Here is a 122,352-nt window from a genome sequence, read left to right as displayed (position 1 = left end):
GCTACAGCCCATGGGATACAACTGATGGAGGGGCGAGGGGAGGAAGTAACCTGGGCTAAGAGCAGCACCACCGGGCTTTGGACAAGAGGGGAGAAGGGACAAGCCGTGTCATACAAACAAACCACTCAGTGCAATATAAAAACTACTCAGTGCACAATTCCAATCACCCAGTGCACAATAATAACTAGTTTATAATAAACTACTTTGTGCAACACAACAATGATTGATTTGGGGCTGGAAATATATCAGAGGAGAGATGCAATGGTGAACTGGGCTAAGCATATACCAAAATGCACTGCAGCAGCACATGCTTTGAGGCACATCAGGCCCTGCAGCCCTTCTGCCATGTGGGTGACTGTAACCTGCTGGAGGTTAATCAGTGCTTGGTGGAAGGGATGATTTTAAAAATTATTTGCATTTCTTTATTTTCTTCATGGGAAAGCATGAGAAAAAATAGGTAAGTTTTACTTTCCATTTTCCAGAAACTGGAGAAATCTTCAAATGGAAGAATTCATGGGTTGTATTTCTGGGGGACATTTGGGGTGGAAATTGTTTGGATACATATAATGCAATTAATTTGAATGAATCGATTTTGGAATTTTAAGGACAATCATTGCAGATCCACAGAAAGTGTGGTGGCTGCAGTCCTCCTGCTGTGACAGGCGTGGTTCTGTTGAAGCAGTGATCCTGTAGGAGGGTGGAGTTTTCCTCTGAAGATCCAGTGGGGGTGTAGATGGGCCTGGTCTTCCTCTGGGATTCTGGTGGGAAAAGGCTGACTATGGTCTTCCAAATCTCAGATTATATCCAGGTAGGAATGCTTGGCTCCTCCCTCTGGGTGGCACACCTCACAATGGGATGATGTAATTTTATCAGTGAGACTCAATGGCCCATTAACAGCAGATATCTCCCCGAGGGAGGATTGGTTGTGGAAGAGATAAACTGCCCAGTTAACAGAAGATAACTGCCCACCTTTAACAGATGGTAATAGAATATACACCTCCACCCACATCTTGCAACCCAGGACATGCATCTTCCCCTGCCACAGTCTGCCATCTCCCTCTCCCACTCTGCTTCTTCCTTAGGCAGCCCCAGCCAAGAGCTCCCCTGGGATGAGCTCTGCCCTGATGTGTTGGTTCCATCTCACCTGCAGTGAACACGGTTCTGGATCCAGAAACAGCCCGCTGGGACCTTGTCCTGTCTGATGATGGCAAAAGTGTGAAATGAGGTGACACACAACAGGACATCCCTGAGAGATTTAACCCATGCTGCTGTGTGCTGGCTGTGATGGCTTCACCTTCAGGGAGGCAGTGCTGGGAGGTGAAGGTGATGGATGCAGGAGGGTGGGCCATGGGGGGGACTCTACAGAAGATGTGAAAAAGAAGAATGATATTTTCTGAATTTAAGCCAGAGAAAGGCAGCTGGGCAGTGGGGCTGTTGGCAGGGTACTTCCTAGCTCTCACCTCTCCTGATTGCACTCTTCTTCCTGAAATCAGTACCCCCAAATGGATCTGGATCTGTCTGGATTATAAAGAGGGATGAGTGGCATTTTCAGTGTTGGTGAGGGTATTTCCATCTTCACATTTCCACTGGTATTGTCTAAGAGAAAAAAATCCTCTTTTGGTTCTATCTGGGTCCTGGGACCTCTCAAAATATGACTGTGATGAATGTGAGGGAATGAGATAAGGCTTTCCTAGGAGAACTTGGTAGTTTATACTCACAGAAGGATTGAGGTTAGAAAGAACTTGTGGAGTTTCTGTGGTAACCAGCTGCTCAGAGCTGGGCTTGCCTGAGGGCTGCCTTTGGTGTCTTTGGACCTTGTTTGGCTGAGTTGTGTAGGGTTTCCCAGGGCAGAGGTCTTGTTATATTTCTGGACCTCTGTCCAATGCTGGTTCTCTCTCAAGGGTCTGACCCAACCCTTTCTCTTTGGTCAGAATTTCTCCAGTTGCATCTCATGTTGTCAACTCTCCTTGTTCTGTTGAACACAATTTCTACAGAAAAGATGTTCCAGGAACAAGGACTTTTTTGAAATGTACACAGTGAAATTACTTTGGTGTCATTTGTCTGTATGTGTGTCAGCATCATTGTCTCTGAGCAATGTCTCCTGCTCCTTTCCTGTGGGATTTGCAGGCACTTAGCAGAAAATGGCTCACTGCATCCTGCTGGGGTCAATAAAGTCATGTCAGTGGGGGAGGTCTGTTGGGGTAAGGAAAGGGTTACAGAAAAAACAGTGGCAGCAATATCACGTGTTTGGACAAACTACACCAGCTGAACAAGAAACCGCTTCAGAACAAGAAGAATCTAAAACAAAACAGTTTTTCTGCTCTACTGACTCGTGACTCTGGAAAGAATAATAGAAGATGTTGAGATGACAGATTTATTGTAGAACTGTGATTAGTTTTAAGCTTGCAGTTAGAAATAGCTTTTGTGCTAAGGATATAAATCTGGTGAGCTTCGCAAATGAAGTAAATTTGCTTGCACCTAGCTCGTGTCTCTTGCCATCGTACGTCACACAGGTCATGGCTGTGCTTGTCCCCACACCTGCCAGCAGCACAAACCCTGGGGATGAGTTCACCTGTGACCTGGTGATATTCCACACCGTGTGTCGGCGATGGAGACAGGGAGACTGACTCAGTGATCAGAATCCGATTTTATTGTGGGATACAAACACTTATATACTATTTCAGGGAGACTAGTAATGTGTGCTACAGTGATTAGGTTAAAATCACATATATAAATTTATGCATATAGCAACATCTCTTGCTTGCAGAGTTTAATGGGATTTTCTTTTTCCAGTAAACCCGTTTGATTGAATCTTCTTGCAATCTAGGTCTAATTTTCAAAGTTCTGTTTGCTTTTGCCAAGACATCCTGTTACCAAATCTCTTATGTTAACCAGGTCCAAAGTCCATCATCTGTCTTGTGTCCCTCAACAACTGTGAGATGGGTAACTCCAGATTATTTTGCTATAGGGGAAGCTCCCTCTGCAAAGGGAGGAGAGCAGTGTGTTCTTTTTCAGACATGATTTCACACCAGATACTGCAATCAACTGATGTCCAGCAGGCATGGACCTTGCCAAGGGAAGGATACAAGTGGTAAGGAAGGAGAGTTCAGTAAAGGTGGTGAGTTGCAACAAGTGCCCAGACCTTTCTCCTGGAGAAAATGTAAATACCTTCATAAGGTGTGCACAGGTTTGATGATCTATTATCTCACAAACAGGAAACAGTTAAAAGGCCGTGCAGTATTAGAGGACCTGACATGGATGTGCAGAGGTGATTTCAGAACCACGTTCCTCTGGCAGGCACTGAGAACAAGGCACCTCAGAGCTGCTGACCCACAGAAGCAGGGCAGTGCTTCAGTCTCCGCCCTCCAGCACCACACCAGACCCAGAAGAAGCATTTTGGCAGCTCTAGACACCCACAAGCAAGGTCTGCAAGGAGAAACTGTACCATAGACACCGAGGGGACACTGTAAAAGAAATGATGAGTGCTCACAGTGGGTGACTGTTAAGGGACCGTGAGGCCTTCAGCAGACAGCCATGTGAGGTTACCTACCTTCTGTCAGCTGAGGCCTGAGATATGGCTGAGAGGGCGCCACAACCTCTCAAGAGCACGGACTGCTCTCCACTGCTGCTCTTCCATCTGGCACAAACGCCACACAAGCCAGAAACTGGGCAAAATCAAGAAAGATTACAAAGCCTTGGCGGTCCAAGTGAAAAATATTGGTGCCCAAGTAATCTTTTCCTTCATTTCACCCATAAGAGGAAAGGGGAGGAACAGATGTGTAATGCAAATCAATTTCTGGCTTTGTGGCTGATGCCATCATAGGGATTTGCCTTTTATGATAAGAGGACGTTCTTTGATGACTACAACCTGTTAGGGAGGGATGGGATCCACATGTCTAGAAGAGGTCAGGGAACCTGACAGCAGGCCAGACACCTTGGACAGCTAGGCTTTAAATTGAAGGACTTGGGGGCACTTCCACCATCACATCGAGGAATAAGCCAGGACCCCCTGAGCAGTGGCAACTGTTCCTTTGTGGCCTCCCAAGATGAGAGCAGACCAGCCACCTCAGGGGTGTGTATGGCTGTTGTGTATCCTCTTGGACCCCTCCTGGGAAGGCTGCCTGCTCCATTACCCCTGAACTGCCCGGAACAAATGGGAAGGACTGGGGAGCTGTGTGTGGTCACAGGGCCGTGGTCCCATTGCCATGACAGAGATGTGGTGGGATAGCTGGAATGACTGGAATGCTACACACTAAGAAAGATGGGTCAGCAAAGAGAAGGGCTGGAACTGCTCTTTACGTGTGAGAGGAACTAGAATGGATCAAGCTGTGCCCAGGGATGGATGAAGACCATCCATCCAAGTAAGAGTTTGTGGGTAAGCATTTTGGGACTGGCTATCATGGCCAATGGGACTCAGAGAGTGACTGTCCCCCTGTGCTGGGCACTGCTGAGGCCTCACCTCAAATCCTGGAGTTAGTTTTGGGCCCCGCATGACAAGAGGGACATTGAGGGGCTGGGGCATTCCAGAGCTGGGGAAGGGTCTGGAGCACAAGTCTGATGAGAAGCAGCTGAGGAATCTCGAGGGGCTCAGCCTGGAGAGCTCATTGCAGCCTCACTTTTTGCAACACCAGGGGACCCCAGATGAGATGCTGACAAAGAAGGGAAACATAGAGAAATACCCCAATGCTCCTGCCAGTGGGGCAGGTCAGGGAAGATATATGGGCACAAGGGGGTATCTCCTCATCAGAGGCTGGGCTGCTGAGGAGGTACCTCATCCTTGTACCAATGGCCTTAACAGCAGAGACTTTTGTGGGTGGGAGAACAGACCAGGGGCTTAGAAGCAAAGAATTGTTTAAATTAGGAAGTACCTTTAATATCACCAACACCACAAGTCCAACTGTTAACCCAGCACTGTCCAGACCACCACTAAACCACATCCCCAGGTGGCATTTCTACACGTCTTTTAAATCCCTCCAGGGATGGTGACTTCACCACTGCGCTGGGCAACCTGTGCTATGGAATCCTCTGAATCTTCCCCCTCAGGGAAATCCCCAGAGCATTGCCTTGGAGAGACTTACCATAGAGAGATGGAAAGGACTTCCTCGTGGACTCTTGCTTAACACTGGTCCATCCCAGCTCCTTGCCCCATATGTCCCAAATTCCCCATGTTTGTCCTTTCCCTGTTTCCTCACTGGTTGTGGTATCCCTGGTGGCCAGCCCCATCTTCCCTGAAAGCCAGAGCCCTTTGCCCTGCCCTTTGTGCCTCCCCCATGCCCTCCCCTACTTAATCTTGTGCAGAGCACACAGTCCTGACTTTTGTCTCTGGCTTCCCTTGGGCGTGTTGAAATAAACCTTGCTGGAGCTGAGTGTACAAAAGGCCCCTCTGCCTCTCTTCACCGAATGTGGTGTGTGTGGACTTGACGGTTTCGCCTGAATCCTTCCCCAAGTGGCTTTTCCACAGGAGATGCTTATTGGGAAATAAGTATAGGTAGCAGCAAGCATGCTGCTACATCTCAACCCCACACTGCTTCACTGCACCCGTGCTCAATGCCTTTCAATCCTTCAGGTGAAGAAAAATTAGTGTAGGAGGTGAGGCTTGCCCTGAGAGTACCCCCTTCCTGATCATGGTGTCTCTCCTGCCAGGTAACCTTGCTCTGGCCAAGGCATCTGCACTGCAGGGGATGGCAGAGAGGAGCCTGAATCACCTCTCCCAAGGCATTTCGGGTGGCACTTTCCTCTCCCTCCCTGCCTGGAGATGTCTCTGCCAGGAGCTGTTTCTGATTCCTACAACTCCTCCCTGTCAGTGTCCACAGACCCCTTCCCACCTGCTGAGTCCTCAGCACTGCCCTGCAAAGCCCTCCTGGCAGCAGCACAGGGACAGGGACAGAGGTGTGTGCAGGGCCTGAGGAGCAGGGCAGCCAAGTCCTAATGAGAGTTGAGCTCTCGATGCCTTTTCCAAAATGCAGTCTGCCGACTCAGGAACCAAGAGGAGAAAACACAATGCACAGACTCCTTCCCTTTCATTCAACCCCTGCTTTGATATTCTTCTTCAAAACCGCCATCAGAAATATCCTGAGGGTGATGTGGAGCTGTGAACAGCCCTGGCCCATGGAGCACCCTCTCAGCTGAAACTGGACTCTGCCCTTCCCAGTGCGGTTCCTTCCACCCCCAGCCTCTCCCCAGAGTGCTCGGGGAAGCTCCCTGGGCTGGCTGAGTGCTGACTGACCCTGGCAGGCAGCAGAGTTCCTGCCCTGGCACACAGATCCTACTCAGAAGGACAGCCCTGGGTACCTCTGGGTACACACCTGGACTCACAGCCTGCCAGCCCAAGGTGCCACATTCTCTGCCCCTTTTGGCCTCCCTGTCGCAGGGCTCCAGGTCTGACAGCTCCTGTGGAAAAAGGGCAGCAGAGTCACCCTCAATAAATCATCTTTTAGCTGACTGAAATAATCACCAGTCATCTAAAGAGACAAGAGGGACTGACTCTGAAAGCAGGTTTGTCCTACCAGAGATGGATGTCTGCAAAAGGTGTAAATATTTCCCTCTGGTCTCTGGTATCCTTGACCCATAACAAAGCAAGGACACACAGGCAGTGACAGGGAGGTGTTGGTTGAATCCTGTGCAAGGCAGAGCCTCAGCTGAAGCAGTGCAGTCATCTCATTCCCAGCTGGAAGCCCTGGTGATGGAGCAGGATTCAGTTTCCCCCATGCAACCCAGAGACCCAGAGTGTTGAGGGATGTCAAGACTGGCCCCCAGCCACTCCAGAACAGGACCTCTCCTGCTGTGCTGCTGTAGTTCAGTACAGTACAGATCTGCCCAGCTGCTGGAAGCCAGCCTGGTGCCCTGTCCACAGTGTAGGTACGTACGTGACACTCCACAGTCACAAGCACACACGTGTGTGGATTCTGTGAATACTGCCACCATCTGCTCTCTGCTACCCCTGCCCAGAATGCACCTTGTCCTTTCCATTCACATATGCACAGGACAGAGAGATGACACAGATCATCAAGAAAACATTTAACAGGAAGATAAGAGTGGACATCCTCTGCATCCTCTAAGCATTAGCCCCTGGAGACACCATCAGTTGGTCTCCATCAGATGTGGTGCCATCAGGGTGTCCCATCACTCCAGCTTCTTCAACAAGACTGGATGGGACAAATCCTCTTGTGCCATCATGCAGTTCTCCCACATACCAACCATCTTCATCCATGTCTTCAAAGATGTAAACACTGTCCAGAAATGAGAGAAAGCTCTAGTTCAGGCCACTCATTGAGACCATGAAGAGGATCATAGTTATATTAAGCTACAAATGCTTGAAGCTCTGCCAGTTGCTTTCTCACAGCCTCCAGGAGGATAGATTCCTTGTCTGCTTCCAGGTTAGCCTGCTGCAGCTTGGAAATGACAGAGCCGGATCTTTCTCTTTCCACCTGTTCCAATTCCTGAAACAGCTGCTGACTGCTTAAATTTAGCTTCTCATACTGACCATTCAATTCAACCAGCCAGCCTTGAATCAGCTGCAGGGTGGCAGTGGAGCAGCAGTGCTGCTCTTGGGTCCAGGACCACTCTTGCTCACACTCAACCCATGGTGCTTCCAGCTCCCATGTCCTCACCTCCTTCTCCCCAGGGCTGCCCAGGGCTTGCTCCAGACCCCAGCGGGACAAAGGGTGACTGTCGCAGACATCTTTTCATAAAAATCCTTTCTTTAGGATTTTCCCTTCTGGGAAGCTGAGGCCCGAGAAAAAGAATGTAAACAATGGTTATCTGCTGCTGTGGAATGCAACAGGTGCATCTGGGATTGGCCCATCTTGGATGTTTACAATTAATGGCCAATCAAGGACCAAGCTCTCTCTGAGACAGAGTGGGAGAGAGCTCCTTTGTTATCATTCTTTTCTATTCTTAGCTTAGCTAGCCTTCTGAGAGCTTTTCCTTCTATTTCCTTGTAGTATAGTCATAATGTAATATATATATCATAAAACAATAAATCAAGCCTTCTGATCATGGAATCAACATTCTCGTCTCTCTTCACCTGAAAACCCTTGTGACTGCTGTCACAGGTGACTGCATGCATGAGGCCCCCAGCCCCCAATACAGCATGTCATGGTGTCAACCACCCGGCTGGTGCCAGGGCCTCCAACCATTGTGTTCCCTGGTTCTGTGAGGGGTGCAGACCCCTGACCCAGCTGCAGCCACTGCCACCCTTCCCCAGTGTGAGCTGTGGGCTGTGGTGGGAGAATGTGCCCTTCTAGGCAGGCTCTGGCCATGAGCTCTTAATGGACGGGAGAGATAGTATGGCCTGTGATGGAACGTTCTGGCATTTAGCTCATAATGGAAGGGTCTGAGATGCTTTGTTGCGGCCCCTCTGCACACCAGAGGGGTACGGCATTTGACATAAGACAGTGTCAAAGACAGATTGCTTCCAAAACATGCTCAAGACAACTCGACTAACTGACCTCTTCTGTGCAAGTGAGTTTGCTGCTGGAAGAAACCAGACCCAAGTGTGTGAAAGTATCAAATTTGCAACAAAATTGTGCAAACTCAGCTCATAACTATACCATTAAGGGGGTAGCGAATAACTTCATCTGTGCTGTCTTTGATGCAGGCCAGGTACCATTGGCCTTCTTGGCCATCTGGGCACACACCAGTTGATGTTCAGTTGCTCTTGACCAGCACAGTCAGGTCCAGAGGAAGCATTAAGTACTTCAGCCACTTCATTGTGGAAATTTTTTTCTCACCACAGGAAGGGATAGAGGGCCTCCCTGGACCTCCTGATCTATCTATAGAAACAGAGAAAACTATCCATTTATCTCCTACAGCATGGGACAGATTAATTTCTAGCTGGGCTTTGGCCCTTCTAACTTTCTCCCTGCCTAACCTCCCAACATCCTCATAAGTCCTCCTGAGTTCCCTGTCCTTTTTTCCAGAGGTGTTAAATGCAATTTTCCTCCCTGAGTTCCAGCCAAATTTCTCTGTTCAGCCAGGCCAGTGTCCTCCTCACCAGCTTGTCTTTCAGCACATTGGGACAGCCTGTTCTTGTGCCTTGAAGATTTCCTTCTTGATAAGTGTCCAGCCTTCCTGTCCTGTCGCAGACATCTTTTTGTGAAAATCCTTTCTTAGGATTTTTCCTGCTGAAGCTGAGAAGTTTCAGCAACAAAATGTAAACAATGATTATCTGCTGCTGTGGAATGCAACAGGTCCATCTGTGATTGGCCCATCTTGGATGTTTATAATTAATGGCCAATCAAGGACCGTGCTATCTTGGACAGAGTCTGAGAGAGCTGCCTTTTGTTGTCATTCTTTTCTATTCTATTCTTAGCTAGCTTCTGAAAGGAAACCTTTCCTTCTATTTCTTTTTAGTATAGTTATAATGTAATATATATATCATAAAATAATAAATCAAGCCTTCTGAACATGGAGTCAACATTCTCATCTCTCCCCTCATCCAAGAACCCCTGTGAACACCATCACAGACCCCTCTGCCCCTCAGGACTGCTTCCCAAGGGGCTCTCAATCAGTCTCCTAAACAGACCCAAGTCTGCTCTCCAGAAGTCCAGGGTGGCAGTCCTGCTGTCCTCCTTCCTTATTTCTCCAGTATCAAAACCTCTGTCACTTCATCATCGCCGTGTCCGGATGGCCTCAGCTGTCACGTCCCCCCAGTCCATCCCTGCTCACAAACACCAAGTCCAGCAGGGCGCCTTCCCCGTTGTCTCACTTTCCAGCTGCGTCAGGCAGTTCTCTCCCGTGCACTCCAGGAACTCACAGACTCTTTCCTCTCCACTGTGTTGTATTTCCAGCAGACATCTGGTTAAGCTGAAGTCCCACACAAGAACAAGGAGCAGTGATTGTGGGGATTTTTCCAGCTGCTTATAGAAGGTTTTGTCTGCCTCTTCTTCCTGGCTGGTCAGTCCATGACGGTCAATGTTCCTCCCCCAATCCTTAACCATAAACCTATGCATTTAACCTTATCGTTGGAATCATTAAGCTCAAAGCAGTCAAAACACTCACTCACACATATGGTTACCCCAACTTGGTTACTTCCTTGCCTGCCCCTTTGGAATCTGCAGCACTCCAGTCATGTGAGTTATCCCACTGTGTTTCTGTGGTGGCAGTGATGCCGTAGTTCTCTGTAGGATATGGGATAATAATTATCAGAGTGGTTACAGCTCACGCGCACCAGAAGGCCCCACAGAAAGGCACAGGATGGGCGGGAATGGTCTGAAGGCAAGAGGCCGCTGGGAGCGAGGAGTCAGTCAGCCGGATTTGTGAGATTGTGATTGGCTGGAGGAGCACGAGGACAGCATATGAGCAGGAAACTGATTGGCTGAGGAACACGAGGACAGTGTATGAGCAGGCAGCTGATTGGCTGAAGGAACGCATGGACCGCGTATGAACAGGAAACTGATTGGATGGTAGGATGCATGGACAGCAGCATGGCAGCTGAGCCAGCCAATGAGTGCATTCTTTCTGTTAAGATCTCTTAAGTCTCAGTTTGGTTTCAGTTATGTCAGGTTAAAATTAAAGGCATATTATATGATTGGCTTTTCACAAATATTAAAATGAATATTATATGTGTTATGTTAGAAAGTTACGCTGTATTAATCCTTTTAAAATAGTGTGTTAAATATAGTTTCAGGCTACAACATAATATTAAAATAGAGACTATGTGATGTAAGATATTTTTCTAACTAGCTCAAGAAATGGATAAGATAATCAAGAAATTCTTTGCACAGAGATAACAGCAACAAGACACTAAAATCCCAAAGAGAAGAATTATTGCCTCCTTATTGGGAAGAACCAGGCTTCTTCTACCTCCTTTCAAACTCCATGGACCCAAACCATGATTTACAAGAAGAAGGGGGAGAAGTTAACAATAAACAGAAAAATCTAGTTTGAAAGGAATGTTTGCATCATGTATGAGATATATGAATATGCAACAGGCTATTGCTTTTAAGGGTTAATTCTTTGTTAGCAGACATGCTTTTTTGAGGAAAGCATCCAAACTTTCATAATTCTTTGCTTTTTTTTATTGTCCTTTATTGTCCTAACTCTGATTGTCCAAATTCTTATTGCTCTAATTTGTATTACTATTTTTATAACCGTTTTACTACTATTAAACTTTTAAAACAAGTGATGGACACTTTTCACAGTAAAAAAAGGCCCGATTCTACAATAAGGCAATCTTCTTTGGATGCATAAGGGGGTCCATGTCACTTTGTTCCCCACTGCTACAGTTTTGCAGCTGCACAATGGCTCCCAGAGTTAATTTTATTCCCAGTGGCTAGTACATCGTTGTGGTTTTTTGATTCATGAAGAGGATAATGTTGATCACACACTGATTTCATTGTTTCTCAGTTGTGCTCACCCCAAGTCAAGGACTTTTCATTCTTTCATGCTCTGCCAGTGAGTAGCTGTGCAAGAAGCTGGGGGGAGCACAGCTGGGAAAGCTGACTCAAACTGGCCAGAGGGATATTCCACACCATAAAACATCCTGCCCAGTGTGTGAACAGGGGGAACTGCCCAGGAGGGACAGTTCTTGCTGCTCAAGAGTGGGCTGGGCATTGGTGAGCAACTGTATTGGGCTTCATTTGTTCCTTTTGCATTTTATCTGTCTCCTTTTCACAACAATTATTAGTGTTGTGTTTATTATTATTGGTGGGGTTCTTTTGTGCTTTTTTTAATTGTTAAACTGTTCTTCTCTCAGCCCATGAGCTTTAACTTTTCCTTCTGATTCTTCCCACCAGGGCAGGATGGAGGTGGGTGAGGAGCAGCTGCGTATTTCATTGCCAGCTGGGATTTAGCCATGACACACGCTCAGTGTCACAACACAGATCCTTCCATACGTCCAACCATGGGTTTGATAGATCAGCAGGCATCAACAGGCCTGTGAGAGTGAGGCTAGAAATTGTGCTGATTTGGCACAGCCTAGTTCTTAGTATGAGAGAAATGCCACACAAGTAGCTTCTGTGACAAGCTGCTAGAAGCTTCACCATGTCTGACAGAGCCAATCTCTGATGGCTCTGAAGATGGACATGCTGCTGGCCCAATTAGAGAAGCTGGTAACACTCTGTGGTGACATATTTGAGAAGGAAATCAAAATGGCACATGGGAAGGCTTATCTGAGGGGTGGCGAGGCACCGCTGCCAGGGGCGATCCCTGTGCTGGGGGTGGCCATACAACCACCACAGCCACCACATTCTGGCACAACCCGCGGTGAGCCTTGCCCGCCTGGCCACTCGTAGCCACTGTGCCATGGGCAGAAGGGCAGGGGCAGCAGCGGCTCCCCCTTCCCGGGGCACGTGGAGAGGCATTGAATGGCGCCAGCGCCACGGCAGCCACCACTGCCTGTGCAATGGGGCAGAGCCGCATGGCCGGCAGCAGAAGCATGACGAGTGATTCCCAACGTGGAACCTGGACGAGATCAACTTCTCAGCGCTGCAGGATCCTGCAGGAATCTTTGAACTCGTGGGATTTGTGGGCAGTGCTACCTACAAGCAGTAGCTCTTCTTCTAGTCAGAGAAGAGGAGGAAGTGAGGACTCGTGAGGGAAAACAACATGGTGGCACCAAGATCAGTGGTAAAGAAAGAGGGGGAAGAAGTGTCAGAGCCAAGATTTCTCTTCAAGCTGTACTGAGGACTGTGGTGAAACAAACTGTCCCCTTGTAATGCATGAAGTCCATGTGGGATGAAGAGATCTACTCACAACCCATAAGAAAAGGTGCTCACGCTGGAGTTGGTGGATCCTAAAAAAGCTGTGGTCTAGAGGGAGACCTGAACAAAGAGAGAGGGGCCATGCTTCCAAACTAGAGCACCTAGCCTTTAAAGACTGCATCCCATGGACTAGTGACCCATGACATGCAGTTTTGAGAAGACTCTTTTGCCTGTGGGAGGGACTCATGTTACAGCAAGCTGGGCAGGACCGCTACTTGTGAAATTAGAACCATGCTGAACCACAGCCACTGAGAACTGTCTCCCACGGGAAAGACTCCACGGCATAGCAGAAGAAAAAGACTCCTCTTCCTAAGCAAACTGTAGAAAGATCTCAAGTGATGAACTGAAAATCTTCTTTTACTCCTCATTATCCTCCTCTGACTCTGTTAATATTAAATTTAATTTATACCTTTAAGTTTGAGCCTGTTTTGCCCTTAGAGTGTTTTCTTCCAATCCTTATCTCAGCTCATGAGCCCTTCATTATGATTTTCAGGGGTGTCTGGTGTCTTAACTGTTGTCAAACCACAACAGAGATAAATTCCCTTTTCTTGAATGCCCCTAGTCTATAACAGAAAGGATTGTAAATGAAACAGGATTTATGGGCTGAAACCTATGCTTTGAATTACATTTGAAAACAAGTTGGTAACCAATGCATTTCAAGACCATCCTCTCCCCTCTGCAAAGGGCCACGCACTGCAAATTAACGTTGGCATATCAAATCCTGAAACAATTTACTATAGCTGTAATAACTGCATTTCTGTTCTGTCACCCCTAGAATGGGAATGCAATCCCATAAATTGGGCCCCACAATTTAAAAAGGAATGTGGAGGTCCTTGAAGGAGTCCAGAGGAGTGGAGCCAAGTTGGTTGGGCTGGATGGCATGCCCTTGAGGAGCAGTTGAGGGCTCTGGCCTTGTCTCCTTTGGAGGCTGAGGGACACTGCTGCTCTCTGCAGCTTCCTGAGGAGGGGACATGGAGAGGGCAGTGCTGAGCCCTTCGCCCTCGGATCCAGGGACAGCACTCCTGGAAACGGTGCAAAGCCATTCCAGGGAAGGTTCAGACTGGACATGAGGGAGCATTTCCTTATGAAGAGGATGCTCAAACCCTGGAATGGGCTTCCCTGAGAGGCAGTCAATGCCCCTGGCTTGTCAGTGTTGAAGAGGCATTGGGATAATGGCCTTAAGAGCAAGCTTTAGTTTTTGGTCAGCCCTGAAGGGCCCAGGGAGGTGGGTGAGATGGTTGTTGTAGGTCTCCTGTAGCGGGCACAGTGCCTGCAAGGTCTCTCTGGCAGTCAGCAACCTAAGATAAGAAATGCCTGGTCATGATGACTGGACCTAAGAAACCCCTCTTCCACCCTCGGACCCTTGTTATCTCTGTAAAACAACAGGTCATTTTCATCTCGACCCTTACTACCGGACTGTTTCCCAAAACTCCTATACTCTATATAAACCCCTATTTCTGCCCAGTTTGGCAGAAGGACTGTCACTGGGACCCTTTGCAGAAAATACCAATAAAGACACCTCTGTGGAACCCCACACAGCCTTCTCCTCTCTCTCCCTGCGTCTGCCGAGGCACCTTGCAACCAAAGAGCTGAAAATCACCAAAGAGCTGAAAATCACCAAAGAGCAAGCTGATCTCACTTAAGAGCTGAGCTTGCTAGGATTGCCAGCAGCTTTGAGCCTGCCTGAGGGGCCCAGACAGGTTGTGCTTAACTGGACTTCCCTGTCTGGGACACCCACGGCAGCCAGAGTTGGTGAGACCCCGAAAACCCCAGAGCTGCATTATATCCTCCAACTGAAATATTTGAGTCTGTTTAGTTCCTAGGGCTAGCTGCAGGGCTGCAGGGTCCCACCTGTGCCATTGCAAGGCTTGGTGAAGCCCTGGCACTCTCTGGAGCAAGAGCCTCAGGGTGGGTATGAAAGGTGTATGCAATATGCAGCACATGGCCACCAACTCATGGAGAGCTGAGAGACGTGATGAGGACTCAGCAGCCAATGTTCTATACCTCAAGTAACACCACTTGCACACATTCATCTCAGTACTTCTGTACGAGTGTCAGAGAACCTGTGAATGAAATTTAATTAAATGAATGGAAATTAAGTCAGTTTTGTTTCTAATAAAACCAGCTATTCAGTGTATCATCCCAAGTTTTGCTGCACTGGCTGTGCAAGGAAAGGGGAGGAGGTTCTGACACTCCAGCAGGCTTGCCTGGGACACTTCACCCTCTTCAACAAAAATATCAGCAAGGAACCCTTAAGTGTCCAGTGACGTGAGTCCTGTAGTCCTGACATTCACCCTCAAAATGGTGTTACAGGATGAAATCACAGCAGGTATGGGCAGAGCCAAGCACTACAGAAAGGGCACTGGATTGCTTGCTGAAGTTGCAGTGTCTAATATTAGCCACAGGTCGGATACTTTAGAAAGCCTTTCAAGAAGGACAGAGGTTGTGGGACAGCTTTCCTGCCTGTAATCCCCTGGAGCAGCACACTCAATAGCAGCTCTTTGAGGCTTGTAACCCAAATCCTGCCAGGCTGCGCAGAGAGCACAAATGGCTCTGGGATACTTAGGTCTGTACCTAAAATAGGAACAAAGCTGCTCCCATGTGCCTCCCCCCAGAGCTGGGGGAGGGCTCTCATGATATCTGAGAGTGCCCGTGCTGTCTGCATCTCTCCTCTTTCTGCTTCACTTACAAAGTTGTACCTTTCTCTCAAGATACTGAACTTTGGCACCAGGCAATAAGCCACCTTCTCCGCACACCCACGGGTGTAAGGATATCCAAGGACAACCAATTCAGGCTGATACATGGCAGGAAGAATGTGGCAGTAAGACAGTGCAGCAGCAGCCAGCAGCAGGAGCGGGTGAGTGAACTGCCACGAGCAGCGACGGGTGTGGGGTGTGGGACGTGCTGTCTCTGCACAGAGAATCTGAGGGCCCTCTGTGACCCTAAACATCAGGGTTCAGAGTCCAAATGACACCATAAGAGCAGACACCAGTGCCAGAACCTTGGAGTGGGGGTGCCAGCGGGAAAGAGAGTAAGTGGAGTTGTGTCAATGGGCATCACCTGTCACTGCAGGATTTAGGGCAGAGTTCAGGTAGCAAACAGCTGCTGAGAGACAGATAAGGGGGACCCAATTAAGCCCAAACAAAAATTTCTGCATGAGGCTTGAACAAATGAAGAAACTAAATGGCACAGAATTCAGGATTATCTAAGTGGGAAAAAGGAAAGTACATACACCAAAATACCAAGACAATGGTGTTAACAGGAAGCTGCATGTTAACTTCCTAGGCAATAGTATGATCAAAAGGAATGTCTTGAGAGGGTGTTGGCCCTCAAAGAGGAGCTGTTGTTCCAGAAAATTCATAGAAGACATTGCTTTTACAGGAATAGCCATTGGTAAATGGAAGGAGATCTAGAAGATTTTCATATTTTCCTAATCAAGAATGTTCTTTAAATCCCACCAGCCACTCTGCATTTCAGAGTTAACTAACATGGCAGAGACCCGTTCAAAGCACTCTGAGCACACTCTCTAGGAGAGTATGTAATTTATAAAGGTCCTGTTAGTGAGACTAAGCTCTTGCTGCTGTAGTGTGCAGGCTTCGATGGCATTCACAGATCCAGGCTCTGCACCACTGGCTCATACATTCCATTCCATTCCATTCCATTCCATTCCATTCCATTCCATTCCATTCCATTCCATTCCATTCCATTCCATTCCATTCCATTCCATCCCAGCTGTACATTGTTTTTTAATTGCTAGACTCCTTCTGCTTAAGTCATGTAAAACCCAACACCCCACTGGCCACAGCCAGTGCCAAAATGATGCCAGGTCTGGTACCATGAGCAAGCAGATGTGGAGGCACCCAGGTGGAGCTGGAATTCACAGCCTCTACAGAAGGAATCACCAGCAGACTTGGAACAGAGATACCTGCTTTCTGTGAAGACACTGGGGATTTATTTTAATGACCTGGCTTAGATGATGACTTAAAGACTTTAGGACTCCTCAGACTGTTAGTGTTAGGAGTGTTGGCATGAGTAATGTCACTGATTCAGAACATGAGCATTTCTAGAGAGGAGGTTTGGTGCAGTTAATCATGGTTGGGTTCCTCTTGAGAAGCATCAGTGATGTGTCAGCCATAGTATCTACCCCCTGACACCCTCATTGCCTGACCATAAACATATGCCTCATCATGATCTACAGGAAAGTCAGTTTCTGAGTTTGTCTGCTAGTGATAATTCTTTCAAAACTCCCACCTTACCCTCCTCTGACAAAAAAGCCATAAAGTGATAATAGAAAGGCATGTTCAAAAGGATAGTCCTGTCAGCAACAGCATCTTATCAAATTTCAGGTGTAAATAACTGCACGTTCTGGAACCTGTGCAGTTCCAGTTAGACACTGTCTCACAGCATCTTCTCTCAAGCCCTGGGGAATTGCATTATCTCCTGAAGACAAGCCTCCCCCTTTCTTCATAAACAGGATCTATTTCAGGAGTAGATGAACCAATTCCATGAAAATGCTGTGTCCTGGTCTTGAGTTATAATGGCTTTGGGATCCTCACTAGGATGGAGAGGTGCATGAATAAGACAGTAGGATGAAGTGTTATGAGAGACACAACTCAAGAGTGACTTAAATGCAAGAATCCACACAAGGTGAGGTTGTTGCAGCTGGACCAGTAAGGCTGCAATGGGCAGCAGCTCTGCCCAGATCAGTGCCATAGCAGGCACAAGCATTCGCTCACCACTGCCAGACCTGAGCACATCCAGCTCTGGGGGCACCAGTGCTCAACTGCATTTGGAGTTTCATAGAATTACAGAATGGCTTGGATTGGAAAGGACCTTTAAGTCCATCTCATTCCCACCTCTGCCATGGGGCAGGGACACCTTCCACTATCCCAGGTTGCTCCAAGTCCCATCCAGCCTGGCCTTGGACACTTCCAGGGAAGCCACAGCTTTCCTGGGTAAAGTTTGCCAGGCCTCACCATCCTCACAGGGAAGATTTTTTCCCAGTATCCCATCTAAGCCTACCCTCTGGAAGTGGGAAGCCATGCCCCCTTGTCCTGTCCCTCCACTCCCCCTTGTCCTTCCTCCTTGCCCAAAGTCCTCCCCAAGCTCCCTTGGAGCCCCTTAAGGGAGTAAAAGGGGCTCTGAGGTCTCCCTAGAGCCTTCTCCAGCCTGAAATAATTGTGCTTACCTCAGGTCCTGCTGACTGGGAGGAACTTCATTTTCCCACTCAAGGGTGCTGTTCCCATTGGCAAAGGCCACCCTTCTGCTTTTCCAGTGCCCAGCATCCCAGAGCTGACAGACAAAATGGCCATCAGGCTTGCTCAGAGCTTCATTTGGACTCACTGAACAGGGTTTCAGAGGGTAACATTCTCGTGGACTCTAACTAGAAGACTTGTTTGACCTCTGAACACATTATCATCCTGTTCATAGTGGGCATCTGCTGGATAAATGATTACATTTTTATAAACCTGTGTATACTCATAAATATATTGTCATACAAATACTAACCCAGCAGGGGTTCAGCAGTCCATATTCTGAAATGATAAGTGATTTTGAAGTACCTCATATCCTAATTGTTTCATGAAGTATTGAACAAACCTGATAGGGAGGAGACTGGGTGCCCATCTTTGTCCTTCAGTCTCCTTTGGATGTCTCAAGGTACAGATCCCAAAAAACCTGGTATCTTTCATGGCTTGAAGGCAGCACTCTGCAGAGGGATTGAGTAGCAGTATTCAGCACTTGTAATTCTAGACTCACCATGATTTATGATTATGGACTGCTGAGGCATGCAGGGTTAGCACTTCTGAGCAGGGCTCTGCTCTGAGCTGCTTTGCTGTTGTGCTGCTGTGGCTCTGCGTGCTGGGGACCCTCTGGTGAGGACATAGATGGATCCTCCTGAGTGGGAGGACTTGGATCACACTTCTGTAACTAAAAGAGTCAAAGCGAACGCAAGGGAAATGAAAGGCAAACAACACCTGAGCACCTTCCTTTGCTCCAGGGGTCTTAGATGGTTTTGTTCCACCTATTGCACACACTGAAACAAGTAGACTTTTGCTCGTGGAAAGCCCAATCCCAATCCTTTGGAAGTCAGTGGGAGTTTTCGTCAGTGGGCTTCAGATCAGCCCCAGAAAAACTGGCTCTATAAATATGGTGATCGCAGATCAAGCACTGCTTTAAGATGGTTTCAGTGATGCCACACAAGTACTGGATGACCACCTGCTTGTAGGTGTACAGGTGTCCCCTGGGGCTCTGAGATGGCCAGAGTTTCCTGACAGGATTGTAAAACCAGGCCCCCAGTACTTTGTGCAACTGTGTTCTCTGATATGCTGTGGCAACCTGGCTACTGTAACCGAGACTGTTTACAAGGCATCCCTTTGCCAGCAGCTGGACTGTGCATTGCCTAGTGAGAATGGAGCAGGTGGACTCAAATGGGTAAGCGAGAAAACTATCAGCAAGTCACTGTGTTTGTTTTAAAATTGTTCACATTTCTGTCTGCAAAGGTATTTATAACCATGCTCATCATAACCGTGCTGACTACAGCTTTAGAAAAGTCTGGCAAGAATAAGCTGATGGACAGCATTTCAGTGAGACAAGGGAACAGCCTTAAGTGCTCCAAGAATGCATTATAGCACAGGAACAGCAAACAGGATCTGTGCTCCCAAGGCTCGAGAGCAAGAATGACGGAGTGGAATTTTTTTTGGCCTGCGTAACACAGGACAGAATAGATCATCTCAAGGGGCTTTTTTTTTCCGGCCTTAAAATCTATCCAGCTGTACTGCACTGATTCCAAAGCCGTGGTCCACAGAAGGAGCACTTTCTCGCTGTTTCGACTGAAATACTATGCATTACTTTAACCCCTCTTTTCCGTGTAAAGAGCGGCTGCAATTTCGCTGAAGGAGCCTCGGGTCCCCCGCGCCGAGACCTCCCCGCTCGGCCGCCCTGAGCCGGGAGCGGAGCGGAGCAGAGCGGGGCAGCACCGGGAGCGGAGCAGCGCGGAGAGAGGCAGTGCCGAGAGAGGGGCAGTGCCGGGAGCGCCGCGGAGCAGAGAGGGGCAGTGCCGAGAGCGGAGTAGAGCGGGCAGCACCGGGAGCGGAGCGGAGCGGAGAGCGGCCGTGCCGGGAGCAGAGAGGGGCAGCGCCGGTCGCGGGGCCGTGCCGGGAGCGGAGCGGAGCAGAGAGCGGCAGAGCGGGCAGCACCGGGAGCGGAGCGGGGCAGCGCCGGTCGCGGGGCAGCACCGGGAGCGGAGCGGGGCAGCACCGGGAGCGGAGCGGAGCGGAGAGGGGCAGAGCGGGGCAGCACCGGGAGCGGAGCGGAGCAGAGAGCGGCAGAGCGGGCAGCACCGGGAGCGGAGCGGAGCAGCGCCGGTCGCGGGGCAGCACCGGGAGCGGAGCGGGGCAGCACCGGGAGCGGAGCGGGGCAGTGCCGGGCCCCGCGGGGCAGTGCCGGGCCCGCCGCCGGCCGCTCGGCCCGGGCGCGCAGGGGCCGCCGGCGGGGCCCGGGCCGGAGGTGAGCGGGTGAACGCGGGTGAGAACGGGCGAGGGCCGGGGGAGCCGCGGGGCTGCGGGGCCGGGAGCGCTCAGAGCCCGCGACGAGCACGGGAGCGTCGCTTTTACCCCTGAACTGAGGAAGATTTTCTTGCTAGCAGTGAAAACTGTTCTCAGAGAAAAGGACGGCAAAGCTGGGCAGGAGGCTGAGATGTTTCGTTTGTGATTTGAATTGGTTTTAGAAAGATTTGTGTAATGAGCAAAATTCAAGTAGGATAACGAGAAAAAACAAAAAAAAAACCAAAAAAAAAACAAACCAAAAAACAACCAAGCAAACCAACCCTAATTTTAGACTGGAGTTGCCGAAAACTTCAAATCAGATACTTGACAGCAAATTCCACTTCTGGAATCGTTTAAAGCCTGACCAGCTTGTAGGTTTTAGGAGGTAATGGCAATGAGATAAGAGTAAAGTCAGGTGTCAGGGTATGAGGTGAGTGTTTCTAGAGCAGACCGGTGTTAGTTTGCAGTCTGACAGCTGAATTTTAGCTCACCAGATTGGAAAATGCATCTTTATTGATATCAGTTTATCATCATTTAAAGGTAATTCCTTCTTTTGAAAATGTAATATGGAGTTTTGTGAGATAAGTTTTGCCAAAGTCAGATGGAAGATGTGTGTGAGAGGACGCACGTGCTGAAGTTTGTCCTCAGAAGGAATCTACCTCTCCTTCAGCCAACAGTGAGAACTGGGGTGAGGTGTGTGACTCGGCTGCTGACTGATGAATCTACAAGCTCAGGTTTGTCAAGATAGCCATGAGGTTTGAAAATGCAGAGGAATTTTTTCTGTATTTCTGTTTAAAAGAAAAAAAAAAGGATAAAACTTTTTTTTTTACCTGGGAGTTGTACACTGACAGATAAGACTGTGAGATGCCCATGTTCAGAGCAGCAAAGAAGCTGCCAAAATGGAAAAATGCAGCCAAAAGAGCTTTTTACTGAGAATCAAAGCTGCTGAGGCTTATTAGCTGTTAAAATCTGTTGAAATTTGCATATAATATTAATTTTCTTAATCTAATCCCCATCTAATGTCAGAGCTATATTAAGGAGATAAAGCAGAGTAGAGACTTCACAGCTTGACAACTGCTTCCAGACAGGAAGGAGGGTAAACACCTACAATGAAAAATCATTATTGTCCTTTTCTTTTGTTATAGTCTACCAAAATCCACAGAAACGGCTTTGTTTTGCTGTCACACCAGTAACTACAAGAGACTTGGCTCCTCTGTTCACATGTGGCAAAGATCAGATTCATGCTGCCAACCTTTCATGTTGGGCTGAAGGATTTCAGCTTTAATCAAAATGAAAATCTCGTCTGAGTTGGTGTCCTTTTCCCATGTTGTTGGACAGTGTCTGGGAAGCCCCTGAATTGCCAAATGAGACACAAGTGGTGTTTGAGGATATCTCAGCTCTCTGCTCTTGCTTCCCAACCTGCCTGAACTCCAAAGGCTCGCGGTTGTGTACTCGTGCAGGCATCCTCACAGGCTTCCAAGTTCAGTTTCCTGGCATCTGCCTTTCTGTTGAAATAGAGTTAAAGAAGGCTTCTTTTTAAAGCTTCTCCTCGTGATGGAGCTTTTTCCTTCACTTCCTGAGGTCACCAGACTGATGGAGCGCATTTCCAGTGGGTTTTTAAACACCACTTACAGTTTCTGATGTCCTTTTGAACGCAGAACTTAAATGATGTCTGATCTGAAGGACAGCATGAGCTCTGGAAAGTCAGTATCTTGACAACATCCAATCTTTTATAAACCTGGCAGTGTCCAGTAAACACAAAAATAACTAATTCAGGCATTCCTGCAATTTATATTTTTTCTAACAGGCAGGTAATGAGAATCCTTGATCATATTCATGAGCCCAAGAAGGCTCAGGAAAGTCAATTGCTTTCTCTTCTTTGAGATACATAACAAGAAAATTGATTCTGTTTTTCTAAATTGTATTTTTGTTTTAGCTCTAGCTTTTATAAAACCCTAGACTCTTCCCTGCAGAGCTCTTTGGGGGAAGTTGCTTTCAGGCTCACAGAGTTATCCAAATTTTTCTTTTCTGACATGTTTATGGCAGAGAACAATACTTTGCAGGGCAGGGAAGGAAGTGAAAGTCTTTGTAGATCACTTATTTTAGCATTATTCTAGGAAGTGGCTTATGTGGGCTCAATATACAGAAGTCAAACTGCAGAGCTGCTAATTCTGCTTGTGAAAAGTGATTGTGGTAAAGGAGTGTTTAGTCAATACAGCTACAGATGACAAGGCTCCGGCCATCTGGGTGCATGCCTGTTGCAGAATGAGCTATTTGTTGGGGATGAGTTATTTGTTGGGTGCAGGGAAAACTCGGACACTCAATATGAGATCAGCAAGCTCCGTTTATTGAAGAGAGCATCAGACACTTATACAGCTCATGAATATTCTGTAATTTACACTGTCCATTGGCCACACCACAACATCAGCTCTTCCCCATTCCTTAGGGGTTACATCTCTCTTTTCTCATGTCTCTTTCACTATTTGTTATCATACTACAGCTAGGTCTAAAGACACGCTATCTTGCAAGTGCAAGGCTTAGAATTAGCTACAACCTTATACTTTTCTAATTCTTAGCTACTCTCCCAACACACACCTGAGCTTGGTCTCCTTTTCTTCCAAGGCAGTTCCAAGGTACAAGTCCATGGGACTTCTCTTTTTGGAGAGCACTCTGCACAGCACTGGTACACGAGCTGGGTTTGTGAGCAGTGCTTGTAGCAGATGGAGGCACATCACAGCTGAGCTGCAGCAGCTGGGTTCTCACCTGCCAAGGTCAGGATGATTTGTCCAGACTTTGGAAGCAGTGGTTGTAAATGAAAGATCCCTCAGCAAATCTTTGGATCCTAATTCATAGCAAATTTCTCTGCAAGAGGGTAAAATGCAGCTAGAATATTATTGTACACTACTTTTTCAGGTCTAAGATGAGTAGGGAATCATTCTTTAAGCTTGTTACTCACTCCTGAGAGAAATAGGAGAAAAATACAGGCATGGTGTTAGGTGTGATATGATCCAGAGGGTCCCTCAGTTGTGTATGTGCACCCAGAAATTGCTTGGGGGTGCATCTGTCACATATTTAGGCTTAATTTTCTGGTGGGTTTTTTTGTGTGTGTGTGTTTTGGGTTTTTTGTTTGTTTGGTTTTTTTTTTTTTATTTTTAGTTTGTCTTTTTCTTTTTGTTGTTGTTGTTGGTTTTTGTTTGGTTTGGTTTTTTTGGTTTTTTAGGTTCCTTTTGCAAAGGTCAGTAAGGACTCGATGATATGAATGCTGATATTTCCAGGTGTGATGTAGCAGATGGGTGTTTGGAGCTCAGCAGAGGTGCAGTTTCATTGGCTTGAGCTGCATTCCTGTAGAGAGAGGTGCCACCTTTGCCAGGTCCAGGCCACTTCCCATTTCCCCTTACACCTTGCATTGAGCTGCACAAATGATTTTGAAGCCGGGAGGTGAATTGCACTGAGGAACTGGCGCGGGGTAAAATCACCCCCAAGTGATAAGAACAGAAAAAGTTTGGTTTAAACCCAAATCTTTTCCTCAAGCTGGTTCTCTGTGAAGCCTCACAAATGCTGTGCTGAGCGTGGTGGGTGGTGCAGTGGTGTGGGAGGGCTGGCCAGGTCCAGGCTTTGATGGCTCTGTGGGTTTACACTGGCTCTCAGTTGTGAGGAGCCTCTCTCAGCAGGGGCATCTTCGTGCTGGAAAGAGCAGCAGTTTCATTTTAAGGACTGAAGTGGATCTCTCCACCCACTGATACGATCTTAAAGGAAGCACATCTGTTTCTTTTCCCACTGTGGTCCTCCAGTCTCAGGCTTTGTTCAGGTGAAAACAAACTTAGAAGAAAGGAGATTGTAGAACATGAAAGAGCTGACATGCACAAGTCAGAACAAATAGTCCATCTTGATTTCCTCTACTGTAGGGTGTAAGTAACATGCACTTGTTCTTTGAAATGCTGAGTCATTATATCACAGCATTTTCTGAAAAATCACATTTGTTTAATACATTTAGGCTCATTGGATATATCCAGACATTACTATGACATAACAAGTCCACACTAAAATCCAGTGGGGGTGCAGCTGAACTGACGGGCATGCAGTTTTGAGCTGACTCCATTTTAGCTGTGAATTTAGAGCCTGCTGATAAGAACAAAAGTGCCATGAGATTTCTGGAGTCAGAATTGTTGATTGTGCTCTGTGTTTTATATCCTGCTTGTATTTCTAATGTCTGTTCCAGGTTTCTTCCTGTGGGAGAAAAGCCACGCTTTTATGTAAAGGAAAAGGAGAAGTTAAAAGGCTTACTTAAAAATAGGTTGCTCTTGAGGAAGCCGAAATCTTGTAATTATTTCTTACTAGTAAAATTAATTATCCTCGTTGCAGTTAACATTGAGATATTGAACACTTGAGTGGCATCTGTTGCCGGTGTAGAGTTTGCACGTTTCCAGCACTGTTTCCTTGCAATGCCACACACTGCAGGTTCCGGTCAAAGCTGGAGCTCAGGGAGCCCCTAGACCTGGAGTGCACCTGAGAGGAGCTGTAGGGGAACCTCTGCCAGGAGCGTGGGCACCCCTGGAATGCCCAGTGCAGGTTCTGGCTCTGGAGGAGTTCCAGGAGCTGCTGCCAGCCCAGGCTGCCATGGAGGGCTGAGGATGCCAAGTGTTGTTCTGCACTGGATGCACCCTGGCCACCACAGCTCCTGTCCCTGGGCCTGCTTTGGGGTGACTCAGTGCTCCTGCTCCCACACACTGACCTGGCCGTGGGGCGCTTCTCACCTTAACTGAGTGTCTGCAAGTCTCTTCTGTGTCCTTAGCCACCCTCCTCATTCAAACAAAGGTTTGCATTTTATTGTGGGTCTCTGCTATATGCATGTATTCACCTTTAGTGTATCTCTATAGAAGGTTTCATATATAATTCTACTGGCATTCTATAGAAAGTTCTTCTTAAGTAAAAAGAAAAAAAAGTCATCATTTTCCCAGTTTTGAAAGTCCACTTAAGGCTGTTCTGTTGGGGGTTGTTTTTATAGTGTATGCCTCAGCAGGTTTGTCCAGAATTAAACAGCAATGTCAAGAACCCGGTGCATGTTCCCCACTCCTTTTCCAATATGCATTAAGTTTTAATTTAATCCAGGAGTTTTATTTGGAAAAATAAGAAATACGTTCAAAGAGGACTGCAGCAACTCCATAAACTTTGAGACTGATTCACCTTTTACCGAAACTGGTTTTGATCAGAGCTAGTGTCTTTGTTTTAAAAGTAAGTTCCAAAAATAAAGAAATTCTTAAAATACTTTCCTTTCTGAGGTTGCTGCGCTGGTAGTCACAGGTTATGGCATATGCCTTCCAACCCAACAAATGCCAAGGCTTTGATTCAAAACAGATAAGGAAAAATAAATTGTGAAAGAGGTAAGCTACAGGCTGTGTTCACATTATTTTGTTTGCAATGAGCAGTGTTATTTTTATCCCTGAGGTACTATAAGAGCTTTTGGGAACAACAGCTTCCCTGTTGTTCATCTGTCTGTCTTCATACATATTTGAAAGATCCTTCTGCAGGGTTTGAAAGATGAATTGTCAGAGTTTGTGTTTAATGTTTTCAAAGAAAAGATCAGAGGAATTCTTCTGTTTAGAGAGGATATTGAATTAAAAGCATGAAAGCAGAATTCCCCAAATAATCACTTCCGTATGACTTTTTTTTGTAAAGTTACTTGTGGTGAACTGAAGCAAGGAGAAAGTGACCCTCGGTATCAGCATTTTAAAAATAAACCCTTAGCTCAGGCAGCGTGAGTCAGGGCTGTGCCCGTGCAGCAGGAGGTGTTGGTGATGTGCTGGGGGATGGATGCAGCAGGAGATGCAGCTGGTGGGATGAGGGATGGAGGCAGCACTGGTGGGATGGGAGATGGATGCAGCAGGAGGTGTTGGTGATGTGCTGGGGGATGGATGCAGCAGGAGGTGCTGCTGGTGGGATGAGGGATGGAGGCAGCAGGAGGTGCTGCTGGTGGGATGAGGGATGGAGGCAGCAGGAGGTGCTGCTGGTGGGATGGGAGATGGAGGCAGCAGGAGATGCTGCTGGTGGGATGGGAGATGGATGCAGCAGGAGGTGCTGCTGGTGGGATGGGAGATGGAGGCAGCACTGGTGGGATGGGAGATGGATGCAGCAGGAGGTGTTGGTGATGTGCTGGGGGATGGATGCAGCAGGAGGTGCTGCTGGTGGGATGAGGGATGGATGCAGCTGCCCGGGGCTGGCACCCTGTGCTTGGGGCCGGGCTCTTCACCCTCTGCAGCCACCAGGGTGCCGGCTCGGGCAGGGCAGCCAGCTGTGGTGAGGTGAATCAGTGTCTGTTCTGCAGAGGAATTGGAGGAAAAAATGGGGTGTCCGAGTTCTCTCTCAGATCCTTCAGCAAGCACAGGGCTCCTCAGCAGAGCAGGAGGAGCAGGCCAGCTTGAGGAGGGACGGTGTCCTCCGAAGACCAAGAGGACCCCCAGGGCTGAGCAATCCCAATGAGCCCTGTCTGTGTGCAGCGGGATCACTCATTGAAAGGATCCCACTGCATGTGTGGTTATACCATCCCATAATGCCAGAATTACTAGATAAATAGCACAGTTGTGGCAGCCGTCAAATCTTGACAATGAATACACCGTCCTACAGTGATTTGTTTATGTAATAGATAAAGCTCCATTGGAGGCAGGTTCTCTTCGTGTTAGGCACCTTCCAGCAAAGAAAAGAGCCCAATTCCTATGGAAACAACTGGAGTTTTACATTGTGCTTTATAGGCTGCTCCTATCACAGAGCTTTTAAGTTATCTGTGCTAATGAAGAATAATTCATATTCACATTTGTTTTTCAATGAATATCATCATGTGATAGATTGCATTACTCATTAAGCAGTAATGCTTGTGAAAAGTGATTCTCAATGGTTTTAATCTTGGAGAAAGGCAAACCTTTCTATCAGTTGCTATCTCAATGTTTTTGGCATATTTTGCTTTTGCAGTAATGTTGGGAATGTAGATGTTCTCAGATAAGGTTTTACGTTTTGTGTTTTGAAATGAAAAATCATGAAAGCATGTACTAGTTTTACGGGTAGGAGTATAATTTAAAAGAATCTTAATTTTAGCGTAATTAATTTTTTTCCCTAAGCTTTGGAACAGGCTGGGGAGTTTGCAAGAACAAATACCTGGGAAACTGATGGAACTGTTGATACTGAAATTTAAAGACAGCTCATAGAAAGTAATTAAAGCCTGTGTGTTTCCTGCGTGAGGGAGGAGAGCGAGGGTTGTGTGAAAAGTCATTTACTGTGTGTGTAGGTGTACTGCATTGCAATACAGGATGCCTCCCTCAGCTTCATGCAACAGATTAATCCCAAGTGATAGGTAAGCACTTTTCTAATCTATGTTGGCATTAAAGATGATCCAATTCCTCTTTGCTGTTTGATCTTTGCGAGGCCTGTGGCAGAGGTTGCCCAGATCGGTCCCTGAGGCCTCCTTGTTTAACACAGCAGGTTCTCTTGTTTTGACCCAGCATTGGCTGTTCAGGAGTTCAGCGCTCAGGGGGATGCTCAGAGGTGCTGGGATGAGGAATTAGAAAACTTGAGTGGGGAAATGGCCTGGCTGGAGGAGAAAGAGAGACAAGAGTGCTTGATTCACTGTAGGGCTTGACTGTATGGATTAGGAGCAATGGTGACACTTTGGGCCGCAGGGAAGTAGGAATTGCAGGTGAAATAATGGACGAAGAGCTTCTGAGGGCTGACAGACTGTGGGACCTGGGGTGTGGCTGAAGACAAAAGGACAGGAAAGGAGGAGCTGTCCTGGAAGGGACCTGAGGGGCTTGCCAAGGGGGATTCTTAGAGGTGAGGAGAGGGCCATGACAGCAGTACGATTATTTAGGAATGTTTATGCTTCAAAAGGGCTGGAGAGCCAGGTAATGCATTGGAGAAGCATTGCACTGTCACATGAGCTCATAAGAGGCTTTATTGAGTGCTGTGTTGGTATTTTAATGTGATTCAAGTATGGCTTGGAAACTTGAACCTACTACCTGCTTTTTGTTATTCTCAATTTTAAAGTTAAAATTAAACTTTTTAAGGCTTGGTATATGTTTGTTGAGTAATAATCAGTAATAATCAGTATGTTTGTTGAGTAATAATCGGTTGAGTGATTGCAGCTGTTAGTAGAAACAGTGTCAGGAGTGTGTATTGTCATGAATTATCTGGACAAGTATTTTTTGCTTCTCCAGCATCTGAACATCTATGCACATAAACTGGGTGGTAAGGCCAGAACTTGCCTTTGAAAGAGTTTCTCACAATGTGATTCCTTTTTGTGCCTTTCTCTTCCAAAATCTGCCAAAAGGCTTCTATTTGTGCATGAACTGCTTGTTGGTGCAATCTTTGTGGATAAATAGCATTTCTGTTTAAAGGCTTTTTGACAGTTTTTACTGTCTCTTAATTCAGATTGAAGGACATGATCTCATTAAGATTGCCTGACTCTTTCTTTGGTACTGATAAATTTAGAGAGAGAAAGAACAGGTGAGCAGTTCTAGGAGAAGTAATCTCCCTCTTGATTCTTTGAGTGATCGTCCAACCTGACTTCTTAGCTCACTGTGGCCTGAGGCCAATAACTTGATTTTCTTCCTCAGTTCTATCAAGTGATGTCACACAGTGACGGCTGTTTTTGCAGTGAGACTGGAGGAAATAGTAGATGTCAGGAGAAGGAGTGAAGGAAAAAATGCAAAGAAATTGATAAGTAGCTCATTTGGGGTTTATAAGTACCTCCTTCTTGTATTTTACATTTGCACTCTTGAGAAACCCACATAGGGACTGTGTGTTTTGTGGAGATGTTGTAGCTGGTGCTGTGACACCAGTGGTGTCTGATGTTCTCACTGAGCCATGATATGGTCTGTAGCTTCCTGCACAGACCAACAGCCAGCATGCAGCCTCCTGTGGTTTTTCGCTGATTTTTGTTTGGTTTGTTTTTGTTTGTTTGTACAGTTAATGTTCAGTAGCAGAACATTGTTCCCAAGTGTCAGGGCAACAAGGTTTTTGTTACCCCACTCTGTCCTTGGAAGGCGTGTTACTTCATGTTAGCATGTAATAGGAATGTTGCTGCATTTAATAATTCAGCCGTGAACTAGGTACTGGCCAAACAGCAAAAGTCTTCAGCTTTTGTCTCTTGCTTTTACCCTGATAATTGAATACAGCACTTTGTTTTTCAGTCTAGTTTGATGAGTGCTGCAGTTCAGCCTAGGTTTTTTGCTGCATTAGTAGGGAAATATCTCCAGGTTCTTGGAGGAAAGATATGGTAGAAACAGCTGTGGTATTTCAAAATTTGAATCTACCTTCTTGGGTTTTTCTTAAGTTTCAGGAGAGGAGATTTGTGCTGCTTCAGGGATCTGCTTGGCAGGAGCTCATGGGAGACCCTCCTGGCAGGTAAAGGTGCTGATCTTCCAGGACAGCCAGATCCAAGCGCACATAGTCCATTGCAACGTGCAAGGGGACAAACAAACGTGGTAGGAGCAAAGGAGCACGGGCATGGAGCTGTTGTTTGAGCTCAAACACACGCAGGAAGCATCAGGAGGGTGGGAGAGGTATGAATGGCCAAGGGCAGTATAGAAATGTTGCCTGGGGAAAGAAGGATGCAGGGAGGAAAGCTCAGCTGGAGTGAGGGGTGTGAAGAGCACCCAGAGCAGCTTCTGAAAGTACATTGGTAGCAAGAGAGAGGCTAAGAAAAATTCGGACACACTGCTCTGACCGCCTTCTGACCAAAGACATGGTGAAGCCAGAGGTATCTGGGGCCTTTTCTGGCCTTGTTTTAGCTGAATAAATTAATGCTTGTTTTTCACTGTGCAAAAGCAGGAAGCTGTACTCGTTCCCCTCAGCGAGGGATGGCTGAATGAGGAGAGCTGTCTGATTTGCATTCTGACGTGGTGAGTGACATCAGCTGAGCCCTTCTTGCTGTGGGTGATACCTGCAGGCTGCTCAGAGCCAGCACTCACAGCACAGCAGCCCAGCAGGGACGGAGCTGGCGAGTGGAGCACAAGGTATGCGAGGTTAGTATGTCATTTATGCTGGGTGAGGAAGATGTTCTCTGCAGATCTAGGTAAGCAAGTTTGTCTATTGTGGAACTTTTATTTGCAGTTTCACATGTTTAATTGGGCATTTTAGGGGTTTTCTGCAACAGAGCTCTCCCAAGAGATGGAAATTTTGGCCTTTGAACAGAGCAGCATGTGACTTGGAAAGTGAATTTATTCTTGTGTAAACAGCGGACATGAAATAATTTGGTAGGAAACGTCAGCTGGTAGATCTAAGTGAGGAGAACATCCAAAAGCTAGGAAGTTGAGGGTAACTGGACATTGGTGGAGAAACAAGACTGCGCAAATAATTTTATATTTTCAATTATTTTCCAAAAAAGAGGATATGGAGAACAGAGTCTGGGTGAGGAGGGTGAGCCTGGAGAACATAGTGTTGGTGATTACAAAGGTGAGGAGGTTGTGGTTTCATTTCTCTTGCTTCTGGTCACACACACAAGTTCAAACATCTTATTTGATTCAAAAACAAACAACTACAGAAGCTGTAGTTGTAGGGAAAAGGGTGTGTAGAGTCACAAGAGAAAGAGATAAGAAGGCTGAGGAACTAGAGAAATAAAGCAGAATTATCTGCAGGTAAAAAGAGATTAATGACAAAACCTGTACATGTGGTTGGAGATTCTGCGTCAGTTATGGCCAGAGCAAGCAGGCTTGTAAAAATCTGCAAAAGAAGCTCAAAGAAATGGAGGCGTAGAGGGTGCTGGGTTCCATAGGAATGTTACTTTGACAGGGTGAGGAAACATGCTTGGAGAGCTAAGGCCAATAAGTAGTTCATGGACTGGAACTATATGGAAAGGTTTAAATATCTTTTCATTACCATGGGAGGACCTTCTTAGGCATTTTTCTTAATTGATAAATTTCAGTTGAGTCCCTTGGACACTGTCCATCCATAGTTAAATTTACATTATAAGAAAAGCCTTTAAATGGTGAAGAACCAAGAGAAACATAGTCAAAAAAGGGATCTCGGGCAGGGGAAGTGTTGTTTTGAGTAAGGCCATATCTGAAAGCAGATATGACTCCAGGATGGCTAACAGAGATGAGGAAATGGAAATGAACATATCAAAACTGAAGTGAAATTTGAAAAGCTTAATGCATTCCCTTCAGGCAGGTGACTCTAACTAACTAATCTCCATCTCAGTGTGCTGAAAGTAATGCTACATGTAACTAAAAATTTTGGAGCAAAGATTTTTTTTATCCATAAATTTTACAAAGTCTTTAGTGATTTTTTATCTATAAATTTTACCAATATATGATATATATTAGAAGATATATTTGATATATATTAGAAGAAATGTAGAAAAGATTTTACCAGAAAAAAAAAGAAAAAAAGAAGCAAAAATCATCCTAGAACTATAATACTATAAAACCAGTATTGTGATCATTAGTGTGAAAGTTTAAAACAAGAAAAATCCTTGGAGATGGAGATTAAGATATTAAATATAATTTGGGTGTTCAAAAGATAGCCTGTGCTATGTTAGTCAGAGCTTTGTTTGATAAAATTATTTATTTCTGCCTAAAAGAGACATGGTAATTTTCATTTCTAAACTAATATCTTCTCTTAGGTTGCTCTAACAAGTAGTTTTCGTTGAAGACATCAGGATTATGGGAAGTATCAAACAAGAAACTGCCTAGAAAAGCTATCGGGAGGGAATTTACTCATGGAGTTCTTGGCTAATTGATTTCTTAGCAAAATGAGTTAAAGGTTCAAATGCATAATAGGCAATGGAAACTCAAATTTAGGCAATATGGACCAGAGTAGGGCAGGAACACAATGGCTCCAAATTCCAGTTTGAAATAACAGGAACCTTTAGAACTATACGGAGGACTTTGTTTCTCAACCCCAGTTTCTCGGGAAGATAGGACAAGCCTCTCCATTTTGGTCTCCAGCACATCAAGATTGAGGAGGCTTTTTTGGTTTTCTTTAGCCTCAACCCCATGGAAAAATAAAGCAGCTTGACTCGAGAAGCAGGGTAACTGCATCCTTGCGGTGGCTTCCCCCGTGGCAGTGCTGTGCTGCAGGGGATATTTGCATCCTGGGAAAACTGGCCCTACCAGGAAGGCTCTGCGGGAATCCCTGAGCTGCTCCGGCAGCCAGGCCATTCACGTGGGGCTGCAATTAAACTAATAAGACTTGGCTGACCTAAATGGCTTGGCCCAGAGCCCCGGCAGGGATGTTTGTACCTTTGGCATGGCTCACCCACAAACCTGTGTAATCCACCTGCAGACAATGGCCCATGCCTGCTGTAATTGAGCACTCAAAGGCCTCTGCAGCCAGTTCTTTCCAAGACGTGTAAGCTGTTTCTCTTTGTTTCGTCTCCACCCTTATCTGCTATAGTCACACATGTAAATTTATATGAATATTTGTGTACCTATATATTAATGTTTTGCTTGGGAATGGAGTCTGTAAGTGAAGCAAGAGAGTAACTCTTTGAAGATGTAAGCAACAGTTACCATTGCCTGGGTAAACCTGCTTAGCCATTTTACCTGTGAGCCGAGCAGTAACCTCCTTAGCTGGGTGTCCTGCTTCTTCTCAAGCAGTTCTGCTTCAAAAGCGAAACCAAGCACAAGCCTGGCCCTGCAGGGCTCAGTGCAGTGGTGTTCTGTGGCTCAGGGTGGGGAGCCCTGCTGCGCTGCTCTGCTGCAGGCGCTGCAGATGCAGCAGTTCCTGCTCTCCTGGGAGCAGCCCAGCCAGCCCAACAGCAGAGACCTTTGCAATGCTGAGGATTCAGATGAAACCACTATGTTCACAAAAACCAAAAAAGCAATCAACACCAGGAAAGGCAAGATTCGATAAAGTAAATAGAGTGGATGAGGCCACTGGGCAGCAGAGTCCAGCTGCTTCAAGACCTTCTGGCTGTGTCACCTCAAAGGATCTCAGTGAATTCCCCTTTTCCAGTCTCCTCTTGGTGCACTCTGGGCTCAGGAAGTGCTGAAGGCTTGTCCTCCCTTACCCAACGGTGTAGCTGTGGTACTTCTCTGGTTTTGATTTCATCCTTACATGTACCTTTCTACAACCAACCTAAAGCTGTTCTTTCAGCATTTACTATTTTGTTGGTTGTTTGTGAAGTCCTTATGTTGATCTGTCCTGTGTTTCCCAGTGCTGTTTATCTCTGCTCTTGCTGAGCTCTGTGTGAGGGGGTGTCTTCTCTGTCAGACCTGTGTTCAGAGCTGAAGGGCTTGGTTCTGCATGTTCAAAAGCTACACTGCAGGATAGGTGCTGTGTGAGTGCAGGATAGGTGCTGTGTGAAGTGTAAAGAACTGAGAAAGAATGGGCCCACTCACACTTTTCTGTGGGTGCTCAAAGGGCCTTTTAGACACACCATTGTCTTCAGCTTTCCAGCAGCCTTGACTTGAGAATTTGACCTGTATAAATTGCAAAAAATATATGTGTTGCTTCATGTAGTACCCTGTTCGGTATTTTTGGGTTTTTTTGTATTTTTTGCTCTGTATTTTCTGCAATGTGTAAAGACTGCAGCAAAGATGAAGAAATATTCCATGAGGGTGATCCTGCCTATCTGTGTTTTGCACATGAGAGTCAATTAGGTACTGGCTATTTGCTTCCTTAGCACACTGAATCTATATATCCCCCCCTAAGCAAATTGGACATCTATTTTATATTCTCCCACAGAGTTCAGCTGCTGTTCTCTACCAGGTGTGGTTTTGTGTTGCTGCCAGATATAGACAGTTCTGGAGGGAGAATGTGGGAATGTGTAGCTGCAAAGCTGGCTGTGAAGGCAGCATTCCTCAGCATGCCTTCTGTCTGCACAGTGGGAAAACCTACAGAAGAAATGGGTTTTGAAGAGCTGAGCCAAGGAGGAAGTGTAATTTTCCCCTGGAGTTCTCCTAGGTATTCCTAATGCTTTTCCCAACTGGAGCTCAGATTTTTTAACAGCTGAGAAAGTTTACCAACATTTTGAGGTTGGTATGTTCGATGCCTGTAAAGTTCTTTGCAATTCAGACACCTCACTGGTTATCTGGCTCTCCAGGCTGGTGTCCAGTGCTGAAGTGCACAAATTGTTTTGGTGTGGTGTCACCATGCTCCGTGGTGACAGGATGTTGAATTCATCGCAGGCTAAGCCCATATACAGTTTGCTTCTACACAAACACGTTTTTCTCTAAAAAAATGCAAACTTTTATGGAGAAACCTGGGTTCACACAGTCTGTAGGAAGTTTGGGGACATCCTGAATAAATGGTTCCCAAGGCCTGGGAGTTCAGCAGAGCCACCCTGTCCCATGGCACAGGGCTGTGTCACCCCGAGGAGCTGCAGCGTGTGTACTGAGCAGTCTGCAAAGCTTTTTCTGGCAGGTGTGGATGTGAGCTTCAGCCAGCCCTGTCACCAGGAGCCATCACCAACCCCCATGGTCCAGCTGCTTTTGCTGGAGCACTAAAGGGAAAGGAAGCTGTCCCAAGGGATCCACAGCCCTGCCAGAGGAACGGGGTTGGTAGCAAATGTTCCCACCTCCAAACAGCCTCGGTGGGGACAGGCCCTGAGAGCTGCAGACACTCGAGATTTGGCAGGCAATTAAAAAACTGCTGCATCCTGCTTGTCAGGCTCTTAAAACAGGATTTGAAGGCTCTATAAACCCTCTGTATCTCCATTTAGTGGAGATGTGCCAGCGGTTTTTGTCCAGGTATTGTCTGGAAGAAGAGCTAGAAGAAGAAGTGGAGAGCAGCCTGGAAGTGGTGTCAAAACTGCAGTTTCGAGAGGCCCAGGAGCTACACCAGGAAGAAAATACTGTTGATTATTGTCAAACTGAACTCTAGTAAAAACCTGGATGTTCTTTTCAGTGCTAGTGAAGCCATACGTCCACTTCTTTTCGTTGCAGTTCTTCAGTATGTCAGGTTTTTGATTTTTAGGAAGATTTTTATGCTGTGGGTTTTACTATGAAAAGCTGAAATCAGGCAGTGCACAGTGGAGGAGAAGAATGCATTTTTCATAAGATGGTTTTCCTTTTTCTTTGGGGAAAAAGGGAAATGTTTTCCTCCTTTCTATATAAGATATATAAATTCTATATATTATATATATTTTTCTATAAGTGATTAGAAAGTTTGCATCCACTTACTATCAATTACACATGTATTTTTAACCAGCTTTGTCCTCAAACCAAATTGGATGTGCATGTGCCAGGAGAAATGAGTCAAATCTGAAGAAATAGCATCCTCTCCTTCCCTGTTGTAGTCAGATCAAAAGAAACATTGAGGGGAATAGTAAAGTCCAAATCAAGGAACGATGTCACATTTCCTTCCAGTGCCTGAAGGGGGCCCACAAGAAAGATGGAGAGATACTTTTTACAAGGGCTTGGAGGGACTGGACATGGAGGAATGCCTTCAAACTGAGAGACAGTAGATCTAGATGGGATATGGGGCAGGAATTGTTCCCTGGCAGGGTGGGCAGGCCCTGGCACAGGGTGCCCAGAGCAGCTGGGGCTGCCCCTGGATCCCTGGCAGTGCCCAAGGTCAGGCTGGGCAGGGCTGGGAGCAGCCTGGGACAGTGGGAGGTGTCCCTGCCATGGCAGGGGTGGGATGAAATTCAAGGTCCTATCTAACCCAATCCATTCTATGACTCCATGGCTGTGATTCAGAAAATATCCCTCAGATACCAAAATTGTAGAATGAGTTTAACAGAGAAATTGCATCAGAATTAAAGATATCTTCAAAATAAAATGACTGATTAATTTTTGATTTGATAGACAGTTCTTGCAGAAAATAGGCCAGGCCTTGGGACTGTGCTTGAAGAGAAGCTTTATAATACTTGGCCAGACACTTAAATTGTATGCTTTTTCCCTAGTTTCCTAAGGTGGCATTTCCTGTGCACTGTCCTGATTATCTTGAGGGGCATTTCATTCACATCTCCTTCTTCTGTGCTTACACAGAGTTTGTTTGACTTCAGAGCTTGTGTTTGGGATGTTGGTTGTTACCAGCTAAGAATGAACAATGTGTATTGGAGGGTGGTGCAGCTCATATTTCTGTATGAGGTAGAGTTATCTAGAAACAGTGTTTGTGTGTTGAATTGTCACATCAACATTCTGCTGTCCGTTTTGCTGCTAAATTCACTGATCATGTATGTAGATTCTACATTCAAGCATAGTCTTTAAAATTACATTAAGAACACAGCACAAAATCTGCCTAGCACAAAAATTCTTACCTGAAGTACCTTCCTTAATAATTCAAAGCAAAAAGATGATTTCTTTTCTTTTACAAGGCAAAGTCTCAGAATAATAATGCACACACACACACACACACACACACAATGGAATTACAATCTGTAAATAGAATCAAATAAATGCAAAACATCAAAAACTGAAAAATAAGGATACATACATAAAAAGTAGAGCAGACTTCCCACATCCCCACAATACCACACTGTAGAGAGGAATCCTGAACGGAGAAGTTTGGCACTAATACTCTGTTGAATTCTGAGGCGCTTTTCTCCATTTTACCCGTTTTGGTTCGGTGCCAGGAGTCAGCATTTCCCAAGCACACAATCAGGATCTGTGAACAGGTTATCAGTTCTTTGGGCAGTCCCACAGCCAGATGCCACCTCAGCAAGGGTGTAATCCTTGCTTGGCTTGTGCTGACAGGTTTCCTGTGTGCAGGGCTCACTCAATTGCGGTCTCTCCTCCTTCCAGGATGGCTCGCTCTCTGTATGAGTGGCTGTGGCAGCACGAGTTCTGGCTGCCCCCAGGAATCACCTGGGAGGACATGCAAGAGTCTGAAGACACGCATTACCCTCAGCCTCGTGATCTCCTGCTCAGCATCCCTTTTGCTTTAATCTTGGTAGTCGTTCGGTGTGCCTTTGAAAGGTAAGTTATTTAATACTGTTCGTGGTTTCTTAGGTACAATGGGAGCAGTTTGGGTCCAAAAGTTGGCTTTATTGTCTGTGCCAGTGCATGACTGAAGAGATCCCCGGAGACTCCGTGTCACTGTGTGCTGGCATTTTTCAGCCCCTTCCTTTCAGCCCTGTGCACTGGCTAAAGAAGTGTGCTGAATGTAGAGCACAAACCCTGTCCTTAGGGTCTGTTTGCAAGCACTGTGACTTTGTACACATTAAACAGATCAGTGCAGGTCAGGCTTATGTGTGTGTTTTGCTGGTTTGTGTGTGTTGCATGTCACTTGCTGTTTCTGGGTTGAGTGTGGCAGAAATCATGTTAGCACTCCATCATGCAGTGAGGTCTCCTTTACCCTGGGTGATGGGGATCTGGAGTGTTGCACTGCCAGACACACCTGAGCAAGGTGTGCTCTCCTCTGCACGGACAGATGTTTGCAGCTGCTGCCTCTGACCTGAAGCTGCTACAGACCCTTCAGTGCTGGGCTGCCAGGATTCCTGCTCCTCTCATCCTGCTACCAAATCTGCTTGTGGGGCTGCTTTTTGCAGACTCTGTGATATCATCCTCCAGTGCTGGCACAAGAAGTTACTCTGACTCAAGAATCTTTCTGGCCAGAACCATTTGAATGTTTTTCACATTACACTTCAGCGCAGAAAATTTGGGCCTTATGACAAAAGTATGGCAAGAAATCCTGCAGGTGTCACTAGCTCTGAGCTTAATCATTAAAGTCCTGAACTGGTGCCATTGCTTCATGCAGTTTGGTGAGTAGTTAATGTGGTTGGTGACACATGATTTGCTGGTGGAAAACAGATTTACTACAGCATTAACTGTTGATAAGACTGCAGAGCAAGTCCCCTTCGTGATTTTGAATACACTTTAAAGTGGTTTTCAGTATATTCAAAACACAGTATTCTTAGTAGCTGTCTGAAGAGGTAATAATTTGAAATCTTCAGTGGTTTTAAGTTTAGAAAGAGGGGAAAATGACAATTTAAAAAACCGTTTTATCATTCTCTTTTGAAAAGTGGGTGCACAACAAAATGGATATGGACTTTTCTGTAGACTAGAAGGATGTTTCTTCTGCAGATTCTCTGTGACACAAGGGTAGCTTGGAAAAACGTATAGAAGTTGAAATGATTCAGAGCTCTCCTATAAGAATGCTTTTAGCTAAAAATACTGGCTGTGAGTTGGGGTATTTTATTAAAACTAAATGTGTGAATAATTACTGAAATAATCATTTTAGGATGATACAAGATTGGAATTAAAATATCTTCTTTGTAAACAATATGTTCAGTGTGCATTCCGTAAATTCCATGGATTTTGTCCTTCACTTTCCTGGGTACAGGGCATCTTGGTTACCTCTATTGCTGTGGAAACCAAGGTGCTCTAGGTAGCCATTAAAATACAAGTGACTCACATTTCTTTCCTGCTGGTGCAGAGACCTGGCTGGATTCCTGCTCCTGCTGGTGGGTGACACAGATGTGCTTCTGGTGTGGAGCTGGAAATGGGGAATGGAAATTGGAATGCCACCAATGCCACCGGTGGCACTTTATGGCTCCCCATGCAAGGCATGGCCAGGATGGAGGAGCCCAGCTCTTCCCTGTGGTGGCTCCTGACAGGACGTGAAGCAGTGGGCACAAGCAGAAATGCAGGATGCTCCATCTGCACACACAGAAACTCTGCTCTTACTGTGACAGTGGTCAAACATTGGAACAGCTTCCCCAGAGAGGGAAGGAGTCTGCACGGGCAGAGATCCACAACACCCAGAGATCCACAACACCCAGAGATCCACAACACACAGCCCAGGCAGCTGCAGGAGCAGGAGCAGCAGAGCTGGGCTGGGCCATCTCCAGAGCCCCTTCCAGCATCTCTGGTTCTGTGCTACTGCCACTCTGTCCCTTTATTTGCCTACCTCCTGCCACACCACTCCCAGTCAATCTAAATATCTTTTTCATCTGCTTTTAGATGCCGATGGCCAAGTAAAAAGATTTTTTCTTTCCCATCCAAGTGCTGCCTCAGCTGGGAGTGTTTCCGCAGGCCTGGTCCTACTCATTAATTTTAAAGCTGTTTTGATTCACAAACTTCATTAAATTAAAGCTGCATGTCACACCCTTGAAAAAGATAACATCACAAGCCCATTTTACAGGTCCAGGAAACCTGTAATCATAGCACTATTTTACCTATGCAAATTACAAGCCGGTGTTCTGAGCTGTATTCTTGTTTGTCCTAACTCTGCAGTAATTTATTTCAGCATGACTTTTTCTCATTCTGAATCATTACTGTTTCACATCCAGTTCATCCTGGAGAAGAAATCTTCCCCTGGGAAGGTGAGGTGTGAATCCAGCCCTCAGTTTCTCCATTGCCTTATCTGTATCTTTAAACAGTGGCACTGGCCCTGTTTAAAATAATTTACATCAAGTTTGAGAACTACAGAAGGAAATGTTTATTTCTCATTTTCTGTGTAGATAACCCTGACTGTATATCTTTGGACATCCAGTCTGCAGATTGAAATGAGTGACTGTATCTAGAGACAGGTTTGGGGTTAGTGGCTGTAGCTTGCCCTGTGGCAATTTATTCTACCTTCAGCCACCACCAGCTATTACCTGCAACTCTGCGTTGGGTGCCAAGTTTTTCTCTCTCTAGATGGTTCCTGGTGGTGTCTGCTTTGGGATTTCAGACATGTTATAATGTGATTCATGTGATTTAACTGTAAGAACTCCAGGTAAAAAATTAGAGGCAGGGGAAGTCTGGAGGATTTTCTGCAGTGTGCCATCATTGGCCACATCAGCCACTGTGCTGGGACCAATTGTTTCATCCTTTTTTTTAGGCATTAAACTTGTGAAAGGATGGATTTCCCTCTCCTTTGCACCAGCTGGCTGAACTGAGGCAAACTGAGCCAGCAGGGCCCGTCCCAGAGGCAGCGATGCTGGGGATGGGGTGGTGGCTTGGGAAGAGGAGCTGGGTGTGCCTGGCAGAGCTCAGGAGGTTGTGGGTGCAGCCCTGGGGGAGAAGAAACAGCTCACGGGTTGTGAAGCAACTCCCCTGCGAGCTGGTTTGTGCTGAGGAAGGTGGGAAACGGCGGATTCAGGGCTGGAGAGTAGAAATCCCATTGCTGCTGCAGTGCTGAGCCGTGCCACAGTACCGAGGCAGGAACTGGGGGAAGCAGTTAATGATGTCCTGAGAAAAGAGAGGACCTAGAACTTGGGAAGCTCCCCTGTTCCTTTAATGTTTCCAGATTGCACTTGTGAGTAGGAGATATGTCCTGCAACCATAACTTGGAGCTTGGTTTTACTTAGCAGAACTTTTCCCTGGGCGTAGTCCTGCAAGGATGTTGGCTACTCTGCTAGTTATGTAATGTTTAAGACCATTTCTGTAAAAATCAAGTTCTTGGAAAGCTATGATATTGAAGGAATATTGCAAAGTGTTTCTTGCCTGCATGGTTAGTAAAATGTGGTAACTAAAGTCCTTTGAGAAATAGTAAAGCCATTGAAAACCAGACTTTACATACAATTTTTGATTTGTCCGACTTTGGGCTTGTCCAGGAATTTTTGGGTGTTGAGCAATTGAAAGGAATTGTCAGAGAATTTGAATCCACACAGGTCCCAGATTTCACTAGAAGAGGATTTTAGTCAGAAATACTCGGTCTCTTTGTGGGAAGGTGGTGCCAGGATGTGAGCCATATTTGTACATTTAAAGAAATGGACACTCTTGATCAGCCTGGAACAGATACTTGAACTCAAAACCAGAAGAAGGAAAGGACACAAATTCTGAATATTTTATTTAGAAATGCATCTTTGTAAAGTTTATTTTGCATAGAGACTCTTGTTGTTGATCAGTAATAGGAAGGATCTGAAAACAATTTCGTGTTAAGGTTTTACAGGCAGGGCTTGGTGCAAGGATGAGGCAAAAGAACTGAAAATGGTCCTGAGTCAGTTTGGGCAGCAGCACTGTAGTGAATCCAGGCCTTGTATCAAATGGAGCAGTCAGTTTAACTGGTGTGAAACATTCTCCTGACAGCAGGAGAAGGCAGAGGCTACACCAGGAGCACAGCAATAGCCCTCTGCCAAAGGAAAGCAGGAGGCCAAAAGAGACTGTGCAGTTCAAAGAACAGAAGTTCAGATTGCTGCTGTCACTGGTTCTGCATTTCTTAGTACTTGAAGGTATTTGCAAGTGGCACCCTTATAAATAATATTTAAAAAACCCACCTCCAAAGTCAAATATTTCTTTTACCTCACACTAGCTCTGAAAGCCTCTGCAGAAGGAGTGGAGCCCACTTTTGAAAGGTGAGAGAGTAGCAGTTTAAGCCCATTCATGATAAATGCACTTAGTTTCAACTTCAGGAGGTTTTGCACAAGGCAGCTTGTTCTGTGATTACTGAATAAAGTGCCTTGGTGAGACCTCTGCCACGTAAAACACGGAGTGAGATGTACTCACTGATGGAGCAGCAGGCTGGTGATGAGAATCATCTCCCTGGCTGTGTCTGACTCTGCGAGGAGACAGTTTAGTGCTCAGATTTACCCTTTTGTCCTGCAGAGAGCTGATACAGTGCCATGGTGAGGCATCTCTGCCACTGAGATGACATATCTGTGATGGTGAAATCAGTACAGGCATCATCCTTTCAGGGCTGTGCTTGGAACAGGGCTGAAGTGAGAACTGAGTCAGAGCATACAGCCAACACATGCAAATGTCCCTTAGGAAGAATTTCAGGCCTTGTTTTTCCCAATGATGTTCGTAAAAGTAGGATTGGTTCCATAAATCATGGGTAGACTCAAAACCTGAATAACAAAGTAATTGTAACTGGTTACACCCTGACTTCATCCACTGCAAGTGGCTTGTTTCTGTTACAGAGAGATTTTATGCCACAACCTTAAGAAATCATCAGAAAATACAGAGAAGTCAGGGATTAAACAAAATTAAGAAAATTGCAGGATACTTTTCAGTAAAATAAATTTGTTGGCAAGCTGCATTGACACCTGACATTCTCTTTGTTTAATGTATCTGGAAACTGTCATACATTGCAGTTCCCAATATGGCCTGAGAAGAAGTGGCAATAAGGCAGTTTTCAACAATATAATTTATTACATCTTCCTCTTCAGAGGTGCTTATATTGATGCCTGTTCTTTGAAATAGAAAGATCAGGCCCATAATTAATGTAAGAACCAAGATTTAGTGCAGAGCTTAAGGTGGATGTTTTCCCAGCTTCAGAGGAGTTATGGATACTGCTGAAATACTGTGTTATTGTTCTTAGCACAGGACCTGTGGTCCAGTGTCACTCTTATTAAACCAATCACTTCATATCCAAAAAAAGTCATTAGATGTACCTAAAACATTTATTGAGAGCAGTCAGAGCCAAACCCCAGAATTCCCAGTGATGGTTATATTCCTTTGCCACCCAGCAGCAGTGCCTGAGTGCTGCTAAATTTCACTGAAACTGGTTAATGCTTCCCCATGTTTTTGTGATCACTCTGTGTCTTGTTGCCAGCAAGCACACTTAGCCCTGGCCCTTCTTTTATGGTAGAAACATGTAATTTCTGTTGGCCTTGGTACATCTTTGAATGTTCCTATAGCCAGTGATGCCAAAGGAATTTCCCAAAGATAATGACAAAGAACAATTGATACACAGGCAGGTGGGTTGGCTGTGCAAAAGAAAAGTGAGAGCTGTTATATGAGTGTGTAAATGTGTACCCATCCTGTGGTTTAACTGAAGTTACAGCATTCCTTAGGTAGGGGGTCTTTTATAAATTTTTTTTAATGTTTGATAATTAAATTCAGAAATGAGTTCTTGAAAAGAAAACTTCTGAAAGACCCATCTGGAGGATTCTAGACCTGAAATGGTCCCTAAAGATATAAGCTCTATTACTAGCAGAAACCACAGGTAACCACACCAGACAATCACAGCCATAAATATATCCCATACTATTTTGAAGTAGAACACCTTTAAGCACCTGAACAGTGAAATAGCTTTTGCAGCTTTTTTAAACCAAAGTGAAAGGAAAAAAAATCTTCTTCTGTGTCCAAATCATTGGGGAGAATGGATCAGAGGGCCTGCCTGGGCATCAGGAGTGACCAGGCAGAGCAGGTGTGGGCTCAGCACTCGCTGCCTCTGCTCGGGGCTGTAACAGCTTCAGCCCCAGTTTGCAGTAACACAGAGACCCTTCCCCAGGGGCAGTGTGTAAAAGGCACCAATTAATAAGAACAGCTAATTCTTGAGAAATCAAAGTAAAATTCAGATTATTTGGAAATTAAAAAAAATTGTTTGACAAGTTTCCTCTTTGTGCAGCATTTATGCAGGATCTCAACCTTCAATGAGGATGTTTTCTGCTGCTGGGGTAGAGAAGAGTGTTGGTAGTAGAGGAGTTGAGTTGTTGAGCACAGGAATTCTCTGAACAGCTTTCCTTGGATAACTTTTTTCTATTTATGTAGGGTTTTGTTTGTTTTGTTGTTTGTGTTTTTTTGTTGTTGTTTTTTTTCTTTGTTTCTTCACTGTGAAAGACTGAAGATGCACAGCTGGTAACTGTGTTTGATTTATATTAGGAAACATGGGGGTAAGTTACTCCAGGAAAGACCAAATGGCTTTCTGTTTCAGCAGGACATTTCTTCTGCATTAAAAATTCACCTCTGTCAGAGCCTCCCTCCTGGTCCTGAGCCTAGGCCTTGGTTCAGGTGAATGCCATGTATGCTCTGTGCTCTAGATCAAGCAGGGAGCAACATTTAGGCCTTATCACCAGTGTGGTACTCCCCATCAGCTGCAAGGGTGCCAGAGGCCCGTGACTGGTGATTCAGAAGCTGACAAAGCAGGATATTGCATTTGCCAACCTCATATAATTTTGAATATCACAGCACAGAGCTCAGAGCAGTAGGGTGCAAGTCCAACAGTTTCTACTGTAAGTTTGTGATTTTACCTGCTCAACATAATACTCATATTTAGATTCACATGTGGGAAGCAGCTGTTATTTACTGCACCGTGTTTTAACAGTGCTGCAAAATCAGAAATCACTGTACTACTTTTGGCTGACCCTCTATGTTTTCTTTTGCAGAGCCATAGCCCTGCCCCTCAGTGCCAAATTGGGTGTGAGAGACAAGCAGAGACCAAAAGCTCAGCCCAACCCTGTGCTGGAAACATTCTATAGCACACGCTGCAAGAACCCTAAAGAGGTGAGTCCCTTCTTCCTTTGCTTTCCTGTAGATTTAGTGTCTTTAGCCAAAGAAAATCCCATTTGGAATCCTGAGGTTTAGCAATGCCATTCCTGTCTGGAAGCTCGAGAAAGGGAACACTGTGGCCCTGGTTAGCTCCAGGAGGGTCCTGCTGCCATTGATGCCATCAGCCCTGAGCAGTGGCAGCTCCTGTCCCTGCTCACCCACACACAGCACAGGCTGCAGCACTGGGGGCTCTGCCTGAGCATCAGGGACACCTTCTCAGGGTGCCCAGGGGGCTGGGGAATTTATATCCTTGGGAAAACTCAAAGCTCTCCAGACATGGTCCTTGACGCCTGGCTGCAGGCAGCTCCATTTGAGCAGGGCCCATTGGATGAGATGATTTCCATGGTCCCTTCCTGCCCCAGCCGTTCTGTGATGGCCTCTTTTCATACACTGGCAAATCCTGAAAACAATCAGCTCCCTTGAGCTCCCACATTGCCAATCCCTGCAGCTCAGCCCCTGTGTCTTGCTTGATCTCCCAGTCCTAGACTGGGTCTGGGTTCTGTTGCCATGCAATCCCTGAGATTGAGATTGGCCTTGCAAGAAGCCAAAGTCTTGGCCATCATCACAGAGATTGGGAGGGGCTTCAGAAACCTGCTGACACAACTGGTGGGTAGTTTTCCCCCGAGGGGTAAGAAAAGTGTTTTTCAAGAAATTGGCAAGATGAGTTATAATGGCTGCTGCTGATGGAAAAAACCACTAGCAGGATTATGAATTGTCAGGCAATATTAGAATTCAGCCTGGTCAGGGAAGTCCCTGAGTGTGAACTCTGTCGTAGGGAAAGCAATCTGATTTTATTTCAGCTTGTTTTTATAGACTTTCTCTTGGCCTCAAAGCAACAGCTGTGAACTCTTACAGAGGATGGGTGAGTAGGGTGCTCACCATGGGTTCCATTCCCAAGGAACAATCCTGCTCCAAACACATTGCTTCACCAAGGCTATTGCAGCATGGTTTTGCTGCAGTGGGGCATGAGGAGCCCCAGGATATGCAGTACCAAGTTAGAAATAAAGGAGAAGAGGCTAAAATTAAAATGCAGGCATTGATGTGGGTAGTGCAGCCAGCCCATCTCTGCAGCAGTGAGAAGGAGTGTTCTGAGGGACACTTGTCAGTGGTTGACCTTCCTCTTGCCTTTCTGTCCCCAAAATCCAGACATTTCTCAGTGTAACTGCTGCTGTGTCAGAGATGTAACTCAAGGCCTGGCTTTGCCAGCAGGTTTTTCCTGTGGCTCTTCCTGCACCCCTGTTGCACTCAGTGGTGCTTTTCCCCAGCAGATCTGGGGCACTGGGACAGACCCTCACCATGGGACAGCAGTGTGGGGTGAAGCAGGAGCTGCTGCTCGGCTCTCTCCCCTCGCTGGGTGCACCTCAGCCAGTCTGCTGCTCCCTTCCCCTCCCATGAGGAGCTCTCACATCACTGCTCAGAGGCAGCTTTTACTTGTCCAGTACAATGTGAGATTTTGCAGTTCTTGGCAGCCATTTCTCGGGAGAATTCCACATGATGGAGCAGTTAGAGAATGTAAATTAGCATCTCCATTTGTCTCCACCCCCAGAAAAGGGCTCATAAAACAGCACATTTGAAAGCAGCATATCTGAAAATTGGTAATCAACTTATTTTTGTACAGCATGCTTAAAGTATGTAGGCCAGTCTCACATGATACTAATTCAGGTAAATGCATTCCATGAAAAACTATTGCTTTACTTAAAAAATAAGGTTATCCATGATGACACCTCCTAGTAGGAATATAAAACATGACAAACTCTTAACAGCCTAAGGACAAGAAGGAAGGTAATTGCAGGATTTCTGTGAGTTATATATTGAAGAATTGCCCCTAACAGGTTTACTGCAAGAGGAGAATATCCAGTAGGAAAATGATGTTGCCTCTGCTTATGACATCCACCGTGATACTGTGTCAGAATTGCTGAGAGGCGTGACAAGGTTCAGTGCAGAACCATAAAATAGGATTTAAGCTGCAGTGATCTTTATTGAGTGACCGATTTTAAGGATTTGATCCCTGAAGACAGGGTGAGGAAGTGATTAGGCTACAAAATCATGTGAGGGGACAAGACCAGTTTAAAAATGGGGAAGTTAACATAAAAATGAAAACTTTCAACATTAGTATTTATAACCAATTGATTAGAGGAGAATGGAAAGATTTTCTGCTAACCAAGATCTTTACACTGGGAGTGGACAGCTTTCAGAAAGATGCCTTGGCTTGAACAGACTTAGGCTGGCCAGGGGCCCCAGCTGGGCTCTGTGGTGGGTCAGATGAGATAATGCCCTGCCTGACCTTTGAATCTGGGTCTGAGCCTGATGCCTCACCTCTTTTCCAGGGTGAGCTGCTCAGTTTAGCCAAGCAATGTGACCTGCCAGTGAGGAAGGTGGAGAAGTGGTTCCGGCACCGGAGGAACATGGACCGGCCCAGCCTGTCCAAGAAGTTCAGCGAGGCCTGGTGAGCAGGAGCACAAGCCATGAACCCAGGTTTTCATGGGAGCTGAGCTCCACAAGCAGCTCACTGCCTCCCGCTGCCCTCCATCCCTGTGCAGAGATCCCAGCTCCCTGTGTGCCCTCCATCCCTACACACACAGATCCCAGCTCCCTGTGTGCCCTCCATCCCTGTGCAGAGATCCCAGCTCCCTGTGTGCCCTCCATCCCTACACACACAGATCCCAGCTCCCTGTGTGCCCTCCATCCCTGTGCAGAGATCCCAGCTCCCTGTGTGCCCTCCATCCCTACACACACAGATCCCAGCTCCCTGTGTGCCTTCCATCCCTACACACACAGATCCCAGCTCCCTGTGTGCCCTCCATCCCTGTGCAGAGAGATCCCAGCTCCCTCCACAGAAAGCATCTTGGGTCTCCCTGACCCACCTGGCTCTGCTATTACTCTCTGCTGCTTCTCTGTTACAGAAACATTTCTTGCTTTTTCCCCTTATTTGCGATCCCAAATCTCCTTTTGCTGTTGTTCCTTTATTCCTTATCAGGCCCTTGTTTCTGACCTTTCCTGACTTTGTCACACTGGCATCCTGCTTTGACACGCATTTGAACCTGAAAAACTCTCTGCTGTTTACATCTTAGTGCTTTGCTGTTGCTTCAGTTCCCATTATAAAGGCATCCTTTCTGTTGCCTTCCCCATAGTTTCCCTTTCTGCATAGATTCCTTCTGCTGCACCTTTTCTGCAACTATTTTGCACACTGTTGCTTTCAAAAGCTACAGGCAGCAGGCTGCATTGGATTCTGCTGTCGTTTTTCTTCAGCATCCTGGAAGTCACAAACCAGCATCCTTCCACTGGGGTGCACGTTTGTGAGCAAAGAGCAAAAACTCCCTTGGAAACAGCTGTGTGGAAATCCTCCTTGTTATGTGGAGGCACAAAATAAATTTCAGGACAGACAGATTTGCATGCCAGTCCTGGCTCAGCTTTCCACAGAAAAGGAGGGTTCTCCACAGGTTGGTTGGAATGCCTCATTTACAAGGGGCTGCTCTGCTATTTGTGTAAGGAATTGGGCTCCCCCAGGAAAGCCACATAAGCAAAAGAAATCATTAAATACCTGGAGTACTATCTATCTAAATAGTACTACACCTGGAGTTCATCTGTCTAAAAGTGTGTATCTGTATCCTTTGGGTAGGCATCAACTTTGGGCTCATCAGCATGTGCTCCATTTAACACTTCACCTGTAATTTGAAACCCCTGCATAAAAACCCTAATTCAAAAAGAAAAGGATGTGTATTATTTATTTCTAATGTTCCATATAGTTACAAATATTTACGGAAACAGGGAATAAGGAGTTGTTTATTTATAAACAATGTTTATTCTCCCTCCATCTGGATGAAATATCAGCTCTCCCTGCGCTTGTAGTAAATAGTAACAGTAAGTAGGAAACAGTAAATCCTTTTCTGCCTCAGCCCTCTGAGGACAGAGTCCTTCCCCTGGCCCTCTGTTGCCATGTGCAGTCTGTAGACAGAATGTCTCTCTGATGTGACACAGCAGCTTTACAGTTTATTTTTGTCTTGGAATTCCTGGGGCTTTCATTGATAGGTGGAGTCTCTCAAAATGCAGTTATGTCTGAATTGTTATGGAGATTTTTGGAAATTAAAGGACTAGTTTAGACAGTTTTACTCCTTTTCATATTTCCTTTGGTTCATTTATTAATAACTTGTTTATTCAGTTGGGCTGAAATTCCTCCATTCCTTACTATGTGTGTGAATATTCGGGTGACCTGCCTCTGTCCACTGAACTGGGCAAACAGTTTGTTGTATTTCTGTGTGGGTTTAATGTTGGAAAGTCATTTCTGGCTCCTCACTGGGCCAAACATGACAGTAATTAGTTACTGTACATGATAACAAATTTAGCAGTCTGGATCTCCAAAGGCCTAGGAGAGAGATTGGCATTGTTTCACTTTTGGAAATGCATCTGCTACTGCTGGGAAGCTTTGGGATTATTCTCCTCAGAATTTTAGTTAGCAAGATTCTTGTGTCCTCTGCCATCTCTACAGCAAAGGAATTGCTCTTTGTGAAGTCTGTGAAATGTGCTGGTAAGATGCAAAGAGCTGGTCCTGTTTTGGTCTAACCTTGAACGTACTAACATGTCTTTGCTTTATTAGTGTTTATAATTCTTTTAATTAGTGTGAGGATACACAGACTTGCAGCTCAGGGGTTAATGAATGGGATTCTAACGCCCTTTTTTTTGTTTGTTTGTAGCTGGAGATTTACATTTTACATCATTTCTTTCTTCACTGGACTCACTGTGCTGTATGATGTGAGTACACACACAGTCACCTGCTGTTCTCCCCAGCCAATGCCTGCAGGAATGGCAGAGTTTGTTGTCAAACATGCCTTTTCAGATCTTCTTCTAGAGGTTTTCCATACAGGTTGGTGTGTATCCCCTGCATAGCACACTTAGGAGGCTGCAGACATACTGGGCCATGCCTATTTTAAGGACTCCAGAACCAAGATGTTTCCTCTTCTTCTGGCAAAGCAGAAAGCAGTTGAGATTGCATAAAAGTAAATTTCTGCAGGGTAGGAGATAGAAGACTTAGCTAAGCTGGAAGCTGCAGGGCCTGTTTGTGTGTTGTCCCTAATACCTCTTTAAGGCAAATAAATTTGGCTTCCTTTGGAGCATGGACTGCAATTTAATAATTGTATCTGCTAATTTTGTTTTCCTTAGCCAGCATGTGATTGGTTGTGAGTTCTCTTCATACAATTTGCACTGCCTCATCAGGCAGAAGTGGTGACAGGAGCCGTGGGTGTGCTCTTGTCCCTGAGCTGTGGTCACTGAGCTGGGACTGGGGCACTGGCCATCTGCTGCCTCTGTTTTCAAGGCTCCCTTGACTCTTTTGCTGTGCCTGGTTCCCTGGGTGAGATTTGCAAAAGTGTTCTGGTACAGTTTGATGAGTTAAGCGATGTAAAATGTGCACATCCCAAGGCAACAGGCACAAACTCTCCTTATAACCTCTCATTGTAACACCTGAAGGACTTTTAAGTTACACAGACTTTTAAGTCAGATTTTAAGGTACTCAAAAGTATGAGGAGTAGAGGATGAGCTAGGTGAGGAGTGAAGGTATCTGAACCCAGCTGCAGTGTTCTGTGGATCTGTACATCAAAGCAGAAGACTGTTCCTTGAGACCAGCTACTGAAATTTGGTCTGCATGATCTACTTAGCATTGTACAAGAGCCCTATGGCAAGAAGGGACAAAATCATATTCTTCAGCATGTTGTCTGTCCATTATATGGATGAAATACCATTTTCACTTTTTGTGACCCATGTCTTTATTCAACACACATCTTACAATTTTCACAAAAAAGGGAGACATCCATCCTACAGACAGCACCTCTAGATCCTGTAGCAAATATATTATTCTGTTACCTAAATTGTACTAAAATGACTACTTTAAAAAGAAGGACAAAGAATTAACATGACAAGTTATATATATACCTGTGAAATATATATATATATATATATAATATACTTGTGAAATTTTCTGACTTTCACAGGTTTATTTTGTAACCTGGGTAGCTTTTAAATGTGTGTTTGTTTTTGTGAAACTCGCTTCTTTCTTTAGGAAAAAAACAAATGTTTAAATTCTGCATTAGTAGTTTTAGACTGGCAGCAAAAACCTCTGCATGTAAGTCAGTGAAACAGCCTGTAACAAAGGAAAGTTATCTTCCAGCAGGCCACTAGAAATCAGCTATATTTGCTGAGAATAGAGGAATTATGAAATTCGGGGATCTGGAGTTCCTTTCTAGCTTAGGTAAACAGTATGCCATAGTTGTTTGGTAGTTTTTGCTTTGTGCTTTCTGGTTCTATATCACACATCTCTCCTGGTTCTGCACAAGTATTTGCTGTAAATTCTATTCCCAACCTCACTCCCAGTCAGCAGGAACCGTGTCTGTTCCTGCACCTAAAACCACTGCCTCCTGCTTTGCCTCTGTATCGCCCACACACCAGCAGTGCTCAGTGGGAGGAAGCAATGCTGCCTTCTTGCCTGAGCTCTGATACCTGGAACCCTGTAGAACTTAAAGAAAGTTACCCCCACAGGTGTGAGGCATTGCTGTGTTCTGTGAGCTCTGACCCAGCCTGGACACAGCTCCATGCAGGGAGGACTCTTGGGCACTGCAGTTGCCATGTTTCTATAAAGGTTTCAAAGCTGCCAAGTTCCAAACTACCAATTTTATATTGAACAGAGCAGGATCTTTTCAGAGGTTCATTACTTAACAAACTGCAGCATAACCTTCACTGTTAAAGGAAAAAAGCACATACCTGACACACCAGTTTTCAACCTTCTATCCACATTTAAGTGTTATTGTCTAAATCACAGGTATTCCTAATGAAATACTTGTAAGATTATTTTTAAATGCTCAGAACATCACCACCACCATTGCTTGTAGAAGATGGTAAAAAGTTGGGAGAAGTCTCCTCTGAGCTATTTTATTTGGAACAGTTAAATAGTGTGTGAGATTTCAGGCAAATAGCCACAATTTGGAAATGTCACAAGCAGATGCCAGTCCTTGTAGTAGAAATCTCTTGGCAATTGGATTCCAGACAGTGAGACCAGCTCTGCCTGTAATAAAAGACAACAAAGTCTATAGTAGTAACAAACTATAGGAATTAGACAGCTGATAAGTAAGGAACTCCTCTGATATTCTCACATACGTGTTGCATTTTTATTGCAGAAGCCTTGGCTTTGGGACCATAGAGAGTGCTGGACAGGATATCCACAACAGGTGAGTCACACAAGAAGGAGAATTGCTGTTATCAGTCTTGTATTGTGTCTCTGTATTTTTTGAAAATCAAATTATAATAGTGACAAAAAGAGGACACTGAATTAAATTCAGACACAGAAGACCTAAGAATTCAAAGTCAGACCCTCATCTGGAGAGAACATCTTTGTACCTGGTCTCATCTAATGCAAGAGAAGATGAATTGGCAGAGCACTTTGTCACTACCAAGAGAAAATGAAGACTTTTGTTCCAGGGGTTTTGTCTGACAGTCAAGCTAGAGCAAGACCCCTTGACTGTATATGGAGGTTGCAAACCCATAAAGAGAAAAGTAATACCCAATTCTAACAGCATGAGGCACAGGAAATGTAATGGGACCAATGACTGAAGAGTGAGGCAGTGCCTTGGAGGATGAGTCTCTGAACAACCCAGTATTGCTTGAACACAAAAATTTTAGAGGCAAGTCTGTAGTTCTGTGTAAAAATTAAACCATACAAACAAGTGGGGCTTGAATAGGAATGTAAGACTGCAAGGATCACTTGGCTCCCTCTGTCTCCTGCTCTGTACACTTGTGATCCATGTCTTGTCAAAACAATGGGAGCCTCCATAAGGGCACACTGTGATGCACTGACCCTGGCTGGCCACAGTGTGCCCACCAAGCCCATTTTTCTCTCCCCTCCTCAAATGGAAAGGGGAGAGAAAATATAGAAAAGGCTCATGGGTTGAGATAAGGGCAGGGAGAGAGCATACCCAGTTGCCATCAAAGGTAAAACAGGCTTGACTTGGGGAAAAATTATTTTAATTTACTGTTAGTGAAATAAGAGTAGTTTAATAAGAAATAAACCCAAATCTTAAAAGCACCTTCCTGCACCCTTCCCTTCTTCCTGGGCTTAACTTCACCCCCACATTCTCCACCTCCGCCCCTGCAGTGGTGCAGTGAGATGTGGAATGGGGGTTGTGGCCAGTCCATCACACCTTGTCTCTGCTGCTCCTTCCTCCTGTTCTGGAGCGGGGTTCTCCAGTGGGAGACAGCTCTCCATGAACCTCTCCACTGTGGGTCCTTCCCACAGGATGCACTCCACTAGGAATGGACTGCTCCATCCTGGCTCCAGCACAGGCCCACAGGTGCTGCCAGGGGCCTGTCCCAGCACAGGCTCTGCACAGGCTCAGAGCTTCCTTGGGCCACGTCCCCCTGCTCTAGTCAGGGCTCCTCCAGGGACTGCAGGTGGATTTCTGCTCCCTCCATGGGCTGCAGGGCACAGCCTGCATCACCACGGCCTGCTGGGGAGTCTCTGCTGCAGCACCAGGACCTCCTCCTCCTCCTCCTCCTGCACTGACCCGAGGGTCTACAGAGCTGTATCTCATATTCTCACTCCTCTCTCCACACCACTCTTGCCCAGCAGTTTTTTCCATTCTTAAATGCATCGTCCTTGAGCTGCTGGCACTATCATTCGTGGAGCCAGTGGCAGATCCATCTTGGAGGTGTCTGGAGCTGGCTCTGTTGGACAGGGGGCAGCTTCTGACTTGTCACAGAAGCCACTCCTGCCCCCACCCCTCTAGCAAAACCTTTCCATGTAAATCCAGTGCACACTCATTTTCCAACATTTGTAACAACCAGAAAAGACCAAAACCAGGGTTGGTCATGTCCCACTGGCAAAAAGCAAGTCAAGGACAAACCTGTGTATTAGCAGGAACAACAAATATATTAATTACAATTTCTACGAAACAGACCATGCCATGTGCTACAGACAATGACAAAAGAAACACCAGTTCTCCCCAGTAGTCTGATCTTTGGGGGAAAAAATAGCTTCTGATCCAGAGCTCCTGTTTGGATAACCTGGAGTGTGACCAGCACATACCAGCTCGGGAGATGTTCATATCCTCCCTGGAAGCCCCAGGGCATCCAGCTGTGCTTCCTCTTGTGGCCAGTTGCTGGTGCTGCAAAGGAAAACAAACTGGAATTTATGAAGGCTGTAAATAACCAGTTGGTATTAAGGAGCACGATACTTCATTCTCCTTTGAAAATGGTTGCAAAACCACTTTAGTCATAGTAATTATTAATAAAATAGATTCAGGTTTTAGGAGGTCATATAATGCAACAACAGCAAAAATTGCTTGTTAAGTAACACAATCTTGCTGAGTGGGTCTAAGCTTTCTGTTTCCCAGCTGTAAAAGCCCAGATAATTTACCCAAAAGAATGTGAATTACATTTTCTGCTGGGGTTGGATTTTCCCCTCATTAATTTGATTAAACTGGAAAATTTTTGACAGAGTGCAGGGTATCTGAAGCATCTTCAAGCCTAAAAAGGGAATGGTTTATTCAGCTACTCCTTCTCCACCATAATGAATTGGTTTATGTAGTTTTAAAAACAACTCTGTACTGTCTGCTCAGGAATCTGAATAATGTTGAAGAAATCCTAAAAATATTCACGGTCTTCATGGTGGTTCCCTAAATGTTTGACATGGTGTGGTAAAGTTGAATTTCCCCTGCTGTTTGATTTAATCTTGGCACAGATGACATTTAGTAAGCAAGTGTGTTGTTCAGTTGAGCTAATTCCCCCTGTAGCTGCGTTGTTGATTTGGTTGTAATATTGGGTTTTCGGTGCCTGTTTTTGGTAGCAGGGGGCTACAGAGGTGGCTTTTGTGAGAAGTTGCCAGAATCCTCCTCCATGTCCAGCAGAGCCAATCCCTGGTGGCTCCAAGTTGAACGTGCCACGGGCCAAGGCTGGGCCAATTACAAATAGTGGTAACACCTCTGTGATAACAGATTTAAAAAGAAAAAGTTATTGCACAGTTGTACTTGCAGCCAAAGAAGAGCGGGCTGAGAAATGGGAGAGGAACAGCTCTGCAGACACCAAGGTCAGTGGACAAGGAGGGATAGGAGGTGCTCCAGGCACCAGAGCTGAGGCTCCTCTGCAGGCTGTGCTGAGGACCAGGGTGAAGCAGCTGTGCCCCTGCAGCCCCTGGGGATCCATGGGGGATGCAGAGATCCCCCCACAGCCTGTGGGATCCACGGGGATGCAGAGATCCCGGGGGGACACAGAGAATCCACCCTCAGCCCGTGGGGATCCATGGGGGATGCAGAGATCCCCCACAGCCCCTGGGGATCCATGGGGATGCAGAGATCCACCACAGCCCGTGGGGATCCATGGTGGTGCAGAGATCCCCTACAGCCCGTGGGGATCCATGGGGGATGCAGAGATCCCCCACAGCCCGTGGGGATCCATGGGGGATGCAGAGATCCACCACAGCCTGTGGGGATCCATGGGGATGCAGAGATCCCCCACAGCCCCTGGGGATCCATGGGGGATGCAGAGATCCCGGGGGGACACAGAGAATCCACCCACAGCCCGTGGGGATCCATGGGGATGCAGAGATCCCCCACAGCCCGTGGAAGAGGAGCCCACACCCGAGCAGGGGGATGCATGAGGAGGCTGTGGCCCCGTGGGAGGCCCGTGGGCAGAGGAGCCCTGCTCCTGTGCTGCAGCAGCCTGTCCTTGAGGGACTGCACCCCACAGAAGGGTGACCCACGTCGCAGCAGTTTGGGAAGGACTGTTCTCCGTGGGATGAGCTTATGCTGTGCCAGTTCACAGAGAGCTGCTGCCTGTGGGATGGACTCACACTGGAGAGGTTAACGAAGAATTGTTTCCCATGGGAGGGACCCCACAGTGCAGCAGGGAAAGCATTCCTCTCCCTGAGCAGCAGGAGAAGCCATGGCTGATGAACTGATCATAACCCCCATTCCCATGTCCTTGCATCACTGGGGTTTGAGGTAGAGCTGGGAAGGAGGGAGGGACAGGGGGAAAGGTGTTTCTAAGGGTTTATCTCACTTCTCATGATCATGCTCTGATTTTGTTAGCTATTGGAATACGGCTCCCAATATTACCAGTTGGATTGTGCCTGGGCCAGTCTGACCCTCGCTGCTGGGCCAAAGGCAGCAACTGCGGTGTATCACCCCAGAGATACCTTGGCTTGCTGGAGATTGCAGCTGGGCACTGAACAAATCCAGGCTTGTTAGGAACCCCGTTTACCTCAGGAGGAGAGCTTCAGGTGATGGTGGAGAGAAAAAGGAGATGGATTCTGCTGGAGGGTTTAATGTCCAGAGGTTTATTCCATGGTTACAGAGGTCTGAACGTGAGCAACTGCTCCAACAGAATCCCCCCGCATGGTCTCATTCACCTTTTTAAGCTCCGGGACAGGGGGAGGGGAGGTACAGGTGAGCCACCAACCAGGTGAGAGGGGCAGGGTCTCAGGGGAAGATGACACCCAGACAGGCCAATGACCCCCAGGCCTGAGGGGCATCCTTTGAACTTGACCAACCACACGACGCCTTGCTGGAATGTTCAGCCTGATTGGCAGGACTCACTCAGCATGGGGGCAAGGGGGAAGGGAGAAAGGTATAGGCACACCTGGGGGAATGACCTGGAAGGCCAAAATGGGACATTACAGCACACCACAACAGTTAGCAATTAACTTAATTCATATCTCTAATTAGAGTCTGCTTTGTCCATGACTATATTTGATGAGCAATCTGTCCTGGTCCTTATCTCAACTCATGAACCTTTTGTCATATTTTCTCTCCTCTGTCCAACTGTGCAGGGGAGTGACAGAGTGGCTTTGGTGGCTGCCTGGCATCCAGTCAGCATCAACCCACTGCATTTGCCTTTTGCCTTGGAAGGAGTTTTCACTTGCAGCCCTTGCACTAATGTCTGTCCCTCTCTCCCAGCCTCTCCAGCCCTCCCTGTTCTGGTACTACATGCTGGAGCTCTCCTTCTACTGGTCACTGGTGTTCACCTTGCCCTTTGACGTGAAGAGGAAGGTGAGTGGCAGTCTCAGGGGAGAATCAAGTACAACCAGGACTCAAGCTGAATACTTAGGAGAGTGATCTCAAAGAGTGTGTGTATAGTGACAGTCAAGGTTTCGTGGCAGTCTCTCCTTGCTCATTCACAGGCATTTTCATTACCACTCATTGGAAGTGGAGAGCACTAGCCCTGATATAGAAAGGTGCAAAGTACTGCAGAGTTCTCAATCCAAACTTAAAATCCAAATATAAAAATTACTCTTTTGTAACTCTTCTAGGCTGCACTGATCACAGAGACGGGAAAAGAAGTGGTTCTCTGCCAGTAAAGCTGCTTGTGTTCCTGGTGCCAGTGTCCCAACAGACAGGGTGCAGCATCAGGCCATGGCTGGTGGAGGGAAAGAGTGTTCTTTGTTGTGAGATCCTCAGTTTACACCACAAGCTCTTCAATCCTGGGTCTCTTGGTTGCCTACATTTCTAGAATACATTTGGTAAAATAATTATGTGGGTAAGACTTTGTAGAGGGAGGTTTCCTAGTCACTAGGTAGAGAGGTATCATTGCTACCTGCAGGAACCACGTTTAGACTGGGGCAGGAGGTACATTATGTGTTTTATTCTCTGCTGTTCCCCTTCTCATCAGGATTTCAAGGAGCAGATAGTCCATCATGCTGCAACCATCTTCCTGATCAGTTTTTCATACTGTGCCAACTACATCCGCATTGGGACACTGGTGATGGTGATTCATGATGCTTCTGATTGCTTCTTAGAGGTGAGCCTCATCAGCAATGGTGCTCTTCAGTCACAGAATGCCCTTCTGTCTAACACAGGCCGAGCACTGGGGTGTTCCTCAGATCCTCTGCTGCTCTGCTGACCCAGCCAAGGGTGCCCGGCTGAGAGCTGTGGTTACCTGCATGCAGATTGTGTCACACCTGTCTCATTAACCCCCTGGAGTGTGTGCAGATGCTGTCTTGGCTGCTGTTTAATTGTTCTTTCTCCTTCCAGCCAACTAAGATATTCAATTACATGAAGTGGAAAAGAACTTGTGACAGCCTCTTTATGATCTTCTCAGCTGTCTTCCTGATCAGCCGCCTGGTCATTTACCCCTACACGTGAGTCTGCTCAGTGAGGGGACAGGGAGGAGCTGCCTCCTGAGAGACAGCAGGATTATCTGGGGCTGCAGCCTTTGGTGTTTGTCCTGGAGCATGGGTTTGCCCCTTTGCACCTGCCTTGGGGTAAAAAGGCTGCTCTTTGGGTTCATGGAGCAGTCCTGGAGCCGTGGCTCCATCCCGTGTACCTCAGGTGGGGAACTGAGAGCTGGGATAGGTAAAGATGGAAAGGCTGATCTGAAACTTCCTCTGTGACTACAAATTTCTGGGGCTTAATTGTGGCCCTGTTAACCACATGCTTTCCCTCCACTGCAATCCCCTCTGTTTTGCAGAGTGCTTTATAACACCTACTATTACTCCATGGAGATATTCCAGCCCTTCTTTGGATACTACTTTGTGAATGTTCTCCTGATGATTCTGCAGCTGCTCCATGTCTTCTGGTCCTGCCTAATTATTCACATGGTCTACAAGTTCATCCTCCAGGGCACGGTATGCATCAGCTTGCACTGTCCTTTGCATCACATGGGGAGGGAGGGTCCACCTAGACTGCTTGAGAATACAGGGGTCCATCTGGCGTGGATTCCTTATTGTTCTATTGAAATTCTATATGCATATTTCCAACAGTGAGGTAGAAGGAAACTCAGTTGTATTAGGGGAAGTTGACCAAAAATTTTTTTATGAATCACTACAATATTGGGTCCACTTCTGATGCTTATATTCAACAAAAATATGGATTGGACTCCAGGAGAGATGTCTGTGAACAATGCCAGTGACATCTGGGTAAAAATCCCAACACTTTGTGCAGTGTGATTTGCATTTGTAACGAGACTAAGAAATCAAGGAAGAGGAAATTGTCATGACTGGTGAGGTCAGTGTAAAAGTGTTTCCCTTATTGTACAGGATTTTTGAATGCAATTACACACAGTAGGTATTTCTGTCTAAACTAGCTGCCTGGGCTCTTCTTCCAGCAGTGGAAGGCAACAGGCATGCCCAAATTATGATCCATTCCATACTTCACCTGGCAGTGCTGCTCAACAGGCACAAAGCAACCAGGGATGAGTTTCTGAGCTCCAGCTGTATAAACTGAAATGGAATGCATCCCACATCCCACTCTTTCTGGCCTGTAGTATTTGCTGTGAGACCAAAGTGCTGCTCAGCATGTCCCCAAAATCAAAGCCATGGCTGGCCACGTGCCAAGGATGCAGTCCAAAGGCGAGCAGTCCGTGCCTTGTGGGAAGTGACCTCAGAGCCCAGGATGATTTGTTTTATTAGTATCCAACTGAGGAATTCTCTTACAGGAACTGAGAGCAATCATTAAAGGCTCCTCTTTATCCTGATTGTCCCCAATTTCTTTATCTGCCTTCCCTTAAGGTAGCACAGAGCAAATTACTTGCAGATCAGGAAACAGGGCTGGAAATGAAGATACAACTGCCTTTTATTGTTTTCCTAGTTTTTGTGTGGGCTGAATTACCACTGCCGTTACTGTAGTGTAAAATGATGAGGTAATAAATAGTCTTATTTGAAAGTAAAGAACCATCAGGGAAGAAGATCCTGAAGCATGTCCAGAATTTTTCCTATTTTATCTAAAATGGATATGCCAGTTTTGATATAAAAATATATTTGAAAACTTTCTGTACTGAGCAGTAAAAAGCAAAAAAGAATTGTCCTAAACATATCTGTTTCAATGACAATATTTTGTAGCCCAAAGCAACATCAGCAAGAATACAGGACATTCTCTCTTTGAGAGCTACAAAACTTTTGCTGCAATCAGTTCATGTTCTTCTTGCAGGCCTTTCTGGTCTCCATGGTTTTCCTCTCTGGCTACAGAATAATCTTTACCACCTTCTCACATGATGTTTCCTAATCCCAAGTAATTAGTACTCAGCCTAGATCCTGAAGTACAAGTTTCATTCCCTCTGAGAAGGAGCAGCTTTATAGTTCCTTTGGGAATCTTGCTAGATTTAAGGCCTCAGCCACATTCTCTGGCTATAAATGGGTATATTTAGTAATATTGACTATTACTTGTCCTTATGCTGCAGGTCCAGACTCCTGCATATTTCCTGATCTGTCAGTTCCAGAGTGATCCAAGGTGCAGGTTGTTCACAGCAGATCCTATCTCCCACCCATATTGTCCTTGGAGGTCGAATGAATTCAGTGCAAATTTAGATTTTTACAAATCCTGTCTGCATCTGGTTGTAGTGATCTCTGGAAAGAGCATGAGCTGAAATAGAGTTCTCAGTATGATCTGGGAGATCTCAAGAAGAATGGACAGCCATAAATGGAGACTAAATTTCTGGGCAGCACCTGATTTTCCCCTGAGCAGTTTCTAAAGCTGAGGTCACAGAAGGGGTTTGCAGCTTCCCCTCTGTCCTACAAGGAATGTGACACTGTGAATTCGTCCCCAATATTGGCATCTTATATGGCAGAGTAGAAACAGCCTGAGAAGCCAGGAAGTGCTGAGCTGCTTTTTTCTAAGCTGTCATTTTATCCCATTATTTCTTTTTTGCTTTCCTTTTAAGGCAGATAATTAAATACTTAGGAGTGGATTACAGGTCTCTCAGTCAATGAACAACAAGAGGAAAAACCTGACCATAAACCTGAATGCAGAGTGGAGTGGCTTTGCGTTGAGCCTTTGGGAGGCACGTTTCCAGCCTGTCCCCAGTGTTGTCAGCCTGCAGCCACCCAGGCCATGCAGGCACAAGTTAGCTCCTTGTCCCTTTTGGAAAGTGTGATCGAGCTTGACTCACTGCCTCCCCTTCCTTCTCCCCGCTGCCGGTGACCAGGGCAGCAACCTGGATCTCCTCAGGCTTGCACAGTTGTCCTCAGTGCTGGGCATTTGTGGTTTTGCTCTGCTTTGCAGCCTGTAATTCCCAATTTCAGGAATTATGTGTATCAGGAATGTGTATCAGGGTCACAGATGGGATTCCAGTGAGACTGAAAGCAAAGGGGCAGGGAGAATCTGCTCCCAAGGGTGATGTGAAGGCTGAAGGGAGCTGAGGCAGCAGGGGCATGGTCAGCCTGTGGCTCTGCCATCACTGCTGCTTGTGCAACTGCTCTGTTTATCTGGCTTCTCACTCACCTGCCTTTGTAGATGGACAAGGACATGAGAAGTGACACGGAAGAAAGTGACAAGGATGAAGAAAGAGATAAAATTAGAGAAAAGGAGAAGAATGGGATCACGTGTTTCAGCAACGTCACAAGCAATGGTTACATCCAGAGGAATGGTTCTGAGCCCCTGGACAACAGAGCCCACCGTGCCAATGGCCATGCCAAGGAAAGATAGCTGCTGTCCTGTGATGCTGGCCTGGCCTCCAGCAACCCCAGGCCACCATCTGTAGAAACAGTTTTGCTCACTGTGTAGATAAACTGGAGTGCAATTGCAGTATTGTAGCTGAATTCCTGCTTCCCATAAACCAAGGTGTTTATAGCCAGTGGATATTTGAAGGAAGTTTTTTGTCTTCCTTCAGTAAAAGCTTACTATAGATTGTAGCCTCAAAACAGATAGCAAGGGATCAAAGTGGTTTGACTTGTATTAAGACTGTACCATAATTGTTGTCAAATGTGTTTATCTTGAAAAATACTTTAAAAATAAGAAGGTGGATAAACTCTGGCAGTGTAAAGTTTTACCCACCTAATGTTTGATAGGAATCTGTTTGGCCTGGATCAGCCTCTGGAGGCCCTGACCTATTGCCAGTAATTATTATGGCTGATGGGTGACAAATCTTATCACTGGGATACCTCTTCTGAGAAAACAGGTGCCCTGTATGCACTCACAAAATTAAAACTGAGTACAGTGAAATGAAAGCTTTTGAAAGGCATAAGATAAAACATGCTCTTCTCAAGGGAGGTACTCTTTGTGCCAGTGACCATTTCTGTAATGTGTGGATCTCAGTCCCTACTTACTGCCCCTAAGCTCCAAAGCCCAGGCTGGAGGAGTACCCACACAAATCACATTGGAAGAGCTGGGAAGTCCAGACAGCTGTTTCTCAACACTTAGAATTGGACTCAATGATCCTTGTGGGTCCCTTCCAACACATAAAATTCTGTAATTCTGTGACAGTTGAAAGTTGGAAGCACACGTGGTGTTTGCTGTGATCTGAGCGTATGGTCCCACCTCTCTGCAGGTGCTGTGCTCAGGAGGGATATTGAAATGCTACATCATTTTGTACTACTGAATGTAAATGTTCTTTATAAATTACTTTTAAAGGTTTGATTGTCTGCTCTCTTTTCTACTTCTTTAGCCACCAGGAGCAAACCTGGCTGGCTGCACCTCACAGGTGGATGTGTGATGGGGGAGGCCCACGTGGGTGCCATTGCCAAGGGGAAGGTGCTGCCTGCCCAGGACACACAGCCACACTGAGCCATGCCAGTAAAGACCTGCAGCTGCCACCTTTGTCTCCTGTTAGTAAGACTGTGTTTGGCCCTGTGACAAGGGACAATTTGGAACACCCCTACACTAGACTTAGGGGCAGGCCAGGTTACTTGGTACTGCCAGGACAATGGCAAGTCCAAGATGGCAACACTGGGGAGGTGCTTTGGCCTTGCAAGGGTGGGGGGAGAGAAATTAATATCTATTCTTTTTTTCTGAGGTTTTAGGAGGCTAGGAAAGCTCCCTGTTGTAAAATCACATCACCTCTCCTCCTAGGAGCAGAATGCTTCCCAGAGTCTGCATAATGTCCAGTGGAGCCAGTGTATGTTAATGCCTGCTGGATTTGACCCTCAGGGCTTTGTTGTGTCCCTGAAGATTGAGATAAGCTTGTTAGGAGGCAAATCTGGTTCTTATGAAAGATACATCAAAGATACAGGAGAGCTGTTGGATTTGAGCAAGAATTACTGAGTGCTGCCTTTAGCTGAGCATAACAGTCATGACTCATTGAGGCAGGTCAGCTGGTGAATTTGTTTTCTTGCCATCAACTTGCTAAGGCTTGAAGAAGCATTCAGCTCCCTCCCTGCTTCTCCACCTTCTCTCTTTATGTTTGCTCCAGGGCTGGGAAGCTTCTGACTAGTGTGACAGTGTTTACGACTTTAGTGTATCCATGCCCTTCTCTCTTCACACATGGGGCATCACAGCTCCCCCCACAGAACAGCTGTTGTAGAAAACTTGCAGCTAGCCTGTCGCTTGTCTGCTGAGAAACCCAGCAGAGCATATCATGGAACCACCAAATCCATTAGATTGGGGAAGGCCTCTGAGATCATCAAGTACAGCCTGTGACCAGTCACCACTTGGTCAATCAGAGCAGAGTCCAATCACTTCTTAATTATTTCCAGGGACGGAGACTCCACCACCTCCCTGGGCAACCCATTCCAATGTTTAACAACCCCTTCCATGAAAAAATTCTTCTTGATGTCCAACCCATACCTCTCCTGGCATGGCTTGAGTCCGTTTCCTCTGCTCCTGTCACCCTAACTCCTACCTGGCTGCACCCTCCTGTTAGGGAGCGGTAGAGAGAAGATCACCCTGAGCCTCCTTTTCTCCAGGCTGAGCCCCCCCAGCTCCCTCAGCTTCTCCTCACAGGACTCACTCTCTAAAGGAGAGTTCTGTTTCCAGATGGAGCACTGGGCACCAAGCAGGGCCTGACTCTCTTTTCCCCATTCTTTTATCCCCCATATGCACTGATGAGATGTCACAAAGTGTGTGCCCATGTAATGTTAGTGAGCAGCTGTGGGAGACGAGGCATGCAGCTCCAAGTAAGCCATGAGAAAAACAGCATATATAGATGCTTCCAGGCTGCTGGGAGGTGGGTGAGTCAAGGCTGGCACAGTGTGGCCCCCAGGCTGCCCTAGCCCAAAATTATGGCTGACCTGAATCTGCTGACTCCAGGAATCGTGGACATCTGCTGCCATTTTGGATCTTGTTTTAAGAATAATTTGGCACGCTTGTTTCCTTCTTCCTGCACACAGTAAATTTCAAAGATCTCCATTATCACGTTATTTCACATTATTTCATTCAGAAATGTATGCCCAAGGGAACCTTTTCTTGGATGGCTGCACTTGGAACAGCATTGCTTTTCTCATTCCCAAAGGTACAGCAGACACAGTGCCTGCAAATAAAGACAAGGCCTTGTTCAAAAAGCTGAAGTCATGTCTAAACAAGGGAAGGGACCTATAACTTTGTCAGATGAATATAAGCATGTGATAAAGCAGGCCAAGAAATATCCTGAGAAACAACTTGAAAGGCAGTATGAAACATTGGCAAGATGGCTGGATTCAGAAATGATGGTGGCAGCAACACAGGGATAGGTCAGGCTAGAGCCAAGAAATGCAGTGAGCTGCCCTGTGTGGCTCCCCAGCTGAGAGAGAGGGCTCAATATCTGACATCTCACTGAGAACATACTGCAAGAGGATCCACTTCAAGCCAACAGGGGAGAAAATGTCACCTAGCACAAAGATTACCTGAGTAACAGCAAACCTTCAAACCCACTGGCAGGAGGAAAATTTGTTCTTAGAGGGAGTTCAACTACCAACTGTGGAATGCTGTTCTTTGTTTCAAATCATCTTGTTATCAGAAAAATTTAAGAGGGTTCCAGTGGGAATGTAAGAAACTTCAGCCTTCTGTAGTCTGACATTAAGACTGGTCAGAGCAGGAGAAAGTATTATATATGATAGAATTTTTGGAAACAGATATGAACATAATAGGAAAGAGTCCCCAAGGGGCAGGGTGTCTGTGGGGAAGTTGTTTCACTCTGCTGGAGTTACCCCAAAAAATTGGTGAGCACATCTAGTGGAGAGAACGTGCACCCTGCTCAGCTTTGCAAAGGCATTCAGAAAGGTCCCTCACCAGCCTGGTGAGGAAACCCACCTGAGCTGACTGTGAGAGACCAACGCTGGTTGCTTGCAACTGTGTATTGGGGCAGGTGCCCACAAAAAAGGGGGAGGGAAAGGCAAAGAGCAAAATCAGCTGATAATGAAGGTTCTTTGTGATGGTGTTGCATGTTGTCTGCTGCAGTTCACATCACAGAGACTGACAGAACACAGGTGAGGCTAAGTGGAGCAGAGGAAGGTGGTGCAGGAGAAAGGGTGTCCTGGAGTGCTGGTCTGTGTGTGAGCACTCCAGAACTGCTCTGGGGAGCAGTGCCTCAGCTTTGTGCTCAGTACATGAGGATTCAAAACACAAACAGGATATGGGATGCCACTGGACAGGATGAAGGAACCAAAACTGGGCCTGCTGGGGCCTTGAAGATGCCAGAAGATTTTAATGGATGTAGACAATGGATGTAGACAATGGGTGGTCTCCCCTGGGACATCAATCCACACCCTCTGCTGGGTGTCAGAGCTGATTAGGAGATGAGGGCTTTGCAGAATGAGAAGGAAAGAAAGAGGGGGCAAGAGAGATGACTCTGCTGATAGTGTCACCAGGGAGGTGTCATCTGTGAAACAGAGTGAAATTGAAATCAGCCACCTCCTTGACACTCTTGTGTACTAGGACATCTTACCCCACCTCCAAGCTCACAGACACATCAGAACAAGTGATGATATTTCAACTGGTCTGACATTCTCATGGGATTGAGCAAGAGGTTGGGACAGTGAGTGATGAGCTGTTGAGTTGGGAATCCTGATTTAGCAGTGAGCTTTATGCCTTACTAATACCTGCTTGCTGCAGGCAGCCTCTGGTTTCTGTGCCCACTGTCTTGACCAGAATGGGAGTGTCAGAGGGGTTCTGGCACCATGAATACTGCCTGTCACCTGGAGCTATCTGGGAGGACTTGAAGGAGTCTGCAGACATACAGTACCCACAGCCTCAGCACCTCCTGCTCTGCATCCCTGGTGCCCCATTATTGATCTTTGTCTGATGCATCTTTGAAAGGTGAGTGCAGCACCTCTGGTTTTTCCTGTGCCTGATTGTCACCAGCGTTTTGCAGCGCTGCTCCAGAATAATCCTTGCCTGTCTCCTGACCACTACAAAGTGTACATGGGATTGTCCCCAAGAATAATGAATCTCTCTGCTTTTCATACCATATGGTATTTGTATGGTATGGCAGCTCTTTCCCCTGCCCTCCCTTTCTCCTGTACCTGTAGTTGTGAAAAGACAAGTCAATCTCTCAATCACACCTTAGCTGTGGGTGGGTCCCTCTGGAGACAGTCCAAGGCAGATAAGGCAGCTTGCAGCACAGATAAGGGATTTAGTGGGTATGTCAGAGCTGGAAGCCCCTAGCTGAGCCAGGGTTCAGCCTGATCCTAGAGGATGCTCCTGAAGGTGCTGTGTGAGCTCCCTAACCCCGAGCTCCTGCAGCTGCCGTGGGACCTCTTTGCTCACACCACTCTTTGCCCAGCTCTGCCTCACTTTCTCCTCCTGGCACCAGAGGACCCCGGTTCTGCCAGGGGTGATGATCCACTCCAGGGTCCCAGCTGCAGGCTTGTCACCCCAGGGAGCCTGGGGACTGGTTAGCATCTCCCCAGAACCTGGGTGTGGAAATGAGGCAGATCCACATTGCTCATCCCATGAGATGGATTCAGAGAGGGCTTTGAGCCCCTTTTTCAGGAACAAGGACTGACATGTGGGGAGGTGCAGATCAGCCCTCACGCTCAGAAAATTGGAAGCTGGTCAGTTAAAGCAGGGCTGTGTGCCCCTGTGGGCAGAACTGCCAGAGTGCTTCCCACCCGGCACAGCAGGACTCCAGGGGGAAAAGGGGAGGACATGAAGTATCAAAGCTGTGGTCAGCAAACCTGCCCTAAGCTGGGACAGAGGGTCTCTCACTGACCCATCTGCCCCAAGTGCTGGCTCCTGCCTGCAGTGCACAGCCATGTAAGAAGATGAGGCAGATGAGAGCTGTAGGAAGAGCCAGAGTGAATTCCAGGGTCATCAGGTCTTCCCTCAAAGAAGGGAAGGCATGTTGCACCTGCCTGGCTTCCTAGAAACAACATGATTTAGGACACAATGCCTCCCACTAGAGCTTTGCTGGGGTTTCCTGCAGGAACCAGCATATTCCCATGTGTTCTGTCCTTGGCTCCTGCTGTAGACAGTGGTCAGGTACCCTAGAAACAGAGCCCATGGGACGCTCAGACACTTGCAGACTGTTTTTGTGGCATCCTCTGGACTGCTCAGGAGTGCAGTAAGGAGGGCCAGCATATACTCCAACACAGAGGCATGCTCTGTGTCCTGTTGCCTCAGCAAACTTAACTATTGCTTATTTAGCCATCGTTACGGTTGTCTCCACTCCACCTTTGCTTTGGTGCCATTGTGCTTGTGAAGAAACAGCTTTGACCTGGCAGAGGTACCAAGCTCTGAGTGGTGCTGGAGCAGCACTGGGAGCCTTGGGCTGTGCTCTGAGCCAGGTGTGGGAGCACTCTGCTGGTGCTGGGGCTCTGAATCCAGCACAGAGCATGGCACTGGCTGACCCTGGCTGCAGTGTGGGCACACAGGTCCTGTGCTGCCAGAGCTCCTTCCTCTCACGGAGCCCTGACTCTGCCCTCGGGCAGGGCACTGGGGTGAGTGACAAGTGAAGGCCCAAAGTTCAGACCAATGCCACGCTGGAAAGCTCCTACATTCTGCTGGGCAGAACCCCAAAGAAGGTGAGTGTCTCCTGTGTCCCATTGTCCCAAAAGCCCAGGCAAGCAACACCTTCTCTCTGTCCCAGGCCAGGCCCGCCAGCCTCACAAGCCAGGCAGTTGCTGTTTGCCACCCTTCAGGGAACAGATGTACCAGCAGATATTGCAGCAGCTTCCAACACGTTCAGCAGCTGCAATCCAGCACCCCTGACCTGCCGTGTGTCAAACACTGCAGCTGCTGTCACAGCTGCTGGCTCTGGCAGGAAGGCAGCCACCACCCCTTTGGGTAGAGTCTATTAAGGCTGCTTATTTTTGGCAGAACTCCAAGTCCTTCAGAATCACAAAATCATTTAGGTTGGAAAAGCTCTCCAACTTGATCATGAAGTCCAGGCATTCTTCCAGCACTGCCAAGGCCACCAGCATGTTCCATGTACCACATCTACCCGTATTTTAAATGTCTTCAAGAATGGGGACTCCACCACAGTCCTGGGCAGCCTGTGCCAGGGCTTGAAGTTTTTCCAATCTTAACCTCTCCTGGAACAACTAGAGGCCATTTCATCTTGTTCTGCTCCTGCCAGGGAGTTGTAGAGAGCGAGAAGGTCTCCTCTGAGCCTCCTTTTCTCCAGGCTGAGCCCCCCCAGCTCCCTCAGCTGCTCCTTATCAGCCTTGTGCTCCAGACCCTTCCCCAGCTCTGTTCCCTTCTCTGGACATGCTCCAGCCCTTCAGTGACTTCTTGGGGTGAAGGGCCAAAAACTGAAGCCAGGACTTGGTGTGGGGCCTCACCAGTGCCTAACACAGAGGGACAGTCACTGCCCTGGTCCTGCAGCCACACTGGCTGGTACAGGCCAGGTGCCATTGGCCTTCTTGGCCACCTGGGCACACCTGGGCTCAAGTTCAGCCACTGTTGACCAGCACCCCCAGGTCCTTCTCCACCAGGCAGCTTTCCAGCCACTCTACCCCAAACCTGGATTGTCCCACGGGGTTCTTGTGACCCAAGGGCAGGGCCCGGCCCTTTGCCTTGTTGGCCTTGGCCCATTGATCCAGCCTGTCAAATTGCCTCTGCAGAGCATTCCTGCCCTCCAGCAAATCAACATCCCACCCAGCTTGGTGTCATCTGTGAAATGACTGAGGGTGTCCTTGATCCCCTTGTCCAGATCATTGATGAAAATATTAAATGTGACTGGCCCCAAAACTCAGCCCTGGGGGAAACCATTGGTCACCAGTCTCCAGCTGGATTTAGCTTCATCCACCACCAGTCTCTGGGCCTGGATCACGACTCACACTGATGCATTGATTTTAAAAAATAATTTACTGTAATAACGATGAAACTTTGTCAGATTAATTATAAAATGCTTATGAGCTCATCTTTACATTAATTTTAATCATAGTTTATAAACTCTTGTCATTGTTACGTTTGCCCAATTATCCCATCGTGAAAAAAATCCAAACAATATTTTAGGTAGCAGCAACTTTAATTGAATAGTTTAGAAAATATATATTGACAATATAATCTGATTAAGGGATAATTTGGTTCCAATAATAGCGCATAAGCAGAAGATAACTGCAGGGTACGGAGTGCAGGGCTCTGGACCCTTAACACCTCACCTACGAGCCTGCAAAGTGAAGATTCTCCCCTTATATGTCATGTGTCAATACCATCTCCTCGCATTTTCGATTCATCACATTTCTACCTCCGCCCTCATCACCACCTTTACCGTGCGTGCTCCACCACTCGGTTTGGTGGTCGCACAAGTCTTTGGGGGTCGTTTTTGATGAAGGCCTCTCCTCTTCCTCTATGTCCTTTAATTCACCTTTGGCTTACACATGCACACCAAACCAGTACAATGTAAGCCAAGACTAACATATTACTACATTTAAGAATCAAAGCAATAAATCTCTTATAGCTGGCATTTTCCTGGGACCTAACCAGATTTTCCCTTATTTCTGTTAATTTTTAGTAACTGCTATCTCTTGTTATTTTCTCCTGTCCTTGAACATCTGCAGGAAGGGGGATGGGGGGGTGGAACCCATCCTCTCCCTTTCTTGGCATTACAACTTTTAACTGTTTTATTATTTCCAAATATTAATTACTGTATCAATATTGATTACTGTTTCAATTTTGTCAGCACAAATCATATCTATTTATCACATCATGTTATTTGGAATTCATGAAGAAAATGAGAATGATAGAATTGATGCCTTTTAGCCTGTGACTGCCACTTCAACAGCTGAATGGTTCACATTATGGAGTGAACCATGTGTCTATTTCTTTATCTTTCCAAGTTAAAACTTCTTTTATCTTCAGCTTTTATCAATAGCTGATAATTATAAGCCAAAATTGTATCAGAGATGAAAAACAATGTATTTAGACTTTTATAGCCCGACATTACATCCCATTGTGTACAGGTGACAAAATTTAACCAGGGAGAGGCTGTGCTTACTTCTGAACCTGCATTTAGATATGTCTGAATTGGAGTTTTAAAATGGCCAAAACAATCTGGGAGTTCACAAATGCAAACAGAGTTGATACAATTTTTTCAAAGAAAGGTGTACTTTGGGCATAGGTAGACAGGCAGAAGCAGGCCTCACAGGGAATGACAGCCTGCAAAAGGCTCAGTCCTTCCTCCCTGCTCTCTTTTCCAGGAGGAGCAGATTGCACTGGCCAAGCAAAGTGACCTGCCTGTCAAAAAGTGGAGACCTGGTTCAGGCACTGGCGGGCCCAGGACCACCCCAGGTTGATGAAGAAGTTCTGTGAGGCCGGGTAGTTGGGTTAGATTTTGGTGATGGAAGCCTTCACATCATCAATACCCTCTGTCCTGTCCTTACCCCAAACCCACTGCCAGGGAGCTGCTGTGGCTGCGAGCAGAGCCTCTGTCCCATGAGGGCAGGTCCCCGTACTGCACACAGAGCCATCTGCAGCACTGCCAGCTTCCCATGTTTACCTTTGAAAAGTTAAATTTGCCTCAACAGAGTCTACTGGCCTTGATGGAGAACAAGTTTAAATCTCAAAATCCCTCAGAGGGATTTTGAGCACAAAAGCCCCTACATTTTAATGTATTAAACTTATTTTCAAAAGTGATTTTGATACAAAATTAAAATTTTAAGATCTTGTCAGCACGGATGGTTGGGCAGAAAATGAATCCATGAAGTACAGTTAGGAGGCAGTGCATGCCATGAAAGAGGGAGGTTAAAACTGAACAACTCAAGAAAGCACCAAAGTCTTGACAGCCTTCCTTTTCCTGAAGTTGTTTGCTCTCTTACATTAAATCTTCCTGCATATCTTAGTAATACATGGAGTCATGGTGGAGAGAGGAGTCACCAAGTGTCTTGATCAAGAGAATCAAGTTATCTCTGGTTCTCACCTTGAGGTTTAATGCTATATGTACATAAAGACCCCCATCAGGTATGAGATCTACTCCTCTTCCCCCTCTGAAAAAGAAATTATTCTGTGTTTGAATCATGTTATTATGTTTAAAAAATATATTCTCCACCTGAAAGCTTGTGCAGTGCTTCCTACTGCAGCATTTCTGAAGAAACTTATAAATCCCCCAGTGCCATCATAAATTCCTGTGCCATCACTCAGAAAAACTGGTTGCCTTCCACTGTCTGGGGTGTATAAGCATCTGATAGGTGATCTACAAACATTCACACAACAAAAGGAGCCAGGGAGAGGCATCTTGGTAGTCCTACTGCATCCTCCTTAGCACTGATGGGATGCCCAAGGAATCTGGGCAAAGCGTGGATCTCAGCAGAGCCTGGCTGGGCAGGGGATACCCTCAAGCCTTACAGCACATGCTCCCGTGTGCCAGCAGAGCTGAGATTCTGCAAATCTCTGTCCACACAAGCACAGGTTCCCCTGTGGGCATCCTGGGCACAGCCTGGGGAGCTATTTCAACTCTGGAGGAGGTCTTAATTCCTTGTTTTCTGTGTTAGTTGGAGATTTACATTTTATTTCACCTCATTCTTCTCTGGACTGGCTCTTCTGTGTGATGTAAGCATGTGAGCAGGGTCATGCTGTGAAGGGACATCTTTCAAGGGCTCTTTGTTCATTGCAAATGAGGCTGATGGTCCCCAGCCACTTTAAAGAGCCCATCCAAAGACAATGTGTGGTCATGACTGTGGGTGCAAAGCCAAAGAAGGACAAATTCAGGGGTGTGGAGCAGAATCATCCCTAATGCTGATTTAGAAGTTCCCTTTTCCCTGGGTGGAGCTGCCTAGGTGTCAGAGATGTCACTCTGCTGTTCTTGCCTTAGATCCTGGTGTAAGTGTCCCCACAGATACCTGCACCTCAGACAAGAGCAGAGCCTGTCCTGGCTGTGGCTGCTGCCCACTGCTCCAAAGACTCTCCCTATCACATCTTGTACATTCACTAATGATAAATGCATTTTGCCAACCAGTTTCTCCAAAGCTCAGAGCCAGACTGGATCTAGCATGGGCACACTGAGTCCTTGCAATACCTCTTCCCATGGTCTTCATGTGTCATTGAAAGGCATTGGGTTCTTACTGCTGCCTTCTCTATGCACAGAAGCCTTGGTTTTGGAACCACACCAAGTGCTGGTTGAAATTTCTACAACAGGTGAGCAGCAAATACATGGAATCACAAGATAATTCATATTGGAAGAGAGATAAAAAATATTCTTGTCCAACCTCCTGCCTGCAGAACTTAGCTGTGAGATCAGATCAGGTTACCTAAGGCTTTTCCCAGTTTAGTTTTTCCAGTTTACTTTTCAAAACCTTCAAGTATGGAGACAGCACCACCTTATGACAAAAAGCTTTATACTCATACCTCATTATATCCACCTGTCTTATTTCAACACCCCTCTTGGTCTCTCATCCTCACATTATGTTTGCATTATGCAAGCAGTTTGACACCTTCTTGATGAGCTCCTCACGTGTGCTCCCACATGACAGCCCATGGAGAGCTCTGCTCAGAGCAGGCACCTCTTCTCACTTTCTCTGCCACACAAGTCTGCTTGGAAGTGGCTGTCTGTGCCACAAAAGGTGGTCAGGACATCTGACACCTCAACACAGGGATAAGGATGAGGTTTCTGAGCCTCCCATTGCAGGGACAATGAGGCACTGGCTTTAATGACATGATCACACCTCTTATTTTAGCTGCCACGTTAGGCCCCGAGGGCAGTGAATGAATACAGGACTAGTCTTCTTAAATACAATATAAACTTTCTTTTCTTCAGAAAAGACAAGATGCCAGAAGTGACACTAAAGAGAGTGACAAGAGCAAGGAGAGGATCTGGCAAAGAACAAAGAATAGCACGGGGCTTGCTGCAAAACACCAGGATCCAGGCAGTGTTTGGAATGCGGGAAGGCTGAACAGGATTGGGAGAGAGGCTGGACAGGGCTTCACTGCAGTGTGCCTGAGGCCTAGGTGGTGAATTTCATCATGTCTATAAGCAGTTAAGTCACTTCAGGAGTTGTTTCCTATAATTCTTCTATTAGGATTATTCTTTTACTACTACTCCATAGTCATTAATCCAGGAATGGAAGGGTATACCAGCCAAAGACCCACTGTATAAAGAGAAGAGGGGGGTTGAACAAGCTGTTGAAGATATGGCTCCTATCTGTCATTATCTCAAAGCCTTCCCAAAAGGTTCATGAGATAATAAACTGAAACTGGGGAAGATTTAACCAATTTGCAGTTTCAAAAGACACTGGCATTCATTGCCAGCCACCCCATGAAAGGACTTGCATGTGAAAGGTACTGGTTTGAATGGCAAATAAGTTTTCACTTGGGAAGTATAAAATGGTCAGGCTCTGGGATAAACCATTTCTGCAGCTAAGGCCAGGTTAAATTATACAAGCTGTATTTTCTGTATGAACTATTCAAAATAGCTCTAATGTCTAAAAGATTTTGCTTACTGCATGTCTACTCAGGGAAAAGTCTCCTAAAATGGAAAGGATCTAAATTCTTCCAAAGGCACTTTTTTCCATCAGAAATTATACATTATCAATGAAACCTTTCTATATGGATGTAATAATTTTGTTGAGATGTCATTTTTAAAATTGAAAATAGGAGCATTACAACACTATCATTTTACCTGGATACTTTAGGAGTTGGATGATGCTTCTTCTTGTAATTTCTTGCATAAGTTCTAACTTTCAGAATTTATAGCATAACAATAAATTTTAAGTAAATGTAAAAAATTAATTACACCAAAAAAAGTCTGGTTTATGTACATTTTGCATGAAATCTTTTTACACTAGCAGACCATATGTCAGGAGGAAAATCTTTGAAGCTTGCTGGCAGCCTGACATCATGTAACTCAAACATTGAACCAGCTTTCACTTGAAGGACTCTGGAATTTGGGTCTGCAGGCTGCAATGCTGGAAGGCAGGCAGCCACCCTCTCTCTGTGGAGCATCAGCCTCGAGCAGGATGTCACCCTTTGGTGAGGTGAAAGGCCCTTCATGGGGATCCCTGGGTAAGGGTTTGCTCATGAATTAATCCTTCAAGTACGATGCTTTCTTTTAAAACCCCACATGAAACATGAGAATTTCATAATTCAAAAGACTTATACAGCCTCCAGGGCACAACTGGCCTCTGGGCCCAGAGAACAGGCCCAGCCTCGGCTGCTGCAGCCCCATCATGGGACCCCCAGCTCTGGGAGGGAGCAGGTGAGGAGAGGAAGCCAAAGCAGACCTAGAGGGCTCCGTGTCTGCAGGCCTGCTGCCCTGACAGAGCTGTCACAGTGGCAGGATTGCTTTTCACCAACACCTCTCAGTTTTTAAGGCCTCTCCCCTTCTCTGGAGATGATGATAACTCAGCTCAGGAGCTCTCTTGCTGCGTCACGTCAGAGGACAGACTGACAGTACAGATGACAGCAGTGCTTGCAGTGCAGCCTCCCAGCTCGATCTGTTGCACCCATGGGGCAGTCACTCTCTCCCTCTCCACACTTGGGAGGCCCGAGCACCCTTGAAGATCAATCCCTACCACCCACAGGCCATAGTTCTGCCCAGGAAATTCTCTTCCTCATACACAGTCTTTAATTACAGCCATGTGCAGGACCCTGCTCCTTGCAACTTCATTTTAGTGCTTTGGGATGGGCATTTTTATTCCGAGTCTCTGCAGCTGTGAACCCAAAGACAACTAAGGAAACTGAAGCCAGATTCTTAAGACTCAATGTGCAAAAGTTTGTCATCACATACCTGAATCCATAAATCCAGAACAGTCTCCCAACTTATGTGGTGCTTTTCAGCCTTGACCAAAGATAATTTTAGCCATAATTAACCTGGGAAACTTGCTTATTTCAGGCTAAAATGGTACTGGATATTAAGTATGGCTTGACAGCAATTGCTGTTTGGGTTTTTGGCTCCGTTTTTGGCTCTTTTTACAGCACTATGGGCTTATAACCCTGCTGAAGATTTCCTTGACACCCATTTGATTATTTAAATCCTATGATATTTTCTAACAATGAGGCAGTGATTTTCCAGCTGTTCAAAGAACAGAGACACAGAGGTTAAAGGTCAGAACAGCCCTTTACTAAGCATCAACCCTAAGGAGTTTATATGCCATAACAATAGCAATCACCATTTTCAATAATGACCTGCAGCCTTTGTGTAGACAAAGTTTGCACTGGCTTTGGCTTCAAGTTCATTTGTCAAGTAGAAAAGAAAAGGTAAAATTACAAAGGAATAAAATTGTTTAAATGTCACAGGCCAAAGCTGATGCAATCTAACTCCCTTCAGCTGTAAAGTACACATCTTCCACTCTTATGCCCATGTATCAAATCTTCGCACAGAGACACAGCCATGAATAGGAACAGGGCAAGGGAGTTTGTTATCTATGACCTGGCACACATCAGTGTAGGGATCAAAGAGGACTACAATGGGGAGGGTGCTGTTTCCCTTCCTCTGCCCAAGAAGATAAATTTGTCCATTCACGGTGCTGCATCCCATGAAGAACTTCTGGGTCAAGCATTCCTCATTCACCTGGGTCCATTCATCTGTCTCCACATCAAACCGAAAAGCTTCCCCTCCTATAGTGTACAGAGCCCCATTCAGGGATGTGATGCAGAGGTCATACCTGAGAGAGAAGAAACCCTTGATCAGAATCAACAGAAAGATTTGACCCCTGAAATATTCAGGGTAACCTTGGTCCTCAGATCAGAAGTCCTATTTAAACAGAGAATCACAGAAGTGTTGCAGGGACAGAACTTACGGATTTCTACACTATAACCTCTTCCTGGAGCCGGATCAACACTAGAATCCTTCATCTTCTGCCAGGTCCCAGAATATTATTTCTTACCTTGGAAGAGGGGAGAACGAGATGACATCCCAGCTGTCTGTCTCTGTGTTCAGCCTTTGCACTCCATCATACACGTGTCCATTCTCATCCAGGCCACAGACCACATAGATCCTGGTTCCCACACTGGTGGCATCACCTCTCTCCACAGGCTGAGCCATAGGACTCATGCTTTCCCACTCTGACTCCATCAGAGCCATGCGCTCCACTGCTGGGATGATCCCTTCATCCGTGCTCCCTCCGAGCACGTACAAGTGGAGCCCTACTCCTACTGCACAGTGGCTGTTGCGGGACTTCTTCATGGCTGGCCCTTCCAGCCAGCAATTGTCCAAGCAGTTGTAGATGAGCACCCAATCCACACTGTACCACACAAATTCATCCCGGAAATATCCTCCTGTCACAAAAAGGAAGCTCCCTGGAAGCACAGCAAAGAAAATACTAGTCATGTAAAAGCTAAAGTCATGTAAAGGCTCCTGATACCTGGGGTTCTCATTTCACTCTGGGCTGTATTGATAAGGTGCAAGATGAGAGAAAATCACTGCTCTATCAGTTTGCAGTATTTAATTCATTGGGCCTATGGAATGCAGCCTGTCTTTCCAAGCCTGCTCCCATTTTTGAACAGAATCATGGAAACACTGGTTGGAAAGAACCTCGGCGATCTTACTTCTAAACTCCTACCAGAAATGGAACTATTACCAACACTAATACAGGAAGCCATAGTATTGAGCTGGCTTGAAAGTCTCCAAGCATGAAGATTTCCCAACATCTGTAGGTAAGTTTAATGTAATGGCAACTATAAATCAGAAGTCACCTGTCGTATGTCTAAATCACTATAAAAGAGAAGGCCAAAAAATACACTTGGCTTTAAAGCCAAGTCCTTAGACTAATTCCAGATAAAGTCAAGGTAAGGAGCTTGGGAGACTGCATAGTTTCTGCTATAGGAGAATAGTGTTGTCCAGCACTCTCCCAGGACCAAGGAAGAAAAAAGCATTCTTTGAACAAACATGAACACCAATATGAATGAGGTTTTAGCAATGCTGAGCACAACAGTTTTACAGCAACAGTTGGACTCCCTGCGTTTGGGACTCAGGCTCAACTTCTGTTTGCATCTGCTCAGTCTCCCTCGTCTGTAAGTTACCTACTGCTGCCACTGCATACTGGGTGAGGTTCTTGCGCTGCAGGGGAGAACAAGCCTGCCAGGTCCCTGTTTTAGGTTGAAAGAGAAATAATTCTTGCTGTTCCTTGTCATGCTTTCCTCCCAGGACATATAAGGTGTCATAGCTCCGGCCAGCATAAGGACACAGTTTCGGATTTTGCCAGCTGGGTGGGGGACAGCTGTCTAACTTCTTTATTAGTCTGGAAAAGATATCTGTCTCTCCAGCACGCTTGCTGCGTTTCACCAAGATATCGAGGAAGGACAAACTCAGAAAGGTGACCCTGACTTCGCCCACCAAATCCAGAAATTCTTCCTCTCTTGTTGCTGGGTCCTCCATTATCCAAATCATAATACTATCAAAAACCACATCCTCTCTTGAAATGAAGAGGTCATCACTCTTCAGGAGCTGCACCAGCATTTCCTTGGGTAATGCCTTAAATTCTTCCTGGCATATCACATCCCCCCAGTGAGTGAGAGCCACATTCATAGCAGACACATATAACTCTGTAAAGGCAAATTGCTGTGAGTAGGTCATCAAGCCCAGGCAGTTTGAAACATGCAGTTCTCTCTCCAGAAATTTCTCACACAACAGTTTCACCCTGTCAAACTGAAAAAAATCAGCTGTTTCCAGTAAGCTGGTCACATTTTCTTGACCTATGAGCACTTGGGCCGTGCGAGTGAACTCAAGTAGTGCCTGAAATGGCACTGCATCGATCCCTTTGATCACTATGTGCTGTTCAGAGCTCTCTCTTGCTCCTCCAAAAAACATGGCTTCAAAATATCGACTGTGTACTGAAAGCACCCTACGGCTGACCTGGAAGAGTCTCTCTCCAACCTCAAGAATTGTGTCTGCAATCATTTCTGTCTGAGGTCCCAGCTCCTGTGGCTCTTGTGCAGGCTCCATGCTTGTATACTGCCAGGCAGTTAATTTTAACTCAGTCTTATGCAGCCCTTTCCATCTCTGGAAACACTATCCCCCTAGCTAGGATAAGTATGAGATAAACCAATCTTGTCCTAAAAATAGCATGTTTTCTACTCTCCTGCTTTGTTCTTCTGTCTTTTCTGCTGCTTTCTGAACAGCATTAGCAGAACAGCTGTATAACCTAAAAATTACAGATTTGACTGGCATCTACTTTTACCAGGTAAGGCCACAGCAAATAAGGGGAGCTGTTAGCCAAGCAAAGAGCCTGGGCTAAAAAGAAAACAACTGGGGAAACAACCAAAAGATTCCTAAGCAGTGAGTAAATATAAAGTTGTAAAAAACATTGAACCCATTTGGAAAAAAACAACCATTATCTCATCTTTCATTAGTTCAAGTTTAACCAATGTGATTACATTTTTTATTAGATATCTAACTTTATACTTTAGTAAGAGAAGGAGTGAGCCCTCATTCAAACCCAGATGGCTTCACATGTTCAGTCATCCTCAATCTAAAAGCACTAAATAAACACAGATGTAGGACAAGCAACAGCTAATGCCACAGTGAATTTTTCCAAAGCTATTGCATGAAGAGACTTGGATAGGGACCTTGAAGGAGAGTCCCTTACCCAAAGAGCCCATACCAGCAAGACTCACTCCCAGCTCTTGGCAGAGCTCAGCAAACAGAAGCCTTGACAGTGTCTCACCATGCCATCATAAAAACTTTATTCCTTATTTCTAGTCTGGATCACCCTTCTTTTAGCTTAAACCATTACCGCTTGTCCTATCACAACAGGCCCTGCTAAAATGTCTGTCCCCTATTATTTTCAAATTCTTCTTTTCAGGTACTTGACTCCAAAGTATAACCTCAGAGTCTGTGCTACAGAACAAGAGAGCCATGCAGCTCACAAGAAAGACCAAGCACCCAAGCACCTGAGCAGGAAATGTTGGGAATATGCCCCTCTCCAGAGTTTACACACTTGACCCCAGCTTCAGGCAGATCGCCCAACACTGAGAGCCCAGAATCCAGCCCAGAGAGCCCCAGCAGGTCTGTTTCTGATGCTATACTTAGAGAGCAAAAATAGTGCAGCACATTATTGGCATCAACACCAGCAATCTTTCTCCCACCTAAAAGGACAGTTCAAGACTCTGCTCAGGCTGATGGCAAGCAAATTCTACTCCTCACACTCTAAATAAGGATCATCTTTTGAACTGTGCAGTTTCACAAGCAAGTTTTGTAGCATTAGAAAACTAGGTTGTGAGGAGCACAACTTCATAGACAGCTCTGTGAGTCCCCAGATTAAAATCCAGATGCACCCAAGTTCACACAGGCAACATCACACACAACACCTGGTCCCTAGTTTCAAAGCCTCCTGGAAGTCAGATTCACTAAAATGAAATCTACTCTAAGTTCCCACCCATTTTGGAGCTGATCCAGGAAATGTTATGCACAGGAGAAAAGTGCTGTGGCCAAAATAACCAATACAACCTGTACTTGCCATGTGTTCTTGACACCCTTCAGGAACAAAACTGCTGCTGCCAGCAAAACAATTCACTCTGCCACAGCCTCCTCATAAAGGGTCCTCTATAAAGGCAAGAGCAGGTGGCAGAAGCAGGTTACAGGCTCCAGGCACATGCCTCAACCAGGTAGTCTTTAAAATGCTTCAGAAGAGGGACAAGATGCTCTCAGGCCTTTTCCATCAATTCCCTGTTTGAAGTACGGCTTCTGCTCTGGTCCCTCCTGATCCTGCAGTGTTTATGCACCTCCTGAACTAATTTTAGATTTATGTCAGCTGTAGTGCACTTTTACAGATTAAAAAACAGACATTTAGAAACAGATCAATTTGTCTTTATTCACTCAGAACTCCTCATATCTTGCATTTTCTGCAGTATAAAAGAAATAAAAATGTTTACTTACAAATCAAGTTATAACACGCAAAACCACAAGTGGATAGCTACAATATAAAAATATGCAGTACTTCCAGATACTGCCTACAATTGAACAAATGTTAGGATATTAAATATTCTCCCCCTAAAATTCCAAGTAACAAATAGCTACCTCCATAAGGTTTAGGTCACTCAACCAAGCATTATCCCACAAGTTAGACCAGTCCTCTGTAGAAATATGTGAGCCTGCTGATACACAGATCACAGCCCACCAGTTCTGGAACAAGTGCTGAAAAAGACCTTCTTGGCTACATCCCTTGTAAAGGTGATGACACTACACAAGGAAGTAATTTTCCTGCACAAGAGACTGAACTCAACAGCAGAAGACAACAACATAATGCTTCCCCAGTTGAGTACTGATATCTAAGAGGAAGAAAAAGATGTTCTACTGTTTTTAGGCTTTTAATTTGGAATAAAGGCATTTTAATGTGTTTAAAAATTGAAAGAATATAACCAATATTCAGGGCATTCATAACTAATTTTATGGGGTTGTTTCAAAACTCACAAGATCAAGAAGGTCTCAGACAATTCACGACAATATTTTCTCTTCTGTCAGCTCTAAACAACATAGTTACACGCTTATTTGGGGGCAGGAGGAAAACAAGAACATGCTTCTTACATTCCCCATCCTCTCATCATTTATGAAAGCCACAAAAATAAAAATGTACTTCTTTCACACTAACAAATACACATTCAAACTTCCCCCCCAAAACAGGAAGCTTCTCACACACTGATAGTTTTCTCCAATGACTTGCACCCCGAAGTTTTCAGAGACAATTCAAAGAAAGCATTAGCCATCCTGCTGCTGAATGAAAGGGTTTGGAATCGCTTCCATTCCATCCTGTGGACAAATCAGAACCACGGAAGTCCCTCTGCAAACCACAAGTCCCAGCTGACGTGTGTCTTCTGTTAATTTAAATTGATCATCCGGATCTAAAAATCAGAGATCCATGGTTAGAACAGGAAAATAAGAAAAGGAAACCAAATTCCATCAGCTTTAAAAGGCACATACATGCATGTTCTTTCCTGGCATAGCTGCTTTGTTTTACTGAACACATGGACCATACAGGTGATGCAGCAGTGACATTTGATGTTTTCAAGACCTTACCTACAGTAAGCAATAACAAAACTTGCTTTGTATGCAACAAAAAGCAGAACACAGTTATTAAAGAATTCATAAGCCTCTAAGTAAGTGATTAAAAAAAGCTCTTGATCCCATTTCAAATGTCATTATAGACAAACACTTGGGGATTAACACAGATCAGAAAAAGACCCTGACTTCTCAATGCACTAGGGAAGAGAGCACCAGTCCATTCTCAGACCAGGCCAAATAGGGCTGGATTAGGACAAACAAAACCAATATTCCATATGTATTCCATATAGAGATATCTCTATATTCAATAGAAATGAACAACACATTTCAAAACTCTCCTTTAAAGATGAAATTCAAAGCTTCTGTGCTCCCCTTTAAACAGGTTGGAGAGTACTCTTCAAAAACACTGTCCTATCAAATGATAGCTTTTGTATCAGAGAGAAAGAGACACTGCTTTATTCAAGCTTCAGAGGAAAAGGGCAGCCAGTGAGATAACTATACAGGAGCTCAAGCAAGGACTACCAGGGATGTTCTATCACAGGGAATGTGCTTAATCTAACTTTTGCTGCAGAATCACCTTTAAAGGTCATCTAGTACAGCCCCCCTGCAACAAGCAGGCGCATCTTTAACTAGACCCAGTTGCTCAGAGTCCCATCTTTGAATGCTCCCAAAGGATGGGGCACCTACCACCTCTCCGAGCAGCTTGTCCCAGTATTTTTACCATACTCATTAAAAAAAAAAAAACCTGTCTTCCTTAGATCTATATCTTCTGTTATATCTACATTGGCCCTCCTTAAGTTTAAACCCATTACGTCTTGCTCTGCCACAACAGGGCCTGCTGAAGCATTCACCCCCTGGCATTTCCCTTTATGTCCCTTTAAAACTGAAAGGGCACAATACTAACTTCTCAAAGATCTCTCTTGTCCAGGTGAGCAGGCTCAGCTGTGCCAGGCTGGCTCAGAGCAGAGGGGCTCCAGCCCTGGCAGCATCTCCGTGGCTCCTCTGGCCTGGCTGCAGCAGCCCCACGTCCTCCTGCTGCTGTTGCCCAGGGCTGGGGCAGCTCTGCAGGTGGGGTCTGAGCTGAGCCCAGGGGCAGAGGGGCAGAATCCCCTCCCTGCTAGGGATGCAGCCCAGGATACAGCTGGCTTTGTGAGCTGCAAGCAGATATTGTCCAGCCTCTCATCCACCAGCAAGTCCAAGTCCCTCTCAGCAGGGCTGCTCTCAATATTCATCCCCCAGCCTGGGTCTTGCTGAACCTCATGAGGTTCCTTTGGGCCCTCTTCAAAAACTTGTCCAGGTCCCTCTGGATGCCGCCATCCTTCAGGTGTGTGACCTGCAGACTGAGGGTGAACGTGATCCCACTGCCTACATCTCTGATGGACACTAGACAGTACTGGTCCCCAGAGATCTCTGAGGGACACCCCCTGTCCCTGATGTTCACGAGGACATGAAGCCATTGACTACTACCCTCTGCATATGACCATCCAACCAATTCCACATTCGCCAAACAGTCCACCCATCAAATCCATTTCTCTTCAACTTAGGGAGAAGGATGTTGTGGGGTGTGGCAGCTGCTCTCAGGCCACAGAGAGCAACAGACAACTTTCCCAGGCCCTTCTGGGAAGAGGCTGTGAGAAGCTCAGAGAAAAGAATGAGAAATAGTTCTTATCTTGGCCTGCTGCACCTGTTATTGTGAACATGTGGAATGTGTTATGGAGATTTGTTTACCAAAGGGTGATTTCTTAATTAGCCAATGGTGATAGTGTTTGGATTGGAGGACCAATTCAGTCCAGGTGTATCGTAATGCAATTGCTATTAAAGCAATGGGTTTCTTAATAATGATATATATAAATACATATATATAAAATAAAAATATTGATCAGCCTTCTGTGAACCATGGAGGCAATGCTAATTATTACCCAGCTGGGGGCCTGCTGCTGTGACAGTGTCAAAGGCCACTGGGTTGTTCAGACAGGATTTTCCCTTGGTAAAGCCATGGTGGAGGTCTAAAATCACATCCCTGTCCTCCATATGTCTTAGCAGAGCTCCAAGGAGGATCCTTTCCATGACCACACCAGGCACCAGTCAGGCTGACAGCACAGTAGTTCCCAGGCTCCTTTCTTCCCTTTTGAAAAATGGTTTCAATGTTTCCCTCTTTCCCATTATCTGACTGCCATCACTTTTTAAATGTTTTAGGGTAGCCTGGGAAGTGTAAGCCAATTCCCTCAGGAACATGCTATCAGGTCCCATAGACCCGTCACCTTATGTCTTTCTTTACAAGACAGTTATCCCAAGCATGTTGCAGTTTGGGTGATGTTAATCTGCAGCTTCTCCTTATTCACTTACAGAGCTGTAAGATTTCTGTCAAGAAAATCACCCAGGGAAGGGAAGCTTTCCAAAGATTGCACTTTACTTACCTCGCATGTACTCAATGGTACCATCCAGCACAAGGTTCAGAAGAGGGTCAAATCCTTTCAAGACACCACTTGCTATTGAAGACCACACAGAAAACAATGATTAGGACCAAAATAAGGCATACAGCAACATAAGACTTCATGAAAGGTAGATTCAGTTCTCCAGGCCTGTTCCCTCCTTCAGGCAAGTCCAAACAAATGAGGCCAGAGATATTAAACAGTGTCTTCTTTATCAATGGCAAGTACACAAAAACTGGTCTGCATTGCACCAATTAAAACTTACAGACTTCTCAATTAATTCTTCCAAATGTTCTTCAAGACACTAACATTTTTGCTTTCAGACAACTTCAAGGGCACTTTAAGAATACTGTATAACAAATCAGTACAAGTCACACAAAGAAAAAAAAGACGACAACTCCAACACAAAATAAATATCCTTAATGAAAGGTTATGGTTAAAAATGAAGCAAGACCATATTTTAAGTTCTTTCCTCAGAAACCTCATCTTCCAGGTGCCCTCCTGGCACATCATGCCTTTAGCATAAGCACTGCCTCACGGGAAGGCACTGCAGATAGACCAGCACTTTGCCCTAATGGAGAACGTGATTCCACAAGACTGGGCACTTAATATATCACAGAATTACACAGAGGGACTTCGCAGTTCGACAAATACACTTCTCAGTGAGGAGTTCAAGTAACCTCCAAACCCTTATGAGCACCAGGCTGCAGTGGAGTTTGAAACTGCAGCACATGGTAAATAAACTCAGACAAACAAGTGCCTGCGGGTGGCACCAAGCGCACTGGGATGGACCTGCCCAGCTGGGAAGGGACGGGCATGCAAAGGCACCGTGGCATGTATTGAACCGCTCCGGGCAAGCTTACCATGTCAAGAGATGAAAGGCACGACAGTTGCATTAATTGTTACATCCATAAATGTTTCTTTGTCCCTTTAAGTGCATCCTTGCAATGCCAAAAGAAAGAAAGGGAAAAAAAAAAAAAAACAAACAAACAAAAAAGAAAAAAAGCCCCAGCCAAAATAAGGCTGTTCAAAACAGCTAATAAGAGATGCATAGATGAGCCATTAAAGTGCACCCAGGAGATCAATGGAACACTTAAAGGAGAGAACCTTCGCACCATTAAGTGCAACCACCAATAAGTCAAAGCACCCGCTACTCCTCCGCTTCCCTTGAGGGGAAAGCAGCGTGAGCAGGAGGGCAGAGCCGACAGGCATCGGCTGAGGGAAAACGCCGAGAGGCCAAAGAGCTCCGTGCTGCAGCCACGCGCCGGGCTCACCTTCCCGCCCGCCCTGGAACTTCACCCGGATGGTCTTGTCGATGTACTTGGAGAGGTCCAAGATGCTCTCCTTCTTCTTCTTCTCCTTATCCTACGGCAGAGCACAGGCGGCTCAGTTAAAGCGCGCCATCGGCGGAGATACAGACCCGGAACGCCGCTGCAGGATGCCGCGGTGGCGGGACGGGGGCGCAGGTGCACCACCGGCACCACCGGCACCACCGGCACCACCGGCACCACCGGCACCACCGGCACCACCGGCACCACCGGCACCACCGGCACCACCGGCACCACCGGCACCACCGGCACCGAACCCACACTACCCCGTTCCTCACCGCCATCTTCCCCGCACCGCCGCCACCGCCGCCGCCACTCGCCATTTCATTCGGCACCGCCAGAAGTGACGTCGTGCCCCGGCGGAGCCGGTTGGCGGCTCGGGGCGCTGAGGCGGGACGTCCGGGGCGGGCTCTCGGTGCCCGGTGCGGAAGGGTCCGGCCCGGCCCAGGTCGGAACAAAGCGGTGGCGGCGCGGCAGGCCCGGCATGGCGGCGCGGCCGGCCCCGCTCCGCCTCTGGCTGTTCCTGCATCTGCTGCCGCAGGTCAGTGGCCGTGCCGGGCCGTGCGCTGCCCGAGCTACGCGCCCAGCCCGGCTGAGGGCGGGGAGCGGCCCCGGGCGCAGCCGGGCCCCGGCGGGCTGTGCGGCGCGTCCGAGCCCGGAGCCGCCTCCCGTGGGCGCTCGGAGGTGCTGCAGCCGCCCCGCAGCGGGCCGGGGCCGAGCCGTGGCCGCAGGAAGGCAGCGGAGCGCATGGGGCTGCCGGCCCTGCCCTCCGCGATCTGGCAGTATTGATACATCTGTGGGTCTGGGGTTGTTTGAGGCCTTTTTGTGCTTCCTTTAGTAACTAGCGTTTTGCTCGTAGTTCCTAAAACTTCGGGCACCCGTGGGCCCAGCCCAGCATCCTCGCCAGGCAGCCCCAGGGAGGGAAGCGCAGCCGAGCCCCCGGGCCAGATCCCCGCAGTGACGGCTCTGGCTTTATCCTCACTGACAAACTCCCTGAGAGGAAGCGTTCAGCAGAAAAGAAGGGATTTCTGCTGACCCTGACTCTGTTGTCTGCCTCGGGTCTTGTATTGATTGTCATTACTAAAATATTAATTATTTTGTGGGATACGTTCTAAGGGTGTGACAAACTAGGCATGTAATCCTCATACAGGAGAGAGTGGATTTCTAGCAATTGCATTGCATGGTATATAGCTTTTGCCTTTTAAGTTTGGTGTTTTGTGTTCTGAAAATTTTGAAACGTCATTTAATGTGTCATTTAAGCTTCTTGACTGTTTGTTAGGTAATTTGGAGTGTATTATGGCTTCTTGAATATTATTGGTGTAACATTGTAACATGGAACTCTAATTTTTCCTGCTTCTGCCTCTGTCTCCTTACTGTTTCCTTGCCAATAACCTTTAGTTACAGAGTAGTCTGGTTGTCAGCTATCTTCTTTATTTCTGTATCATTCCCTTTTTGCATCCATTATCCTTACCTTCATTATGTGTTCATTATGCTCTTGCATGCCCCATGCATTTTGTCATCTCCACTGATGCTTTGCAGGGACTGGTAGTGCCAGTGTAGTCCCAACAAATTAATAAGATTTAATTAACGAATTAACAAGAATGAGTCAAACACTGGCACGGAGTCAGTTTGACCCATCAGTTTGGGGAAGGTGAGCATATGGCAGTGCAGAAGGACAGTGGGTGGATAGTCCACCAGTGGGTACTTGGAGGTCTTACGTTCAGCTCCATGCATTGCAGCACATTCCTGTCTGTAAACATTTGGTATATTTGTGCAGTGGAAGTGTTAATGTATTTGAATAAGCTTGGGCAGATTGGCCAGGGTACTGAAGCAGTCCTGCTGCTGCAGTGAAAAGTGGATGTACTGTGTGCTGCCAATATGTTTCTGTTAGCCAAGCTGGTGTTTTAAAAATTTGCTTGAATACCTTGTATTGTGCATAACTTCTGCATCTCTTGTGCTTGGACTTGGTGGGGTGGCTTGAGTAGCACATCCTCCTTAGTGTGAGGCAGAGAAGAGTGCTCTGCTGCACTTGTCCTGGTTTGGTACCCCTGTGACTGATGGCTGCAGTCATTCCAGGGGACAGAGCTGACAGCTGTTGTCAGGAGCTGCTGTGTGGGTTTTCTTTGTGCCAGCTGTACTCATTCTCAGTGCTTTACTCTTGCCTTAGTGAGCATATACCTTTGTCTCCCTCTTTGAAACAGGATAATAGAAATGTTTTGGTTTTTTTTGTTTTCCCTGGGGCAAGAGGAGGTAGTGTCCACATTTGCTTCTATCTTCTGATTTAGGGAGAAGGATCAGCCTGGCTACTGAAGTATGGCTCTTCCAAATCTGGGTCCTTATCTGGGAACACTTTAAGAGTGGTGTGATCTTATAGATCCAAGTACAATCTGCACTTAGATCTTGCTTTGGTATTTGAGTTCTCACATTTCATTTAAATTCCCGTTCTTCCCAGGTATTGTTACCCCTCAGTTTCCTGTAACAACAGCAGATATGTGAGCCTTTGACTAGTGACGAACATAGCAACATGATCTGCAGCAAGTGTGTTGGATCTAGCTGGCCTTCACTATAGCAGCTTTCAGCAGAATATGTTGAATTGAGGTGATTGGTTTGTATTTTAAATTAGGGCACTCTGATATGGGTCCAAAGAATTGGAAAGTCTGTCTGAAATTCTGCATTATGGTGGTGGCTGACAATTTAAGTCTCCTGGAATCATTGCATTATGAATACATAGCTCTCTGCTCTGTGTTTGTTGAAGGAGTGTCTTATTTGTGGCAGCTTTGCTGCCTGCTGTTGCTGGTCTCCAGATGGATCAGTGCAGTTCATGGGAAAGAATGACTCCAGCTCCTGGGAACTCAGACATGGTACCTACTCTAAGAGGAGGATAGCTCATTCGTTCCTTCTTCAAGGAACACAGCTCCCAGTGTCTGTGAAATCTCTCTTGAGATATGAGTGGCTAGGTCAGTTAATAGAGCTGCTGAAAGCAGGAAAGGTGTATGGGACATGAGTGAGTGTGGGGCCAGAGGCAGGGAGGAACAAACAAGACAGACATTGGGTTGGCTCAGTCACACACACTGAAGTTTCTTGAAATACTGGTGAACTGAATTCTTCCTCTCTGCCTTCTTCTATAATTTAACTTGCAAGTCCAGTGCTTGCCTCTGAGCTACATTAATTCACCTAAAAAAACTTGCACAGCAGATAAACTGGGGAGCATTCTTCTCTTTTATGCATTGGTCTGTGGAAGGTCCTGATGAGATTTAGAGTTAACAAGTATGCCCTTCTATTACCGTGAACATTAGATTAGCTCTTCTGTTAAATTCTGCCCTCAGATTTTACATTTCTGTTGTGTGAAAACCCTTTCCAGTTTTGCAGCTTTATAGAAAACACTTTCTTTTGTGTTAATTATACACTATTGTGTGCTTTGTAAGCCACAGGATCAATAAGATGCAAGTATTATAATATACCTTATTGTCACAGCAGCTGTTGTTTTCTGTGTTGGAAAAAGGCTGGACTTGATATCCAAACACTTTGAAAAGACCCTTTGGTGTTGTAGGCACATTATATAGGATTGCACAGGAGATGATATTTTCTCCTGGGTTAATTTAGGATATGAAGTGGTCTCTAGGAGTAAGGAATCATCATAAATATCTATGCCAGTGCATCAGCAGCACTGCTTGAACTTTTGTTGTCTCATACCTACTGACATGAATAAAAACAAACCTGGATGCATGAAAGTGGATAAGAACAAACTTCAGAACCATGCTTTGCTTCTAAGTGATAATAGCTTTGTAAAAATGTCTGTTAATCCACATTATCCACAGATTATGTTCTCTACTGAGTTTCTAAAACTCTTGTGTTCCCTCTTCTGCTTTTAGCCCCGCTCTTATTGCATTTAATTCCTCTCACACTTGACTTTCATTTGGCCTTTGGAACACAAATCCACATAGCTTCTAAAATGTTTTGAGCATTTCACATTAGGAACCTTTTACTCCCTTAATATTTCTTTGAAGAACATCCATTAAATGGCTCAGAAAGCAAAATTGTGTATAACTGCCTCGCGGGTGCCTTTTAGGAATTATTCCTGAGTTCCAGTAATGCTTATCTCCACAGAAATGTAGCAACACACCCTATACTTAGTCTCATTCTAAAGGTGTGTGCCATATATTTCATAGATGTGAAACTTTTAACTGTACAGCCTGATTGTTTCCCATATGCATAAAGCTGTTCAATTATGGGAGAGCTCCTACAAAACTGCCTGAAGATTTTGGAGGGAATTGTACATGTAATATTCAAAGCTAAAATCCTCCATGTTTTGTTTGTTTATCTAAGCCCAGTTAGACCACGTACAATAAGCAGGGAACATTCTTTTGTTCTTGTCTTTTGTGTGTGACTGTATTTGCATCTCTGTTATTTGTTACTCTTCAAAATCAAATTCAAGATAATAAGTACAGGTTATTTTTCTAAATTATTTGTTTCTGTTGTTTAGGTGCTATGGTTGGATACCTGAGATATGAGTTCTTGTTTCCTCACAGCATATGCACAGTAGTGCCTGTCTTTCTGCACAGATCTCTTGGAAACTTGCACTGTGCTCAAGTGGCTTAAATCTGCATTGAGCTAATCGGTGTGACCTCCCCTATCAGCATGCTTCAGGACAAATGTCATTGCCTCTAAAGGACTGAGTTAGCACTCATGTTATAAAAAAGGGAAAAAGTTGCTGCATATGTTAACAAAGACCATTTATATGCAGAAGAGCTAAATATAAAAATCTCTACCTCCTGTGTATTTTTACAATGACGTTTCTTTACTGCTTTGCTGACATCTTGCAGCAGAATGCCATCATTGCCTCTGGGCACACTGTGTGTGTTAAAGAGTGATTTACAATGCAGGTGGTAAAAACTGGCACAGTGTAAAATACTAGTAAAACACACAACTCCTCACTGTGTCCAGAGAAGAGGTGGGTGTCCCATCCCTGAAAGTGTTCAAGGCCAGGTTGAACAAGGTTTGGTCTGCTTGACAATTTCCCAGCCCATTGCCAGGGATTTGGACAAGGTGACCTTTAAAAGTCCCTTCTAACCTAAACCATTCTGTAATTCTCAAAAGTTTTCAAAAAAACATCTTTTTACCCTGAGTGTCTCCTAGGGATGCATGGTAATTTCTGTGTAGTAGGGTTTGAAATAAAGAGGGAGAAATAAATCTGATGGATTGTTTTAATGGATTTTTGAACAAGCACGTTAAGATACAACATTTTTGCTGACTCCAGTCATCTTTAGCATCTTGTTGCTCGGCTGCTACATGAAGAAACAGATGTGTTAGGTGTATTTGTAAGAGTGTAACTGCATAATTATCATATCATTGGTGTGTTTAGGTTAGGAATGTTAAACTAGATGTTGACAAATTAGTCTGTCACAATGTTCTAATTAGTAGCAGCGATGGTTAGGGATATGATGTTATATTTATCTCCTGAACAAAGTTTCATCAGTTCTGGTAGGCACAAAGTGATTTCCTTGGGGAAAGCTAAAGCAGAGCAATAGACCAGTTAAACATATCTTCAGCCAATGACTTCAGTTTTGCTTGAGTGCTGGACAAGAGAAAGAGAGAAGGAAGAATGGAAAGGAAGGAATTGGATGTGTGGGTATGAGAGGAGTATGACACAAAGGGGGATGGTAGAAAGATAAGATGGTTGTGTGGGGAGGGGGCTTGTTTGTTTGGTTTAAGGGCATTTTGGTTGGTTGGTGTATTTTGGGTTTTTTGCAACTTCCAAGTGCTAAGTGCTAGCAAGGATTAGTGAATGTCCTCAATAAAATGGAGAAGCTTCCCATTACAATAGGAAACAAATGCTCTGGGAACACAAAAATGATAAGAGGAAGAATCCAGTCACATTGACAGTGTCTGGTGTTCCTTCAGACTGGATTTCCAAATCAGTGAGCTGAAATAGTGTTTTGAGACTGCTGCATTTAATATGCGGTCAACTTTTTCCTGACTATCTAGTAGCTTGTATGAAGCTAAAATACAGATATGATTTGCATTTGCTCTCAGCATCATCCTTTTGTAATCTATTACCAGACAGCACTTCTTGAACATTGAAATTGCTCTGTAAGAGCACTGTGAGGCTCTAAAGCAGCAACTGAAGATCAACAAGACTCTCCTTCAAAAAGAAGCATTGCTCTGGGTTTGTATAATTGAATTACATTTTTAAAGTTAGGTTTTTTCCTGCTTTCTGAGCACTACATTTGTATGTGAAGCATTAAAATCTTTTTGCAGCAGCTGGTCAGATCTTAATCTGAAATTGAATTTTTAATGTGTTGATGTTCAAACCTGACCAGATGGCCACAGAATGCATATAAGCAAACTTCACACTGAGGAGCTGATGTTCAGTATTTTGTATAAAGGAAAGACGCTTCTGATTTACTCTTTTTCAATGAGTGGAGATGGTGCCTGACAGTCCTCCCAAGACAGAGCCTGCAATCCCTGTGTTGCTGCTCTGAGGAGCAAGTGTCCTGTAGACTTGATGGCTGATTGGTAAAGTGATGATGCTCTGATGCCTTCTTGTTCAAGCAAGGACAAGAGCCTCTTGTCAGAGAGAGAAGCACTGCAAGGGACCTGTTTGCCACTCAGAAATGGCCAGGAGGATTATTTCAGCATCCTTAGAACACTACAAACAGACCTCATCATACACTTTGTGTTTCTTAACCATTTCCAAGATCAGGGAGGATTTAAAATTATTTTGACTCAGTTAATACAAGAATGAAATCAACAGTAATTAAAGGAAACTACCACTAGTGTTAGGGGAGTTGTACATATTTCCACTGTTATTTTGTCTTCCTGATTCCCTGGGTAAACTAATCTCCTAGGACTTGGGGTACAAACAGACAAAAGTACTTTATGTGTGTGTATATATATATATATATATATATACTCTTATAGATGATTTAGGTTCAGCTTTTTGGATGGAAGATGAGGAATATACCTAGTACTCACAAAATTGTGTCACTATACACAGGGAAGGGAAGGATAGGGGCAGATGTTTAAAAGAACAGACCTCATCATGAAGAATGAGATTTGTGTAAACATCTGTGTTAAGGATGTGTTTGCTAGTACCTACTTGAAAGCCCCCAGATCTTCCAGTTTTGCTGGGAAATGGCCTGGTACAATCTGACCTAACCAAAATAATGAGGAAATTACTGTGTTGGCTGTGGGGGGTTTTTTTGTTTGTTTGTTTGTTGGTTTGTTTTTTTGGTTTGGTTTTTTTTTGTTTGTTTGTTTTTTTTTTTTTGCAGGGATGGGAAGCTGAAAATATTTGTGCTAAAATCAGCACATCTTGCAGTTAGGTGTAGTGTAAGCAATTCACTGAACGAGCAAGTTACATACTGTGTATCACAACTGAGATGTCTAAAACTGGTAGATTTGCTGCATGTTACTAATTTTATTTTTTGCTGTAATTCTTGTTCTCTTACTCCATGTTACTACAGGATCTGGGTTCTGTTATCTCAGTTTCCGTGAGTTCTTCAGGAGAATTCTAACATGTACATGATGCAAAAGATAGCTAACCTCTTTATAAAAATGAACATGAAATGCTATGGGTATGGAATATCTCTTTGTTGAATCATCTGCCTGGTTGTGACCCCTTGCAAACCTCTTGGGCATCTCTTCACCAGGTGAACAGGGTGAGAAACAGAGAAGGCCTTGACACTGCTCACTGTGCAGCAATGCTAAAACATTAGTTTGTTATCAGCATTGTTTTGGGCACAAAACTAAAGCACTGCACCATCAGCTGCTATAAAGAAAACTTAACTCCATCCCAGCCAGACCCAGGACAGGCCTTTAATTATAAATATTAGATATGTAATCTCACTACCTACGTTGTTGCAGACGTCATTGGAGTTTTGACAACAGTGACAACTGGTCATTGAAGCAGTGATAAATACATGCAGTAGGTAGACTTTGTGTACTACCCAGGACACAAAAAGAGCTGCTGCTGCTTTGGGGTCTTGCCACATCTTCAGCTAAGGTGTCCAAGGTTGAGTTTTGGAGTGAGACAAATTTAGAATTGATCATTATTTCAGGCTGTACTTTCAGGAGTTGGTATCTTATTCATAAAATCATGAAATGCTGTGGTTATATCTATATGTGCACCAGTGTTGTTTGAGGTTGGCTTTTTTGTTTGTTGGGTTCAGTCTTTTTTCTTTAAACACATCCAGTATTGTTTCATCTGATTCTTTGGCCAATTGCTGTGTAGGAGGGAATCTGCCTAATGTAGCTAAAGTCTTTCTTTGAAGCATGATGGAAATAATAACAAATTCCACTGTACTCCCTGCACAGATATGGAAACTTTTTAGACTCTTGTTTTTCTTTAAAAATACAAAGCAGGCCAGTCAACAGCAAGTTACTCCCTTCACTTCTGACATTTTATGTAACCTAAAGTTCTTGTGAAATTTTTGTTACATTTTCAGGTGTACTGTGAGTATGGGATGGTACATGTCCTTTCAGAGAAGGGGAGCAGCAAAGGAAAAGACTACTGTATTCTCTTCAACTCTCAGTGGGCCCATTTGCCACATGATCTGGGTAAAGCTGTAAGTACCTAGCTAACTAATGACAAAAAATGTATAGAAATGCCTTTGTTACAAGGAAACTTCTGATTTTTTTAGTTGGATTAGTAGAATTTGAAGCAACCGCTTTGTTTGTTCTGCCTAGAAAGTGTTTTATCTCCTAAGATCACTGGGCAGTGCTAGGATGGCAATGTTCATTTCCAGGCATTGTGCAGAGATAATGACTGTTACTGTTCAAAACAAAAATACTCCTTTTCAATGGTGTGATCAATGAAATTCAAATGGCACATACCTGGGCTTGCAAAGGAGTTTTTGTAGTCAGCCTGGTACAAGAAGATATCACATGGCTTTTCTTATATGGTGACTGTGGCCTTTAGTGCTTTCTCAGTGTAAAGTGTAATATTAGGTAGTCATAAACTATGTCAAGCTTTTGCTGCATTATTCAAAGCTGTATGAGCTGAAAATGGAGTAAATTCTTCACTGTTTTCTGTGAGACAAAGTTACTGGCACTGAATGATGAAATCAGCAAACACACTTTGAATGAGCCCCACAGAATTATTAGAGTTCCTTACCAGTGTGTAGGCAAGTCTCAGTTACTTCTGGTGGGTTTATTGCGCATGTAGATTAGTCCCTAGATACATCAATAGTTGTCTTTGCCTTGTATAGACTCAGCTGATAAATTCTTGCAGTTGCCCTGACTGTGTAATGTGAATCAGCACATGCATGACTGACTGTGGTACTTGTGAGACTGTACTCTGGACACCTTGTTTAAATCAGTCTCCTAAAACTTCACTAGATTCATATCTCAGTAGCTCTGCAGGAGCCAGTACAGTCCAGAAAGCTTGCACAGGCTTGGGTAGTGTATGCTACATCCCTTGCCTGTCCCTGTCTCCTTCCTTGGTTCTTTCCTGCTTTTCCCTTCTTTCACATTCTTGCTCCTCCTCCTTCAGTCCTGCAGCAGTACAGTTCATTAACTGAGGCTGTGCAGTGCAGCACTCTGAGCTCACTCTGCATTTGTGTTGTGCTCTGTGCTCTGAATCTTGCCTGGCCAGGAGTGTGGGTTGGAGCATTTCACTGTCTCCAGAGGTCAGGCTGGAGACAGCAGTTTTCTGAATAAGGCAGAAGCTCCTGACAACCTGACACTTCCCTTTCCCTCCTAAAACTGTAGAGTCCATTGCACAGGTATTGTATGCTGTACCTGTGGATTTTTAATACAAACTGTTCCAGTTTGTCAGGTTAAAACTTTACCTTGACTCTTCTCAAATCTGACAGCTCACCTCAGCAAGGGCTGAGACCTGCTTCTCTTAGCACAGCTTGGGTGTCTGGTAGATAATTGCAGTTTTCTGGTAACTTGCAAATAGAACTGGGCAAAGATGCTAGTGCTTGTTTAGATTTTGCAAGGAACAATTCATGCCAGTGTTATTTCTAAAACCTTGAAGTGTCTTTGAGATGTTCTTGTAGAAACACACCAGATTAGATGCCTTTGGGTCTGAGGAAGGGCAAAATTAAGGAATTGGGACAGGCTTGCAATGTCTCTGGATCACAAGTGAGAGAAGTAGCTTAGAATCCAGTATTCAAGTACTTGGGATGCAAAATCTCAGGTCACTGGATACAGTAGGTTTCAAGATGGAAGTTTATTCCATATGCTTCTGTACTTTTCCCCAGCCTGTTTTGTTTTCTAGCTGTTCATACTCTCTATCATCCCAGCCTGCCATTCTGCTACCCCAGCAAAGATAAAACCTTGCTGTACTCCTCCCACATCCTGGCTGTGTGCATCAGAACAGCAGCAATGCTGAAGAAAATAAATGCAAGTGAAGGTCATATCCCAAATTTTATTACCAGCAGAATTCTGTACAATAAGGTAAAACAAGGCAGGTCCCCACATAATAGAGAAGACTGCATTGTTTCAGCTTTCATTTTGCTCTGAGAATAGTCTACCACTCCATTAGTAGAAGGTTTTAAATTACTCTTTAGAAACTCTGGCTTCTGCTCTTGACTTCTTTTATTATTTTATGTTATATATATGTATTTAACTAATTTCTTTTTTTCAGTCACTGCTGCAACTGCAGGATCAGACAGCATCTGTTTTGTGTTCTCCTTCTGATGTACCTCATGGAGGATTTAATAATCAAATCCCCATGGTGATGCGAGGAAATTGCACCTTCTATGAGAAAGTGAGGCTTGCTCAGATAAATGGGGCCCGTGGGCTGCTGATTGTTAGTAGAGAGAGACTGGTAAGTTGCTTTTATCTTCCTATGCTGCTGATACTCCTCTGATGCTAGATATTGTCTTGTCTTCGGTGCACATTGCTGGTATTTGATGTTCCTCTTCAAAGTAAATAATGCATGTGTGTTCCTGCATGTACATATGTTGCATGGTTATGTGTGGAAACCATACATCTGATGGAAGAAGGAATGAAACAAGAATCCTCATTTCAGCAGGAAGGGTTGGCACGGAGCTCATGTGAAATTCAGTTTAAGGGTTCAGGATTATCCTTGTTCCAAATGAAACTGGAGTGAAAGGATGAGGTTGGTTTGTGACTCTATCATACTACCACACTGAATCTAGTGCTTTAGATTCAGCTGGAGCAGCCACAGCATGTATTTTGTAAAATTAGTAGTTTTGAAAATAAAATTAGTAGGTTTGAGTCTTGGTCAAAACTAGAGGCACACATCAGTCATAAACCTGTGACCCTGATGTGCAAAAAAGCTGCTTGAAATTTGGTTGCTTCATTTTGCTGTTACAGTCTTACATTACTTCTGTTTTACTGGGAGCAGGCATATATTTTGACTTTTGAGTGTTTGCTGTCACTCAGTTCCCTTCTAGAGTATTTTTCAAATTAGCCAGAACAGAATTTGCAACTTTAACCCTTTTGAAGCAGTAGAAGTATTTGCAGAAATAAACATATTCTTACCTGGTCTTAACTGTCTTTCAGGTTCCTCCTGGAGGTAATAGGAGCCAGTATGAAGAGATTGATATTCCTGTGGCTCTGCTTAGCTATACTGATATGTTAGATATTGGCAAGGTAAACTCGATACTAAAAGCTCTCATTTATATTATCTCATGTAAATGAATCACTGCTCAACAGTATTAAGTCTGCCTTAAGAGTTTTGAATATGTAGAGAGTGTATTCATGAAGACTGCATTATTGTGTTTTGGAAAAAAAAAATCTCTTGGGAGGTTATTTCTCATCTTTGGAATAAAATCAAAATGCAGCATGATGCTGGAAATAAATATCACTAACAGAAGAGCCAATAGATGGCTCTTATGTGTTTATAACAAAGCCTGATTCTGAGGTTGCTTAGTGAAAATTAGGTAAGTGAACCTTTGCTAAGGTGGATTTTTGGATGTCCTTCCTAACTTGTAGTTACCTCCGCAGAGTTTTGGCAGCTCAGTGAAAGGAGCAATGTATGCACCAAATGAACCTGTGCTGGACTACAACATGGTGATTATCTTTGTCATGGCTGTGGGGACTGTTGCAATTGGAGGCTACTGGGCAGGAAGCAGAGATGTGAAAAAGTGAGTAACTAAATGCAGTATACCAGTTTTCCTGTATTTTTCACAGAACAAAAAAAAAAAAAGGTGGTGTTTATGTAAGCATCACCTGGCAGCTCTGCTGGTGAGGTTAGGAGACTCTAGGGAAAATGCTGATGTGATGTTTAAAAGGCCCTGAGCCTTGCATTGGTTTGGTCACTGTAGGAAATCATTAGAGTTTAAATTGCCTGTCGATTTTTTTAGGATTTTGCCATGTTAAAAGACCAAAAATTTGAAAAGCTCAGAAAGAAAATGATTAAGTAATAGGCTTCCCTTTTGCAAAAATTCACCACATAAATGCTTTGTAAAAAAATAATAAAATTTGCTTTTACTGCTACAGGGCAAACCAAATTGATTGGATGGCTCATATATGCTGTGTTTGTTACCAACTTTTAAATGAAGTTTTATGGTTACTTTTTGGCAGCAAGTGGGATTGGGAGAAGGCGGTCATTGTCCCACACTAATTTTAACATTTATTTTGTGTACACAACCTGATTCAAGGATTTCTTCTGAAGTTAACAAATTATTCTGTGGTAGCTTTCAAGATTCAGTTGAGTTTTAGCAAATGAAATAGTTCTCTAGATAAGTTAACACAGCAGTTACTGGTTTATGCATTTGTGTTACAGCTGATGTTCATACCTCCATGGAAAATACAGTGCCCTACTGACTTGAGTGGGAATCAAAGCAGGCACTGGTGTTGTTTCAACCCCTTGTGGTTTTTTGCTGAAGATTCAGCATCCTTGTGTATTTTGTTGCATAAGGAATGAACTGATGGTGGCCATTTTACTCTTTCAGGAGATACATGAAGCACAAGCGTGATGACGGGGCAGAGAAACATGATGATGAAACAGTGGATGTGACTCCCATCATGATCTGTGTGTTTGTGGTGATGTGCTGCTCAATGCTCGTCCTCCTTTATTTCTTCTATGACCACTTAGGTACTCTTAAGGTTGTATTTGTATTGATACATCTTCAATATCACAAGGCTGACATCATTCAATGTACACTTTATTATGAAAATAATAATGAAACATCTCTCTTCTGTCATGTGTCTTCATCCCAATATGATTTAAAATACTGTAAGAAAACTCACTGAGTAGATTCTGATCCTTCTTTTTGTGAGGTCGATCATAAAGCTTCTTTCAAACATTAAAGACTATTAAGTAGATACAGACTTAGTATTTTCCACCTTTTATTTTTGTTAAAGGTGTTCTCAGACCTATTATTTCTCTCTATTATTGTTCAGTTGGAAGTCAAGACAAGGATCATTTTTTTATCTTTATAAAGATTATAATTTTCTACTGATCACTTACCAGATTGACAAAACATGAGAGCCTATTGCTTCTTCATATTTTTGTGGAAGTAGTGAAACATGCATCCATCCCATTTGTATTGATTCATTTTGCTACTTAGTGACTTTAACAGTTCCTTATAATGCTCTTGTGTACTCATAAAGAGAAGATAAATGCTTCACCATAGGTTGCCTTTGAGGCTTATGACTTACTTAAGAAGATTAGGATAGAGGTTTTTTACTTTAAGTAGGTATTGCATAAAGTACACCTGAGTAAAAGGAGCTAGAATTAGATACTTAAAGAGCACAAATCTAATCAATCATTTGAAGTCTCTGTATTTATCTTTCACTGTTGAAATGCAAGCCTTATTTCTCATTTAGTCTTACTGACTATCTGTTCTTTATTCAGTCAGGAGGATATGCAAAATGCATTTCTTGCCTTATCCTACTTGGACTTAATACTTTTTTTCCCCTCAGTCTATGTTATAATAGGAATATTCTGCCTGGCTGCCTCGATTGGTCTTTACAGCTGTCTGTCTCCCTTTGTAAGAAGATTCCCCTTGGGAAAGTGTAGGTATGTGGCAAATTTCAAACTTTTAATAGGGAAACTTAGATTTTTATACTTTTGGGTAGGTGTGGGGTTTAAAAGGTGGCTTCATGCTTCAAAGTGTTGATAAAGGAAGAGGCTATATACATAGACAACTGTAGCTTTGGTGTGATTGTTTTTCAGAATCCCAGACAACAACTTGCCATATTTTCACAAGCGTCCCCAGGTCCGGATGTTGCTCCTGGCAGTGTTTTGTATCTCTGTCAGCGTAGTCTGGGGAATCTTCAGAAATGAAGATCAGTAAGTGATCTGTGCTAAAAATTGTAATACACTTTATAGTATAAATAACTGGCATCCACAGAAGTCTACATGTATCCAGAAATTAGGAATGACAGGAAAAAAAAATAGAGACATGCAGAAATTCTTAGTTGTTCCTTAGGTACTTCATCTTTTTCTTGTTCATTTAAATTACAGAAAACTGTCTCTTGTTAAGCTTGCATTTCTCTGAGTCTCAGTCAGTATTCCGATCTCTTTGACTTAAGACAGCTTTTCAGAAGTGATATGGAAAGTTGGACACAAGTTGTCAAACTTATGTCTTCATGAGAATAAGAACTGGTAAGATTGTCAGATCTTTAGTTTCTCTCAGCTTTCTTGTACTAGTCAGTAATTCTCTACACCCAGTGTTGCTATAGTACCTAATTGTAGCAGGTTCTTACCACTTTTGTTAGAGGTGGATCTTTTACAGAGTGTTGTGGTTTTGTTTTTGTTTGGGATTTTTTACCTCTTACCTCACTCCCAGATATTCCAGTTTTCCCATATATACAGGTTGTGTTCATCTTCTTGGTTCATCTCTTGGGGGTTCAGTATTGGAACTGAAATGCTGGCTGTGTTTCTGTTGATGATATCAAAGATTTCTGACTTGTGCTTTGAATGCATGCCAGTGCTTTTGTGGGATCTGTGTTCTGTGTGGACCAATCAATGACAGAACTCAAATCCAGGATTCATCAACTCTAAAAGACCCTTTAGAGAGATAAGTATGAGACTGAGGAGTACAGCAGTACTATAGAAATGTTCCAAAGTATTTAGGACTAGGAAATCCATTTTCTGCATGAGAGCTGATGTGGGCCTGAGTGTTTCCTGCAAGAGCTCCATCAGCAAGTACCCATGTATTGATCCAACAGCACCATCTGTCATTGTACCTAGACCATAGCAATTTTTGGGAAACTTTAGTTTGTTTTTGTCAGATCCTACTTGTTTTTAGCCCTAGCAATTGAGAGTAAAGCAAAGAGCACTTCTATACTCAACTTGCAAAACACAATTGAAAACCAGGCCCAGCTGTAAATTTCCCTCAGCACACAAGGGTGCATGTCCCACACCTATATAGAGGACAAAGGACCCCAGCACTTCCCACTTTGGTATCCACTGACCTCATGCAGCCAGTTTTCAGTCCACCTCACTGCTCATTCAGCTAGTACTTCCTCAGTTTCTCTGTGAGGATTTTATGGAAGATTGTCAGTGGAAAGCCTTACTGAAGTCTAGATAGACAATCAACAGGTCTTCCCTCATCTCCCAGGCACTTCTTTGTGGAAGGTTATCAGGTTGATGAAAAACAACTTCCCATTTGCAAACTCATGCTGACAACAATGTCGATTTCAAGCAAGTACTTTGAATAAAAGGGTTTTTTCTTTGTCCCTTGCCCCTTAGTGAGGACAAGGCTTGGTCTGTTTTTCCTGCTGTTTCCTGCAAAAATGTTACTTTTCTCTTTTTAAGGTGGGCCTGGGTTCTGCAAGATGCTTTAGGAATTGCTTTCTGTCTTTACATGTTGAAAACAATTCGCCTGCCTACATTTAAGGTATGAAAGTTAAACAGAAGTTATAGACTTTCAGAAGAAAGTTAAAGAGAATTTTGCATGTATGTGTTTGAGCAGAGGAGTCGCTTATAGTGGAGTATATTGTCTTAGAAATGCAATTCCATTCATATGTCAGCATGGGAAAAAGGGATTCAATGAGTATAATGAAGACCCAGAAGTGACATATGATTGTTCTGTAGATTCTGTAGAGTGTTGACTAGCAAATCAAGCACCACCTCTTTATTTATGTATTTGGTATTTGGGTATTTTGTTGGGGGGGGGGGGATGTTTGTTCTGATTGTTTTGATTTTGTTTTTCAAATTGATATGCATCAATCTAGTGGGCTTTTTTCCAAGTCTTTCTGACCTTAGTCAGTATCCTAAGACACAAATTAGTATTAGTCATTTATTTGCCCCTTAAGCAGCTCTTCAAACTCTTGTTTCAAATTATCTTCACCTATAAGTTTGTATAGACTGACAGTAAATGGTATGTGGTGTTTCAAGCTATGCCCAGTGCAGAGCTGCTTCATATTTCCCAGCAAACTCAAGTGGCACCATTTTCAGACTTTACACGATAAAGAATTTTGGGCAATAACATGTAATTTTGTGTTTTATTATATATGGTGCGTACAAGACCCTATTCCTTTATCTAAAATATTTAGGAATTAAGAAAAATACATTACTGACTTTTTTTAGTCTTTGCAAGCTTTTTCTTTTAATAGCCTTCTAATTATTAATTCTTTGCTGTTTGCTAATGCATTGTATGTAAATACCAAATATCTTGTCTCTTCCTTCAGGGTTGTACCTTACTCCTCCTGGTTCTTTTTGTGTACGATGTATTCTTTGTATTTATCACACCTTTTCTAACAAAGGTAAGTAAGGTGCTTCTCTATTGCCTGCTGCCCACAGAGCAAAGTGTAATGACTTGTTTCTCTGTGTGTTCCTAAATGATCCCAGAGCTGCTGAATGAAGTGCTGATTTACAATTTTCCCATTTTTTCTTTAGACTGGGGAGAGTATAATGGTGGAGGTGGCTGCAGGCCCATCTGATTCTGCCACTCATGAAAAGGTACTGCATGTTGTCTGACAATCTGGCACTAGCTTTCAACTATTACACTTTTAACTTCTCTAAAATTCAAGACCACAAGGCTGAAATGAAGATGTCAGTCTGAAAAGAACTTAATATGGGAAGAAGTGCTCCTGAATGTTAATTCTGGAGGGGCAAAGCAGACTTATAGTGGTTCATCACACCAGCTTTGGTTTTCCTTTATCTTTTTTGACAGGGTTTCAATATAAGAAAGCTGGTTAGCTCAGCTTCACACAAACATGACCACATCTGTAAATATTAACTTGTTGCTAATTAAGCATGAGCATCTTTTCCTAAAGAGATTAAACATATAATCAGTCTGTCTCTTCTCCCTCCTTCCCTTTTTTGACATTTGCTTTATGAAAAGCTGAGGCTGTAGGTAAAAGAGAGAAACACAAATTGGAGACAGAAGAAAACAGAAGTCAGTGTTCAGTGGGTTTTCACCGTTGGACAGCAGCCAATTGCATGAACACCTTACAAGATGTGGCTGACTCAGGGAGGAAAGTATGTGAGATGTAGGAGATAGTGAGATATAGTGAACAAAACAAAAAAAAAAAAAACTAATCAGTAGGAAAACTTAGTTATGTTAATTTAAGGATTAATTTGATCTATTTCAGCAATGAATGTAATAGTGTCATGTGGGAAAGTAGCAAAGAAAATACTTGTTGCAGGATGTGGATCAATCCATACAGTCCATACTAATTTCTTTGACTTCTTTTGTTCTTCTCTCCTGTACCCCTTTAGTACCCCTTTGGATTCAACATTATGTCATGAAAGTCATGAAAGTTTAAGTATATAAAATTATTTTGGCACTAATATAAGAAAAAAAAAGTTTCTTTAATGTATTGTAATAAAGAAAATACAGGTTTGCAATGAACCATTGCATACTGTGCCTCACATTGCAATTTATGTAATAAATAGGAACACAGGGAAGAGTCTTTAAAGTGATTTGAAAAATGACTTTTTAAAATTATTCATGTCTTGATCTTCTGAGACTTTTATTGCACCCAGGTGAATGAACTATATGAATTATTTCCTATGCATGTAGCAGCTTACCTAAATTTTGTACATACCTGCAGCTAAAGCAGAGTTGACACCCAATTGTATGTGAAAACTTTGAAGTTAACTTAGTATTTAGAAAGTATTTCATTGCTCCCATCTTAAATGCATTTTGTTAGTTGTCAGTAATATTGTATGTAATGAATGTATAAAAAGATCCGTTTGATGTATTTGAAACTTGCACTTTGAGTACAACAGGAACAAGTTCTGGTAGGTAGTGTCACTGTGCTTTTCATCAGATATGTGTCTCTCTCATTCCAAGCTCCCAATGGTCCTGAAGGTTCCACGACTGAATTCCTCACCATTGGCTCTATGTGACAGGCCTTTTTCTCTCCTAGGATTTGGAGACATTTTAGTTCCAGGTATTTAGCATGTTAAAAATTTTACATGTTGCATTGTGATATTAGTTTATTCTTCTTGTACTCCTGCTTCAAGTGGTGGGTTTGATTTGACTACTATAAACCTGATAAATTTTCAAGTATAGGGGTTTTTTGTGCACTATTCACTTTTTCAACAAGAAAAATGCACATTAATCTCATGGTTCACTTTCTCATGCAGTGATGTCAAGAAATGTAGAGAAATTGCAGGACTAGATTTAGCAGCTGATTCTATACTATAAAGCATATTTGATAGTGTGGTGATAGAGGAAATTATTTGTCCACTTGCACATGGGTTAAGTGCAGATGCCTGACCACTCAAAACTTCCTAACTGTTAGTCATACTGCACCCAGTATTTCTGCCACACTTTATCCCAAATTTGATTTTAGATTGTATGTAGAACTATCCCTGGCATCACTGCAGATGAAAGAATTATGTGCCTTCTGGCTTTCAGATTTCTTCTGCAAAATAATTTGTTTACTTTCTTGTGTTTTGGGAAATATGAACTCTGTTATGCCCATTAGTCTCCCATCCTCCCCCCAACCTGAAGCAGGCATAGTCATTAACTATAAAATTCTACTGTCTTCAGTACCAGCTCGAAGGGCTGAACTTACTCTTGCTCTTGTTGTCAACACTGTATTTTTGCAAATGTTTAGTAGGGGTGAGATGACATTTTTATCTATGATCTGCATGTTTGTAGCTGTGTATTTTACTTTTGGAGTGCTTCCAATACATGGGGCTTGTACCATCAGATAACTGGTTTGTAAATTGTGCAGCCTCCTGGATATGTTGTCATGGTGCTTATACACAGGGTGCCAAGAAAGTTTTTTGGGAAAAAAAGTTCTTGCAAGTTCCTAGCTGGTTTGATGGCTTTATTTTTATTATTAAGTGTGTGACTAGGTTGAAAGCATATTGTAACTGTTCTTTCTTTTCCTAGGCTTACTGGTAGCCTATTGCCATAGGTTTGATATTCAGGTGCAGTCATCCAGAGTCTATTTCGTAGCCTGCACAATAGGTATGTACCACAGTGCCACCTGAGCAAGACCTACAGGAGTGGCTCCCTCTAAAAGCATGTCATCAGTCTTGCATGGCATATTTGGGGGCTTTATCCTGTTCCTCCTTTTATTATTAAACAGAAACATTTAGCAAAGTGCTTTCAAGGCTAGATCTTCCATCACCAAACTAGCTGATGTTGCTTTTCTGAGCTGTTTTGCCTGCCTTACGTAAGGGCTGCCAAGGGTCTCAATGTACCCCTTGTAATTACACTATTTTTACATATACTCAGCTACTCATCGTGGTTTCTTGATTTATGAATCTTTGAGTTTATTGTGCATGAGAATTCAGGTTCAGGGATATCATCCTTTGACTTTGTTCTTAATTTCTTGTGTGTTCTTAAAATCCATAACCTATGATTTAGGGAATTTTATTATTATGACTATAACACCTCTAGATAAGTTTTCTTTAGTTTGTAAAATCCATGGAAGTATGTGCCATGAACATAAATACTACTGATGAACAGGATCTGACAGATTCCTGTTGTCTTTCTTACAATGTACTTTTGCTAGCAAAGACTTCGAATGCTTGCAGTGAATGTTATGAGAAATTGTCATTAAAAACTTCTTTAGAAATTATTTTGGAAAAATATCTAGGTTCATGGACACTTCTAGCAGGGGTAGAGAGATGCTTTTATTGATGTTCCAAATCATTGTCTCATATATAGTAAAACAAAATTGTTGTCTTATCTGGTACTTTAAAAATATGTTTGCAGAAATCGGAAAATGTTTTATTGCTAAAGAGGCAGCAGTGTGCTATTGCAGCCATGAGAATGAGCCACATACAGGGCTGAGTTAGCAAGATGTAGTCAGCAGTTATGAGAGGAGTGATTATTTCCTCAAAATTTGTCACTTACGACTGAGTTGAGCAGGATCCCTGGTGCCAGACAAACATTGACATGCTGGAGTAAATCCAGTGGAGACTGTCAGGATGGATGAAGACTGGAGCACAGGGTTGTAAAAAGAAGAGAAGGCAAAGAGGAGATTCTGTTGCTTCCCACAGCTGCCTAATGGGAGACTGCAGAGAGGACAGAGAGGCTTTTCCTACAGGTGTGAGGCAATGCACTTCAATCATTATAAGAAACAATAGGTAATAATTATATATACGGAACTCTCGATAATAACAGAATATGCCTCTGCCCAAAATAACATTCTCAACAGCTGTAAAAAGTTATTGATTATTCCAATCACAGCCCTCTGAGATCATCAAGTCCAGCCAAGCCCCCAGGACTGCCAAGCCCACCTCTAACCGTATCCCCAGATGCAAAATCCATACATCTTTTAAATCCCTGCAGAGATAGGTATTCCATCACTGCTCTGGGCAGCTGTGCCAGGACTGGAAAACCTTTTTGGGGAGGAAGCTCTGCCTAATATCCAATCTAAACCTCCCCTGGCAGAACTTGAGGCCATTTCCTCTCCTCCTGTCCCTTGTTCCCTGGGAGCCCACCTGGCTGCCCCCTCATGTTGGGGTTGTGGAGAGTGAGGAGATCCCCCTGAGCCTCCTTTTCTCCAGGCTGAGCTCCTTTCCCAGCTCCCTCAGCTGCTCCTCTCAGACCCTTCCCCAGCTCTGTTCTCTTCTCTGGACAGCCCCTCAATGTTTTTCTTGAACTTTCTGAAGAAAAATCTGGAATCTGGATCTGAAGAAAATGTTAGATTAAGTTCATTGTCTGGAAAATGTAATTAAAAATAATTACATTATGAGATCCAAGCTACTTCTGTTCTACTAAATAAATTTTGCCACATTTGTGCAGAAATTAAATAGAAAGTAATAAAAACATAAAACCTAGACCAGGCTGGCTTCTTTTTTTTAGCTGTCTGGCAGGATAGGAAGAAACAGCTAAAGCCAACCCAAACAAGAAGCACATTATAATGGTCAAAATATTTGTCTGTATCTGCTGAGTTCATAAATATAATGCACAATATTTCATGTATTTATTTTGCTTAAGGTAATTATTTAATTGTACAATATGCACTAGGCCAATCACACTACTTTCACATGTTATCAATAGAAAAACTGTAGTATTCTATGTTTACATGGTGTAAATAATGCTAAAGAGGCCTGAAAAACTTCTGGAGATGTACATATTGCTTAAAAAAATTCCAGTGAGAATGCTCCTTTAGCCAATTATTTCGTTGTGCTTGAGCAAAGCTATATCTGAATAACTGTGTTTTGCTGGGTTTGTTTTCTTCCAGCATATGGCATAGGCCTTCTTGTGACCTTTGTTGCCTTGGCACTGATGCAGATGGGCCAGCCTGCTCTCCTCTACCTGGTGCCCTGCACTCTCCTCACCAGCTTGGTGGTGGCCCTCTGGAGAAGGGAGCTTGCCATGTTCTGGACGGGCAGCGGCTTTGCGGTGAATACCAGTTTGATATGAGTGTCTTCAGGAAATGCTAATATTATAAAAACCTAACTAGAATTAAAGTTGAGTAAAATATTGCAGTATTATCACACAAACACAAAGATTTTGGTTTTGCTTGGTTGTTTGCTTTTTTAAATATTTTTTTTTTTTTGCCTCAGTAAGGTTTTCTGGTTTTTGCAGTGTTTGTGGCCTCTTAAATCAGAGTAGTGAAAAGTAAAGTAACCTTGTCCATCCTTGATTCTGCTAAAATGTTACTCATTTGATCTCTCTTGAAAGTATCAGTAGTAGTAAAAGATGATAATATTATATAAAATGTGGGGTTTAGTACTATATAAAATATACCCTTAAAATGCTTTCTTCTATTTTTTCATAGCATATTGTTTATGAAGGTGGAAATGTAGTTCAGTATTGTAAATTATCCCTTTGTTTCACTGTGCTGCAAGTGAAATTAACTTGATTCAAAAAGGAATAATTTCTATCATGCATTATTTTAGTTTTTGAATACTTACTAGAAGGCCAAATCTATGAAGCTGGAGGTTCCCCCAGTGAGTTTTATTTTATTACTCAACTATTTGTGATAACTTTCACAAGCTTGCACTAGAGAAATTAATTTAATTGTTGGAGATCATCTGAAATGTTATGTAAAAGTTGTCAGTTCTTGTACAGTGATAGTAAAGATGGGCAGAACTGGATAGTGGCCAAGGACCAAGTGCCTGTTGCTGCCTTATCAGCAGAGCACGTCTGAAACTGGTGAGGAGCAGTCACTCAGAAAGCAAACACTTTTCTGGAAGGAAAAATTCTCCTGGTGTCCTATAAAACACAAAGAAAGGTTAATGTATGCATCTGTCCACTGCTGGAGAATGATAACAGAGTTGATGGACCTTTAATCTTCCTCTTGTATGACCATTACCTTGGATAACAGGACACAATAGTTCTTGTTTTTCATCATTTTGACTGTGATCTTCCATTTACAGAAAGACCTACCTCAGCCTCCTGTGGTTATAGCTCCTGTCAACTGCCCTCAGCTTCCCAAAGACAGCAGTGTGCCAGCCCCTCAGCAAGACACAGAGCAAATGACCAACCCCACCCTCCACGCGGAGGAGCTGCACGGCTCCGCCTCGGCTGAAGAGGAGCTGGCTGATACCAGCACAAAGACAGAGCAGCCAGAAATCTCTGTGGCCCACAGTGAGGAACCAACTGCTCGGAATAAGGATGACCTTGAAAGCAAATGCCTAAATGCAGAACAAAACCAGTTGGAATAAGTGATGTGATAAGAACTCCTTAACTTTCCCTCACAAACATACATAAAACCAGTATGTATTTAGGACTGGTTTAGTAGGGTTTGCTTTCATTGAGGAACCTCACTAGGAGTCTGATCATCAAATCCAACAAGGAATGTTCTGTCTCCAGCTTTGGTACAGCTATATACTTAAAACACCTTTCTGAAATATGGTGCTCTCCAGGAGTTCTGATGTGTGGGTTTCAATGATCGCTGTTAGTGAATGCCTTTGACCATTTGTTCCCTTTGCATTAGAGCAGGGTGGCATCAAGAGTCTTTATTTACTCTGTGCTTGTATGGCTGTTTCACTGCTTCACCATGATGTAGGTTAACATGGAGGAAAAGCATTGAACAAGTCTGCTGCAATGCTTACTTGAGATAAATATGGTCTGGTTGTTTGGTTTGGTTTTTTTTTTTTTTTTTTTTTTTTTTTTTTTTTTTTTGGGCACTTTCCCTATTGTCACCATTTACTTTACTTCTCCTGACTTGTCAAAGCCATTGATATAAGGGAATGCATTATTATAAACTGACATTCAGGAAATGCAGAAAATGGGTAAATTACCATTACTCCTAAAGGCTTTATGCTACCATGATGCATTAAATGCATCTCTTAAATTTTTGTCTTTGTTTTTACTTCTAGGAACCTGAGCTACTAGTCTAGTTTAAAAGGCAGGGTGAGTAGAGCTCCAGGAAGCTTTCTAGGCATTCATATGAACTCTAAGGGCTCTGATAATAAACAGGGTTGGTCACAGAATAATGCCTGGAAACAAATGCATATTAGGAATGTTTAGAAATAAAATATAAGCCAAATAGGTGAAAAAAAAATTAGGTAGTAGCACTATACTAAGCTTAACAGGCAGCATTTTCATTGGGAAAATGTTAAAGCGCAAATGTTCTTACGTTTGGGGCTTTGAGCTTCTATTTGTTCTTCATTCAAGGAATATAATTGCGATTTCTGATTCTGAGGAAAATAGTCTGATTTTTCATTCCCAACAGAGCACATATGGTGCTAGAGACAGGTGTGATTTAAAAGCTACTTGCTGCTCAGTAACTTACCAACTGCCTAAGTCATGTTTTGTGTTTGTCCCAAGAACAGCCAAAGCATAGTCTGTCAGGTTCTGGAATGAACCTGGGAGCTCACTCATTATTTTGTCATTCTTGCTACATTGTGAAGGAATTTGTGAATTTAAAAATTTTGGAGTGCAGCTGGTCTTACTTCATATTCCTGAAATTGTTTGTTTTCCTGTATAACATGATTGAGTCTTTCATGCATCAGCTTTTGTACATAGAAAGATGATGGGATTTGTGTATTACTTGTTCCATCTAAGTACATTTGGCTTTATCAGAGGAGTCTGTTCTGCACTTATGTTGCAATTCCAGAAAGCCTCAAACACTTCACACAAAAACTGAAATAGAAAATTGAAGTATTATAGGATCCTTGGATATGATTCCAGATTGTGTGGAAGAAATACTCTCAAGTATTTGGGAGCCCAAAATGTAATTCACAAAAGTATTGTTGCAGTGATGCAATCAGAGGCATTGCTGTTGAATTGAGAGTCTCCACTTGGCATGTTGAGTTGGACTTGAAGGGCTCTCTTTTTAAGAATGTCAGTTAAATATCAGCCATTGTCTTTTTGGCTAGATCTTCCAAAATTTTGCCCTGGGCTTTTTGGATGAAAGCTTTTGTGGACATTGTTTCTCTAGAATTGAGCAGCTTTCTCTAAAACCACACTCTGGCTTCAGAGTTTTACCAGCTTCTGCTTAAAGCTTTGAACCTTGTCTGATAGGATGATTAATGAAGTTTCTTGGAAGGCTCCCTGGGTCCAATGGCCAACACAATGTTTCATTTACAAATTGCCCTAATGGAAGATAGTACTAAAGCAATCTGCTTTTCAGTCTTCTCTTCAATGGACCCTTACTTTGGCCAGCAGTAACCTGAAGCAGTTATTACTAATAAAAAGCAACAGAAACATTTTACTTCAATTAGCTGGATTATGCCTTAAGTCTTTGTGTAAGTATGGTTATTAAATTAAGAGAGCAATCTTGTGTTTAAATAAGAGATTGACAAATAGCAAGGTAAGTTGGAGACTGACTCAAAGTTCTATTGGTTTTTGCCTTGATCATCTCTTAGTCAGAATGTTGTTTGGAGTAGCTTTCTACATATTTAAAGCCAGTAGCTTTCTGATGACCAAGCATTAGGTATTATCATCTACTTGAAAGTGTACTTTCACATTTGTTCTCCTGTGTGGTTAGGAAACAGTTTATTTCAGATTGTTCATAGCTCAGTTAAAACAGAAGAACTGGTCACACTGAACTAGGCATTTCACAGTTGTATTCTGGACTTTCTGCTTCACCTCAGGTTTTGAGGAATTCCCATCTATTTTTACGTGTAATTTTTTCTCTCCCAAACAACAAAGAATGCAGGAAAAAAAATCCCAATTTCTTCTCAGTGCAGTACCTCCAGTTAAAGCATGTGAAGTGGTAACAATTTACAGACTTTGACTATCTCAGTACTGTACAAATCAGGTGACCCTGGTGCTCCAGTTTGGCTGTGACTGTTTGGACCCTGATCCTTAGGGCAGATCAATCCCTTCCATCAAACAAAAGGCTGTATTTTTTTATCTTTAAAAAAGCTCCCTGTCCAGCTTAATTTAAAACTTAATGTTGTATAGGAAAATATGCCTATCAGTTCAATGTGACTGACTCTGATTTTATTTGATGATTTCCGATACACATTCCACACCAAACTTGAGTTTTAATATTTAAAGTAATTAAAGTAATATTAATGTTAAAAATAATGTTTATAGGCTTTTTGTTTATGTCTTTCACATACTAAGCCTCATCTGTCTAAAAATTCAGTAAGGGTTCTGTTCCTGAGAACTTGTATTTGTTCAGGGGAAGCACTTCTTTTAGTCAGAAAAAAAAAATAAATCCAAACAAACAGAAAAACCCCAGTAACAATCAACACCACTAAAACAAAAATCCATCTGAGAAAATTTGACTCTTTGCACCACGTAATGAGGGTCAGATTCCTTCCTCAGGTGTTTGTTTTGGTCTGTTCCCTGCTGAAGGATTGCCCAAATGCAGCTGAAGGTAGAGTGGAATGTGAAAGACTTTACTGAGGATGACAAGAGAAAAGTATCTCAAACTCTCTTTGAATTTTGCGGATTTTACTTTTCTTGTCAGAAATGAAGAGCATTTTAAATGAAATATATAAAAAAGAAACAAAAGAATAGATTTGAAAATATATTTTATGTTTACCAGTGGCACTAAAATAAAAGTGCATCCACATATGTAAGAATTACACTTGTGAAAATATTAAACGTTTTCTCTAAACTTGGACAGATCCAGACAACAGAAAATCTGCTGCACAGCCTATTTTCCAAAAGATTTATTAACATACTTCATAGAAAACTTCATTTAGAAAACTGTTTCCATATTTCTTGAACATTTTCCATGGTCTTGGATAATTGATCAAGCTTTTCCTTCGGAGGATGATGCTCTTTCCTTACAGTACCCTTCAGTATGGCTCTTGTTAAGAGTGTCTTGACTATTCTTCAGCCATGCACATTTCAGTGTTTCAGCTTTGATTTTTGCCTTCCTGCTGCATTGTTCCAGCTGGGAACAGATCATGACTGCCATGGTAGTGCCTGTTGACTTCTGAGTGTGCTGGAAAGTGGTGCTGACATTAATGAATGCTGCAGTCATTAATGAATTTATCTGCCTCGGGGACATGCTGTGAATTTACCTGCAGCTCTTTAAAAAAGCCAATACTGGATGTTTGAGAACAGTGTTGCCTTGAAGTCAAAGCTCGTGTGCGCTGTTTTAGTGCAGGATCCAGTGCTTTTGTTCTTGTCTTCAGCCCCGTGGCTGTGTGTGTGTTGATGTAAAGCCCATGATGCTTCTTTTTAACAGCAGCTTCATTGACTGTCCATGAACAAACCAGAGTGTTTTGTACATGCTTTCATCATTTGGTGTGTTATTTGTAGTGTACTGAAGGCTGAGTATGCTGGCCAAGCAGCAGTGTATACTACTAATGATTATCAACACTTGCACATAGCACATTGACACAAATGTGAAATACAGACATACCAGTAGATCCAAATGCACATCCAAAGCCTGCAGAGATGGTGCTTTTTTCCATGACAAGTATTATCTCTGATATTTTAAAAAGAATGTAGGTCTGTGTCTTCAGGCAAATGAGGACAGGAACTATTTTCAGTGGTCCAGAAAACATCATCAACAAGGAACAATTAATCTTTAGGTATTCTAATCTTTCATGTGGTTTCCTAGCTGGGGCAAGACATGAAGAACAGAGCTGCACTGAGCTTTTCAGTTTAGGTTTTTGCCAGTGGTGCTGGGTAGGGTGGAGAAAAGGAAAAAACCTGAAGATTAGTCAGAAAGCATGAGGAGACACTGAACAAGAAAGGCAGTGGAAGAGTTTACTACAAAGAGATCTAAGGGCATGATAAATACCCAAAAATCTGAAAGGCTGCTGCAAATTGGGAAAACAGTTTGTCAAGTAGGGATGACATTAGAATTAATAGACTTAATAAGGAAATTTTGGTGCTGGCAGTAGGAAAAATCCAGGAGTGGCTGACAGGGGAGGGGCTCAGCAGGACAGGGCAGTGCCCAGGGCATGAGCTCCCTTAGTTCTGCCAGGAGAGAACTGAACCACGCCAACCAGAGCCATTTCATGCTGCTGGCAGTTGTGGCCAGCCACCAAACCCTGTCCTCCCTGTTGAGATACAGTCTGAGGGTCAGGATTCCTGGTTTTAATGAAGTTATAGCATGAACTTCATCCCAGAGTACTCAGCTTATATTCATGAATGCTGTCAGGGTGTTCTGTACCAACTGTGATAGACAGTTCAGGTCTTGGGAGACAAATACTGCATTTTCTGCTACTTAAAAGTGATAAATCTTCTGGAAAGCCCATCAATTTTAGTCTTTTTTGTCTTATGTTTAATTTGTTGAATTGCTTCTGACAGCCTGGAACATTTTCAGAACAAGACAGCTTTGTGTGCTACCAGAAGCTTCCTTTGGCCAGTGGCATAAAAGAATTTTCTTTTCACTGATCCTCTCTATCATCTCTGTCAATGATGTGCTCTTCTGTGAGGGTTCCACCTTTTCCAGTTTTGCAGTTAAATATTCAGATTATGTGGAATAAAGATGGCATTTTGCGATCTGTAGATTAGTGATAGGTGATGAATAATGTGTTTAATTTGGATTTTCTTGAATTGGGAACTAGTGTACTGTACACAATAATCTATAATTTCAGGAACTAGCAGAGGACTTAACTTCATGTAATGGAGGGGCTCAGGCTTGGTTCTGTTTGCCAGAAGCTGTTGGTGAGTCCAGCAGCCAGGGGTTACAGGTGCACAGGCTGCTGCAATTATTTGGAGCTACCTTCCTTAGGTGAAGGTGGCGTTACAGTTTTATCCAATTTTCCCATAACATTTTTCTGCATGTCAGCATGCAAGTTTAGCTCCAGATGGCAAACTTCATCCAGGTGTTTGTCTCTGAAAAATTCTGAGATGATGTGCTAGCTAGATTTTTTTTTCCTGAAGAACTGCTTCCTGCTGACAGTCATGCATTGTATGTTGTGAACTGACTTTGAGTGTTTCATGTAAATATTGGTCAGCTGAAAATATGCAGAGACACGCTTTCAAAGTAAACCAGCTCATAACCATCTTCTGCCCCATCCCTGGAAGTTCAAAGCTAGGTTGGATGTAGCCCTGAGCAAACTGAATCTAGTGGATGGCATCCCTGCCCGTGACAGGGGCTGGAATGAGATGATCTTAAAGGTCCCTTCCAACCCAAACCATTTTGTGATTCTAAGGTTCTATCCTAATGCCTAAAAAAATTGATGGTGTGGGCTGGCAGGAGCCCTGCAGTAGCCAACACCTCATAGTCAAGAGCTGCTGGAACATCTCCAGCCCTGAGAATGTGGCACTTGGCATGAGCAGCAACACCCTGTAATGCAGCGAGGGTTCCCAGAGCCTGACCCTGGGGGAGGGCTGCACACAAGAGTCCTGTCTGATGTTTTCAATACACTAACTTCTTCCTTGAGCCAGAGGTTTGGAATGGATAGAAATAGCTCTTCTGAAACATATGTCTGTAGTCAAGAAATTGCCATAAACCTGCCCCTTCTCCACTGTGGATCCAAGCCTTGAGCACTGGGATGGTGGGGAGCTGGCGCTGTTTGAGGAGGAGCACGGTCCTTCACATACATTCCCCAGCAAGGAACCAGAAGAGAATTTTATTGTTCTGCTCTGACTGAAGTTGTTCTGATTTATGTTGAAGAAAAACTTCAAAGTAGTGGTTCAGGTTTAGTTTGACAAAGTAAAAAACAACCTATAGTGGCACAGTTTAATTTGGTTTGGATCATAATCTACTTTTTTCATATTCAGTAGTGGAGACTACAAAAAATGTTTCTCAGAGATGTTACAGCAGGCCCTGAGCTGGCAGGAGGCCTGTGTGGGAAGCAGGCTGGCTGCTCTGATGGCCAGGGAGTGCTGTGCTGAGCATGTCACCAGTGTGTCTTCAGCTCATGCTTTGCCACTTGTCTCCTCCAACCTTTTGACTCCCATTGAGAGCCCCACAGCCAGCGCTGGTTGTGGGAGAGCAAGAAGGAATCTCTGTGTCACAGAGCACTCCTGGTGCTGTAGGAAAGGCATGAAATGGAATTGACCACTCTGCTCAGCCTGGGGCCCGCGCCACGTGCTGCATTCCTCACGGGGCTGAACACGCAAAACCTCGGTCCTAAAGCCACTGATGGGAACTGTGAGCTCTGGTACTTTCAGCCTAGCAACACAGGAAAGCAAAACCTAAGAAAAATCTGAATTTACATCCCTGCCCATGGATGCTCTGTTCATTGCTGACCATGTTCCTTCAAGGCTGGAGGAACTGGGGTCTGATAGACTTCCAGCAAGCCACGAGCTCCCTGTGACCCCTGCTAGTGTTACTTCACTAAAACCAAATCAGAAATGCTTTGGATGTGGATTGGTGGGAAGCTGGAAGCAAAAATTTCAAGCAGTATAAAGATGATTTAGAAGTTAAGACCCATTTGGAGGCTTGACAGTAGCTGCTTTTAGAGAGGAAGTTGATTCTTGGAGATAACATTATCAGCCTTAAATGTCTGGTGTCTTTGTGGAAAGACTTTGTAATGGTGTTAAAATAATAGTATGTAGGATAGTATATGAAGAGTGCAACCTAGAAGATTGTTAAATTTAGCACTTGCAAATGCATCTGTTTACCTCTACATATGTACGCATGAAGAATAAACTTTAAGCTCATTTCAGGTTCTGAAGGGAAGATTTTCTCTTAATCCAATGTGATACATGTTTTTGCTGTTGTAAGATCTTCTATGCAGCTTGGCCCCTTAATCATTAAAAAAAAAAAAATTAGAAAAAAATCCACATTAAAAAACACCCCCTCCCTCCATAAAAAGAACAGCTAAGGAAGTTGGCCAGTGTGGGAGACTGGTATGAAAACTTACTTGGAGTATTTTTCCTGCAAAAAAATTTTCAAACCCACAAGCTATGGAAATGAAGTGCAGATGGGACATAAAGAATGAGGAATTTAGTTCTCTGTAAGGATGTAGTCAGTGATGCTGATACAATGAATGTCATTCCCCAAGTCCCTGGTTCCTATCTTGTCTGTCCTTTACCTGTCAGTCAGTCTGTCAGTGCACACACTGTGTGGATCAGTCCCCAGCTGGAGCTGATTGTGGGGTTGGTGATTCCCCATGGGAAGAGGGTCCCTCTCCCCTAACTCAGGCTACTACTTGATGACTTGCAAAATTGTGCATATTGCATGATATCTGCAAGGATAGATAAATCAGTAATTCTGTGACTTTTGTCTATGATACAACTATCTTCTACCTATGGTACCAAGATATTTTTTTCTGCTGTTATTGTTTGCAAGTAGTACAAAGAAGAGACTGTGTCACCTCATGGATCCCTTCCTGTGCTGACACTAGGAGAGAGCCATTGCAAAAACCAAGGGAAAAAGCAAGTTTGTTCCTAAGTAGTAAAAAAACATTTTTGGCAAACATTTCTGTTTTTCCAAAACTGTAGGTCTTACCATAGTACATGCATCTGATTTTCAGTTCAGTCTGGGTGGCCTTTTCCCACCCTATGTCTATATGGATCTTTATGGTTTTGATACCAGCCCTCCCTCTGGCTGAATTACAGCCTTCTATCCAATTGCACAGCACATCATTATATATATCATTTTTTTATATGTAAATACATTGTATTACATAGGATTTCCAGAGACCAGATGTAGATTAACTTTCCTTCTGTGATGTAACATGGAAAAAACCTATTTCAAAATTAACAAGGATGGCAGAGTCTTAAGACAAACAGATGGGAAATATCCCAAGGGTTTCTGCAGAGTTAATTTTCTGTGGAATAAGGAAGCCCGATTCGGGCATATATAGATACAATGAAAGAAAGCAAACTTGAAATTGGTCAGCTAGTCAAATTGCAGGCGTTTAGTTTTTTCTTTCTGTTTTGCTTTTAAAAAACACTGGAATTTCCTTTAGTCTGTTTTAGTTTAAAACTGTAAAAAATTTCTAAAAGTGTCAAATAAAGTTACCTAATTTTTGAACTGAGTTTTGCTATTTTATATCAACCTGAAGTTTGAAACACTTTTTTTTGTTTGTTCTGGGATGTGATAAAATGTGGGTTGGAATTTAAAGTTCACTGTGTGCAGCTCCCACCATGAGCTGGATTCCGTGCAAAATTCTGAAAACTTGCTCAATACCAGAAACAGTATTTGACATCCCCACACGGTCCACACAAGTAATTTCTTTCCCTGGCTTTTGTAACCCTGACAGAATTCCAGAATAGTTTGGGTGGAAGGACCTTAAAGCCCATCCCATCCCAGGCACCTCCCACTGTCCCAGGCTGCTCCCAGCCCTGCCCAGCCTGGCCTGGGCACTGCCAGGGATCCAGGGGCAGCCACAGCTGCTCTGGGCACCCTGTGCCAGGGCCTGCCCAGCCATTTAAAGTCGTGTGATCACTTATACTGATAAATTTGGTTTGTTTTGACTACTCTGTTGCATGTTGATGTGCTATTGCTTGGGAAGGGAGGTGTTTACTAACAGTCCCTTTTTCTTAAAAAATGCTGAATATCTACTGAATTACAAGGCAAGTCACGGGTGTATCCAGGAACAGTACAAACTGACAGCAGGTACAATTCCACCCTGTTTCTGCTTAGCATGTCCTGCGTTTCACTTGTAAATACACAATACACCTGAGGAGAGGGAAATTGAGAAATTTCTTGTGATATCTGACTCTAAAAAGCAACAACAAAACCAAACAAACAGAAAGAAAACTACACACACACAAAAAAAATCCAATCCACTAAAAAATCCAGCTGCAGCAAGACAGCTTTTCTGTCTGGACTATCACTGGGAACCAAGAGACAGCTGCTTCCATTCAGAAAAGGCAGGTTCAAAACCAGAAAGACTGGGTTGATTTTAGATAGAGGGTAGTAAATACTAAGATACAATCTGGCCACAAAGCTCATCCTAAATTATTGTAAACCTCAGCAGATATTATCTGAAACAGTGCCCAGTGTTCTAGATTTAGATGTACATCTGCAAAATTGTGTGACCTTTATATTCTTGCACTTGGGGTATTCCTGTATCTGTTGAATAGTCAAGGACAAGGATAGAGTATTTGTTATTGTTATTTCAGGTTTTGTGGGTTTGGGTTGGTTTGGGGAGCAGGTTGTTGGGGGGTTTTTTGGCGGGTTTTTTTGTTTTTGGTTTGTGTTTTGGTTTTTTTTGTTTTGTTTTTGTTTTTGTTTTTTTTTTTTTTGTTTTTTTTTTGGTTTTTTTTTTTGTTTTTTCCCAGGGGGATATTTGATTTGGTTGTGGGTTGTTGTTTTTTTTTTGGAAAAACCCATATTAGAGGTCTTGACATAAAGAAATGCTCTGGTGGGGAATGGCATCATTGCAACAGGAGCTGTTGACTGAACTGCTGCTCTGCTGAACACTTGTGGTGGAGCCCACGGTTCTCCCCACAGTGACACAAGTGCAGATCCATCACTAGCTAAGATCTTGACATTCTGAGCCCCTCCTGACTGTGTATTTGCTAAAGATTTGTCCTACGTGACCATTTCTGCGTCTGCAGGGACAGTTTGTGTGGAGTATTCACAGGCATTTTATCTCTATACACCTTGCTGAGTTTTGCAGCCAAACCCCCTCAGGCACCTGAGGAAGGAGGGGCTGAATTCTCCACATTCTGCCCCCAGGATGATGGCTCAGTTAAGTACAGGGATTGCCCCATGAACAGGAGCTGCCTGAAGCTGGGTTTCAGGGCACACTGAAATTCCCACCTGGAGAGCTCCTGTGCCAACTGCCGAATTGCATTTTTGAGAATGTATTCAGTCAATTACCAAATTTCAAATCAGCTCATTGCCTCACTTGTGCAGGTGATTAACTGGGGAGTTCCTGGACCACCTGGGACCCTAGGACTTGGCTAAATCTGTCCTATTTTTCTTGTGGGAACTTTAACGAGCCATATACAGTACTGTCGTCTCTGATTTATCTGTTTAAGTACAATTTCCATATTCACGGTTTGTCAGTCTCACCTCCAACATAGATTTGACTCTCTGGATCACCTCTGCATACTGCTCTCCATTAGAAGAGTTTCTTGGAAAGAGATGCAGCTTTCAGAAGAGTGTGCTTTGTGTCTCCATTGGCTCCTAGGAGTCACCCTGTTCCCAGCAGATGCTCCTGAGGAGGTTATGTTATAGTCAGGTATGTCTGCATCCTCTGCAATGCAAGCCCAGCCATTCAAATGTTTCCTGTTTTCCTCTGTGTGGGGCAGGGAAAGTTCTCTTTCATGTGGAGGACTGCAAGGAAACACTGCCTGAGCAGCGAGAGTCGGCTTGCTGCCCCCTCCTCGATCAGTCTCGGCAGCACGGGGTCACACTAAAACAGACAGAGAACATTAAGGAGCTTCGTGGACTCTGTGCTGTGGGGATTCCAGAGGAAGAATTTTTCAGTCTTGTTGAACTTGAAGAGGTTTCTTTTGCCCTGTCTGATATACTCTGTTACATTATTACAGTTTCATCAGCCACGGTCAGGAGCTCTTTAAAGCTCTAAAAATAAAAAATATCCACAACACCTAGTGTATGATGAAGTGATGAAGGCAATAGTCCTATTCACAGAATCCCATAATTGTTTGGGTTGGGAGGGACCTTAAAGCCCATCTTGTTCCAGCCCCTGCCATAGGGGGGACGCATTTCGCTATCCCAGGGTGCTCCAGCCTGGCCTTGGATCCAGGGGCAGCCACAGCTGCTCTGGGCACCCTGTGCCAGGGCCTGCCCACCCTGCCAGGGAACAATTCCTGATTCCCAATCTCCCATCCAGCCCTGCCCTGTGGCAGTGGGAGCCATTCCCTGTGTCCTGTCCCTGCAGGCCTTGTCCCCAGTCCCTCTGCAGCTCTCCTGGAGCCCCTTCAGGCCCCAAAAGGGGCTCTGAGGTGTCCCTGGAGCCTTCTCCTGTCCAGGTGAGCAGGCCCAGCTGTGCCAGGCTGGCTCAGAGCAGAGGGGCTCCAGCCCTGGCAGCATCTCCTCTGCATTTGCTCCAACAGATCTGTGTCCTTCCTGATGCTGAGGACCCTACAGGTAGGTGTAGTGCTCCAGGTGAGGTATTTCAAGTGAAAAATTAATTCCAAATGACCTTCAGTAGGCCAAATGAAAAGTATATTTATTCTGTGTCTTTGTACCCCCTGGATGGAGATAGAGAAAGGGACAATTCTGTGGCAATTACAGAATCCCTCAATGGTCTCAAAAAAATTCCATCAAAATTCAAACAACTTTCATTAATAAGTTAGTGAGTCACTCAATATTTCTGTGATATTTCCATAGGGGAAAAAAAGAGAGAGGGAAACTCTAGCAGAAGAAAGCCACATAATCATCAGTTTTGTCTATTTATTAAAATGAAAACTGCAGAATTTAATTTTATGTAAAAAAAAAAATTTCTCAAATGTCTCTCATAAAGTTATGTATGAGTATCAATTTTAAAATTTCCTATGTTCTCTTGTATTTTGATTGGTTTATCACTCTGAAATCAAGATTTTAAAGTGAATCAAATCAACCAATACTTTTTCCCCTTCAAGAATGAGAAATGTCTCTACCCATGCACAAAAAGGAAATGAAACAAGGAAATCTGCACTTAAAATGTCTTTTGGGGGTGGTGCTGTGTGACATATGTCTTGATGTGTCAGGATGAGGTTCTCATGATAAAAAGCTCTTAATTTCTAAACTGTTTCTGTCCTCATTCTATTTCTTAGTTGTTGTACTACAGGGAAAGAACACAACCATTTAACCTCACGTTCATTTTTTCCATGCCCCCAGTAAAAGAGTATTCCCGGGAAGCAGAATTAAGTGAATGGTCTTTGAAATCCTTTCATGTAAATTTCTCCTTACCATCTTTTTTGCATCTAGAAATTTTCTTGACCATAGAAATAATTCCATATCCCATGCACAGCATTTTCCAGCATTCCAATATGAAATGTAGCAAACCAGCTAAATACTGTTAAAGATATTTAAATCCTTCTAGTGCACCACAATGTTTTCCTGATTGTTCTATTAACTTTCGAGTATTATATTGCTTTAGTGCAGTAATCATTTTATCTGCACACTGTGACTGTGTGTGCAACAAACATAAGACACAAGAGTAGTCCCAGCTGCCCCTGTTGAGTTTGGTTGCCATAGATGACATCCACAGTGACTTGTCTTCTCATTTAACTTTGATGTGTTTGCTCCCAGCTCCCTCAGCAGGAGTGCAGAAACTGCTGTTCCTAATTTCTTACTTATTTAACCACTGATAGATTTTGTTGGTTTCTTCTTTTATTGCAGTCTTATTGCAGTCCTCCTCCCCTTGTTACTTTTGGGCTTTGATTGTGCAGTTTTTCATCTCCATTCACACAAAGATACGTGCAGATCCTTTTTATCTGATGAACATTAGAAGGATGTCACTCCCTCACTCAGCTCTTTCACAGGGATGTGCAGTCTGTCTGAAAGGACAAGAACTGCTTGTGGCGTTCACGGGCTCATAGCCAAACATGTTCAGATTCAGAGATTGCAGCATTTTTCTGGTTATTGGCTTGGTGCTAATAAGACCAAGGTTCTGGGCTTGATCCTCATATGGGCCATTCACTTAAGAGCCGGACTCGATCCTTCTGGGTCCCTTTCAGCACAGACAGTCTGTAATTCTGTAACCAGCCAAATCTTCATTATTGATGCTCAGCAGGAAACCTAAAACAGATTTCGGTCGTTGTTGCTCAGTCTGGAGAGATCCATGGGACAGCAGATGTTAGGAATGAATGGATATACTCTAACCAAAATCAACTTCAGAGAAATCTCTATGATAATTTTATCATTTTAGGATCCTATGTTCTTTCCTTGCTTTGCTACCAAACACATGAGCTGCTCATGTTTGCTGTTAATGTTGAAGATACTTAGGGACAGAAGTGGCTATTGGATGAGAGATGACTTGTGCAGGCCAATACTCAGACTAAAGCAAAACAAGTTCTCAGCTTTTCATCTACTTTTTGCCTTTTCAAGATGGCAGAAGGGTCACCTGTGGAACTCTGTCCAGTTTTGGCCTCTGCTGTGCATGTGTGTGATGCTGGATAACCCCTGCCTGTTCCTGTGCAGCAGTTAGGCTGTTCTATCACATAAATGATGACAAATAGGATTATAAGGATGGTAAATACAGTATGAACTGCAAGGGCTATGGATGTCTGACTGAGGAAATTAGTAGGGTTTTTTTGGGAATATCACTCCCTTTATGGTTTCTCCTTGCATGGTTAAGAGATCATCCCCAGTGTGGGAACTGCCGATGGGAGGAAATTCAGTGGTGCAGTGCTGCAGGTACGAACCACCCCACTTCAGGCAGCTCTTTTCCTTTAGGTGCTGCTGCTGGAGAGGATGGGAGTCGTACAGCGAACTGCAGGAACGTCTGGTGACTGGGGAGATGCAGGAGCTGGGGCATCACTGGTCCAGCTTCCAACGCAGGCAGCTGGGGAGCAAGCGGGGGGAGGAGGGGGCTGGGGGTGGAAATTACTTAATTCCAAAGTTCAGCGAAAGCAACAAACCAGCTCTTCAGGCTGAGCCGTTCCCGTCGCTCAGCCTGCGCCTTTAAGCTCCGCCGCGAACTCCCCCAGTGCCTCCCACCGCCGCCGCCGGCGCCCCGCAGGCCCGGGCGGGTCAGCGGCCGGGGAAGGCAGCGGGCGCAACGGGAAGAGCAAAGCAGGTGAGTCCCTGCTCCTTCTTAGGAGCCCTTTTTACTTCCTTCAAGGTGCCGGGCTTTCTTGGCTCGGAAGGGAAGAGGAAAAACCCGCACCTTTCCCGGCGGCTGCACCCACCCAGCCCTGGGTGCTCCCGCCGCGATCCCTCCTGCCTGGCAGCCCTCCTCCTCCTCCTCCTGCTGCTGCTGCTGCTCTTTTTTTCACCTCCTCCTCCTTCTTCACCACCTCCTTCTGTTCTTCCTCATTGCTTCTCCATCAGGGTCAGACAGGTTTGCTGCCTGCACCCGCAGATTTTCAGCCGAGCTGGAGTTTGAAACTGCTTCTCCACGCTGGATCTTCCCCCATGCTTGGGGAAATCCCTCGTGCTTAGCTGGCTCTGAGCAAACAGCCTGTTTCTGAATTTAATGCCTGTGGGGAAAACAGCTCAACTCACCTTTTATTGAAAGTGGAAAAAAAAGATTGAAAGATGGAAAAAACTTCTGTGCGTCCTTTTAGTCACTTATGGCTAAGTAGTTTTCCTTATGTAGTGCTGGATTGCTTTTTAGTGCTTTTCGATTCTATGTAACTCTAACACGATTCAGTGATTTCTGGACCCCCTTCTCTTAAAGTACTGGTTAAGAGAAATATCTTAGTTACTTAAACACTTTGGAAACCAAATGCAGAGAATGGTTTATATTATTTGAAAGCTATAACAAATTAGGAAATATTCTAGAAAGAAAACTCAAAGTACTTCACGGAAAACAAAAAGTGCAACTTTGTCAGTAATGCAGACTTAAAAGCTGAAAAAATCAATATTATCAATGTAGGAAATACAAGAGTGAAACAGCCATGGCAGCGAGCAGCTTCGACCTAGGCATGGGACAAACTCTTATCAACAACCTCTATGGACCTATAATAGCACCATTATTTGAGCTTAAAGAAATGTTTCTGTAGCTGGATGGTTCTTTATTCCCATGGTTGAAGGGAAGGGCTTGAGAGTCATGCTGCTTCACATCCACTTGTCTTCCAGCCCTGAGGCTGCCCTGCAAAGAGCTCGGGCACGGTCCCTGA

General features: G+C 44.4%; 4 protein-coding genes and 1 long non-coding RNA gene across 10 annotated transcripts; 3 read left to right on the top strand and 2 right to left on the bottom strand.

Annotated features, from left to right (window-relative positions):
• The first annotated feature begins 15,225 nt into the window (after positions 1-15,225).
• On the top strand, positions 15,226-61,640 carry CERS4 (ceramide synthase 4). 4 transcript variants are annotated; one of them, XM_063160769.1, is made up of 11 exons: positions 15,226-15,561; positions 36,925-37,098; positions 44,157-44,274; positions 46,647-46,765; positions 49,011-49,068; positions 51,483-51,533; positions 56,253-56,345; positions 56,965-57,093; positions 57,327-57,433; positions 57,763-57,919; positions 60,522-61,640. In XM_063160769.1, the coding sequence occupies exons 2-11, from the start codon at positions 36,926-36,928 to the stop codon at positions 60,711-60,713; spliced, it is 1,197 nt and encodes a 398-aa protein (XP_063016839.1). In that variant the 5' UTR covers positions 15,226-15,561; position 36,925; the 3' UTR covers positions 60,714-61,640. The 4 variants fall into 4 exon arrangements, with proteins under 4 accessions (XP_063016839.1, XP_063016842.1, XP_063016843.1 ...); XM_063160772.1 differs by lacking the exon at positions 15,226-15,561 and adding an exon at positions 20,152-20,210; XM_063160773.1 differs by lacking the exon at positions 15,226-15,561 and adding an exon at positions 20,961-20,982.
• Positions 61,641-64,938: 3,298 nt separating this feature from the next.
• LOC134420602 (uncharacterized) lies at positions 64,939-79,635 on the top strand. Its single transcript, XR_010028398.1, has 2 exons — positions 64,939-65,234; positions 78,095-79,635. It is a non-coding gene; the product is annotated as an uncharacterized LOC134420602 (long non-coding RNA).
• On the bottom strand, positions 74,391-77,562 carry LOC134420599 (kelch-like protein 24). The gene is made up of 3 exons (XM_063160768.1): positions 76,314-77,562; positions 75,179-75,590; positions 74,391-74,956 (listed from the first exon to the last, which is right to left on the bottom strand). Exons 1-3 carry the CDS (start codon positions 77,233-77,235, stop codon positions 74,644-74,646), a joined length of 1,647 nt encoding a protein of 548 aa, XP_063016838.1. The 5' UTR covers positions 77,236-77,562; the 3' UTR covers positions 74,391-74,643.
• Positions 79,083-84,411, bottom strand: LSM7 (LSM7 homolog, U6 small nuclear RNA and mRNA degradation associated). Its single transcript, XM_063160774.1, has 4 exons — positions 84,328-84,411; positions 83,996-84,086; positions 82,707-82,778; positions 79,083-80,129 (listed from the first exon to the last, which is right to left on the bottom strand). Exons 1-4 carry the CDS (start codon positions 84,370-84,372, stop codon positions 79,987-79,989), a joined length of 351 nt encoding a protein of 116 aa, XP_063016844.1. The 5' UTR covers positions 84,373-84,411; the 3' UTR covers positions 79,083-79,986.
• Positions 84,412-84,515: 104 nt separating this feature from the next.
• Positions 84,516-115,639, top strand: SPPL2B (signal peptide peptidase like 2B). Of its 3 annotated transcripts, none has more exons than XM_063160766.1 (15): positions 84,516-84,590; positions 92,497-92,616; positions 94,644-94,826; positions 95,528-95,617; positions 95,972-96,111; positions 96,922-97,064; positions 97,895-97,991; positions 98,148-98,264; positions 99,735-99,816; positions 100,610-100,684; positions 100,818-100,880; positions 102,220-102,319; positions 103,273-103,350; positions 105,581-105,741; positions 106,722-115,639. In XM_063160766.1, the coding sequence occupies exons 1-15, from the start codon at positions 84,534-84,536 to the stop codon at positions 107,007-107,009; spliced, it is 1,794 nt and encodes a 597-aa protein (XP_063016836.1). In that variant the 5' UTR covers positions 84,516-84,533; the 3' UTR covers positions 107,010-115,639. The 3 variants fall into 3 exon arrangements, with proteins under 3 accessions (XP_063016836.1, XP_063016837.1, XP_063016835.1); XM_063160767.1 differs by lacking the exon at positions 84,516-84,590 and adding an exon at positions 91,587-91,710 and having other exon boundaries at positions 105,581-105,809; positions 106,722-106,857; XM_063160765.1 differs by lacking the exon at positions 84,516-84,590 and adding an exon at positions 91,589-91,710.
• Positions 115,640-122,352: the final 6,713 nt, after the last annotated feature.

Source organism: Melospiza melodia, chromosome 7 (genome assembly GCF_035770615.1).
Source record: "Melospiza melodia melodia isolate bMelMel2 chromosome 7, bMelMel2.pri, whole genome shotgun sequence".
Taxonomy (NCBI): Eukaryota; Metazoa; Chordata; class Aves; order Passeriformes; family Passerellidae; genus Melospiza; species Melospiza melodia.
The sequence above is the reverse complement of the archived record's forward strand: the minus strand, read 5'-3'. Positions and strand labels throughout refer to the sequence as shown.

Bases quoted from the DNA above. Each gene is read 5' to 3' on its own strand.
- SPPL2B (XM_063160765.1), top strand. From the start codon at position 91,618: ATGCTATGGGTATGGAATATCTCTTTGTTGAATCATCTGCCTGGTTGT. The intron at 96,112-96,921 runs GTGAGTAACTAA...TTACTCTTTCAG, and splicing joins GGAAGCAGAGATGTGAAAAA to GAGATACATGAAGCACAAGC. The intron at 100,685-100,817 runs GTAAGTAAGGTG...TTTTTTCTTTAG, and splicing joins TCACACCTTTTCTAACAAAG to ACTGGGGAGAGTATAATGGT.
- LSM7 (XM_063160774.1), bottom strand. From the start codon at position 84,372: ATGGCGAGTGGCGGCGGCGGTGGCGGCGGTGCGGGGAAGATGGCG. The intron at 82,779-83,995 runs GTGAGCCCGGCG...GGTCTTCAATAG, and splicing joins GTTCCAGGGCGGGCGGGAAG to CAAGTGGTGTCTTGAAAGGA. The intron at 80,130-82,706 runs GTAAGTAAAGTG...TCTGATTTTTAG, and splicing joins TACCATTGAGTACATGCGAG to ATCCGGATGATCAATTTAAA.
- CERS4 (XM_063160769.1), top strand. From the start codon at position 36,926: ATGGCTCGCTCTCTGTATGAGTGGCTGTGGCAGCACGAGTTCTGGCTG. The intron at 56,346-56,964 runs GTGAGTGGCAGT...CCTTCTCATCAG, and splicing joins CCTTTGACGTGAAGAGGAAG to GATTTCAAGGAGCAGATAGT. The intron at 57,920-60,521 runs GTATGCATCAGC...CTGCCTTTGTAG, and splicing joins AGTTCATCCTCCAGGGCACG to ATGGACAAGGACATGAGAAG.
- LOC134420599 (XM_063160768.1), bottom strand. From the start codon at position 77,235: ATGGAGCCTGCACAAGAGCCACAGGAGCTGGGACCTCAGACAGAAATG. The intron at 75,591-76,313 runs GTAACTTACAGA...CTGTGCTTCCAG, and splicing joins GTATGCAGTGGCAGCAGTAG to GGAGCTTCCTTTTTGTGACA. The intron at 74,957-75,178 runs GTAAGAAATAAT...CTTCTCTCTCAG, and splicing joins TCGTTCTCCCCTCTTCCAAG to GTATGACCTCTGCATCACAT.